The sequence below is a fragment of the Rosa chinensis genome, chromosome 1 (assembly GCF_002994745.2).
Source record: "Rosa chinensis cultivar Old Blush chromosome 1, RchiOBHm-V2, whole genome shotgun sequence".
Lineage (NCBI taxonomy): Eukaryota > Viridiplantae > Streptophyta > Magnoliopsida > Rosales > Rosaceae > Rosa > Rosa chinensis.
The window spans coordinates 65,405,351-65,549,529 of record NC_037088.1 but is presented as its reverse complement, the minus strand read 5'-3'; the positions used below and the strand labels follow the sequence as shown (position 1 = coordinate 65,549,529).

Here is a 144,179-nt window from a genome sequence, read left to right as displayed (position 1 = left end):
TGTTTGTGCATTAAACCGACCATGCGCTTGAGTTTGATCAAGACCTAGCCTGCATAATCAAAGGCAAATTTCGACCTCAAGAAAAGGTCTATCTAGTCCTTATCATCTTTACTACTATATAAGTATATATTATTGTTAGTTTTCTAGAGTTTTTGTTTTACTGGCATGGAATGGTAGATCGAGATCGAATGGGTTTCATTATTGGTGAAAGTGATAACCCACCCACTGGTTGATGTTGGTGAAAGATCCGGTTCATGTCCACAACTAGAAAAGATCTATTCAGACTTTTCTGTAAATGGAAAGTATATATCATTTTAGTCGAAAAGGCCCCCTTCACAAGGTGCTGAAAACTTTTAATTAATTGATTGAGTTATAGTTTTTTTTTTTTTGGTACAAGAATATTTACGTGGTTAATTAGTAGAGGTGACAATGAGCAAAAACCAGCAAAACATGAAGAAAGAAGAAAAGAGGGAGATATAGAGTACTTGGAATGCTTTAGTCAAAAGGGAAATACGTACATTGTGGATCTCTTCTAATAATTACTATATTACAAAGCTGAAAAGGACTCCACTATGCATAACCAAAAGCAACAAATCCATAAGTTGTGGTTAGGGTGATTAATTTGTGAATTATAACATTTTTTACATATAAATTCATTTGGGAAAGTTCATTAGGGCCTTTTGGAAGAGAACCCTTTTCATTAAGTTGTGATAGACACAATTACAAATAAGTAGTTTTGTCACGAACGCAATTTGAGACTTTTAACAAAAAAAGAAGAAGAAAGAAATAGAATGTAAGCTGTTGTATGCTCTTATGAGAAGTATCACTAATCTAATACGTAGATACAGTGGTGTTCATCTGGTCAGTTGCTGACCAAAGAATTTATGCTTAACAATCCTTAGATTTACATTCAAAAGTGAAAAACAAAACACCTCAACTTAATAATAATTCTCTCTGCCCTTGGATGTAAATCCAAGGGTGGTTGAGCATTATTTTTTTGGTCAATAACTGACCAGGTGAACATTTTCGTACGTATATATATAGCGAACTGGTGAAACTTGTTAATCCATTGGGAGGAATTTTCCACTTGGGGCGAAGCATTTAAGTACACAGTTATAGCTATGCTTAATAATTAGTACATATGAACCGGCAAGATTTAGAATGCCCAATGCTGCCTCATTGAGGACAAGAACCGTATCATTTATAAGAGATAGATCACATACATATAGTAGCTAGTTTCATATAGTATATGGTTGAAATTTTCAACACATTGAAATTTTCAACACAAAATCATGACTCAGGATATGGCATGCATTGATTTACTTGTCAATTATTAAAAAGATCTATGCAAACAAGTTGCAATTAAAATGATTAGGAGAGAATCATAGAGGAACGGGATATTTTTGCAGCAAAGCTAATTCTATAGTTGTGGGAGAGTGGAAAGAATAGATAATTACATAAAATGAAGATAGGAAACATGGAGGAATAAGAAAAATAATCAAGCAAAACCCATAGAATAGAGTAAATGAATGAAAGAATGTTTGTTGACCTAGACCAGGACCACCATATATGATGGTTTTTGTTTATCTACTTTCTCGATCTATGTATGATCAAAGAATTATATTTAGTCATAGCCCTTCAATTAATTCTTAATTACCTAAAGTATTAAGCTAAAAGAAACTTTTGTGTACAGTGTAGTGTCGACTGTGGGGTGTGACTAAGTGAGTACTTGAATTACAAAAGTCGCGAAAAGAAAAGCTCGCAATTAAGTGGCAATGGCGTGTAATCCACCAATCAAAATATATACAAAAGATTTCGTGTACATCTATAGGTTTGTGTACATAGGAACCCCAGCATGTGCTGCTGAGGTGTAAAAGTCCTCAAGAAAAGACAGGGGAAGATGCTCACATAGCTGGGAATCTCTGACTCCATTTTCATTTCTTTCGTTAAAAACCATTAACTGGGACCAGACCGAATTGAATGAGATGCTCTTATTATGAACTAGATAATCGAGTTGATAAGTGCTCTAACTGCTCACATGCTTCGCTTTCTTCCTCGATCGACCATCAACCTTCTTTTCCACGACGACTGTGAGTAAACCCTAAAAGCCACGCACCACTTTATTATTAGACTCTGCCAGCAGTATATGCCTCTGCAATCGAGTCTTTCACACCACACAAAACCCTTCATTCCAAGCTGTGACATATATAATGCACGAATAGCAGTGCATGCATAATTGGATCCCCGGTGACCCATCACACAAGAAAACAAGAACATAAAGTAGTGTGCAAGAACCTAAACCTTTTCTATGGAATTGTTTTCTCATTATATTGTTCATGTAATTTTACTGAATCAAAACCCTCTCCAAAAAAGTCGGTCTTGGTCAAATTTTGTCAAATTGTGTGACTTTGCGTGCAAGATAAGGAATTGCACAAACTGACCTACTCTGGGGTTGTTGGATATTAACCTGGAGGGGTTTTATTTTGATCATAAAGTTATTTTGTGTGGATACTTTTGAGAGACTCATAATGTATGTCAAGTGACTAAAATGTACTACTACCACAACAGAGTCAATTTGTTCATGCTATAGCTAGTCGGGATCAATTAACCATACAAATGTAAAGATGACTCAAGTTGTTCATATTAGTTGAGATCAAATATCCAAGTAAAACCGACCTCCGTATCGAACTCTAGAGTCAATTTGTTCGTAGTGGTTAAGATCAAGCTAAGAGCGCTCGACGTTAACTTTTTAATGCCTCATTATTTACAAAACTAAGTGCGCGCCACAGATTATACAAGTTCTCCGTCTAATGCAGTTAACTATACTTACAGTATAATTAGGCGGTGACAGAGATCCGTGTAGTGCAAGATAAGTGCCGACATTAAGTTAACAAGTTGTAATGTTAAAAATTTAGGGTGCAGCCGCCTCTATTTAGTCTTCTACCCCTTTTCACTAGTGGCAGCCTATTATTTGTGGAAAGCAAAAAAATTCCATCAAAAGAAACAACAAACGTGCATAACACCTTTTGAGTCATGTGCTTTCTAAAGGGCGGACCGAAAGGTACATAAATATAAAATTCAACCATGCAACAAAAGTTGATTAAATAAAAAATACAACTTTTCCATACCTAAACCCTAAGTCATCATTATTTGCGACACTAATTAATCACTTCTGGATTCTTACATATTGATTTAGAGATCGGATAAAATTCTTCTTTGGCCTAACATCTCCCTATTTTGGTGCATGTACTGTTCTGATTTTTTTTTTTTTTTTAATGACTAGTGTGGCTATCCTCAAGTCTTAATTAATGAAACTGTCGAATACAGGGGGGATATTAAGCTTAAACCCCTGATTAAAATAAATATCTACAAAACTGACTACTCTATTTGCTTTGACATAGCGGTGACATAACAGAAAGATAACTCGATATGTAACACAATTACAACGTAGCATGATTACCATAAGCACAGCTTTCCTACTATGTTGCCGCCAGAGGATAATTCAAATGACACTTAGCTTCACTCTGCCACTAGGCGGTAGCGACCATTTGACGAATCAAATAACTCACTGCCTACCTAGAGCATATAAGGCACATTGAGTGCATATACCGGCACAGGGCACTACTAGTCCTACACAACAAGTGTAGACACTTATTTCACGCCAAAGACGCGACCAATATAAATAACTACAATAAATAAAAATAGAAATAACATAACTAGCCAAGGCCGGGCCCAAAAGGAGGGCCCAAGCAACAATAGAGGGAAGAGGAAACCCACAAACTGCAAGCCAGGCTTGGCCCAAATCCACTATAGCCACTGCCGCCGGACCCTGCACAAGGCCATGTATGCGCCTTCGCCAGACCGCAGTCAACGATCTGTCTGTTTGGCTCCAATTTTGTTGCAGCTAGTCAACAGTCTCTTTTCTGCGCGGGCGTGCCAGCACCGTTCGGGTGCGGTCGTCGGGGGTGTCCCTTGACCTGACTTCTTTCAAGCGATTGTGGACGAGGAGAGCACCAACCTTGTCGTGGGATTCTTTGTGCCTCGTGGTGAGGACTTTTGCTGAGCTTCTTGAAAATCACCAAATCGATACTCGATGTTGTAGATCGAGCAGAGCGAGAACCACTGGGAAATGAGGAGAACTTGCTAAAGCGTGACTTTAGCTTGGCTGGGTTGCTAGGGCGTTACCCTTGCTTGGCTGGTTCTGTAACCGTTGTGGTCGGGGCACTAAAGTCAGCTCCCAAGGAGACTAGGACCGAAGTACGTTGACAGAGGGTTTGGTGGCACTGAAAGTCGGCTTATGAGAAGATTAGGACTAGGAGTGTGATCACCGGTAAGAGAAAGAGAAGGAGAGGAGTTGCTCTTAGAGAGGTTTGCTCTAGAGAGAACTTAGATCATCTTAGAGATGTTGTTGTGTTGTGAATGTGTGTTTTAGAATGAGAGGATAAGGTGTTTATATAGGGAAGAAAAAGAAGAGTGAAATGATGAGTGGAAGAAAAATAATGAAAGTGGAGTATGAAAGTGATTTGTAAAATATGGAAAAGATAGAGAAATGATGAAATGAAAGCAAAGCATGAATGTGCAGAAACATGGAAGTGATGATGATCTATTAAAGATATTGTAGTAGAAAAATATATCCAAGGAAAAAAAGAAAAGCATCTAGCTTTCTTCATGTGGGTAGGAAACATGAACATGTGAATATTGAGCTGGTTTTAGGTCAGTTTCTGCCCCTTTATTCCTTCAATTATTTCTCCAACAAGACTTCATAATGAGCCTTCGACTTCTTCATAAAAAATGTTCCACTATGAGTGTAGATCATCCTGACAAATTTTCAGAATTTATTTCCATGTGGTTGGGCCGGAAATGCTGCTAGACCTCTTACAGGTCCAGTTTTCCAGTTTTGCTTCTGTAGAAAATTGGACTGATTGTTTGAAGGCCTTCCACTAAAAACTAGCTCTGGTACTCTTCATAAGAAATGATCCTTGGGCTGTCTAGAATGAATCTGGAAAGTTTCAGCTCATTTCGATTTCATTTGGTTAGTCTGCCGCCCCTCCTTCCTTGTTTAGCTCGGTTTCTCCTAGCCGAAGTAAGAAAATGTGCTAAAGTTGACTTTTCATGCTTCCATAGTAGGCTTTATTTAGCCTCTAAATATATATTTCGAACTTGTCGACAATATATAGCTTGAGCCACTGACATTGGCTCAATTTCTCCAAGACGTGCCTTGTCAGGCCAAAATGCTCATTTTGGGTCCAAACACTATCAACGAGCCTAGGAGACCTGTCATCCCAGGTTGAAACCAAACCCTGCAAAGAAACCATCCTCGTCGAAGCATGGAGAAGCCGTGTGGAAACACAGCCACCCAGATTGGGATCAGATGATCCTAACCAGATCGGGTGGGCCATCGAAGAGAGAATCAGAAGCCAACAACCGCGATTTTCCCCTCCCTCACCTCACTGACATCCACCTTAATCTCTCCGATCGGAACGAGAACGTTGATGGAGAGACCCAACCTCACACCTAACTCACGCAGAGTCGACAATGGCCAGTCCAATGACTGTGTAGGGGCACGCCGCTGGACAGGGGTGAAACCCTACTATCTTTCTCTCAGAAGCGTCCGGCGCCTTCTCCTAGTTAAAAACGTTTGGTATCTTTATATAATTATAACTTTTGAGTTGTACTATTCTGACTGTTTCATTAATACAATTAATAAACTTTTGATCATAATCATAGTTTTCCTACATTTGGTTGGAAACAAGGATAAGCAACGGTAGTTAATGTATAGCTAAAACGGACAATGACAGTTAAAACATCGAGTACGAGCCCACCATGGTAGGTATAGTTGTATATGGCCAAGAAAAATTTGGAAGAACATGCTTCTAATTTTGGTTGTTGGATCCAACCAATATACAACTCAGAGCTATGTATGGCTTCAATTATTATCTCAACGACAAAATAGAACTCTCAGCTCAATGCATTGATCCCAACACACATACTTAGATCTCATAGATGAACCTAAAATAATGAGCAAGAACAAAAAGGCGGGTAAACTTCATAAACTCATATTTATAGTAATAGTAAAATGAATCCACAAGAAAAATGGTAGTTTGAAAAAGAAAGCAAATTTATTGACATAATTGTATTCCTTACTTAATCCTTAATTGTAGGAACTTTTCTTGTGAATCAAGTAGCCTGACATGTATACAAGGCTGAATATTTGATATTATTTGTAGTGTGAATTATTCTTTGTAAAGCAAAAGAGAAAAGAAGAGGGAAAAGGCAAAGCTGCAAAGCCCCCAGATTTGAGGTGTCACGGGTGAGTCAAATTGGGGTGAGAAAAAGAATTCATGGAGTCGTTTTCATGTGGTTTTCTTTTCTTGGGGAGCATTTAACGTCCATTAGTATTATGGCATGCTATAAATAGCAGACAAGGAGAATGAAGAAGAGGTACAACACCACCACCATCATTAAGCAAAACTCAATAACCAAAATTAAAGTTCTCATCTTTTCCTCATTGTGCAACATCAAATCCCACCAACCCATCTTCTCAAAGTTGATGAATCTGATCGCATTTGGCTGAAACAAGAACAGAGTTTGGATCTTTGTTTGGTTTTGGGGCCAAAGTACAGAGCTTGGTTGAGAAAGGTGGGATTGGAATTGGCTTGTTGGGTTCTTCATCAAGATTGGTGATGGAGCAGAAGCACATTCTGTTGTCTGCTTTGAGTGTCGGGGTTGGAGTTGGAGTGGGTTTGGGGTTGAGTTCCGGCCACGCAGTGAGTAAATGGGTGAACGGAAACTGCTCGTCCGATGAGGTGACGGCGGAGCAAATTGAGCAGGAGCTGATGAGGCAGGTTGTGGATATGAGAGACAGTAAGGTTACATTTGAGGAGTTTCCTTATTATCTAAGGTAATTGCAGAAATTTTGTTCTGGTTTTGTGTCTAATTATCCAAGTAGCAAGTAGAATGTCATTAAGGTTCAGTAGTTTTGATCAATTTTGTAAGAATATGATCATTAAGCAAATGATCAAGTATATGCTATAAGATCCTCTGCACAAGTTTTCATCTCTTTCTTTACTTTCTGGGTAAAAAGTTTTTGTTGACATGAATCTTTGACTAATTAGATACTTTTAATCTTATAGATTTTGTTATTAGTAGTTTTCACGGTTTGAATTTGTTGCTTTTGTTTTTTTAATCCAAGTTTTGGCTGTATGGACGCTCAGCTTTCTGCTCTGAATATGTTAAATGCGTTTTAAGCCGTGTTTTTCTGATCAACCTATCAAGGGACATCTCTCAAATTATCCAAACAAGTTGATAGACGAACAAACTTTGAGGCCTAAAAGCACATAGATCTGTTTGTCCCTTTTGTCATCCTCTAAAGAATTACAAGAGATTGGTAGGAAATACCATTCCGGCATAATATAAAAGTTATGACTGTTTCAAGTCTAGGATTCATACAGCAACATATCTGCAATATGATTATCTGCTTTGTGATTTCATGTTGGATATAGTTCGCCACTGTGTATCATCGTGAGTACTTTTTCTGTAAAGCATATCAAAGTGGTCTGATCTTCTCCTGAAACTTGCCCCCTTACGTGTATTCTTTAAAGAAGGCATTGCTATGTATGACAGCAACAGTAAATGATAGAAGCTTGTGAGTCTCACTCTTTGCATCTTCCTCTGCGTTCTAGTTCTGGTGAAACCGTCTTAAACCTTTGTGCAAGTGGGAGGCATATCATTTTGCTGTGAAAACCTCAGTTCATGGGAACCATCTTTTCTGATTTTCATGGCATACACCCTTGAAGAAAGTTATGTGTCCGTGTGGACTTTGGAGGTCCAAGATGGACCATCTTTGAAAGTCCAAAGTACTTCCATATCTTCCTAGTTGTATAATTCTGAAACATGAGCTTGTATTGATGCAATATTTTCTGCTTATTTTTACAATTATTGGTTTTATGATGGCAATGGCAGGGAAAGAACTCGGATGTTATTAACAAGTGCTGCATATGTACATCTGAAACACTCTGACTTATCTAAACACACCCGGAACCTTTCACCTGCAAGCAGAGCTATTTTGCTATCAGGACCTGCAGGTAAGCTATTTGACATCTGATGTTTCTATTTTGCATTGACATTCTTCTGCCTCATTTTTTTTTTCTTTGAGCCAATCTAACTGCATGTTTAATTCCTACAGAACTTTATCATCAAATGCTCGCCAAGGCTTTAGCCCATTTCTTTGAATCGAAGTTGCTGTTGTTGGATGTTACGGACTTTTCAATGAAGGTAACTATTTGCAGCTTTACTCTCCAATAAACTTTGGCTCATCATACAGTTAATACTTATATGCCAATTTTTTCATTTTACAGATGCAGAGTAAATATGGGTGTACCAAAAAAGAATCAGTAAGCACTCTCTGCTCTTCATGTATCTCTGTCACATTGTATTACAATTCTGTTGAATGGGAGAATTTACCAATTAGCTCAGGTGGAGCTTTCCCTAATTCATTTTCTACCTTTTGTAGTTTAAGAGGCCCATCTCAGAGGTAACATTGGAGCGGATGTCTGGATTGTTTGGATCCTTCTCAATCCTCCCTTCAAGTGGAGAGACTAAAGGTATGAAAGGAAGCAATGCTCCTATTCTGGAGTCTCATCTCATATTCATATCCCCAGTTGAGTGACAATTGGTTATGTCTATACTCTACAGTTCTTATTGTAATTTATTTGCTTGCAGGCACCTTATTACGGCCAAGCAGTGCTGCAGATCTCATATCAAGGTATATAGTGATGGGTCTCTTTCGATTGTTAAGGTAAATGTGCGACAGTGGCTCCACGTAACGTATTGTTTCTAAAGCATCACTACTTTATAACTGCAGGAGTTCTGAAGGATCAACTAACCGTAGGACACTTAAAAGAAATGCCTCTTCTGTATCTGATATCAGTAGCATCAGTTCCAAAAGTGCTTCCACAAATTCAGGTTTCTTCATACATTCTAGTACTATTAAGTTCTACTTCTTCTAAAATAACTACTTAGGTAAGTGCTTCAAAAATTATTCTTAATTTGCATTTCTTTTGCTTTTCCAGCTCCTCTCAAGCGAATGAGTAGCTGGTGTTTTGACGAGAGACTTTTTCTACAATCACTTTACAAGGTAATGTCATAGCACACATTTTGTGAATGTTGGGCAGATGTGCTTCATTTATGAATATAAGTGTTTCCTTTGTGAATGAAAACCTTAAGTCAATATAGACTGTAGACTGGATATGTACAACTTCCAAATATCTAGGTATGGTACTGGTATAGTTCTAAATGTAGGAATATATTTTCCTTGCAGGTCTTATCTTCCCTATCAGAAAGTGGCTCGATCATTTTATACCTCAGGGATGTGGAGAAGCTTTTTCTCCAATCAGGACGGTTATACAATTTGTTCAGTAAAATGTTGAAGAAACTATCAGGATCCGTGTTAATACTTGGTTCCCGAATGTTAGATGCTGAAGATGATTGCAAAGAAGTAGATGAGAGGCTTGCTGCTTTGTTCACATACAATATTGAGATCACCCCCCTGACGATGAGACTCATCTTGTCAGCTGGAAAGCCCAACTGGAAGAGGACATGAAGAGGATCCAGTTTCAAGATAATAAAAACCACATAGCTGAGGTACTTGCGGCAAATGATCTTGAATGTGATGATCTTGGTTCAATCTGCCATGCAGACACAATGGTTCTCAGCAATTACATAGAAGAAATCGTAGTTTCAGCGATATCTTATCATTTGATGCAAAACAAAGATCCAGAGTATCGTAATGGAAAGCTTGTTATATCATCAACGAGGTACATACCAACCTTCTATGTGCATGATTTCTCAATAATATAGTTTTCTTGGTTATATCTTGCTGCAAATAAACAGCTATATCTCATTACTAGTCGGCATGTGAAACAGTTTGTCCCATGGGCTGAGTATATTCCAGGAGGGAAAATGTGGCGACAAAGATTCTCTGAAACTGGAGACGTCCAACAAGGTCTTTATTTTATCTTATTTTCACTTCTTGATATTTTGCATCTCAATAATTGGACTAAAGTTGAAGTACTATTAACCATCAATGTCTTAATGATTTATCATTTGTTCTCAATTTAGGAAACTGAGGGTGAAAAGGCTGTCAGTGCAAAGACTGAATCGAAGTCTGAAACAGCGGAGAAATCTGACACCAAAAATGAAGCAGAGAAATCTGGTTCTGCAGCAAAGAAGGAAAGCGAGAATCCACCTCCACCAAAAGTTGTAAGTTCAAATCCTTCAGTACTATAATAAAATCCCCCTGGTTAAGGATACATATTCCCTCCATTTATTCTCTGTCTCATTGAATTTTCATGGTGTTGGTGCAGGAAGGTCCTCCAGACAATGAATTTGAGAAGCGGATAAGGCCAGAGGTTATCCCTCCAAATGAGATTGGAGTGTCCTTTGCAGATATTGGTGCATTGGATGAGATTAAAGAATCACTTCAGGAGTTAGTCATGCTCCCTCTTCGAAGACCAGACCTTTTCAAAGGAGGGCTCCTTAAGCCTTGTAGAGGCATACTGCTTTTTGGCCCTCCTGGTACTGGAAAAACAATGCTCGCGAAGGCCATCGCAAGTGAAGCGGGAGCAAGTTTCATCAACGTCTCCATGTCAACAATCACTTCAAAATGGTTTGGAGAAGACGAAAAGAATGTTCGAGCTCTCTTCACACTAGCAGCAAAGGTCTCGCCAACTATTATCTTTGTCGACGAGGTTGACAGCATGCTTGGGCAGAGAACTAGAGTTGGGGAGCATGAGGCGATGAGGAAGATTAAAAATGAGTTTATGGCCCACTGGGATGGACTCTTGACAAAGTCCGGAGAGCGTATACTTGTTCTCGCTGCAACCAACAGGCCATTTGATCTTGATGAAGCAATCATTAGGCGTTTTGAGCGCAGGTAGATATACATGCATATTCATGTTAAATTCCGAATTCTTGTCATTCTTTTTGTTGGTGAGCTTGAAGCAAATAGCTTTATGGTGCTAATTTGAACCTTTTTTTTTTTTTTTTTTGTGTTGAACAGAGTCATGGTTGGCCTTCCCTCTGTTGAGAACAGGGAAATGATCTTGAAAACTCTTCTTGCAAAAGAAAAGGTCGACGATTTAGACTTCAAGGAGCTCGCAACCATGACAGAAGGATATAGTGGAAGTGATCTTAAGGTTTGTTCCTCTAACAATGAACTAATTTATTGATGCATAATCCGTATAATGATCTATGAAACTAATGAACTATTGGAAAAACAGAACTTATGTGTGACAGCAGCTTATCGACCTGTAAGGGAGCTTATACAACAGGAAAGATTGAAGGATAAGGTAACTCTCTTCCCCTGTTTGTATCATAATTTTAATTTCTTTTTTTATAATTTATAGTAAGTAGTGCTGGATGATTATTGAAAACTTTGAACTACAGAAGAAAAAGAAGAAAGCCGAAGAAGGCAAAAGCACAGAAGATGCTTCAGACTCGAAAGAAGAAGAAGAGAAAGAGGAGCACGTAATTACTCTAAGGTCATTAAGCATGGAAGATATGAGGCAAGCAAAGAATCAGGTAACTCCAAATCATTTTCTACTTTTTTCCTAAAGAAACTACTATTTTCATTCTTTTGCGTAGATGTTTACATACGTAATGGGGTAATGCAGGTTGCTGCAAGTTTCGCTGCAGAGGGATCAGTAATGAGTGAGCTGAAACAATGGAATGACTTGTATGGAGAAGGCGGCTCAAGGAAGAAGGAACAATTGACTTATTTCCTCTAAGATTGTGTTCCACAGAAGAATTAAGACACTCATCAGCTTCGTTCTCTCCAGAATCAGCCCATGTGATCAGTTCTAGGAAGCTGGAAAGTCCACTTCAAGTTACAGGAGCATTTGATGGCACGCAAGGCAATGAGACAATCAAGTAGAAGCTCTAGTTCAGATCCCCAGATGAAGAAAACCTTACAACCCAATGAAAGTATACAATGAGTGTAGAATGTAGCTTACAACTGTATCGGTTTGGCATCAGTACACCAAGTGTAAGCGAGGGTTCTTGGTATTTATTAAGCTGCCTTACAAACAAATTACCACCAGTTTCTTGGGATTTCAATTAGATTGTGGTATTTGGAGATGATGTGGGATTTTAGAAAATGGGTAGATGAACTTGCATTTGATATGCAATATTTAGAATTTCATACATTGTTCAATGTTGTGTAATTCTTATAGTATTGTAATATAAAATATACATTTTAGTGGTGTAGATTTTGGTTTTTTTTTTTTTTTGTCATAGAAAGTCGAACATATTATCAATATACAAAAACACCAGAAAATATCAACACAGACTGCCCGAACTCATGAATTTTCAAGTGAAAAACATATAAACGCAATTTGTTTATTAATCAGTTGGCGTGAGATAACCTGTCTAATTCATTAAATAAATAGGTTGTGCCATGTTGAATTCGATAACTCATTTAAACCACAAAAACGATCATTGCTTGACCCATTTAAGACATTAAGCTGAAAAAAGATGTATGAGATCTTGAAATAAAAGTACATAATTTTACCTTGACTCATGTAAGACATTAAACCCTTAAATATATTTAAAATTAATGGACCTAACATATCACAAACAACCTGATCGGACCCTTTTAATAAATGTGTAACTGAAGTTATTTCATGTTGACCCGTTGACATGTAAATGATATGGTACCCCAAACGACCCTCAAAAGCTCCAATGCTACCTCGGACGACCATCAAAACCAGATGTTTTTTTTTTCTTCTTTTTTGAACGTTTGGAGAGAGGAGGAGTCTCAAGTGAAGTAGTGGAGATCGGTAATTATTTTTCATCTTCTTTTTTGGTTCTGAATGCCTCCGATCCTAGTTTAGGACTAATTGGAAAGGAAAAGAAGTCTTCTCCACCTTCGAAGTCCATTCAGCACTTTAACTTTCAGGCAATGCATTAGTTGCGCTATACTCTTTTTCTTCCGGTTCAATGTCCTTATAATCAGGCGTAAAGCTGAACTTAACTTCAAATGGATCATTTCCTTCGATCGCTATGCGAAAAACAGATGACTTTAAGGTTTCGATTTTCAATTCTTGTTCTTCACCGACAATTCGAAAGGTGGAAACACATAGATATTGATACTCAAGAGAATGTATGTTCTCACCTGTCTGAACAACACAAGAGTCTCACCTCCCCAAATGAACCAAATTCTGAGTTCTATCCCCTAGTAACCTGCGCGGTGGATGACACTTGGCCGTTATTAACAGAGACAATGGGGTGCCCAGAAAATATCGACGCTTAACAATGTCACCATCCTTGTCTGAATCCCACCAGAAAGAGAAGACCAGAACCAAATCAAGATTATGCGCCAAGGCATAGATAGTACTATCTAAAACCACTGCCCTCCCGTAGAAAGGATAATAATAAGGATTCTCTGGACTAGTTTTCACCTTGTGCCATGTTCTACTATGAATATGAAAAGCCACCGCTTCATATTTCTTCTCAGTTTGCATGGACAATAGTATATATCCATAACAAACGGCATAACCGGTCATCTCGGTCTGTGCCTGATCCAAAGAATAATCTGGGAAAGGAGGCAATGACTCCCATGAATCACTGAACGAATCATATCGCTCGAATGATGGTTCTTGAATCCTAGGAAAGCACATTGGTTGTGCAAGATAATACAACATTCCATATGCCGATATGACAAGACAATACTGCTTAGTTGTTTTGGGTGGAGAAACCTGCTGCAGTTCTAAGTCTAAGCTTGATGTGTTGAAGAAAAATGCATGCTTGGGTATGACGGGCTTGAGATAAGGCCATGGGATTTGATTTACCATAAGATATAACTTGGATAGGCCGCCAAATTTGGCACCATCAAATGAACATAACCCCTCAATCTTCCAACTCTTATCAAAGAACTTTAATATAAGTTCGAGCAGTGGGATAGTTGAAGGGTCAACCCTAAATCCGCCCACAGATTTATCATGCTCGAGTTGCTGAAGTTGGTCAAGTTTGATTTCGTATACACCACCAGTGTAGGAATCATCTTGATCGAACTCCACCATAACAAATACGGATTCAGCTTCCTGATTGTTTTCTATCATCTCCATGTCTAATAGGGTTTTAGGGTTTTTCTGTTAATTGTGCTCGAGATCGGTTAGAGAAAAGATAGAAAGGAGAGAGAGATTTGGGTCTGGGATAAGCCCCTATTGAGATGGCTATATAAAGACTTTTTACGACTCTCTAATATGCAACCAGAGATTTATAGATCTAAAACACTTATAGATGTAATATACTAATATGAAACCAGAGATTTATAGATCTAAAACACTTATATTCATTAAATTGTGCGCTCATTAGACCAGTTCTGAAATAAATGGCAGAAAGAGAGGTATATTAGTCATTTTAGGACCTGTTGTGTGAGAATTAGAAAGAATAAGGACCAAACTATTTAATTTAAAAAATTTGGACAAAACTGTTTTTCATGCAAAAGTATGAGGAGTAACGAGTATTTAATCTTATATTTAAAATTAATGGGCCGAGTATGTTAATCACAAACAACCTGATCAGACCCTTTTAATAAATGTGTAACTGAAGTTATTTCATGTTGACCTGTTGACATGTAAATGATATGGTACCCCAAACGACCCTCAAAAGCTCCAATGCTACATCGGACAACCATCAAAACCAGATGTTTTTTTTTTCTTCCTTTTTGAACGTTTGGAGAGAGGAGGAATCTCAGGTGAAGTAGTGGGGATCGGTAGTTATTTTTCATCTTTTTTGGTTCTGAATGCCTCCAATCCTAGTTTAGGACCAATTGGAAAGGAAAAGAAGTCTTCTTCCACCTTCGAAGTCCATGCAGCACTTTTACTTTCAGGCAGTGCATTAGTTGCACTATACTCTTCTTCTTCCGGTTCAATGTCTTTATAATAAGGCGTGAAGCTAAACTTGATTTCAAATTCGTGATTCCCTTCAATTGCTATGCGGAAAATGGATGACCGAACAGTCTCGATGTTCATATCTTGCCCTTGACCGACAATTCTAAAAGTCGTCACACAAAGGTACTGATACTCAAGAGAATCATTGTTTAGACCGGTCTGTACAACACAGAAGTACTGTCTCCCTAAATGAACCAACCTTTGAGTCCTAAACCCAATTAACAGGCACGGAGGATGATACTTGTCCTTTAATATCAAAGACAATGGAGTGCCCAAAAAATGTCGACGCTTGGCAATATCGCCATCCTCATCTGAATCCCACCAAAAAGAGAATACTAGAATTAAATTCAGACTCTGTGCCAAGGCATAGATAGTGTCACCTACAACCACAGCCCTCCCGTAGAAAGGATAATAATAAGGATTCTCTGGACTAATTTTGACCTTGTGCCATGTTTTGCTATGAATATGAAAAGCCACCGCTTCATATTTTTTCTTAGTTTGCATGGACAACAGTATATACCCATAACAAATGGCATAACCGGTCATCTTGGTCTGTGCCTGATGCAGAGAATAATCTGGAAACGGAGGCAAGGACTCCCATGAATCACTGGACAGATCATATCGCTCGAACGATGGTTCTTGAATCTTAGGAAAGCACATTGGTTCTGCAAGATAGTACAACATTCCATATGCTGATATGACAAGACAATACTCCTTAGACGTTTTGGGTGGAGAAATCTTCTGCAGTTCTAAGCTTGTTGTGTCGAAGAAAAATGCGTGCTTGGGTGTGACGGGCTTGAGATAATCCCATGGGATTTGATTTACCATAATATATAACTTGGAGAGGCTGCCAAATCTAGCACCATCAAGTAAACATAGCCCCTCCATCTTCCAGCTCTCATCAAAGAACTTTAATACAGGTTCGAGCATTGGTAGAGTTGAAGGATCAGTGTCAGGTCCGCCCACAGATTTACCACGCTCAAGTTGCTGAAGTTGGTCAAGTTTGATTTCGTATATACCACCAGTATAGGAATCATCTTGATCGAACTCCACCATAACAAATACGGATTCAGCTTCCCGATTGTTTTCTATCATCTCCATGTCTAAGAGCAACTCCAACAGCTTCTCTATAATTTTTGTATTATAGAGAAGCAAAAGTCAAACCTTTAGCCTATTTTTCTTCTCCAACTCCAACAGATTCCCTAGTTTACAGTAATCTATAAAATCTCCATATTCTTCTTTAAAATTTTGGAGTTTGCTGTAAATATAGGGAATTTGGTTTTCTCTCTCCTCACTTACTCTAAAATAGAGATAGTTATAGGGAATCTGTTGGAGTAAAAGAGGCTATTTTTTCCCTAAAGTAGAGAAAAATCAAAATATAGGGAATCTGTTGGAGTTGCTCTAATAGGGTTTTAGGGTTTTTCTGTTAATTGTGCTCGAGATCGGTTAGAGAAAAGATCTGATTTGGGTCTGGGATAATAGGGGCTTGAGATGGCTATATAAAGACTTTTTACGACTCTCTAATTAGAGATTGGGATCTCCTAATTACATATGGGATCCTCTTCCTAATTAATGTAGGGATTCTTTCCTAAAAAATCTTGGGAATCTAATGATCTGAACGACCAAACACCAAAACTTCCCATCGTAGAACCACATGCATCATCAAAGTGATCGACGTACGTACAGTTTGCAATTATTGCAGTGAAACCCCAACAGTAAATGTATTTGTAATAGTTTGATTATGAAAATCAAAATTTGTATTTAGCATGTAACTCGCTTATTTGATTTTTAAAATAATAATAATAATATTCTAAAATTCAAGTTTGTTTTCTCATTAAATTCTAAAAATACAATTTCAAAATTCAAATCTGCTAAGAAACTTAAAATTGAGATTTGTAAATAGTGAGAGTTTTTATTGGGACCTCCAAATTTGCTCATTTGACCTCACTCTATTATGAATTATTAACTGACGTCATATATAACCTACTATAAATTGACTATTAAGGACAATAATTATACCAAAAAAAATATTATATCAATTTTCTCTAGACTTTCCAATTCAATAATATTAGATTGCATTCTTTATTATTTTCTGTACCTATTTTCATTTTCCAATTTCACTACATACTCATTAAAGCATTCATATGTATTAACTAAGAATTAAAATTATTATTAAGATCATGTGACATAAAAATTTATGATATACATGTTGAATGGATATTTTTTCTTATCGGGTAGTTAGCGGTTAGCAACTTACACACCCATGCAGTGGTATCCCAGTGCCAGGACACTTGCACCGACATTGCGGCGAAAGCCAGACTAATCCATGTTGAATAGATATTGGTGAGGGAAAATAAAATAAATCCTATTATGACCTAAATCTAAATGTATCCATTAAATTAAAAAAAAAAAAAAGAGGTAACATTAGAAAAAACTAAATAAATATTTAAATAATTAATAATGAGGTACATAAAATAAAGAAAATAAAAGAAACATTAAGAAAAATGATTAATCTTTTTTTTTTGCACAGTTAAAATAGAAAAAAAAATCATAGAATAGTACATGTTCTTTTCTTGTTGATTAGATTTTTTTTTTTTAACTCAATAAATTGTGTTTGATTTTTCTTTATTTGAAAAGAGATTTATGTTGTCTGATTAAGGAATTGATATGTAGTTAAGATTTATAAAGTAATTAAATCATTGAAATTATTAAGTTTTATATTTTAAAGATAATAGTTTGTTTGAAAATTATATGAGTGATGTTATTTGAGGAACTTTAGTGAGATTCAGTGAGTAAATTTAGTATTTGAAATTTAATAAGAGGTTTAAAAAACATAAGAGGTCAAGTGAGTAAATTTGGAAGTTCTAATAAAAAAAAAAAATTTATAAATGAAAACCTTATATTTGTCTCGCAGTTTCCTTCTTTGAAAAATACTTACGAAACCGATTTATCGTTCAATCATTCGGTGTGTGTTTCACTCCGCCATATTTTTATTTTTCGGGTATAAGAACCGATATGGGTCATTTAAGTAGCCCAATCAGCTCATAACACAGGCCCAGTAAGGACTAAAAGCTGCCATAGATGAGAGAGAAAGAGAGAGTCTCTCTCCCTCTGCGCTTTGGCCATTGAAATCACAGAAAGAAACTAAAGAAATGTCAAAACAATTGGAGAGATACCAAAAACTTGCGCTGAAAGAATCTTTAGGATCAATTCACAGATACCCTTTAGTCTGCAAAGAGCTCAGCTTAATTCTCAGAGGCGCTTACAGAAAAGTGCCCAAGAATCTCCAGTCTCTTATCTTCCAAGATACCCTCACCGCCTTTCGTCTCCTTCCTGAGTATTTTCTTCACCTTTTGCTTGTTATTGGTTTCATAATTGACCCCATTTTATATTTTCATGATTGTATATCTGGGTTGTTTCTAATTTTCAATGTTTTGTATTCAAAGTTGAATCTTCACATCTCAAATTTCGATGAAATTGTAAGGCTTTGTTTGTTTGAATTAAATGAAGTTCATCGTCGGCAAATCCAAATTATTAGAATTAAAATGCTTACAATTTGTCAATGTTAGATTTTGTTGAATAAAATGGTTCAAATAGCTTGAATTACATTGGTCAATGCTAGAATTTCTTGATAGACTGCTTATTGTTTCACTGACTTGATTTTTGTGATTGCTATTACAATGGCAGAATGAAGACGCGCAGTGCTGTCTCAGCAGCTCACCTCCTCCTCCAGAGCGTTGAGGCCACTTTGCCGAAGCAAAAGAAGAACTTGGCTGTTACAGAATATAAGAATGCAATGATTGCTCACAAGAGGCGCGCTAAAGCTCGCCAAGAAGAGAATGGTAACATTATTTTACTCTGTACCCGACTATTATTCCATGTTCAAAGATGTAGTCAGAGATGATGTGAAGTTTGCTAGATAACTTGAACTTGTTCTTTCCTGTCCTGTAGTTGCCCATCTGCCACAAGATGTTCTTGTACATGTATTCAGTTTCCTGGATTTTCAATCTTTAGTCTCTGTTGGGCAAGTCTGCTGGTAATTCCTTTTACTCATAGTTTCTTGGTATAATGAAGATCCAAGTAAAAACTGCATTCAACTCTAATGCTTCTTGATTGTTTTAATGAAGGCCCTGGAATTTTGCAGCAAGTGATAACCGGCTGTGGCAGAGGCAATACGCTACGTTCTTTAGGGACTCTTACAATGACTTGAATATCAAGGAACAGCATACCAGTAGACAGGCTGAAGATGATAGTTATACGCTGTTTTGGAGAAAAGCCTTCAAAAGAGCATATAAAGGTGAATCATTAGATGTATGCCTTGCTGGATCTGTTAAAAGTGCATTTTGTCACCGGAGAATCTAAGTTGCAATTTTACCACTTATAAAATCAGCTTAGGAGGACCGTTCCCCTATACCTCTCATAATCCGTTAAATCTTTGTGGTCAAGTAGCTATAGCCTTTTGATAATTTGTTCTCTTGCCTTCAGCTTTTAAATACAAACTCATCAATTCTTACCATTGTATATCTGCTTGGATTTCAGGGAATAATTCATCAAAGAAATTAAAATCCAGTAGGGGATACTGTAGATACTGCAAGACAATTGTTTGGCTCGATAACATGAAATGTTTCAATGACCATATTGGACTAAATCCTGAAATTCAGAAAATTGACCCTGTATCACCTAGTCAGGTATTTTCTATCTTACTCTGTTCATTGTGGTTTTCAAATTACAGTTATTAAATGGGTTTGTCTGAATGTCAGCTGTCTTACTCTTCTATGCACTTAATGGTTCCATGAAATTAAATTATCATCCCATATGACATGATGTAATTGATCCATTCTCTGGCATTACATAAAGGGTAACCGGGCTTGTTTCTCTGTGTTGCGGTAGCTTATATACCGCCAAAATTAGACCAGTATTTGAAGGATCAAATTGCCCATATTTCTAGTTCTTTCGTTGTGAATTCTTGAACCAGTCATCTAATATCTACTACGGCACATTCATCATTTTCAGGTGGTTGACTATCTGTTGGAAGATTCTATATCAGTCAAATCTTCTTCAGAGAGTGATAGCGACAGTGATTCAGAAGCAGGGTCCTTTTCTAGGTTATGGGCCTATCGAAGACCCTTGTCCAGTACTGAAGATATGCCTTTCCCTTGAAACCAATTGCTGCTTGTATTATGTATAGAGCTGCTCTGCGGCCATTAGATCGTTAACAAAGATTGCCTGTTGTCGATTAGTTTGCTTTCTGGGCATTGGCCCTCCGTGTAACTAAAAAGAGCTTAAAAATGTACAGATAGTATTAACATTCAGCATGTTTCATTATCCTTGTGTTCTAATTGAAGTGACACTAATTCTTATGAGACCGCTGGAGCATGTTTATATTTCTAGTAGCAAACAATTTTTATGTATTAATGAATTTTTCTATATACTCCAGTAAAGAAATCTTCGCAAAATTGAAAAGACTTCTCAAATGAAAATTATCCCTTGGCCGAAAAAGGAAAGGAAAAGATAAGTGCAACTTTCTAAATAATAAAAAGCAATAGATCCCAATGTAATATGCAACCAGAGATTTATAGATCTAAAACACTTAGAGCAAGTCCACTGGTTTGCTCTTGACTGTGCATAGTCAAGAAAAACCTGACTATATGACCTTGAGATGGATTTTGCTCCTTCCACCGGTGGTTTTTTGCCCGGGCAAAACCAACCCTTTCTTGACTACAGCCAAGAAATAAGTCACAGCCATGACTATTTTCCTGACCGGTCAAGCCCAGATGCCAGCGGTTTCCAAGCCTGATCGTGGCTGACGTGAGGAGGAGCTCAGCAATGATCGTCGGCGACGTCATCACCAGACCCTCCACTGCGCCGCAAGGATTCACGTGGCTGGACGATTTGCTTCGCTGGGTTGCTTCGATCTCGGCCTAGGGGAAGCTTCTGGGCGGTTTGACGCCACAGAGCGGCAGGACGAGGTGAGGCGACCTCGGGGGGGGGGGGGGGCCGGTTCCTTGGCCGGAGGACGGAGAAAAATCCGGGTCGGGTCGGACGAAAAACAACGGGTCTGGTGCAGCTGCGAGAGAGAGAACCGCAGGGGGGAAATGAAAAAATGAAAAATTTTCGTCCTTTGAAACAAAATAGAATTTTTTTTTTTGCTATTTATAGAAAATTTTCAGATTTCAAAAATTCATAATAAATTCATACGAACTCCGAATATTGCGTTCCATGTATGCACGAGATCGTATCGACGATCTCTATAACTTTCATGAAGGAAGTTTTCCCAAATTATGTATGTGTAAAAAGTCGATTTTCGAGACCCCCTAAAATTATATAATAATGAACAGTATTGACCGGACAAGAAAAACAACGGGTGTAAACCCATGTCCAGTGGCAGTGAATAGTAACTTGACTGGTCGAATTCTTGACTTCTTGACTTTGCCTTTTCTTGACTACGGGTGCACTTGCTCTTATATTCATTAAACTATGCGCTCATTAGACCGATGACCGACCCTAGACGATCTCGCCTTTTTCTATCAATCTTCTTGATTTCCATGCTCATTCGTCAAGCCCAATAGCTGTTCCTTCTTCAACACCAACATTTGAATCCAATTTCACCGGCGCTGTTGCAGATCTACAGTTTTTTTTTTGTCGGCTTCGGTTTGGAGTTTGGAGGCGTCGAGGGTGCGTGAGAACGTGAAAACTGAGAACAGCCCTAATCTGAAATCCATATATGTCAAAAGCAATGAGACTGGTAAAAAAGTTTTTTGGTTTGCCACTGTTCTGTCAGCGCTTGTACCTCACGCGCTGTTAACAGACAGCAGGTGACCCTCACCCAGTGAATAGCAGACACTTCGGTAAACATGAGACTAGAGAGAATGACTGAATGACAACCTAATTATATTATAAAAAAAAATGAAATTAACATATGGTGCTCACTGCTCAGACGCTCTTTTTTCCTTTCCGCAATGAGTACTACAAACAAAAATAGAATTTATACAAGAATAGGATGGTACCCCAAACCATGTTTTTTCTTCTCTTTTGAACTTTTGGAGGGAGGAGGAGTGGAGATCAGTAATTATTTTTTGTCTTCTTTTTTGGTTCTGAATGCCTCCAATACCAGTGTAGGACCAGTTGGGAAGGAAAAGAAGTCTTCTCCCACCTTTGAAGTCCATGCAGCACTTTCACTTTCAGGCAGTGTATTAGTTGCGCTATACTCTTCTTCTTCCGGTTCAATGTCCTTATAATCAGGCATAAAGCTGAACTTAACTTCAAATTCATCATTCCCTTCGATCGCGACTCGAAAAACAGATGAGCGAACAGTCTTGATATGCATTTCTTGCCCATCACCGGCAATTCTGAAGCTCGTCGCACACAGATACTGATACTCAGAAGAATCAATGTTCTGACCAGTTTGCACAACACAAAAGTATCGCCCCCCTAAATGAACCAAATTCTGAGTTCTATCCCCTAGTAACCTGCGCGGCGGATGACACTTGGCTGTTATTAACAGAGGCAATGGGGTGCCCAGAAAATGTCGCCGCTTAACAATATCACCATCCTTGTCTGAATCCCACCAGAAAGAGAAGACCAGAACCAAATCAAGATTATGCGCCAAGGCATAGATAGTACTACCTAAAACCACTGCCCTCCCATAAAAAGGATAATAATAAGGATTCCCTGGACTAATCTTCACCTTGTGCCATGTTCTGCTATGAATATGAAAAGCCACCGCTTCATATTTCTTCTCAGTTTGCATGGACAATAGTATATATCCATAACAAACGGCATAACCGGTCATCTCGGTCTGTGCCTAATCCAGAGAATAATCTGGGAAAGGAGGCAATGACTCCCACGAATCACTGGACGGATCATATCGCTCGAATGATGGTTCTTGAATACTAGGAAAGCACAATGGTTGTGCAAGATAGTACAACATTCCATATGCCGATATGACAAGACAATACTGCTTAGTTGTTTTGGGTAGAGAAACTTGCTGCTGCAGTTCTAAGTCTAAACTTGATGTGTCGAAGAAAAATGCATGCTTGGGTATGACGGGCTTGAGATAAGGCCATGGGATTTGATTTACCATAAGATATAACTTGGATAGGCCGCCAAATCTGGCACCATCAAATGAACAGAACCCCTCCATCTGCCAACTCTTATCAAAGAACTTCAATATAGGTTCGAGCATTGGGAGAGTTGAAGGGTCAACCCCAAATCCGCCCACAGATTTATCATGCTCAAGTTGCTGAAGTTGGTCAAGTTTGATTTCGTATACACCACCAGTGTAGGAATCATCTTGATCGAACTCCACCATAACAAATATGGATTCAGCTTTCCCCTGGTTCTCTATCATCTCCATGTCTAATAAGGTTTTAGGGTTTTCTTGTTAATTGTGCACGATCGGTTAGAAAATATAGAAAGGAGAGAGAGATTTGGGTCTGGGATAATAGGGGCTTGAGATGGCTATATATAGACTTTTTACAACTATGTAATTAGAGATTGGGGGATCTCCTATTACATATGGGATTCTCTTCCTAATTAATCTAGGGATCCTCTTCCTAATTGATCTAGGAATTCTTTCCTAGAAAATCTTGGGAATCTAATTATGATCTGAATTTCTGAAAGAACAAACACTAAAACACTAAAGAATCTTTAGGATCAATTCACAGATACCCTTTAGTCTGCAAAGAGCTCAGCTTAATTCTCAGAGGCGCTTACAGAAAAGTGCCCAAGAATCGCCAGTCTCTTATCTTCCAAGATACCCTCACCGCCTTTCGTCTCCTTCCTGAGTATGTTCTTCACCTTTTGCTTGTTATTGGTTTCATAATTGACCCCATTTTATATTTTCATGATTGTATATCTGGGTTGTTTCTAATTTTCAATGTTTTGTATTCAAAGTTGAATCTTCACATCTCAAATTTCGATGAAATTGTAAGGCTTTGTTTGTTTGAATTAAATGAAGTTCATCGTCGGCAAATCCAAATTATTAGAATTAAAATGCTTACAATTTGTCAATGTTAGATTTTGTTGAATAAAATGGTTCAAATAGCTTGAATTACATTGGTCAATGCTAGAATTTCTTGATAGACTGCTTATTGTTTCGCTGACATGATTTTTGTGATTGCTATTACAATGACAGAATGAAGACGCGCAGTGCTGTCTCAGCAGCTCACCTCCTCCTCCAGAGCGTTGAGGCCACTTTGCCGAAGCAAAAGATGTAAAATAACCATATACATGCTCACAACATATGCACACAATCATAAAAGGGATTAAGGCTTACCTTCAGCAATCACTGGCATGGATTCCATCTTATGCTGCAAACACGAACACTAAATATGGCCTTCTGTTACTTACCAACTTGCTTCTCAATGGACAGAACAATATGCAAAACGTCGGTAGTAATCAGGGACCAATTCATCTGTATATATAGGTGACTTAAACCTCAAGAAGCTTCCCATTAAAGCTATCCATATCGGTTTAGGTTTCCTAGTTAGATTCCTAATGTAACACTTCATTGTAGTCTTTCTTGCAGACTAAGAATAGGATTACTTACCTTAATGAATAGATACACTGCTTCATTAAGTTACAAGTATTGATTTATAGTTTGTATCCATGTTAAACTAGGTTTGACATTTAGCTAATCATCAATTACTTTATGATGATATGTGTTAAGTCCATATTTGATCTTACAATCTCCCCTTGGACTCACACATATCATGCTCGATGATTTGCACCAGAGAACATCAAAACCTACTTAACTTACTGAAGTGCGCGCCAGATAACAAACTCAAATCGAAAATCCATTCCAACATGGTCAGATCACAGTTACTTATGCAGAGCAAGAAACAGTATACATTTTAACAAAAATGCAGAGTTTCAAAACCACAAACATCAGCTCCTGCAATCCACATATGTCAAACCAGAAGTGATACAATATATGTTAATGTGTATCAACAAGTAAACATATATTAGGTCCTACTTTATGTTTCTAAAACCAGAAACTCAAGCAATTTTTCTGAACACTGATGGCTTAAAATTATTGCTTGAACCTCAACATCATGCTATACATGATTTAAGCCATCTGATAGCAAGTATGATATTCAAAACAAGATGATAATTTCCAAAACAAAACAATAAAGCTGCAGCAAAATCATAACTGGAAATACCTCAAAATTTTATTGATAATCAAAACTGTCATTACAAATAAGTTGTGATAAACAAACAATAAAAGATCACAACTAAAATACAAGAACTCAAGAACCTTAAAATTTTAAATTGCTCCAATTGGACTAACTCTCTACTGAACCTAAGCATCTAGATTAGCTAAAACTCCAATGCTTGTTGTATGCTTCTGGAATGCTGCTACTGACAAGGCCTTGGTGAAGGGATCTGCTAGCTGTGAATTTGTGTCAATACTCAAAACAGCTATTTCACCATGCTTTACTCTTTCTCTAACACTGTAATACTTTAGATCAATGTGTTTAGAATTATTTGACCTTTTACTGTTCTTGCTAAAGAAAACTGCAGCCTCATTGTCACAATAAATCACAAGTGTTCCAGCCACAATGTGACTCAATACTTTGGTCTGCATGAGAAAATTCCTAATCCAAAGTCCTTCACACACAGTTTCATATACTGCAATAAATTCAGCTTGCATAGTAGAAGTTGAAACAAGTGTTTGTTTCATGGTTTTCCAAGCAATAGCACCTCCTGCAAGCATGAACACATATCCACAAGTCGACTTCTTGGAGTCTGGATAATTCCCTGCAAAATCCGAGTCTGAGAATCCAATGAGTTTCAGATCCTCCACTTGCCTATAAACTAGCATATGGCTTTTAGTTCTCTGCAGGTATCTCAATACTTTCTTCCCAGCTACCCAATGTTCATGGCCTGGATTAGATTGGAATCTTGACAAAATCCCTACTGCAAAAGACAAGTCTGGCCTAGTGCAGACTTGTGCATACATGAGACTTCCTACAAGTCTGGCATAAGGCTTTGACTCCATATTTTCCTTTTCAACATCACTATTGGGACTTTGCTTCTTGGTTAACTTATCTCCTTTGGACATGGGAACTTCTCCAGCTGCACACTTCTCCATACCAAACCTCTTTAAAACTTTGGTAATATAATTGTGTTGAGACAAACCAAGTAGTCTCTGTGCCCTATCTCTTTTAATCTCAATACCTAGTACATAGGATGCTTCTCCTAAGTCTTTCATGTCAAAATTACTTGACAGAAAACTCTTGGTATCTTTAAGCAATTTAATGTTACTGCTAGCCAAAAGTATATCATCCACATAGAGTACCAGAAAATAAAATTGTTCCCAACTGTCTTCAAATAAACACATTCATCAACAAGATTTTCTGTAAATCCAAAAGTAGAAATCACAGAATCAAATTTCTTGTACCACTGTCTAGAAGCTTGTTTAAGGCCATAAATTGATTTTCTTAATTTACACACTAAGTTTTCACTTCCAGCTTGTACAAACCCTTCTGGCTGCCTCATATAAATCACTTCATCTAGTTCACCATTCAAGAAAGCTGTTTTAACATCCATCTGGTGCAGCTCCATATCAAAATGAGCCACTAAAGCCATGATTATCCTAAACGAGTCTTTTGTAGAAACTGGAGAAAAAGTCTCAGTAAAGTCAATGCCCTCTTTCTGTGTAAAACCCTTGGCAACCAATCTTGCTTTATGTCTCTCTACATTGCCATTTGCATCTCTTTTGGTTTTGAAAACCCATTTACAACCTATAGGCTTCTGGTTGGGGTCAGGTTCAACTAATTCCCAAACTGCATTTTGACTCATGGAATCAATTTCTGCTTCCATTGCTAGCTGCCATTGATGAGATTCACTACTTTCAATGGCCTGATTAAATGTAGTTGGATCATTGTCCTCTGCACAGTCCATTTCAATTTCTGCTTCTTGTAGATAAACAATGTAGTCACTCTCTTCCCCCCCATAAGTTGGTTTTCTTGCTCTCTGTGATCTTCTAGGTTGAGCTACTGGAGGATTTTGAGGTTCAGTTACTTGACCAGTTACGTGGTCAGTTACTTGGTCAGTGACATGGGCAGTTACATGGTCAGTGACATGGGCAGTGACTTGACCAGGTACAGTTACTTGGGTAGTTACATGGTCAGTGACATGGGCAGTGACATGGGCAGTGACTTGATCAGGTACAGTTACATGGTCAGTGACTCGGTCAGTGACATGGTCAGAGACATGGGCAGTGACTTGATCAGTTACATCTTGTTCTAAAGGCAATGCTACACTTAAATTCTCATCCGACACAATTTCCTCAAAATCTGAGGTTAAATCCTCAAGGTTTGTATTGTGAACTTTTTCACTTAGAAACTTTACTTGATGTGTTTCAAAAATTCTAGGTGAATGATGAGCAGAATATAATTTATAGCCTTTAGATTTATCTGGATAACCTATAAAATAGCAACTAACAGTTTTGGGGTCAAGTTTATTCAAGCTTGGATTATAAATCCTAGCTTCTGCATGACATCCCCAAACATGACAGTGATGAAGACTAGGTTTCCTGCCACACCAAAGCTCAAAAGCAGTATTTTCTATGGCTTTGCTAGGTGTTCTGTTGCAAATATAATTTGCAGTTTTTAAAGCCTCACCCCACAGAAATTTAGGCAAACCAGTTGTACACATCATGCATCTAACCATGTTCAAAAGAGTCCTATTCTTTCTCTCTGCAACACCATTCTGTTGTGGATTATAGGGTGTTGTGTATTGAGCTTTAATTCCATTGTCTTGCAAAAATAAGGCAAATGGACCCTTTTGTTGGCCGGATTCAGTGTACTTTCCATAGAACTCTCCCCCTCTATCTGACCTTACTGTTTTGATTTTCTTTTCTAGTTGATTTTCTACCTCAGACTTAAAGATTTGAAAAGCTTTCAATGCTTGTGCCTTTTCTGAAAGTAGATAAATATAACTGTATCTAGAAAAGTCATCAATGAATGTGACAAAATACACATTCCCACAGATAGTTTGATGCCTAAATGGTCCACATATATCAGTGTGTATGAGTTCTAATAAATTTTGGCTTCTATATGCAGTTTTCTTTCTTGTGTTGGTTATTTTTCCCTTAAAACATTCCACACAATCTATTAGATCAGAAAAATCAAGTTCATTTAGGATTTTGTTTTTCACCAATATTTTCAGTCTCTCTTTTGAAACATGGCCGAGTCTTCTATGCCATAAAAATGCAGACTTTTCATTTAATTTGGTTCTTTTAACACCTGTTAAAGTGCTAGTACTGTTTGTGTTATCTTCAACAAGTAAAATTTCTTGTTGAGCCATTGAACAACTTAACTGTAAATAATCATTCGAGATAACACCAGAACCAATTTGAACAGAATTTTTAGAAATAAGAATTCCATTACTATCAATAACAAGTCTACAACCAGATTTTACTAAAAGAGAAACTGAAACCAAATTCCTTCTCATGGAAGGTACATAAAAAACATTATCCAAAACTAACAATTTTCCTAATCCTAGATCGAGCTTTAAGGTTCCAATAGCCTTGACTGCCACTCTCATGCCATTGCCTACACACAGGTTCACTTCATCACTTTTTGGGATTCTGCTCCTTATGAATCCCTGCAAAGAATTAGTAATATGAATAGGTGAGCCTGAATCTATCCACCAAGACTGTGGTTCAATATTTATAAGATTAATTTCTAAAGAAAAAACTGTATTAGAAAAAATCTTACCCTTTTTGGCTAACCAATTTTTATAGCCAGTGCAGTCCTTTTTCATGTGTCCTACTCTTTTGCAAAAGTAGCACTTGAACCTAAATGGTCTGTTTTCCTTGGCCACTGCAGCTGTTGAACTCTTAGTTATGGCTTTGGTAGGCTTGAGCTTATTCTGGGGCTTTTTCTTCTTAGGCTTCTCTATGAGATTTATGGCTGTAGCAGGTTCTTTTTCTTCCTTGATCCTAGCTTCCTCATCAACACAGATGGATATAAGTTCATCTAAAGTCCAGTTTCCCTTTTGAGAGTTGTAACTGGTCCTAAGATGACTAAAACTGTTAGGCAAGGAATGAAGTGCATAATGCACTACCTGCTCATCCCTAACCCCATCAAGAGCTCCCTGAGTCTGCCATTTATATTGATCATCTTCATAATATGTTCTCTAACTCCCCCTGAACCCATGTACTTCAAATCATGAAACTCCTTGGTTAGTCTAGCTGCTTCTGCCTTTTCACTTTCTTTAAACTTAGCACCGATGAGTTCCAGAAAATCAGATGCTAGCTCAGGCTCTTCTATACTTCCCCTGACAGTCTTGGACATAGAGGTACGAATGAGATTCTTAGCCATTCTATTGGATCTATGCCACTTCTTGTAAAGGTCTGTTTCTTTCTTGGTGCTCTTTTCATTCAACTCTATAGGCTTATCCTCAGTAAAGCAATAGTCTATATTCTCATGCATTCCCATATAGTTCTCTACAGAATCTAGCCAAGCTCTATAGTTGGTTCCAGTTAACATCAAGACACTGTTCAAGTTCATGTAGGAGTTACCTAAGGAGCAAAACAAAAATTCATGTGAGTTCTTAATTTGTAAAGAAAATAATATTAAGTTTTCTGCGTTTTATTTAGCTTTAAGCAACCAAAACAAGAACATACAGAAAACCTAAACAATCCATACTTGCATTCATATCAGTCCATAACCAAAAACAATGTTAAGCAACACTTTTGAGCAGAAGCATAACATCCTGGAGTTCTTTATCAATATACCATATTCAATGAAAATAAGTTATCCAAAGAAATTTATCCACATCTTTAGACAGAAGAAAAATTTCTAAGTATCCGTATTTATTTTCATCAAGCATGCATATTGCTGTTTTGTATTCTAAAACTATACTTGACCACTTCTTTGGAAGATAAAACTGAAGCATAGTTTTAAAACACAAAACACAATTTCAGTTTTGTCACACGATCAGGTACTTGATTAGTTACCTGACCAGTTACATGGTCAGTGACCTGGCCAGTTACATGGTCAGTGACCTGGCCAGTTACATGGTCAGTGACCTGGCCAGTTACATGGTCAGTGACCTGACCAGTTACATGGTCAGTGACCTGACCAGTTACATGGTCAGTTACCTGACCAGTTACATGGTCAGTTACCTGATCATTGTTTTCTGCCAACATCAATGAAGAATGCTTTGTGCATCATAATCACTTATGCCAACAGAAAACCACAAAACCCATGAGCTTTTAACTTTATATTCTACCCAGATTCATCCTTGTAAGAAAATTAAGCTCTCGTATCTGTCAATTTTAATAATGTGTAAACAAAATCTGGGAGATTTTTGTTCTTCATGCAATTTTACACAATCACAGATACAATACAATATCATCAATCAATTCAACATGCATATTCAAGCATAACCAAAATTGATTTGATTCCAAGAAACCACAGAACAATAAAGAAATTGTAAATTTCATCCGGTCACCATCTACTCTAACCTAACGCACGCCGGGAATGCAACTAGGGTTCTTGAGCACAATCAAAAACACAATTATCATGCTATGAATCGAAATCAATTTCACAGAAAAACCTGTTTTTGCTTTTTCCCCAATTTGCTGCTAAAAATCACAGCGGAAGCGTGAACTTGATATTTAACCAGATGCAGCAATTGACTTAAGTAACTTACCTTGATCAGTTACATGACCAGTTACATGGTCAGTTACCTGATCAGTGACTTGGTCCGTAAAGCAAAAACCCTTTTTTTTTTTTTTTTTTGTGTTTGTTTTGCAAAACCCTAAAACGATTTTGATACTTGTGAGCCTATGCTTTGATACCAATTGTAAAATAACCATATACATGCTCACAACATATGCACACAATCATAAAAGGGATTAAGGCTTACCTTCAGCAATCACTGGCATGGATTCCATCTTATGCTGCAAACACGAACACTAAATATGGCCTTCTGTTACTTACCAACTTGCTTCTCAATGGACAGAACAATATGCAAAACGTCGGTAGTAATCAGGGACCAATTCATCTGTATATATAGGTGACTTAAACCTCAAGAAGCTTCCCATTAAAGCTATCCATATCGGTTTAGGTTTTCTAGTTAGATTCCTAATGTAACACTTCATTGTAGTCTTTCTTGCAGACTAAGAATAGGATTACTTACCTTAATGAATAGATACACTGCTTCATTAAGTTACAAGTATTGATTTATAGTTTGTATCCATGTTAAACTAGGTTTGACATTTAGCTAATCATCAATTACTTTATGATGATATGTGTTAAGTCCATATTTGATCTTACAAAAGAAGAACTTGGCTGTTACAGAATATAAGAATGCAATGATTGCTCACAAGAGGCGCGCTAAAGCTCGCCAAGAAGAGAATGGTAACATTATTTTACTCTGTACCCGACTATTATTCCATGTTCAAAGATGTAGTCAGAGATGATGTGAAGTTTGCTAGATAACTTGAACTTGTTCTTTCCTGTCCTGTAGTTGCCCATCTGCCACAAGATGTTCTTGTACATGTATTCAGTTTCCTGGATTTTCAATCTTTAGTCTCTGTTGGGCAAGTCTGCTGGTAATTCCTTTTACTCATAGTTTCTTGGTATAATGAAGATCCAAGTAAAAACTGCATTCAACTCTAATGCTTCTTGATTGTTTTAATGAAGGCCCTGGAATTTTGCAGCAAGTGATAACCGGCTGTGGCAGAGGCAATACGCTACGTTCTTTAGGGACTCTTACAATGACTTGAATATCAAGGAACAGCATAGCAGTAGACAGGTTGAAGATGATAGTTATACGCTGTTTTGGAGAAAAGCCTTCAAAAGAGCATATAAAGGTGAATCATTAGATGTATGCCTTGCTGGATCTGTTAAAAGTGCATTTTGTCACCGGAGAATCTAAGTTGCAATTTTACCACTTATAAAATCAGCTTAGGAGGACCGTTCCCCTATACCTCTCATAATCCGTTAAATCTTTGTGGTCAAGTAGTTATAGCCTTTTGATAATTTGTTCTCTTGCCTTCAGCTTTCAAATACAAACTCATCAATTCTTACCATTGTATATCTGCTTGGATTTCAGGGAACAATTCATCAAAGAAATTAAAATCCAGTAGGGGATACTGTAGATACTGCAAGACAATTGTTTGGCTCGATAACATGAAATGTTTCAATGACCATATTGGACTAAATCCTGAAATTCAGAAAATTGACCCTGTATCACCTAGTCAGGTATTTTCTATCTTACTCTGTTCATTGTGGTTTTCAAATTACAGTTATTAAATGGGGTTGTCTGAATGTCAGCTGTCTTGCTCTTCTATGCACTTAATGGTTCCATGAAATTAAATTATCATCCCATATGACATGATGTAATTGATCCATTCTCTGGCATTACATAGAGAATGGATCAAATTGTGAATTTATCCCTCTGTGTTGCGGTAGCTTCTATACGCCAAAATTAGACCAGTATTTGAAGGATCAAATTGTCCATATTTCTAGTTCTTTCGTTGTGAATTCTTGAACCAGTCATCTTATATCTACTACGACACATTCATCATTTTCAGGTGGTTGACTATCTGTTGGAAGATTCTATACCAGTCAAATCTTCTTCAGAGAGCGATAGCGACAGTGATTCAGAAGCAGGGTCCTTTTCTAGGTTATGGGCCTATCGAAGACCCTTGACCAGTACTGAAGATATGCCTTTCCCTTGAAACCAAGTGCTGGATGTATTATATATAGAGCTGCTCTGCGGCCATCTTCACCTTTCACGTGAAACCAATTGCTGCATGTATTATGTATAGAGCTGCTCTGCGGCCATTAGATTGTTAACAAAGATTGCCTGTTGTCGATTAGTTTGCTTTCTGGGCATTGGTCCTCCGTGTAACTAAAAAGAGCTTAAAAGAATGTACAGATAGTATTAACATTCAGCATGTTTCATTATATATACTTGTGTTCTAATTGAAGTGACATCGCATAAACACGCTCCAGCGGTCTCCTAAGAATTTTTCGATGTTTTGACTAGTAGCAAACAATTTTTATGTATTAATGAATTTTTCTATATACTCCAGTAAAGAAATCTTCGCAAAATTGAAAAGACTTCTCAAATGAAAATTATCCCTTGGCCAAAAGGAAAGGAAAAGATAAGTGCAACTTTCTACATAAAAAGTAATAGATCCCGATGTAATATACTAATATGCAACCAGAGATTTATAGATCTAAAACACTTATATTCATTAAACTGTGCGCTCATTAGACCAGTTCTGAAATAAAACACAGAAAGAGGCTAACGAATGATGATTCAAGACTGGACTAAAACCGCAGTTAATGTAAAGCCTAGTAAACAGAATTAACTCCAGCATGGTGTGTCTCTAGTCCTTCTTCTTCTCTTTCACTGGACCCTTGGGTATCTTACTCAAAACATTCGCATCAAACACTGCATACTGCTTCTTAATCTCAATCCATGCCTTCTCAGCAAAAGCATCAATCTGGACATCATGTTTCTCATAGATCACTGGCACCGTGTGCAGCAAGACAAAGGCTGTCATTCAAATTTCAAGACGATGTCAATAACAGAAATGGAAGTCTGTTAAATTTAAATGCAGAAGAACTTCTGAAGGAACAAAAGACTAAAAAGCGATCCTTACATAAGTAGAATAAGGTCAGGAAGTTGAACCATTTGCCAATCACTGACAAAATCCACAAGACAACTATTACCTGATAACAGAAGAACACCTAATGATTATGTAATCCCAACAATTGCCTACTTATACCACCCAACTATGAAGGAACAATCAACTTACAATCAGGAATGTCCTCAAATCTCTCCCAGATGCAATTTCCCGCAGAACATGGAACCCTTTGTTGAGTTCAATCCTCAGTGCAGAGGCAAGATCAAGGACACACTTCTCCGGAATTTGAACTTTTGGGATTTCTGGTGGAGCCCTGATCCAGCAACATAGTGAAGTCAGGGCCATATGATATTACATCAAAGATCAAACACACAGACTATCAAGAGGATCAATGAACTTACTTGTTGATAAAGGAGGACACATTGGACCACAGGAAGAAAACGCCCAGAGAAAGTATCAACATATGGCAGACCAGAGTTATCAAATGGTATTCAAGCAACTCAAAGAAAATCCATAGTACAGTGGCTCCACCAAGAACACTTCCAGATACTTTCTTGTCCCTCCATAGGAGGACATCAGCAGCTGTAATAAAAGACCAATATAAGATCATAATTGAAAGCATTTCCTTTCAAAGTTCCACTTTTTGGGCATAGTTCAGAAATGGACAAATGGAAAACAATTCCACAAACTTGTTAATTCCGGTCACCATTAGATCATAAAATATCCTTTTCTTTAAGGTATAGTTCAAAGACCAGTCGCCACATTTCAATTTTAACATCAAGTATGTACATTGTCCACACAGACCTCACGCATATGCACACAACCAAAACAACCACCATACAACAGAGAACACAATACACACGTCACCAAAGCAGGAAACGAGAGAAGAAAACAACTACAGATATTATTCCATTCAAATTCAATTCACACAGCACAAAAAAAAACCGCCAGAACATAGCAACCAACCTACATTGGCCTACCAATACCTCGAAAATCCATCAATCAATTCATAAGAATATCTCAATACGCCACAATGTGCTAATCCAATCCTTCCCCATGATTGCATAACAATGAGGATCAATGCACTACAATTACACGAAAACCTACAACCTGACAGGCTCACTATAATCGCCAACAAGATAATCGAAACAAGACGAATACAACAAAATCAAAACAGTATGAGATCTTTCTGATACAATATATTCAAAATTCTCATGCATATTTTTGCTAATTAGATCACGAAAACAAAACCGCCAGATTCTAGCTTTCCGTTCATCTCCGATCTTTTCCGATCAACCAAACAACAACACCGCAAAACGATTCAACAATGCAGATACAAAAACACAGCGAAAGAAAGATGAAAAGTGTGAGAGAGAGATATAGATATAGTACGTTTGCCACCGCCGAGGACCTTATGAACGGGCTTTTCCCGGCCGAAGATCCTGAATTTGTTGGACTTGACGGAATCGTGAGCGGACGGCATGTCGTGTTCCTCAGCCTTGTGCTTGACGTCATCGGGCTTGACGGCATCGGCCTTCTTGGACGGCTTGTCGTCGTCGGAAGACGACGAAGACGACGAGGAGCGGTGGTGAGAGTAGATCTTCTCCATGAGCGACGCCCCTGGTATCTCTTCTGGCTCTGCCATGGCTTCTTCTGCGCTAAAGATCGAACAGTTTCACAGAGAGAGAGAGAGAGAGAGAGAGTTTTGGTGTGTTTGTATTTTGGGAGGGGGGGGTTTAAAGCGGGAGGTTCGGAGTCCGAAGCTGAGGCTCGGGTGGGAACGAATTCGTAACAGAAACCAAGGGTAGGGCGCGAGAAAAGAGAGTAACGGGGGAGCGGGAATGTCTCGGGTTACGGCGCCTTGTGAGGCTGTCACCTATCGTCTTCTGTCTTTATTTCTTTTTTTAAATTTTCTTTCTTTTTTATTAATACGTTTTTTCACATTTAAGAAGAAATTAAATTAAGAAATGTAACCAAAAAAAGAAATTAATTTGAGAAAGATTTACACTTTTTTCGAAATTCAAATCGAACTGAACTGAACAACACATTAATTTTTGAAACAAGAATGGACTTTCGTTTCTTGAGATTCGTGTTCTGATTAAAAATGCTAACATGTTTAGTTAATTTTAATTTATGTGATTCATTCGTGTTGTATCTGAATTTTTAAATTTGAGACGAGATATTAAAATTAAAATTAACATAAGCATAAGTTGGTTTGAGGCAAAAACCTAGCTCTAGGGTTTTGAGCATAGCGCAGAGCAACGTGGTTGCTGCTCTTTCTCACCGGCGAGTCCATCGTCGAGGGTGGTGAGTACGCTCAGCATTGGCTGGTGGCGGATTGCCTTGTGGAGGCGGCTCATATCATCGTCGACTGCAGGTAACGATTGGTTTCGGAAGGCACTTGAGTTTTGGTGGATCCGGGTTGGAATCTCAAATCGGAGGCAGGCGCTAACGACGTTCGGGTTAGATCGTAGGTCGGTCAGAGCGTTCTTGATTGGGCTCGAGCAGGCAGAGTGTCAGAGTTGACTTTTGTTGATTGAATAGAGATGATGTGGTGGAAAGGCTGACCGCCTGACAATCTGGTGTCTGTGGCAGTGGCCTGGCAGTGTGGTTGGGCTTCTATTTTTGTAACCCGGATTTTAGCTTGGGCCTTTGGGTCTGGGCTCAATTCGAGTAAGAATTCAAAGATAAGCAAGAAGACCAACTTGTTGCCGAGGTTATTAGCTGCCATTCTTTAATTTTTTCTATTAGACATTGGGATGCAAGTCTTGTTTAGGTAGGCGTAAACTCTATAAGCTTTTTTACGATGTTTCTAGGTGTGATTTGTACCACAATTGCGTGCTGGCAAATTAGACTAGATGAATGATTTTTCCTTGAGAAGCGAGGTTGTTCTAGCTTAGTTAGACTTGCGTCATGCGAGCATCATTTAGACTTTAATGAGTTTAGTTTGGCTTACATATGTTATCTGGTTTTTGAAATTTTCTTATGTAAGTTATGTTAGATTCTTAGCTATTTTCATGGCTTGATTACTAATGAAATCAATTCTTAGTCAAAAAAGTGGGTTTAAGGCGACTGTTTATTCCTACTCATCTCAAGTTTTGCCTTCAAAGATGAACACATACAGGTTTCAAGAAAGACATTATGAAATGAGATGTACCAACTTGTTACCAAAATAGGCAAAGAAATAGAAACTATATTTCCTATTACGTTGGAGTTGGTATAATGGATATGATAACTAGGTTCATTGATGTATGTATTGTGGAAATACTAATATTGTCTAAAATAGCGCGTAAATATTAAAACTGTAATTACATGAAATCTTGCCACGCACCAAGTTGTCCCAATAGAATGTTCCGCTACTCGAGGCTAATGGGACATTGTACATGAATGTTTGGCACTAAGCCACTAACGGTATATGGCATACAATAAGAAAACATGTGTGATCTTGTTCATCTCTCTATAATTTCTTTTTATATAATTAATGGCTTGCTTTGCATTCATGCAATTCTTCTTAAGTAGTGCAAAACGGAATTTATTTTTTACTTTTTTTTTTTGCAGAAACATAAATAGAGGAGTTAAACAAGTCGAACTTATGGATTGTGGCGATTTCGGCGTGTATGGCGCGATTATTGAAACGATAGCTGAGGTGCAATACGAAACGAAAATGCGCTCGACTCAAAAATAAAATCTCAAAATTCTCAACAAGCCCAAAAGAGACACGACACGAGCACGAATGGATTGTGCGCCCAGGCGCTTATTTGGGCCTGACTAGAGTAAAAGGCAAAGCTAGAATGAGCTCAAGTAAAACATTTCCCACTGGGCCTGGAAGAAGTAATGGGTTCGAGCAAAGACCACCTAATGGGCTAGAATGGGAAATCAAGTGTAAAGCACAATAAATCAAAGCCAAAGGCCCAACCGGGGAATCCTCAGCCCAGATGACTCGGAAGTGCTGTTAAAACAAGAAGAAAATTATGAAGCTCATCTTTAATGGCAACATTCATCTATATATTTACTAGAAGCATATAGGAACTAGCAGTCTTAAACCCAGATGCAGACAGATGCTGCAATTACTGAAGACCTATACAGATCAAGAGGCAGGAAGGATCAAAATAAGGTTGAATACTTTACCGGTTTCAACATAACTCGATGTGGAGTACTGTTGCTACAGATGTTTGTTAGGCAATTTAGCTTGCAATTCATTTGAGCCGCCACACTGCAAGGCTACTTGGTTTCCAAAGGAAAGGTCAAGGATAAGTTTGCTGTCAATTTGATTTATTTTCTGTGCCAGCATTTGCCTAGCAAGAGAAATGTGGAATATGCTTTCTTCCCCCATTGCTCAAATGCTAGGCAAACCATTTTGTCAGGTTCAGCTAGAAAAACTTTTACTAGTAATAATAACCAATACTTCAAACCCTAAGCTTGCTAAGAAAAACCCTAGTGATGCAAAAAGTAATCCCCAAAACACATTAATCATTTATTTCGACAAACCCTAACTTGAATGATGTGAGAGCGATTAATGAACTTTCTTGTGAACCAAGGTAAAGATGAAATGAGGAGTTAAAGCTCCAACTTGAATCGTTCGATATAGGGTATCATCGTCTATATATTTTCTTGTTTTGAGTCGAAATTGTCTTCGTAAAAGGGTCATAAGGGATGACAAAATAGTTGAAGAAAGACAGGCCCAAGTCTAAGATCATACTTCTGCATTTCACAAACTAAACAGAAGTTAGATCAGCAGTTTTGTAGAAGTTAATCAGCATTTTCATAAGAAACATGAAGATCCCACCAGTGACAAAATTTCTTGCAGGACTAATTTGACCATCCATCTATTTATGAAAAATTTTCAATGGCCAAAACCACAAACAAGCACCAAAAAAAAGAAGAAGAAGTCATGGTAGACTCTTGAGTGGAAAGGGAGTTTAGATGGGGACTGGTTTGATCCTCTACCCGAGATGACAACAAGGAAAATGAAAACCCATGATGATCATGGAGGGGGCACCATTGATTCCTAATTTGAAATAAAATAGCAAACACCAAAACAGTAAAACATAAAAGTAATCAAGGTAATTTGGGTTGCAGAATCTTACAGGTAAAGGACAAATGTATTGCAGTATGAGAATGTAAGACTATTATTCCATTCCATATACAAATATGCTCTGATTTGATCAGAGTATATAATAATATGATTAGTATAATGGACTGGTAGAGTCAGCTTAAGCCTTTTTGTTAAAGAGCAAGCCAAACAAAGTAAAAGAAAAGAGAAAAAACAGAGGAAAAGTCAGCTTGAGGATGGCAAGGTCTCAAAACTGTGTCGCGCATACCATGAGGTAGAGAAGTAGATATTTATCTAGTTCTTGAACAGAGAATAAATAATATCGGGTTAGCAATTATCAAGTTTTGGACACGACTAAAGGCTTGAATTCTAGTGTTCTTTTTCTTTGTTTAGTTTTCCAAATGAGGGCTAGTTGAGTTGATTGGTTGAGAAAAACAACATATCAGCATAAAGCTAAGAGCGAAATCTCACTTACAGAATATAGTTTTAGCTTTTTGTCTTATGAACAGGTTGGAAAAATCCACCTAATATTGTTCTATATGTTTTATTATTCTTATTTTAACGTATCTTTGAGACAATTTGTCAAACACTTTATTTTAACTTTTTTGTGTTGCTTACTCTTACTCTTAAGTTACGTATTTTCAAAAACTCTTCAATAAACTATCACGCAGCTCCAACAAGTGAGAATTGTTTTAATATCTACATCCCTTTTAACGGTTTTTGATAAATTTGGTGAAAAATTAAAGTGCGTGAAGTGAAGGAGCTTTCTCTCTTGTATTCTTCTGCAAAATACAGCTAGCTAGCTCATTTAAAAGAAGGAGCCTAAGACCACACAAAACACAAACCCAAGTTTACAAGTCAAAACTTTTCCAGCAAAGATTTATTGCAAAGAACCCAATTCCTTGTTCTTATGCACCTAAAAATTAAAGGACTTGAACCTCTTTAAGGAGAATAGAGGGGTCCCTAAGCTGAAGGAAGCGTGCCCCGTCTGCACAAATGCCCTTAGCTTGCCTTGTAAAAGAACCCAATTCTCTGACTTTGCAGATCTTTTTAAAGGCTCTCCCAAAAGTTAAAGCTTCTCTCTTTCTCTCTCATGTGTACTAGAGAGGCTTTTCTTTTTGGCCTTTTACTCTTTCCATTTTTCTTTCCTCTATTCTTTTTGGAAGTTTCTCTTTACCATCCTAGTAGGTTTTTTTTTTTTATACTCCATACTTCTTCTTAGTTCATTATCACGCTCTCTTCCCAAAAGGTCTAACAAGCCTCTCATAGTCTCGTGGCCATGGATGCAGGGTGTTGTAAAGACATAAAGCTCGTTTCTCACTTTGGCCGGTCAATGTGTTAACTTTGAAAACAAATGTTTTGCTTTCATGCAAATTTTAAACTTTAACAAGAAAGAAGATGAGGTTAAAGATCCACTCTACCTACTTTAGTTCAGCCACTTTACCTACAATTTTTCAATTTAGGGGTGATATATCATGTGGGCGGTTGTGGCGGTATTCTATTAAATTCAGCTCTGTTATACAAATCGTGTCGCATGTCATGCCTATTACATCAATTAGTTATATCAAAATTTCAACACAAATATAACACATTTAATAATTTGATTGTGTTATGAACATCACCGGTTTCATAAATCAGAAATGGCCTCACTAGTGACCCGTCATGCTTCAAATGGACATGAAACACAACAACTAATGATAAATTATAAATTGGGTTCTTGACCAATAGCACAAAGATGAGCCAAAATTATTCCACTTACCCCAACAATAAATTTTTGTTCCCACTAACCCAATTTAACATCAAATGACCATTTTGCCCTTAACATAATTAACAAACTACAGTATATGCCACTCATTCTCCAGCGCGACTCTCTCTCTCCTTCCCCCTCCCCGATTTCTACATCCGGTTTCTCTCTCTCTCTAATCACCTCCACCGCGGTGTCGAACTCCGACATCACAATCTTGGAAGACATGCGGCCATGGCGTCCAAGCCTGAAGCTCCGGTATTAGCTATCGGAGTGGAACTCCGTCTCGATCAGAGCCACAAAATAGCACCGCCTCGCCTCAAAGCTACCTCGATGAAGCTCTGAGATCGTCAACCGAGAGGCTGAACTTCCGGTCGATTGGAGTGTCGTCGTTGCTCTTTGCTCTCTCTCCAGCACGACGCCTCTTCGATCTGAGAGTCTGTAACCGGCGACGGGTTTGCAACCGGCAAAAACTAGCCAGGCGAAGAAAGGTTGAGGGGTGGGTGCCTAGAGCAGATTCTGGGTGCCTAAATCTGTTTTGTTTTTTTAAGTAATGGGATAGAAGGAAGGAAAAAAAAATTGAATGTCTATTGGGGGCAATAGACGTTTTGAATTAATAGTCTTTTCATTTTTTTTCTTGAATCAAAGTTTTGTTTGTCTAATTTTAGGAAGATTAGTTCCAATTCCAGCAACCAAAAGTTTTATTGGGGGACAATAGACTATTAGGGCAATAAACGTCTATTTGGGGGCAATAGAGGTCTATTGCCCCTCTATTTGGGGGGGGGGGGGGGTAATAGATGTCTATTGGGGGCAATATATCTTTCCGGTGAGGTTTTCAGAAAAGTCCGATGGGCGACGGCCAGTGACCGGTGACAAGGCTCCGGCGAAGTCTCATATGGTTTCTCTCTCTTCCATTTTTTTCTCTCTTTAAGTAACAAAAGAGTGAGGGTAAAATGATATTAAAAAAATAAAAAACAAAAAAAAATCTTCATAGCGTATTAGGGAAGATCTCCTTAGAGTGTTTTAGGTAAGAAAGAATTAAAAAAACTTAATAGGGTAAGTGAGAAAAAAATCTCTTAAATGGGGTAAATAGACAAAAACCCTTATGGATTTTTTTTTAAGGCTAAAAATCGTAAATAAAAGTTTGGTCTACATTTTTTAGATTCGTCGGTTTTAAAAATGTTTAAAAATCATGATTTTATGGTGGTAAAATTTTCGAGAGAAAATAAGAACATGCAATTTTACCCACAAAAAAAAAACATGTGTTAATTCACATTTTTGAATGAAAATCACGTCTCCAAAAAAAATTTCTTTTTCTTTTTGAGATAAAGTCCTGAAATTGATTCTCAAGAATTTAAGACATGAACTATAATGTTAAGCGAGCACAAGTGAGTTCCAAAACTACCAATTATTTTCACCGGTCAATTTTGGAGTAGACACAAAATGCTGTAAACTCAAAAGTCTAGTCCAAAATTCCAATCCCCCTAACTTCTTGTCATGTCCTGTATTGTACCGAGGGGACTGGATTGAAAATTGCCACATTGGTTGTTTTTCAACTATGGAGGACTAATCCCATATTCAAACCTCCTCTTTGAACCCTTTAAAGTAGTGACGGAGGGCAAGAAGGGGCCGCCATGGGGGCCTAAAGAACTGATTGAAAGCCTCAGCAAACTCTCGGAATTTGCTTAAACCAAAGAGACCAAAAGTCTATGAGAAATCTTGCATTCGTAAGCCTATGAATCTCTGAACCAATTCACCCTCTTCCATTGGCCTCACATGCCTATAGTGCCAAAACCACACGTAATAATAAACCCAGTCAAATAAACCCAAAAAACACATAGGAGAAAGAAACACACTAAAAAGCAAAAAGAAAAGCTCTGTTTCCTGACTCAGAGTCTCCCACACATAAAACGAAGTGTAAGTTTTTTTATTTAATTAAAGGCTTTGTCTCTTTTATTTATTATTTCACTCATTTCTTCACGCTACCCCCATCAGTCTTTCTGGTATAAAAACCCCAACAGAAACCCTTCATCATCCAAACACAAAGCTCCAATCTTTAGCCTTCTCTCTGTTTCTCTCTGTAACCATGGAGACTCTGTACTTTCTTAAGTTCTGGAAACCCAATCCTTCTCCCATTGCAATTCCCAGTCCTTTGGTAGAAACAGACAACGAATTTGAGGTGGAAGAGGAGGAAGAGGAAGACTCGTTCTTCGATTTGGAGATTAGTACAGAATCAAACACCAAAACCCACGAGGAAAGTTCGAAGCTTTACTCAAAAGAAGCCAAAACAGAACCAACCCTTTCTGTTCCTCCTCCTCCTTCTGATCCAATTTCCAAAAGGAAAATCCTCCCAATTGAACCCATTTCCAAGCCTCAGTCCCCCATTGCTCTACTCAAATCAGCTCCAAAGTTTGGGGTGTCGATTTTCAAAAAACCCAAATCAGCTTCAACTAAGAAGACAGAGAAAACAGGGGAAACAGAGTCCAGCATTTTGATGGAGACCCAGAAGCAGAAAAAGCCAGAAGCCATAAGCAATGAAGCTTCATGCCCTTCTAAGCTGACCAGGGACAACAGTTCGAGAAAAACTGGAAGGATATTGCAGAGCCAGAGCTCCGATGATTCGAAAACAGAGCGGTTTTCAAAGGATGTGATAAACAAGTACCTGAAGCTAATCAAGCCTCTGTACTTGAAAGTTTCCAGGAGGTACAGTGACAAGGTGAAGGTTTCCGGCGACTTGCCGATGGCATCGCCGACGTCGTCGCCGGCGGTGTCTATGTACTCCCCTAGGAAGGAGAGGCAGGGGAATATTCCTGCCGGGATTCGAGTTGTTTGTAAGCATCTTGGGAAGAGCAAGTCGGCCACGGCGGCGATGGCGGTGGTGCCGCCGGTGAACCGGAGAGACGACTCGCTGGTGCTTCAAGCAGATGGGATTCAGAGCGCCATTCTGCATTGCAAGAGATCATTCAATTCTAGAGGTACTGAAAATTTCATTTCGTTTTTGCAGTTTGAATTTTCAGGCTCTTCTATAATTTTTAGAGGTACTCCTCAATTTTTAGAGCTGAAGAACTAACTCGGGTTTCTTAATTCGATTTCAGATTCTTCTTGCCTATCAAGATCAACAAGTTGGACTAGTTCGTCCATGAACTCATATTCTAGTGGTAAGAATCACTCTCCTTGTTTACAAATTTCAAAACAGATGTGTGATTACAGCAAGAAAAAGTCTCTTATTTTTTTTATTTCATTTGCAGATTCTTCTATGCTATCACGGTTTGCGATCGAATCCCATGAGAGATCTGCGAGAAGCTCCATAGAGGAAGAGCTAGCATGCTTCTGAAATTTGATCAAGCTTTGTTTATTTGGATTCAAACGCGGGAAAAACAGAGCTTGGTGGCTCTGTTTCTTTTGTGCTCTGCTGTAAAAACAAAGAACATAAAGGAATTTTGAGGTTTTAGGAAATGAAGCATAGGGGTTGTTTTTGAGATTTTAGGGTTTTAGCTTAATGATAACCAGTGAATGCCATTACGGTTTTTCACTTGTTGTTGTCTGTAAAGTGATGGGTCATTATGAAATCTTGAACAGACTCTCTGATTCTAGTTTGTGTATCAATCAGAGTGTTGCTTTTATGTTGCTTTTGAATGAATATATGAGAGAAGCAAATCTTTTCAAATCAATCGGAGAGATAAAATGTAACATTATTTTCTCTGCATTCAGTTCAGAGATATTGATTTGACTCATCGGGGTTTTGCATTTTCATTTTAAATTTTTCCAGGAGAAAAATAAGAAAGAGGACAACATTGAAGATTGATTTCCATCCATTGGTTATTTGATTCTTGACAGCAGAATTGATGCTTTTATAAAAGTGCTTTTGAAATGCAAAAGAAGCATTTTAATTACTTTTTTGTTAAATGCTAGATTTTTGGTTCCAAAGTGAAAAAGCATTCAAATAGTCAGATGATGCTCTTTTACCAACCCATCCCATCTTTGGTCTGCAGTGATTCATTTCAATTTTGACTGCTCGTTGCAGCTGTGAAAACTGCCATAAAGTCATTCAAATTTTCTGTTTTTCGGTTCTGGTCCTCTGGACTTGTAATTACTCTGACCTAACCATGACTTTTCACATTATTAATTACATGCAACTCGGGTTTAATGTTACCCCAGAAACTGGAGGTCATTCATTGCTAAGAGTCATAAATGAAAACAAAATAATACCTGCAGTTCTGCACAAGATGAAAATTTGTACAAGAAGAAAGAGCAGTAGTATCATATGTAACAGTGACGATGACTCTGTATGCGGCTCTGCGCACATTTTGTGGATTAACTCATAGTTTCTACAATACATTTCTCGTGTTAAGGAGTTGCTCATAATTTAGCTCCATCTTTTCCAAATGTAACTAAATCAATTTGTGGGTAGGCGTAGGATGGAAAACCCTAGCGAGAGCAAAAGCTCTCAACATCAAAGCGCCGCCCATACCAGGCGTCATCAATGAGAGGCCTCAACGCCTCCCTATCCGACGTCGCTCCAGCGGCCGAGCACAGCGGAGGCCGCTATCCCGCCTCTCAGTTTCAAGTCGTTTTCAAATCAATTTGTTCTCCAATGCGGGGATCTTCTACTGCGGTGGTTGATGGCGATGATTGGGATAGGCGACTTCTGGCCGCGGCCTAAGCGTGGGCGTATCCGGCGGCGTCCTAGTCAAACAGAATAAAGGAATAAGAGATTGAAAATTTTCTAATATGATTTACCTTCTCTAAGAACGGAGTATATATACAAGATACATCAAGACCTATTAGGAAACTAATTACAAGACCTATTAGGAAACTAATTACAACAGAATAATCCTAATAAAACACAAAATTCACAATCCTAATTACATGGCATGACTCACGCCAACACTCCCCCTCAAGTTGGTGCATACAAATCATGGATGCCTAACTTGTCAAGTGAGTCATAGAAGGCTTTACTCGAGAGAGCCTTTTTAAGAATATCCGCCAACTGTTCTTCAGTAGGAACGAAGGGAAACATAATGATCTGTCCATCCAACTTCTCTTTAATGAAGTGTCGATCTACCTCCACATGTTTGTGCGATCATGCTGAACAGGATTGTGAGCAATTTCAATTGCAGCCTTATTATCACAATAAAGAGGCATAGCCTTTTCCTGCCTGAACCCCAAATCCCTCAACAAATTTCTCAACCACAACAACTCACAAAGTCCTCGGGCCATTCCTCTATACTCTGCTTCTGCACTAGAACGAGCCACCACCTTTTGTTTCTTGCTCTTCCAAGTAACCAAGTGACCACCCACAAATGTGAAGTAGCCCGACGTAGACTTGCGATCTGTAATATTACCTGCCCAGTCCACGTCTGTGTACCCGGAAACATCCAAGTGACTGTGTTTTGAAAAGAGTAATCCTTTCCCTAGAGCAGACTTTAAATACCGCAAAATACGAAATACAGCATCCATATGAGTCTTATTGGGATCATGCATAAACTGACTCACCACACTAACAGCATATGCTAAATCTGGTCTAGTGTGGGACAAATAAATCAACCGGCCAACTAACCTCTGGTATCTTGCTTTATTTGTAGGTACCTGATCCAAGTACTCTGCTAACCGATGGTTTTGCTCAATAGGAATATCAACATGTTGACAGTCAAGCATACCTGTTTTTGCCAGCAAGTCGAGAACATACTTCCTCTGACTCAACACAATACAATCCTTCCCACGAGCAACTTCAATTCCCAAGAAATATTTCAAATTACCCAAATCTTTCATCTCAAATTCTAAAGATAACTGACCTTGTAACCTTTGAATCTCCTCAAAGTCATCACCTGTCACAACCATGTCATCAACATAAATAATCAAGGCAGTCACTTTACCACACCGATGTTTAAGGAATAAGGTGTGATCTGAATTGCTTTGCCGGTAGCCAATTTTCTTCATGAACTTGGTGAACCTGCCAAACCAAGCTCTGGGAGACTGCTTCAAACCATAAAGAGATTTTTTCAATTTGCACACCACCTGCTCTCCAGTAGAAGTACCATATCCAGGAGCCAAATCCATATAAACCTCTTCATGTAAATCACCATGCAAGAATGCATTCTTAACATCAAACTGTTGTAAAGGCCAATCAAGATTAGCAGCTAACGAAAGAAGTACCCGAATTGTGTTAATTTTGGCCACTGGTGCAAATGTCTCATCATAATCCACTCCATACTTCTGAGTATAGCCTTTAGCCACTAGTCTTGCCTTGTACCTGTCCACCGATCCATCTGAATTGTGTTTCACAGTATACACCCACCGACAACCAACTGTCTTCTTCCCGGGTGGTAATGATACTAGCTCCCACGTACAATTCTTCTTAAGAGCATCCATTTCGACTGTCATTGCTTGCATCCACTTCTCATCCCTCATTGCATCCTGCACTTTACTAGGGAGAGACATAGAAGATAATTGATTCACAAAGGCTACATACGGTTTAGACAGCCTATGGGTCGACACATAATTAGCAACGAGGTATTTAGCTTTGGCATTTAGAGTAGGTTCATAGTGCTTTGGGGGTTGACCACGGGTGGAACGATGATGTCGCTCAAAGCAAGCGCGCAATTTAACCCTGAAATGTCGTTAGTAGTATAAGTAAGTAGGGATCGTTCTATTCCGGGGATTGAGGGTACACCTGTCATTGTCAAACAATTAAACAATTAAAATTAAAACAAAGTATAATATTCACAAAGATATTCACAAGTATAAACATTATTTACGAAAAAGGGGGGATTTTGTTTTTGGTTTTTTTTCGAAAATAAAACTAAGTTAACAAAATAATTAAAATGCAAAAACATAAAAATAAAATAGAGTGAGAGAACAAAGATCAAAAACCGAAACATATGATTAAAATTGATTCAAACCCTAATATTGTTCATCTAAGTCATGAGAGAGGAGTTGATCATGTGAAACATTCGAAAGCAAATGATTTCCCATATTTTACTTTTCAATGCTAATTAACCTAAGCGAAAGCACCTAGATTAATCCTATCAAACATGCAATCAAGCCCTAGAAAGCTAGTCAATCATGACATGTTTAATGCATTAGACATAGAGAAAGGCTATCAACTCAAGTGTACAACTTAGTTATGGAAAAGTCCACCTAATTGCAATCCTCTTCAATTAAATTCGATTCTTGTCCAGAACCTTTACTACTTTTGATTCAAGTTACACAAAACGAAAAGTCGATTTCATGTTCTTAAACCTAGCACCAATTACATGCAAATCCTATAAGTGTCGACCCAAATAAGATAAACATATAAAAGTTTTCTGTAAAGCAAATTTAATCGAACAAACTCACATAAGCAACTTAGAATCACAATTATATGAATCTAAAAATTCTCAATTAATCATAAAATTCCAGAAATTAATATTCATTCAAACACATATGTCAACTAGAACAAAACCAACGAAATCAAAGCAAAGGTTACAAAGGAGAATCGGATTACACCGTGAGATGGAGATGAGATGAACGAATTGAGGATGTGGTCTCTTGAATCTCGAAAGCAAGCTTCAAGGATGGTGATGGAGGATGATGCTCACGGCAATTCTTCTTCTCCCTTGGCCTTGCTTGAAATGTTGAATGCACTAGAGGATGGAGAGAAAATGGAAAGGAAATGGAGAGACAAAGAAGATGGAATGGATGAAGGAAATTGGTGACTAAGGAAAATGGAGAGGAAATGGAGAGACAAAGAAGATGGAATGGATGAAGGAATTGGTTTTGAGAGTGAGAGGAGAAGTGTATTTATAGCCCAAAAAATGATGAATGGAGGGTGGAGATGAACATAAATGAAGGGCTAGATATGTTAGACAAATTTGTAAAAAATATCTTCCCACATGTTTATCACTTGTTCAACTTGAATTGATTTTCCTCCTCAAGTTTTTCCACTTGGTTGCAACTTTGATTTTCCTCCTCAAGATTTTCCACTTCCTTGCAACTTTGATTTTCCTCCTCAAGATTTTCCACTTGGTTGCAACTTTGATTTTCCTCCTCAAGATTTTCCACTTCCTTGCAACTTTGATTTTCCTCCTCAAGATTTTCCACTTGGTTGCAACTTTGATTTTCCTCCTCAAGATTTTCCACTTGGTTGCAACTTTGATTTTCCTCCTCAAGATTTTCCACTTGGTTGCAACTTTGATTTTCCTCCTCAAGATTTTCCACTTGCTTGGAGGTCCTAAAAAAAATAGAAACTAATAAGAAAAATAGAAACTTTCCTAAAATGAAAAATGGCAACTTACTAAAAATGATAAATAGAAACTACAAAAATATAAACTTTCTACAAATAGGAACTTTCCCAATCAAAGAATGGAAACTTTCCTAAACAGGATTTTAATAAGGAAATAACGTAAGAAATGTAGGGAAATGCAGTTAAAACGTCGCATTAAAATGCTCCTATCAAATTCCCCCACACTTAGCTTTTGCTAGTCCCTTAGCAAAATAAGACACACACTAACACTCAACAAAAATTAAAGACTCTACAAAAACAATGACTCTATTGCCCTTCAACTTTTTGTCTCAGAAATCTCCTACTTTCACTACATCAAGATTAGCACTCAACCAAGAATCAATATGTAGATATTCAAGAGTTAATTAAAACATATAATCCACACATACACAAGTAGGACTTGGTTGTAATAATGGTGATGGTTTCTGTTAAGCATGCTTCGAACAAGTATGATTCATATCCTCACAAGGTATATCCACTCTTTCTTCTCTCAGAATTCAAGACAATGCTTAAAAGCTTATAATCACTCAATTATATGTGAGAGAAAATATTTTGAGGCAATCAAATAGCTCACATATATAAGAAACGAAAAGCACTTTGTGAATATAATTTTTTTTTTTTAAAAGATCTCATGAAGGATATCAACTACTTGCACGGATGGACCCAAGCCATAGGTTCAACTCTTGTAACTCATCTCCACAAATCAAAGGCTGTCCCATCTTAAGGATCAAGAAGGTCTTATTTAGGGTTGTAATGGGGCCAAGGCTCAAGGTTTTAAGAAATGAAGGGTAAGGATTTATCAAAGTGTCCTAAAAACCTAGCAGAGCACATGTAGATGTAGAGACCTCAAGAAATCCACCAAGGCATTGCAAAAACGTCACTTTCCCTAGAGGTAACATAAAAGGGCCTAATGTCTTCATGTTAGGCCAAATCTTCATTGTAAACTTCCCTAGAACTATAGTGGAATGGACAAAGGCCAAATTTTTCTGTAGTGGGCCTTCAGTTCAAAGTAAACTCCAAAATCACTAAGTATGGGAGACTAAAATCCATAAACATTTTTCTTTCTTTTCTTTTCTAGCCGTACACAATTTTTTTCTTTTCATTTCATTTTTCACGGCTTTCACAATTTTTTTTTTTTCATGGACAAGTCTACCCCCACACTTGAACTTTCACCTCTTCTCAATCTTCGTTCTCAATGCCAAATCCTCAAGTAAAGTCCCAAAATATAGCTCCACTAAGTTTTTAGAACAAAGGGTAGGAGTGTAGCTATACTAAGGTTCAGGGTTAAGGATTTAAGGGTGATGAAAGAAAAGGCTTAATGTAAGCTCAAAGGGGTTTATCTAAGGGAGTCCCATGACGGGCACAAATAGGGACACATGCTTATTTGGCAATGGTGATAATTCCTAGGTTGCCTCTATCCCTTCCAGAATCAGGGCCATGTATTGACAAACGTCTCAACAAGCACAAGAGCGAATTCTAGCATTCTCTAGTCCATCAAACTTAATCTATGGCAAGCAATCAATCAAATGAAAGAGTAATGAGATCATCAAAACATCGCCAAAAAATTAAGAATATATTTTTCAATTATCACTCCAAGAAAAAGGGACATGGCTCAAATATCTCACATGGGCTTTTATGAATCAAAACTCATCCTAACATGCTCATATTCTGTACCAAGGTTACGAAATCCATATCCACTACACATGCATGCATTTTTCATATATCTCAATTAACCAAAGAATACCATTTTAAAAATCATCTCAATTTTGTGATCATCTTTTAATCATGATTTCAGAGATATAGAATCATCTTAGACAGTTGAAAGGGCATTCTAAGACTCAAAAACAAAAACAAAAGTAACCAATTTTTTTTTTTTTTAAAATAATTTAATTTCAACACTTAGGTACGGGAACAGGGAGTCTCGATGTGCAATGGGACTGAAACAGCTACCCTTTTTCAAGACTATGTTTAATCCAATATACCTTAGTGTATCACAACATCAATTAAAAACACAAAAAACACAATCCAACTTCAACTATTTTTTTTTTTTTTTTATACTAACTACTAAAAACACAATAAAGCAATAATCCTTCCCCCATACTTAATTCATGCATTGTCCTCAATGTATAAACAAATATAAATCATGCAAAGCATAAATCAAGCATAGAAGAGAGTTAACACAACGAAACCTAAAACAACTTAAAATTCATGAAAATAAAATAGAAGGAAGAGTTCAAGAAAGCAAATCTGCGTTTGATGGCTCCTCCACAGATACGGTTGAAATGGGTTGCCTCCCATGCAGCGCTTAATGTTTAAAGTCTCTCAGCCTAGACTTGTACCTCCATTTACTCCTTTGGAGGAGCGGTATGCGGGCGAGTGGCAGCCCTCTTGCTGGTTTCAGCCTTCGGAGGCGGGTCCTCATGTTGTGATGCAGTAGCGTCCTTGCGAGGAAACCCAGGAGGATAACTCTGCAAGTTATTGACTTCCTGAGCAAGCTTGTTTATTGCAGTGTGACAGCGGATCAAAGTGCAGTTCATCTCAGAGATGTAATCGATCATGCAATTGACTCTCCAATCTGTCACCATAATACCATCGCGGAGAGAGGAGCGCAAATCATCAATTGAATCCGACAAGCTTTCCAGGGTGGCCACAGGTCGAGGAGCACTAGCAGCTGGTGAGGAAGAAGACTCTCCGGGATGCAGTCTGGGAGAGCGACGAGGCAGAGGAGGGGGACTGCGGGTACGCTCACGGATAGGACGATGGTCCCATGGACGAGTAAGCCCAGCTCTAGTGGCCGCTTGACGACCTTCTTCTTCCAAAGAGAGAACACAGCGTTGATTGACGCCCCTGCGAGGGGTAACCTTGGTTCGAGCCATGAGGAAGTAGAAGGAATTTGAAACTGCACGCTTTAGACAAACCTTAGTAAAATCTGGAGGAGACAAAAAAAAGATGTATATGTAAAGCACAAAATAGGGTAGAAATCTCAACAGGCACACGGTTTTAACAAAGCTTCTCCGAGAAGGAGAAGAGTTATGACAGTTCACGGCCCAAGAAACACGTATGCACATGAAAAACTCCCCCACGCGTAAATATTCCTTTCTTTTCCTGGATTTATGGCAATTAGACCTGCTTTCGGCTGTAGCTTGTCTGTCACAGGTCCTCGAGATTCGTTTGATTCCCCCACGCGTCCTTTCTTTTCCTTAATTTACGGCAATCATACCTGCTTTCGGCTGTAGCTTATCTGTCACAGCTCCTCGAGATCAGTTTGGTTCCCCCATGTGTCCTTCACGCGTCAACAACTTTTCCGTGTTTTTGGGTGACTTTAATCCAACGCGTAGATTTAATCTCAGAGATCGTCGATCCAACGGTGGAGATCTGCTCACTCGTTCTAGAAATAGGTGCATTCTGAGCGACTGTTCACTCCAAAAGAAAATTCTTCCGAGTTCCAGCCTTTCTCTCTCAACCCTTCAGCCTTTCTTTCGAAACTCAAATCCTTTCTTCATCAACATGGAACCACAAACTCTGCAACTAATGGAGCAACAGACCCAGCAACAAATCGAGGATGGAGGAAACAACCAAGCAGCCGGGACTAATAACCGGTGGGCTCCCACACCGCCTCAACTAAGAATCCTCAAGGGCCTTTACTATGATAAGGGTTTTAAGTACCCAACTCCAGAGCAGATTCAAGAGATCTGCTGTCACACCCCGAATCTTGAAATAAGGATTCAAATCCGGAACATGACTAAAAACAATACAAATACGTTCTGAATTTTTCTCTCAGAAAACAACCACTAAATACACCTCTTGATATTACATAAACCAAATCCTCAAGCTACTTATTACAGCACACTCTCACCAAATCAAATTGTAAAACTCAATGAGTAAAATTCTCCTCACAAAACAAATGCTATAAATCCAATACTAATACTCTAAACCGCACGATCACTGCCCTGATTCTCCTGACCTGTGAGATTACCCGCTACACAATTTGAATAGTGTACCGGGAATGCAACAACACCAAACCCGGTAAGCCATGACAGCCCGTATGAGTAAACAAGAAAGAACTGTTGATTTATTTAATTACAATTATTATAACTCAAGTAAACAATCAACACACTCACAAGGTAACTCCAAAAATCTCATAAACATAAAAGTAGGTATTTTTCGATACTCTCTTTTAAAACTCAATCAACAAATATTGCATCATTAATATGTGAAACAACATTAAAGTAACACATGCTTGATTTTCTTTTCACTAATACCTTCACATATTCAAAATATATCATGGATAGATATTTGATCAAAATAACATAACACCTTCACATATTCCAAATATATCATGGATAGATATTTGATCAATTTCACATAACACCTTCACATATTCAAAATATATCATGGATAGATATTTGATCAATTTCACATAACACCTTCACATATTCAAAATATATCATGGATAGATATTTGATCAATTTCACATAAGTACATTTCTCTTTTTAGTGAATTTTCAGATTAACTGGTAACAAATCACAAATCCACATGCTAGGGACCGACGTACTATTCCCATAGCATGGGACAACCAGGTTGACTGGTATCAAATCACAAATCCACGTACTAGGGACCGACGTACTATTCCCAAAGTACGGGTAAGCCGCAGCATACCAAAGACACAACTAAGGCATGTATACTCAAAGTAAGCACCCTTCCTAAGAGTATAATAGTGCACTATCTGAAGGGACTAGGGCCCACAGCTTAACTCCTCATAACACCAAAACAGTTTTACCAGTAATTCACTTAAGCACGGGGTTGTTGTAATCACCCGGCTTTATAATTATATTTTTCAGCCATAAACAATTTCTCAACATACAATCTTTATAAGTTTTAGATCGTATAAATGTGTATAAATGTATATGTACACCCATATAAAGAGACATATTATTTCAAGACAAATCTTTACTTCTTAGAATAATTTCCACATATTCACAATTGGGCATATAAAATAGTTTTCACACCTCATGATCAACATTTCATTATTCAACAATTAAATGGGAGATTAATAGCTTGAATAATATCCAATCAATTCTCAATCAATTCATCATGCCAATCACACATCAACCAAAATATATATTCCACGTAAATATATATATACGTAATCATCCGCTCAGGAATGACTACTAATACCAACTATAGTTCAAGTATAAAAACCGTGAAATTCATTTGTATAATAAAATCATTTTACTTACCTATGGACCGTAGTTGATCAAGTCCATATGATTTAAAACAAATATTTATTCCATAAATATTTTCACACAATTACCACAAAAATAGAGTAATTAAATTTATTCGGTTCGTAATATGAACCATGTGAGGTTTACTCACCTCTAATCCAGCTGCGTCTTCTAAAAAGTCGAATATATCAATATTCCGAACGCTCGTCAACTCAAACCGTCAAGTACCTAATCAAGTATGGTCTTTGCTTAGTAAACGAAACACGAAATAACCTTAAACGACGATCCAACGGTCGGATTCAAAAATAAAGACGATCCAACGGTCGGATCCTCACGGATCGCCCTTAGGATCATCCTCCAAAATTATCACGAAGATCCAACGGTCAGATCTTCCTGAATCGTCCTTATAAACATCTCCACAAAATTTCATGAAAATCCGACGGTCGGATTCTCACGAATAGACTTCCGAATCACTATTTCACAATTATACGAAGATCCAACGGTCGGATCTTCGCCCGTGACCTCACAAAGTCACCGGGACAGTCATACGATCAACATATTAAAATTTGAAGTAAAACCGATGGTCTGATCTTCACAGATCGTAAACCGAAGATAAAACGTAAAACCGTTAAAACATAAATCCACTATTTATCAACGTTTTCTAAAATAACCTTGTAATATATCAAAACGCTCGTATGGATGCGTAGATCATTGTCCAGATAATATAAACTCAAAATATGGTCCGACGCGCCGCCACAAGCGGTGGTCAACACGGCGGTCAACGAGGCGGTCAACCACCTCCGATGCAAAAGTCGTCAACTACAAACTTCTTCAAAATGAAAGGGAGATCAACTTTCATACCTGGAGCTAAGTCCGGTTCGGCCTAGATCGTCCTAGATCAAGCTTTGAAGTTCAGATTAATCTGGTGCGTCTGATCTGATCAGATTCGATCTGGAGCGTCCAAAAAGTCAACTCTTGATCTACAGGCCTTCACTCCAAATCGTCAAGCATGGAGGATATGAGGATGATCAGCAGGAGGAGGAGATCACGAAAATGGGAAGGATCGGCCCATGCATCGCCGGAAAAGTAGTTTTCCGGCCGGGTCCGATCGCACGACTGAGCTTCTTCGATCCAGCTTCCGGGGCAGCGACGGAGCAAGGCGACACCAGAGGGAGACTGGGCTTGGAGCGGCGATCACAGAGAGGTCCGGGTCGTGGCCTGAGGTGCAGCGACGGCGCTGTTGGAGCCGGGTCGGGTCGGCGAAAACCCGAGGGTTCTGAAGGTCGAAGGAAGAGAGAGAACGGAGAGAATGGGGGACTATTCCGCAAAAGAGAAAATGTTTCGTCCTTAAATGAAAAATCAGAAAATTTCCCCTATTTATAGAAAATTCCCAAATTTCAAATATTCATAACTTATTCATACGAACTCCGAATATTGCGTTCCACATATGCACGCGATCGTATCGACGAGCTCTACAACTTTCATGAAGGAAGCCTTCCCAAATTCGGTACATATAAAAAGTCAACTTTCGCGGGTCCCTAAATAACGTTCGTTTTCGAAAATAAAATCGTTCGAACTACTTCCACAACTTCTTCAAGCTTCGTACTCGCTCCTAATACCGAGAAATCAATTATAAAAATCCACAGAATTTAATTTGGATTTTTCGGGGTATTACAGTCTACCCTCCTTAAAGAAATTTCGTCCCGAAATTTAATCGCAAATCCATTTCTCCTGATTAAGGTTTTCTGTAGTTCATACAGAATACTAAGCAATCACCAAATATGGCCACATCAATTTCTACTTCAACTACCACGCTTGACTGTACTGTCTCCACTTTTCCCAAAACTGTAGAAATCTACTAAGCTACAGCTCTACGTATAAAATACGTCCGTATACTGAGCATATACAAGGTCCAAAAATAATTGTAAGAGGTAAGGTTCGAACTCCCGATCTCGAACACGAGGGTTTTGCTCCCAACCACTGAAGCAAGAGCTACTTTCATTAATATATGCTCACGTGTTATATTTATTATGTCATAAGCGACATAAATAAAAATAAAAGAGGAGGCAAGATTCGAAACTCTAACCTCTTGCACAATAACTTCTCTCTCAACCACTAGAGCACCATCTGCTCTCGCTGCTGTCCTTATATTTCTTTTATTTATTCTATTATAAGCAATAGAATAAAAACAAACCCTGCAAGGTCCACATTCCACAACTCGTCTTTTCAGTGATTTACGGAAATTAGATCCACTTTCGGCTAAAGTTGTCTGCCATAGCACTTCGAGATTCGTTCGGTTCCCTTACGCGCTCTCCACGCGCCAACAACTTTTCCATGTTTTAGGGCTACTTTAATCCAACGCGTAGTTTGAATCTCAGAGATCGTCCATCCAACGGTGGAGATCTGCTCACCTCGTTCTATAAATAGGTGCGTTCCGGGGAAGCGACTGTTCACACCAAAGAAAAGAAATTTCTTCAGAGCTTTCGCCATTTTCTCTCAACCTTCAGCCTTTCTTTCAAAACTCAAATCCTTTCTTCATCACTTTAATCCTTCTCCTTCCGAATCTTCTCTCCCATCTAGTTGATTCAATCACTTCTTTCCTCTGAGCTTTCAAATCTCCAACACCCCATCATCAACCTCAATCCTTCTAAGATTAATCCGCCCCAAACACTCAATCACTTTGTTGATCTTCACTTTTCACTTCCTTTCAACCCAACACCATGGAACCACGAACTCTGCAACTAATGGAGCTTCAAACCCAGCAACAATTGGAACTACAAGCCCAGCAACCAACCGAGGAGGGAGGAAGCAACCAAGCAGCCGGGAGTAGTGCCAACACACCTATCAGGCCGACCACTATCCGGTGGACTCCTACACCAGCCCAACTAAGAATCCTTCAGGGGCTCTACTATGACAAGGGTTACAAGTACCCATCTCCAGAGCAGATTCAAGAGATCTGTCTTTATCTGAAACCGTATGGGGAGATCGAGGACAAGAACGTCTTCTTTTGGTTCCAGAACCTCAAGGCTCGAGAGAGGTTGAAGTTGAAGGAATTTCGGAACGTTCGGGTTGGTGGATCTCTCGATCTCAATTTTGGATCCACAAGTTCTACTGATGATGGTAGGTCCATTGATCTCAACTTCGGTTCCACTGGTTCTACTGGTGATGATGGATCAATCGATCTAACCCTTGGGTCACAATCATTCATGGAACGACGAGGAGGAGATCACCAGGAGGTCGAGACTCTTCCTCTGTTCCCTGAGCACGGTGAAAACATCCTTGGTAACCCGAAGACTACATCAGAGGGCGGTAGCTCATTTGGTTACTATTTCGGTGGCTCAGGCGGTTACAACAGTGGCTCACCTGTTTCTCTTGAGCTCAGTCTCAATCCATCCGGAGCCACTGATTTAGCTTAGAATAGTGTAGTCCTCTGTTTGTTTATTTTGTAATATAACTAAATCAATAAGATTGGATGTATGTCGTTTCTTCTTTTTGTTAAACCAACAACGATACCAAGGATCGAACCTTGGTCACCAACTGCTCTTTCAAACCTTAGCAAATTATGCTGCACACATCTTTCATAATTGGCATCTTTCTAAGAGGAGCTTAAAGTATTAGCTCTATTGCCCAAGCACTAACAAAGTGGTAAAAGACTAATCTGTTAAACAATGAAAAATGCATCATGCAACATACCACATAGAACAACATTTTACAAAAGAAGTCACACGCAAAAGTCTACTATAGACATCAAGCACATCCTGTCACAACACACCAAGAGATTAGGTCTTCTAGTATCACACTTCGCCTTAGTAAGAAAAATCTTAAGGCTAATAAGGCACCTCTATTCCTTACACCTTGCTAAAGTTAGCATCCATTAAACCAATAGTCTTGAGAACTCTATCTCATAATCACTCACACTCCTATCATCTTTGAGTTGTGAGATCAATTCTATTTCCAACTACTCCTAAATCCTCAACATTTTCACCATTTCAACCTAAGAGTAGATTTAATCACATCAACCACAAGTGGAATAGTCAGCTCAACCTCTAATGCCTACACTTCATCCTCAAAAGATCATGTTCCTACATAAGACTATACCTCAACCTAAGGGTCTACCTCAATCCTTAATTATGCTTCCCAATCTGTCCATTACTCTAGAAGCATAGCAATACGTGGTCAAACTTGTACAACACTCGAACATAGCATAACTCAATACAAGTACCTAATCACCAATATACTAACACACCGAGGTATTTCATAACTCCTAATACGACCTAACGTCCCTACTGACTCCTACACTCTTACATACCAATGACTTGATCAATACCGAAGAGCATACGATGGGGATCCGCTGCAGACGGGCCATCACTCGGAAAGTATTGACAAATCATTGAATATGCACCTTACGCTCTGATACCAAACTGTCACACCCCGAATCTTGAAATAAGGATTCAAATCCGGAACATGACTAAAAACAATACAAATACGTTCTGAATTTTTCTCTCAGAAAACAACCACTAAATACACCTCTTGATATTACATAAACCAAATCCTCAAGCTACTTATTACAGCACACTCTCACCAAATCAAATTGTAAAACTCAATGAGTAAAATTCTCCTCACAAAACAAATGCTATAAATCCAATACTAATACTCTAAACCGCACGATCACTGCCCTGATTCTCCTGACCTGTGAGATTACCCGCTACACAATTTGAATAGTGTACCGGGAATGCAACAACACCAAACCCGGTAAGCCATGACAGCCCGTATGAGTAAACAAGAAAGAACTGTTGATTTATTTAATTACAATTATTATAACTCAAGTAAACAATCAACACACTCACAAGGTAACTCCAAAAATCTCATAAACATAAAAGTAGGTATTTTTCGATACTCTCTTTTAAAACTCAATCAACAAATATTGCATCATTAATATGTGAAACAACATTAAAGTAACACATGCTTGATTTTCTTTTCACTAATACCTTCACATATTCAAAATATATCATGGATAGATATTTGATCAAAATAACATAACACCTTCACATATTCCAAATATATCATGGATAGATATTTGATCAATTTCACATAACACCTTCACATATTCAAAATATATCATGGATAGATATTTGATCAATTTCACATAACACCTTCACATATTCAAAATATATCATGGATAGATATTTGATCAATTTCACATAAGTACATTTCTCTTTTTAGTGAATTTTCAGATTAACTGGTAACAAATCACAAATCCACATGCTAGGGACCGACGTACTATTCCCATAGCATGGGACAACCAGGTTGACTGGTATCAAATCACAAATCCACGTACTAGGGACCGACGTACTATTCCCAAAGTACGGGTAAGCCGCAGCATACCAAAGACACAACTAAGGCATGTATACTCAAAGTAAGCACCCTTCCTAAGAGTATAATAGTGCACTATCTGAAGGGACTAGGGCCCACAGCTTAACTCCTCATAACACCAAAACAGTTTTACCAGTAATTCACTTAAGCACGGGGTTGTTGTAATCACCCGGCTTTATAATTATATTTTTCAGCCATAAACAATTTCTCAACATACAATCTTTATAAGTTTTAGATCGTATAAATGTGTATAAATGTATATGTACACCCATATAAAGAGACATATTATTTCAAGACAAATCTTTACTTCTTAGAATAATTTCCACATATTCACAATTGGGCATATAAAATAGTTTTCACACCTCATGATCAACATTTCATTATTCAACAATTAAATGGGAGATTAATAGCTTGAATAATATCCAATCAATTCTCAATCAATTCATCATGCCAATCACACATCAACCAAAATATATATTCCACGTAAATATATATATACGTAATCATCCGCTCAGGAATGACTACTAATACCAACTATAGTTCAAGTATAAAAACCGTGAAATTCATTTGTATAATAAAATCATTTTACTTACCTATGGACCGTAGTTGATCAAGTCCATATGATTTAAAACAAATATTTATTCCATAAATATTTTCACACAATTACCACAAAATAGAGTAATTAAATTTATTCGGTTCGTAATATGAACCATGTGAGGTTTACTCACCTCTAATCCAGCTGCGTCTTCTAAAAAGTCGAATATATCAATATTCCGAACGCTCGTCAACTCAAACCGTCAAGTACCTAATCAAGTATGGTCTTTGCTTAGTAAACGAAACACGAAATAACCTTAAACGACGATCCAACGGTCGGATTCAAAAATAAAGACGATCCAACGGTCGGATCCTCACGGATCGCCCTTAGGATCATCCTCCAAAATTATCACGAAGATCCAACGGTCAGATCTTCCTGAATCGTCCTTATAAACATCTCCACAAAATTTCATGAAAATCCGACGGTCGGATTCTCACGAATAGACTTCCGAATCACTATTTCACAATTATACGAAGATCCAACGGTCGGATCTTCGCCCGTGACCTCACAAAGTCACCGGGACAGTCATACGATCAACATATTAAAATTTGAAGTAAAACCGATGGTCTGATCTTCACAGATCGTAAACCGAAGATAAAACGTAAAACCGTTAAAACATAAATCCACTATTTATCAACGTTTTCTAAAATAACCTTGTAATATATCAAAACGCTCGTATGGATGCGTAGATCATTGTCCAGATAATATAAACTCAAAATATGGTCCGACGCGCCGCCACAAGCGGTGGTCAACACGGCGGTCAACGAGGCGGTCAACCACCTCCGATGCAAAAGTCGTCAACTACAAACTTCTTCAAAATGAAAGGGAGATCAACTTTCATACCTGGAGCTAAGTCCGGTTCGGCCTAGATCGTCCTAGATCAAGCTTTGAAGTTCAGATTAATCTGGTGCGTCTGATCTGATCAGATTCGATCTGGAGCGTCCAAAAAGTCAACTCTTGATCTACAGGCCTTCACTCCAAATCGTCAAGCATGGAGGATATGAGGATGATCAGCAGGAGGAGGAGATCACGAAAATGGGAAGGATCGGCCCATGCATCGCCGGAAAAGTAGTTTTCCGGCCGGGTCCGATCGCACGACTGAGCTTCTTCGATCCAGCTTCCGGGGCAGCGACGGAGCAAGGCGACACCAGAGGGAGACTGGGCTTGGAGCGGCGATCACAGAGAGGTCCGGGTCGTGGCCTGAGGTGCAGCGACGGCGCTGTTGGAGCCGGGTCGGGTCGGCGAAAACCCGAGGGTTCTGAAGGTCGAAGGAAGAGAGAGAACGGAGAGAATGGGGGACTATTCCGCAAAAGAGAAAATGTTTCGTCCTTAAATGAAAAATCAGAAAATTTCCCCTATTTATAGAAAATTCCCAAATTTCAAATATTCATAACTTATTCATACGAACTCCGAATATTGCGTTCCACATATGCACGCGATCGTATCGACGAGCTCTACAACTTTCATGAAGGAAGCCTTCCCAAATTCGGTACATATAAAAAGTCAACTTTCGCGGGTCCCTAAATAACGTTCGTTTTCGAAAATAAAATCGTTCGAACTACTTCCACAACTTCTTCAAGCTTCGTACTCGCTCCTAATACCGAGAAATCAATTATAAAAATCCACAGAATTTAATTTGGATTTTTCGGGGTATTACATCTGCCTCCATCTGAAACAGTATGGGCAGATCGAGGACAAAAACGTCTTCTTTTGGTTCCAGAACCTCAAGGCTCGTGAGAGGCAGAAGTTGAAGGAATTTCGGAACGTTCCGGTTGGTGGATCTCTCGATCTCAATTTTGGATCCACTAGTTCTACTGATGATGGTAGATCCATTGATCTAAACTTTGGGTCACGTGTCGGCTATGGTGTTGACCCATATTCCTCCTCACCCTTCAACACTAATACCAGTACTACCTCCTTTGGCACAACAGGAGGACAATCTTTCATGGAACAACGAGGAGGAGATCACCAGGAGATTGAAACCCTTCCACTATTCCCCATGCATGGTGAGGACATCTTTGGCAACATGAAGACTACTTCCGAGGGAGGTGGCGGTTATGGCGGTGGCTCTCACATTTCCCTTGAGCTCAGTCTCAACTCCTACAGAGATGCAGACATGGCTTAGTATTATTATTATTATTATTATATATATATATTTTTTTTAATTTTTAATTTTTTTTTTTTTTTTTGTAAATAAGACTGAATGAATGCAATTTTTTTTTTAATATTTTTTTTTATATATTTTTTTATTTATAGAAAGGACTCAAAAATAAAAGACAAATATATATATATATAGGACTCAAAATGAAAGACAAAAATATAAATCTCTTCCCCCACACTTAAATATTGCATTATCCTCAATGTAATTAATTAAAAGCATGCAATGAAATAAGTAAGCATAGATAGAAGACATTTACGAAAACAAATCCTAAAATAAAAACTAAAGAGAAAAATTGAAAAATAAAAAGAAATAGGGAAAGAGAAAACAAATCTGATTTGCATGGGTTGCCTCCCAAGTAGCGCTTGTATTTTACGTCTTGCAGCCAGACGGTACCTACATTAAATAAAGTTAGTAACTATAATTAACAAAGAAATACAAAATAAAAACAAGTATAACTATTAATTACAAACTACAAGTATAATTAACAAGTATATTGTACATAAGACACAAGTTAAGTACTCAAGTGAGTATAAAACGTGAAAAGTATTTTTACAAGTTTAAAGTGTGAAACAACAAAATAATTTACACATATAGAGTATTCACAAGTATTTCTTTTATTATAAACATTATTGATATCGAATCAAATTCCAAGCGGTAAATCAAGTGGACGTGCGGCCCAAGTATAGTCGCCTAGACACAAACTCCCTTTCAAATCATTTGGGCAACCTTACTGAAATGGCCAGGTGGGGGAGGGCGAACACGAGAGGAAAAATCCATTTTGGCATGAGCTACTCCCACATAGTGGTTTAGGCCCATTTGCAAGCACTTCTGGATTCAAAAACCCGTCATGAACGTTGTCCCCTTCCTAGACACCATTTCACATAGGCTTTCTTACTAAGATGAAAAAGTTCATAAGTGTGAAGACAGTTCAACAAGTGTTAATAAAGGCCGCCCTCAACCTTAAGGGACCTGAGCTAGGTACCAATAAGGGGTTTAGGCCAATATTAACAAAAGAGACTTCACCTATTCCTCTCAATTTACAACCTACAATTAAAATTCGTGTTCAATAATATAAATAAAAAATTAAACTAAGTTTTAAACAATTTATATACAACAAATATATACAATAAATGACACAATTTAGCAAGTGATTTTTCAATCCCCGGCAACGGCGCCAAAAATTGATGTCGCTCAAAGCAAGCGCGCAATTTAACCCTGAAATGTCGTTAGTAGTATAAGTAAGTAGGGATCGTTCTATTCCGGGGATTGAGGGTACACCTGTCATTGTCAAACAATTAAACAATTAAAATTAAAACAAAGTATAATATTCACAAAGATATTCACAAGTATAAACATTATTTACGAAAAAGGGGGGATTTTGTTTTTGGTTTTTTTTCGAAAATAAAACTAAGTTAACAAAATAATTAAAATGCAAAACATAAAAATAAAATAGAGTGAGAGAACAAAGATCAAAAACCGAAACATATGATTAAAATTGATTCAAACCCTAATATTGTTCATCTAAGTCATGAGAGAGGAGTTGATCATGTGAAACATTCGAAAGCAAATGATTTCCCATATTTTACTTTTCAATGCTAATTAACCTAAGCGAAAGCACCTAGATTAATCCTATCAAACATGCAATCAAGCCCTAGAAAGCTAGTCAATCATGACATGTTTAATGCATTAGACATAGAGAAAGGCTATCAACTCAAGTGTACAACTTAGTTATGGAAAAGTCCACCTAATTGCAATCCTCTTCAATTAAATTCGATTCTTGTCCAGAACCTTTACTACTTTTGATTCAAGTTACACAAAACGAAAAGTCGATTTCATGTTCTTAAACCTAGCACCAATTACATGCAAATCCTATAAGTGTCGACCCAAATAAGATAAACATATAAAAGTTTTCTGTAAAGCAAATTTAATCGAACAAACTCACATAAGCAACTTAGAATCACAATTATATGAATCTAAAAATTCTCAATTAATCATAAAATTCCAGAAATTAATATTCATTCAAACACATATGTCAACTAGAACAAAACCAACGAAATCAAAGCAAAGGTTACAAAGGAGAATCGGATTACACCGTGAGATGGAGATGAGATGAACGAATTGAGGATGTGGTCTCTTGAATCTCGAAAGCAAGCTTCAAGGATGGTGATGGAGGATGATGCTCACGGCAATTCTTCTTCTCCCTTGGCCTTGCTTGAAATGTTGAATGCACTAGAGGATGGAGAGAAAATGGAAAGGAAATGGAGAGACAAAGAAGATGGAATGGATGAAGGAAATTGGTGACTAAGGAAAATGGAGAGGAAATGGAGAGACAAAGAAGATGGAATGGATGAAGGAATTGGTTTTGAGAGTGAGAGGAGAAGTGTATTTATAGCCCAAAAAATGATGAATGGAGGGTGGAGATGAACATAAATGAAGGGCTAGATATGTTAGACAAATTTGTAAAAAATATCTTCCCACATGTTTATCACTTGTTCAACTTGAATTGATTTTCCTCCTCAAGTTTTTCCACTTGGTTGCAACTTTGATTTTCCTCCTCAAGATTTTCCACTTCCTTGCAACTTTGATTTTCCTCCTCAAGATTTTCCACTTGGTTGCAACTTTGATTTTCCTCCTCAAGATTTTCCACTTCCTTGCAACTTTGATTTTCCTCCTCAAGATTTTCCACTTGGTTGCAACTTTGATTTTCCTCCTCAAGATTTTCCACTTGGTTGCAACTTTGATTTTCCTCCTCAAGATTTTCCACTTGCTTGGAGGTCCTAAAAAAATAGAAACTAATAAGAAAAATAGAAACTTTCCTAAAATGAAAAATGGCAACTTACTAAAAATGATAAATAGAAACTACAAAAATATAAACTTTCTACAAATAGGAACTTTCCCAATCAAAGAATGGAAACTTTCCTAAACAGGATTTTAATAAGGAAATAACGTAAGAAATGTAGGGAAATGCAGTTAAAACGTCGCATTAAAATGCTCCTATCAAACGACTAGGCAGAGTTTTGGTGGGAACAATATCTGACACATAAGAAGGAACACTAGTTGACACAGAAGGAGTATTAGATAAAGAAGGATTAGAACATACCTCGGGTGATGATTGAGCAGGCGAGACCACTAAAGGAGAGGGAAAGACAGAAGAATTGTTCAAAACGGCATTGGTGACATCATGAATTTCATCGGAAACAGAATCAGAAACTTCCTCTTCAACAGACCGGTCAGACTGATCCAGTAGACTGGTTAGTAGCTGACTACCCAAATTCTCTTCTCTATTCGGTGGGCTGCTGTCCTCTTTTTCAAGTTCCGTTCCAAAACACTCCAGCCTTGAGAACTCGGATGCTAGTCTCCCATCTTGCCCACTAAACAAATCTTCATAATAACAAGACTTCTCCCCCTGACGAGGAGTCACAGGAGGCAAAAAATAACATGCATCTTCACTGAATGTAACATCCATGGTGACATAAAACTTTTGGGATTGAGGATGATAACATTTGTAACCTTTCTGATGAGAACCATACCCCACAAACACACACTTAAGGGCTCTAGCATCCAACTTTGACCTTTGATTATTATATAGATGAACATAAGCAATACAACCAAAGACACGAGCAGGAAGAGTATTAGAAGATGGACTAGAAACATAGTTAAACAGGACCTCAAGTGGTACACGACCTTAAAGAGGGACAGACGGAAGACGATTGATTAGATGAGAAGCACACAATACAGCCTCTCCCCAAAGATACTTAGGCATGTTAGCACTAAGTAGAAGAGACCGAGCCATGTCCAGAACATGACTATTTTTCCGTTCAGACACCCCATTTTGCTCAGGTGTCTGTGGGCATGAAGTTTGATGTATGATGTCATGGTGTTGGAAATATTCATGAAAAGAATGATTGACAAACTCACCCCCATTATCGGAACGAAAGACCTTAACATGAGCATCATATTGAGTACGAACAAGCTTATGGAATGCTGTAAAAGCAGAGAAAACAGAATCTTTGGACATAAGTAAAACCACCCAGGATAATCGAGTACAGTCATCAATGAATAACACAAAATATCGCATTCCAGAAAGGGTAAAATGTTTAGAAGGACCCCATACATTTGAATGAATTAACTCAAAAGGCATAGTACTAGAATGAAAATTCGAATGATAACTAGACCTATGACTCTTAGCCAAAGCACAAGTTTCACAATGCAGGCTAGACTCACTAACTCCCAGAAACAATGAAGGCATGGACTTCTTCATAACTCCAAAAGATGGATGACCCAAACGCCTATGCCACAACCATAGCTCACTTAATCTGTCAGAATTCAATGTCAGGGCTAAAGGCTGTTCCGGTGCTTGTGTTGGCTCTGCGTACATGCAATCCAAGTGAAACAGTCTCCCCCTCAGGTCTCCGTTGCCCATGATCACCCTGGTGCACAGATTTTGAAAAATAACATACATTGGATAAAAAGTTACAGAGCATTTATTTTGTGACTGCAACTGGGATACAGACAAAAGATGATGAGACAATGAGGGTACATAAAACACATCATGCAATACAATGGATGGTGTAACCTGAACATACCCAATACCTAAGACTGGAAAAGACGCACCATTCGCATTAGAAACATGGGATATAGAAGGGGATGACATAGACATAAAGAAGGACTTATCATAGGTCATATGATCAGACGCACCAGAATCAATTATCCATGTATCACTACCAGTAAAGTCAGAAACATGTAAAGCAACACCAATTTTACCTCGAGTTCCCTTAGTCAAGGAAACATTACCCTGTGAGGGATCTTACCCTCCAATGCCGTAGAAGTCAGGTTCTGGCACCAATTGGACTGCCACTTTGCCTCTTTGACCACCACCACGTCCTTCATGTCCTCCAGTATTATTGCCTCCTCTCCAACCAGAGTTGTTGTAATTAAAACTTCGCAGCTTAGGACATTGATTCTTGAAATGGCCAACTTCCTTGCAATAGTTGCAAGCCATTTGATGATATCCCTGATTTTGTGGCTGATACTGACTCTGAGATGGAACTAGGGTAGAATTCCCAATCTGAGGTTGAGGTAGAGGTGGAGGTGTAGCATGGATTGCTAAACTAGAAATTTCAGTACGAAGGTTCTGAGCAGCAGCCTTATTACCTTCATCTCTTCGGATATAGGCAAAAGCTTGTTCCAATGTAGGTGGAGTTGCAAGACGCAATAACTCATTCTTTGCCCCTTCAAAGTGAGGGTCCAGGCCAGTAAGAAAAATATGGACACACATCTTGTCCTGCTCAGTCCGATAGGAATTAATATCAACTTCACAGGTCACAGGATTAGGGTTTCTCTGATCAAGCTCCTGCCAAATTGTCTTCAAATTCGCATAAAAGGTTGCAACAGGCTGTCCACTCTGAGTTATTTTGAAAGCTTTGACATTCAATTCATGAACACGAGCAAAGTCACTCCCATCATAATATGTAGCAGCAACAGAATCCCAAATTGCTTTGGGAGAATCATAGTTAGCAAATAATCTCATTACCTCCGGAGTCATAGCCTTGAGAAGAATTCCCATCACATTAGTATTTGCCGTATCCCATTCATCGGCTTTTGGTCCTGCAGCAGGTCTTGCTGCACTACCGGTAACATAACTCCACTTTTCAATCCCTTGAATATGGATCTTCATAAGCCTCTGCTATAACTGATAATTAGTGCCATTCTGAACAAAACTTGAATTATCTGTCACATTCTGAACAATCACAACCTCACGGGCCACAGAGTTCACCCCTCCATTTTGAGATCCTCCAGTATTCCCGTCGGTAAGAGTCAAATCCACCATTTTTTTTTTCCAGACCCTACAAATTGTAACAAAAAGAATACCAAAGAACCAGGAGGATATGGACGGACACAAGAACAAAAAAGGATAAACTGATGGACAAAGGATGAAATCAACTTGTAGAAGCAAAAGAACCAATTCACGACTTGCAGAAGCAAAAGAACCAATTTGACAAGAAGAACCAAGGCAAGAGAATCAACTGACCAAAAGAACCAATTCAACCAAATTAAAAGAGACTGAATCAAAAGAACCCTATATTCGCAGAGGAAAGAACAAACCGAGTCCGAATGGATCTCGGCTTTGATACCAAGTCAAACAGAATAAAGGAATAAGAGATTGAAAATTTTCTGATATGATTTACCTTCTCCAAGAACGGAGTATATATACAAGATACATCAAGACCTATTAGGAAACTAATTACGAGACCTATTAGGAAACTAATTACAACAGAATAATCCTAATAAAACACAAAATTCACAATCCTAATTACATGGCATGACTCATGCCAACAGTCCTCAATTCTTGGTGAGTTTGTTTCGGATCGGGTGGATCTTGGCCTCAATCTTGGGACTGTTACTGTTGGGACAGCTGGCGGTGGCTCAAAACGGTACTAAGCTCAGGTTTTGGTGGCTATGGTGGTTGCACTGGGTTGAGACGGCATTGGAGTTGCGTTCGTTGTTACTGACAACCATGGAATTTGGTGGCGTTGGTTGGGTGCCCGGCAGGTGGGCTAGTCCATTACTGCTGGGGCTGGCGGAGGTGTTTTAGAGAGGCGGTGGGCCTCTGACTTGGTGGCCGAAAAGGTTGAAGACGACGTCGTGTGGGAGGCTGCTGCGATGGGTGTCCGGATCATTTTGAGTTACCTAATTTTTGGGCTGTCTTGAGGCCCTCTTCACCCATTTGGTTGGCCAGCTCTATCCATGGGTCTGGACCCCATTGAAGAAGATTAAGATTCCAAAAAGAAGGAGAAATTGATGAATAGATTGCAGGAATTCACCATAGTCGAGGTTGTCAATGGTTCTAACCCGTCTAAGGTTAAGGAACCAATAGTTGCTTAATAGGTTTTCCTAGTATTGATTGTTTATGCTTATAAGAATATCTCTATGAGTTTTGTGGAAGTACTTAGCTTTTTCGTACCATAATTGCGTGCTAGGCGTATAAGGTTGGGTATAATAGATTGTCTGCAAAGCGAGGTGTTTTTATGTGGTATAGACTACTATGAGTGAAAATATTTGTGGTATAGACTTCTATACTATTCATGATTTATATAGACTTCTATACTATTCATGATTTATGAACCGGAACATACTATTAGTATGTTCTCTTTTATCAAAATAAAAATTTGTGGGTAGGCGTAGGCGTCATAATAGTTTTACCTTTTCTTTGGCTCGATCTTTATTTTTTAGAGCAGAGTTTACCTGATTGGTGAAAGTCTCAAATCTTATTCAGGAATAATTTCTTTTTTATTGCATGCTACTTTAAATTTTCCAATAATATCAAAGTAATCTTTCCCAAAACTAACAAGTTACAAACAAATGATGAACATAATATTTACAATAAAACATTAAATGGTTAACTACTATCATAATCATGCGGCTAAACAATGTCAGATTCGCTTGACCATTCTCCGCTACTAACATAAGATGATCGAAGGAATCAAGGAAAGTAAACGGTTTTGAACGATTTAATGACATCGTACCTTGGGACTAAAACATGGTTAGTTTGTAACTTTGTATTACGAAACTAATTGATTCGCGTTGCGACTTTAATCAAAAGATTATTTCGTCACAGAATATAACTGTGGATTCGTAAGGCATGCACTGCAGCAGCGCACTGCGTTTCCAATACATGATTACATTATGACGACAAGAAGTGCCAAGCAACTGTGACCCGTATCACTGATTTCAGACACCAATGCAAGCTTCACGGTGAACCACATCACAGACCTGGAAAAAGACAAGGGAATATCACATTTCAGACATTTGGAAATGGGTTTTAGTTTTCAACTTTGCAATGAACACCATCTCAATGCAAGGAACTGTTTCGATGAATATATAGTTATATACACATAAGGCTACAATGATTGCTTGAAATAGAAGTGAAGTTTGGCCTGGACTATGAAGCCTGTGAAATCTTAGAATGCTTTCAAGTCTCTTAGCCTAGTTTGGTAAGCGGCAGCCCCTACTTTTTTCACATCATCAGTTTCAGACCAAAAATGTTTGTGGTGAGTTGAAACAACTCACCTTCCACTGAAATTTTTCTTGTACCAAACTCACTAACATGCATGCACATGCGGGAAGAAACTGTGGAGAAGAATTTAGGGTTTAGGATTTAGAGCCGAATATGAGGAGAGGGCGAGAGGATAGAGAAGCTATTACCTAGGTCAACCAACTTCTACGCATATTTGATGAACATGTGAATAACATACGAAAATTAAGATAAAAGATAGCAAACATAGGGTGTAACTCAAAGTTTTTAGTTTACTTGGTTGTGCAGTGTACATTATTATTTAATAGTCTTAGATTACAAAACATTTTTTCCAAACAAATTTTTTACTTTTATCGTTATATAATTTTTGCATGGATTGAGCGAATGTTTTAATTATTTGCGGCAATACTTTTTTTATTTTTTTATTTGTCAATCACACGGTATCCTCAAAAACTTCCTAGGCCCAGAGACTAATCCGTGCTCGAGAGATCTTGTCAGAACGCTTCCTCCTCCCTGGCCACCAAGAATATATTGGGATTTAACTCCAATAAGCGTCGGCGATATTCGAACCCGAGGCTCTTACCAACTCGACCACATGTGGTGGTTGTTTGCGACAATACATAAAATTTCAAGTTAGAATTTTACAGAGGATATTACAATAAATATCTTTGGTGTATTAAGTTAGACTTTAATAAGTACATTTTGTATGTTAAGTAATGAGAAATGTTTGAGCAATGAACAAAAAACATGTATCTAACTTTAGTCTACATTTATGATGAATGTATAGTATTACATTTATGATGAATGTATAGTATTGTTGCAATTACTTAAGCAGGTTAAATTATGGTTCATAACAATTTAATAAAAACTCAAAAACCACCCTGACTCAAACACCACACAACCTCCAGTTCTCGTGCCATTGACTCTTCAGATAGCTGAAGGGTGTTCATTTTCTTCTAACTAAGATACTAGGATAAAGCCATTCGAATGACTCATGAACTGCTCTTTTAAGATGTACAATACTTACTCCAAAGTCCCAAATCAACATTGATAACAGTAGTTGAGCCAAGATTTCTGTTCATTGCACCAATTCATCAAACAATAAGAAGACAAGGTCCAAAGCTTTCACATTGAAACGAATTTGAATTAAGACGAATGCAATGAACCACCAAGAAACACTAAACAAACAAAGACCCGACACCTTATTTTCAACCGAGGACCCATAGATTTGCTCTGTTTCCTTCCTCTTCTGAAAGCTATATACTGTGTCTGCTGGTGATTAAAATAATTATAAGGATCTAATTAATGTCAATTGCATCATGATTCATGTCTTTGGCACATTTCATGTGACGGTCATTTTCCAATGTGAGTTTTCTGTTTGGGGAAAACAACATTCAGAGGAAACATTACAATTGGAATTTGAATCTCTTGGTTCAGTTCATTGGATCTGTTCCAATCATCGTCCAAGTTTTGTGGATGTTTAATGAATAAGTTAACTTCGACCTATAGTGTCACAACTTACATAAATAGCGACTGTATTTTATTAATCTATTTTGTGACCAAAACTCCGTAGTCAATGTTCAATTATATTGGTGGGGAATAACAACTAAAAAGTATAAAAATTCAATGTTCATGACTTGTCTAACTTATCTCATCATTAAATTTAGAATCAATCGTAATTGATCACAAATTATTTGGTCACCTAGACTTTTGGTTTTGTTTTGATGTAACAGTGACCAACTGACCATGACCCTAGGAGAGCACCTAGCATTGTAACGGGTCTTCTTCACTATAGGCCCAAATTAGAGAGCACCGGACCATGATGGTGATCACTTTTGGGCCTCTATGTATCAAAGACTGCAATACATTCAATCTTTTCGTCTTAGCCCATTAAATATCAAAGCCCGGCCCAAAGACCAAATTATTAGGAAAATGAAACTGTTATTTATATTCCAAAGAAATTATGAGGAAAATGAAACTGTCATATAACACTCATACACAGCATTTGTAAATTGTAACAAGATGTTCCATATGTAATATATAGCTCACAAAAGAAATAAACAAATCCAAAAATCAAATATTCAAAAAAGAAAAATATCAAAAATGACGAATCACTTCACTTGCATACGACATTTTGAACAGACTTTGTGGCAAGAACAACTTCCATGGTGCAATTCATCTGAGCAGACTTCTTCTTCTTGATCACCTTCATCAGATGAATCTTCCCATCTAACTTTGAGGACGTCGTAATCGGAATAATCCCCCTACTAATATCACTCCCCAACGGTGAGTTTGCCGGCAAACCTTTCGAAGTCAAGTTCACCGATGAGACGTCCACCTTCCTGGTCGATCTTGCCCTGACACGTGCCTCCTCCACATTGGCCTGTCCAATTCTCACACCTCCGTACGAAAACACAACGATTCCATCTTCATACTCGAAGTGACCAAAGTTGGTGTTCTTCACCCCAAAATGAACGTCCATTTCCAAATCAAACGACGGACTCGTGGCGCTGCCGACTTCAAAGTCAGTGATCGACGCCGTCCGGATCCGGAATTTGGGGCTCTTGATTTTCATCACGGTGAGTGCAAACACTGTTATCACTACGACTTGGAACACGGCGAAGATAGCTACGTAGAGAAGGCGCCTCATGCGCTTCTTGTGACGAAGCTCCTCCGCGCTAGGCGGAGCGGACACCGCGGCTTCCTGATCGCTCCTCATGTAGCTGGGGGCGGAGGGCATCAACGGATAAGGAGATGTTGCTTCCTTATTGTTCTCTGCCATTTTAGGCTTTTAGCTTCTTTAACAAATGAAGTGTGTTTTGAATTTCTGGCTTTTCAAGTGCTGTGAGTGATCGATGGAATGGTGGTGGAGCAAGCAAGCATATATATATAGGGATCAATGCACTTACTTTGAAAAGTATTTCAATTTCAACAAGCCTAAGCTAGTTATTCTCTGCTGCGTACTTATTCCAAACGGGGGAAGGCGGCTGTGAGTTGAACATTGACTTGTGTGGTCTATGAATATGGTGACATGGTGACTTTTAAGCAACTCTTATTTGGTAAAAATGATACAATGGAACCTTCTGTAATGAAAATATGAAATTAGTATCGAAATGTCTATCAATGCCAAATAGAATAAGTCTATTGATTTGACAATTTAAGTTTTGCTACAAGGAAGCATCGCAATTAGCTGAGATAAGCAGCTAAATTTGACGAATGGGTCATTTAAGTAGGTGGAAAAACTTGATAGATCGAGGGTTTGAAAAGATAAGCTAGCAGCCACGTAGCTCATGTACGTTCTGTACGTTGTCTTATTCAACAACATATTCTCCATATTTGTACGGATGTACAAGTCATATGATAACCCTTAACAACCTTCAATGTGGAAATTTGGTATTGGCCACATCAAGAAAATCTAGGTTGGGTCGCTTCTGGGTTATACTTCTTTCAAATTTGTTGGCTAGTTCAACATTATTATTATTATTATTATTATTTTCATTTTTGCTAACTATGTTTGGTCTGGTCTAGCTAGGAGCATTTTCTCTAATTAAATCTCGGTAAAGGTCTCATGTTTGAACTCACTTTTTCTAGATAAAAATTAGAAATAGTACTTTCATTCTATTTCTAATTTAGATAATAATAGTTCACTGAATAGACAATTAAATGATAATTCACAAACATAGTTGTTCTTACTTTTTAGCAATTATTCTCAAAATTCTTGATCTGTCATTGCAAAACTGGATGTAGTATTGTAGTTGTTCAAACTGGGATAGTTTTTTGTGGATAGAATTCAAGAAAGTTCCGAACATTTACAACGCAATAACACTTTAAGAAGTGGAATGAATTTTCGTAAGAATTAGTACTTTCAAACTTGCCAAAATAAAAATAGATGCACTAACTGCGTCAGGAGAAAAAGAAACAATTGATGAACATGTCTTCTCCTACTGAAGACATTCAATTAAACAGGAGAAGCTGGAAGAAGTGTAATCCTTAAGTACAGATGGGAACAATAGAAAAAGAAACAAATGAACAAGTCCGGTGACATATTCTTTCAAATCATGACTTTGCTTCTGTGTCAAGTTAAATAATGTCACCAAAACCTAGTCCTGCGTTTCTCACAAAGACATTGCCCATTCTTTTAGAGATCGAAGCTTCAATATGTAAAACCAATCCCCTCTACCGTGTTTGAAATTGTCTGATATGGAGTGCTTAAGCAGCTTTAATTAACCCCAAGGATTCGCTTAACATTTCTTTAAATATGGAAGGTCTAACTTTTGAGTTTTGACCACCTTATGAAATATTAATATATGTCGCCGGCTAAAGTCTGTTCATTATATATATGCTATATCTCATCTGAATCTCCACTTCATATCCCTAATCTCACTCAATCATTTCAAAATTTTGAAGATTGTGAGCCGAAGCAAAAATGGCAGAGAGGAATCAAGAGGCCTACCCTTTCGCACCATACGCTAATGGGCAAGCCATGGCCAGAAGCGATGCAGAATCTTCGAGAGCTCACTCCAATGATGAGCTACGCAGAAAGAAGCGCATCAAATGTCTAATCTACATCGCGGTTTTCGCTGTGTTCCAGATCATAGTCATAACTGTTTTCGCACTCACTGTCATGCGTGTCAAGAGCCCCAAGTTCCGTATCCAAGCCATCACGGTTGAGGAACTCAACACCACGGCCAATCCCTCGCTTACTTTGAGGTTCATTGCTGAAGTTTCTGTCAAGAACCCTAATTTCGGGCGGTACAAGTATGATCAGACCTCCATTAGCTTTATTTATAAGGGCACCCAAGTTGGGGATGCTGTTGTTCCTCAGGAAACGGCTAGGACTAAAGCGACCAGGAAGACGATCGTGTCCGGGGCCGTGACTACCGTTAATTCGAACTTGGCCAGTGATATAAGTTCAGGGTCTGTGACGCTTAGCACGTACTCGAAGATAAACGGGAAGGTGTACTTGATGAACATGATCAAGAAGAAGAAGTCAGCTGAGATGAAATGCACCATGATCGTTAATTTGACAAATAAACAAGTCCACGATATCAAATGCAATTAGACTATCATTTGCGGGTTAGAACTTGAGATAATTGGATATATATATATATATATATATATATATATATATATTTATTCATTTATTTGTGTGATTTGTGAAATAAATAAAGCAAATCAGCTTGTTTTTGTATACTCTTATGAGTCTTATCTATATCATCTGAATCTGATATGTTCTATAAAAATTGGGTTCGAATATGATAGAACAGACGATTAGATAATAAAAAGCATCAAGAGTCAATGGTAATATCTTTTGCACAATATATTGCACTAAGACGTCATAGAAAAACTAAAAGTCTTGCATCAAAAGAAAGTCAAACCACTGACTATATAGAACGATGACATCTTTTCAGAACTTCTTTGATTTTCCTTTATTTTTTGTTCTTGTTCGGCTCTGTGTCATTCTCTTTTTGTTAGAGGAGTGACTTTCATGTCCCTTCTCTTTATTTTTATCTAACTTTTGTTCTATAATTCAGTTCTTGCAGAATCATTTCATGACGGAAGAACGTGTTATTTAATTTATGTTACAAAAAATGTAGCTAACCAGGCCAATATTAAACAAAATGGTTAGATAACATATAATATATATGAATATGATCGACCAACAACAATGTACAAATTAACTATTGATGTAGGTGATTTATATAGCCTATAGTTCATTTGAATCTTCACTTCACAGTTCACGCCACCACATACAACCTTAACTAACTTGAGCATTTCTTGAAATTAAGCAGAGCATACTGCCATATAGGTATATCCGTATATGCGCATATACCTATATGGCAGCTGAGGGAAAGAAAAGCATAAAATGTGTTGCATACGTCGCTGTTTTTGCAGCTTTCCTGATCATAGTCATAACAACACTTGTCTTGGTCATCACTCTCCTGCATGTCAAGTCCCCATAGTTCCGTATTGGCAACTTCAGGATCGAATACGTCGGTACTGTCCACACAGCGCGCTATTCCCGCTATTAGCATGAGTTCAACGCCGAGGTGTCTCTCAATAAGAAACCTAATTTCGGACGCTACAAATTCGAAAATAGCTCCATTGCGTTCACTAGTTATATGGGCACCCTGCAAGTCGGCGATGTTAAGGTGCAGGCGGCAATAGCTCCTTCTAGTGCAACTAAGAACACGACCGTGACGGTGATGACGAACCTCACAGCCTTCCATTTGAAGGTCCCTGGTCAGATAACTTTAGGGGTTGCGGGGCTTAGAGCGTACTCTAAGTTAAGGGGCAAGGTCTTCCTCGTGAGGAGCTTGATCAAGAAGAACAGGTATGCAGAAATGAACTTCACCTTCTTCGTTGACTTGGTAGACCCAAGTGTCAGCAATATCCAATGCCAATAGATTTTATATACAATATGTACTCTGCCGGTTAATTTGTGTTCCTATTTTGTAATATATACTGGGTGGCTTTTCTAGAGAATCATGAGAGATTCTTGGAGTTGGTTAGAGTAAAAGGGTGACTTCAACTACTTAATGATGATTCTTAGCTACAAGCTGATGGTAAAAGGGTGAAAGGACAAGGTTGTAGCTAGACTACATCATTTTTGCTTATTATCACTACTCTTCACTTGTGTTCATGAAGCAAGAACTTTGTGATGATGCTTGAGGTGACGAGCAAGCAAGGTATAGAAGCCAGCTAACCCAATCGACAGACCAATGTCTTGCAAATACAGGAAGGCTTTGCTTTATATATATAGATCATTAATACAAATGGACTTCCTCTTAAGCAACACCTTTTGATTAACGTGAAAACATTATCACTTAATTTAAATCGGTGTGGCCTAAAATGGAAACTCTCACTTTTTCAAAAAATAAAGGAAAAGACGGAGCCGTTCAATGTCTAGTACGTGTTAAGGTTTAAGCAAGCTCTTAGGATATAGGCTTTAGGATTTAGAATAAATCCGAGTTTAAGAACACTTGGAGCATCTTTTAACTTAAGACACTCATTGGGTAACAAGTTACAGATTTCATCAATAGTTTGATTGATGTTATATCATTGTTGTGTGAAAAAAAAAAAAAACTAATTACCCATATGAGATTCATGTGGGTTGTACGTTGTTAAAGCAGCATATATATAGTAGCTAGGGTCATGAAGAATGCTTGAATGGATTGCTTCCACACTCTGGAGTATAGTTTCAAGCAATTAACAGGGCAACAAGCTAAAGAGTTTGGCGTGTGACCCCTCCACAATTGTGTTTTCTCTACGATATTTATGAGCTAGCTGGCCGGCCCGGGAAATTCAGATGTATCTAGCTTGATAATGGATCTCAGAAACACTAATCAACACAACTTTCGATCTCTCTCTCAGTCATCATTCGTTTTCAATAGAAATTTGAATAGGAAACTTTATCCTCCCCTCCCTTATCTTGTACTACTCTATATGCCATTTGAATATGTGGCTATGATTGGAAATATAATAAATTTCTTGCCCTGCTTATGCTTTATCTCCAAAGAATATTACTTTAGGGTGCGACAATGTCCATAGACATCACTACCAAGTGGACCACTTGATATTACATATCACATGCAACCCTTCCTCAATATTAATCTTATTTTGTCTTAGCAGCTAGCTGTTAATGTTTAATTAAGTATCAATCTCAATCTCAATCAAAGAGACTTTCTTATTCCACTATAATGTTATGCTCATCCAAACGATCGCACTATTAATTAAACGTTAATTTGATCATCTGAATTCACACATATTGTTAACTAACTAACTCAAATTTAACAAATTCTTTTGTCAAAAGAATCGCAGAGAAATTAAGTTATCCAAGATTAATTTGAAACAAAGAAATTACTTTGATAATGATCATCTCGTTGCAAGCAAATGTACCAATTGCCAATCTTGTAGAATAAAATTATAAAACTATAGAGCCTTTAACATACACAATTACAGACTTGTCCCTCCCGTGAACAGATAAAAATTCAAATTAATTCATATTCAATAACAACTGCCAAACTTCAAATCCAGAAAAGTGAAAAAGAAAAAAGATTACAAAAAGAAAAAAGAATGAAGGATTAGTTTGAGATCAATCACTTGCAACTCAAAACTTGTACCGCTTTGGCCTTGGTATCCACATGTATTGTGCAGTTCAACTCGGAAGATTTCTTCTTCTTGATAATGTTCAGAAGATGAACCTTACCATCCAACTTAGCGTACGCCGTCAACGTCACATTCCCGGAGCTAATATCACTCGATGTGATCTTGTTCGAGTTCAACGACACCGTCACATTGATCTTCTTGGTCTTCTTCGCCTTGGCTTTGTCCTTGGATATGGTACCCTCTCCTATATCAGTGCCTTTGTAGCTGAAAGTCGCCTTGGCGCTGTCGAACTTGTAGTGGCCAAAGTTCTTGTTCTTGACTGTGACAAGCGCGTTGAGATCGGCTTTGAAGGAAGAGTTGCTTGTGGTGAGAGTGGTGACGCCGACGGATTCTAAACGGACTTTCGGGGTCTTGACGCGCATGACTATCACCACAAAGAGGACGATGATTATCGTCTGTGCTATCACCCCGAAAGCTATGCATGCCAGGCACCTGGTTCTCTTCCGGCGAGCTTCTTCGTCCCTCATGGTTTTGGTTCTTGAGAAAGGGGAGGAATTGAGGGAGAGGAGAGGCTTTAGTCTACTCTTTAGTTTGAGAATGTGGGATGTTGTGGTACTGCAGGAAAGGAAAGTGTAATTTATATATAGCCGTATACGGTTTGTGGTTTTGATATAATTTTGGGGTGGTGGCCCTAAGTATTATTGTGCTAGCTAGCTAGTTGTTTATACCTTTCAGCACCTTTCCAGCTGAGAATTGCCTTAACGTGTGTTTTAAGATGTTTTTAGCCGTTAGGATTTGGAATAAGCTTTAGACTTTGTACATTACATAAATGAAAGCTTCTTTGTTCTCAATCTGAGCACAGAATAAGTAAATCTGTGAAGAATCAGATGAGTTGACTCAAGAAATGAGCTGTCTTGGGGAGACAGGTTACTGTCCAAAATAGCAATTTCTTTCCTTCCAAGGTTGTTAAGTAATTTGGTTCGCAGCAAGTTTGACGATTTATTTTTGGATTATTTGCACAATTTAAAAAGGTTCTACTCCTATATTAACACGGTCAAAAGTAACTTGGGTTTACAAGCAATAAATTGTAAAAAAATAAATCTGGAATCCACCAGAGAACTTGAGAAAAATCTCTCATTTTATTAAATTTGATTTGATAAAACTGATTCTAATACAAAACATGATGGTACTTATATAGGCATCCAAGACCTAAAATCATAATCTAACAAGAAATTCTAAATAATCCAAATTAAAAAGAAAACAAAGAACCTAAAAATAAAAGAATTCTAAAACAAATGTAAAACTAGCCTAAAATATCAAATCCCTAATTGAATAATTAAGACAATATATTTAGGCCAAAATCTGTTAGGGCTCACATAAGTGAGTCTTGAAGATCTTGTCGTTTCCATTCCGAAAAGGTATCATGCGTCTCAAACAGACATTTTGGCAAAAAGTTGATCAAATCTGATTCACAATCAAAACCTGACTTTTTGCACCAATAACCCGAAAAGTCCAAAACCAAATCTTCTTGAATATTTCAGCGGCTAGTAACTTCATTATGTGTGAGTTACCTATTTTCCAATCACTTTTTTTTATTCTACACTTCTTTACTTTCATGGCTTTCTAGTTAAACCGGGCTCATTCTCATCCTACATCATATATGATATAATTTCTGACTCCATCATTGAATTAATGTTTAAAACTTACAGAGGTGTGAGCGCGCGAGTTAATTAAACTACTTAACTAATAATATCATGCAAACTTAGTATGTACCTAACCTTATTCCTATTTGCCAAATAAGTCAAATGCCAGAGTGTGTTAAGGTATCGTTAATTTATTATATAAGTGATGAGCTAGCTGTGGCTTGAATAGTTGAATGGGGGAATTTACTGGGAAATTGTATTCATGAATCATGAGTTCAAAATTTCATGTCACACATGGAAATGGAATATTTCACGTAGAAGGCATGATGTGTAGTGGGGCAAACAAGATACTAGAATGATATTGAGAAGCACAAGTTTGAAATATTCGCAAGTTTGAGGGTGTCTTCTTCCCGTGATATTGGGGTTTATATATCCAAGCAAAGATAAAGATCCTCGAATTTGCATCGGATTTTCTTGCCATCCAAATAGGATTCTTAGGAAATTTACGACAGCCACGTACATACTAACGACTAGATTAAAGTCTTCTTCTTTTCTTTTTCCTTTTGGTCATAAACTCGTCTTGAGTAGGAGAAAAAAAAAATCTTTCTTATTCACTAACCTTGGATATCATAGACTCATAATAGAGAGACAATTCAATTAAGATGCACAAAATTGAACCTACTTTCAAGGAAAAAGAGCTAAGGTCAAGGAGCTAAATTTTATTGATTTAATTAATCTCAAAATTCAATCCCACATTGCATGCCATTGAAAGTAATATAGAATTTTGGAGGAACCAACTAAATGGTTAAATCCAGGTAACCACAGTCATATATATACTTAGCAATTTTATCTGTAGTACTTAGTCTTTGATATAGACTATCTTACAAGTTACAATTAGGAAAGTCTTACTAGGATAAACTATTAATTCCATTATGTTGTCTTTTGTGCCAAATTCAAAATCATCAGCATATTTTTTTTTTATATACATCAGATGTTACAGCAAGCTAATATAATATTCTTAATGGATAAAACTAATGTATTGAGAAATACCTGGCCGTCTTAGCTAATGAGATCGTTAAACAACTGTTGTCAGCATAATCACATGTGCAAAATTTAGTGGTTCTTTTCATTCATCAATATTATATCTTATCATCTTATGTCTCTTTCATTATAAAATTTGGGTGACTGGTCTTCTACGGCGGCTAATATAATAGTCCCTACCATGAATGTAATATTCGAGACTTCATGATTTGAATCAAGTATCAAAGGGACAATAATCTTATTTAATTGAATTAGGTACATAAACTACGATCATCGATCGGCTCTTTTTTTCTTGAGATCCAAGACGTGTATATATATGGATGTTTGATTAATTTTTACAGGAGAGATCAAACGTGTTTATTACTGATTTTTTTATTACTTATCTTCGATATTTTTGAACAAAAAATGAATGAATTTTCATAGATAACAGCAGCTTTCAGAGTCCTAACTCTTGCTTCGATTTTCTTTTTCGAGTCGATTGACCAAGCAAGAGTTTGTTTTGCCTCATATTCTGATGCCTTTCTTGGCTGGACATACCCATGTGCTTCCGGCGTTTTTAGACTAAATATGATTAGTGCTAGTTACGCTACTGATTGATTGACCTTGTCAATCTTGCTTAATTAATCAAGCTAGCAAACAAAAACCATGCCAGAAATATTTCATCATATAGTGTCTGTATTACTGGGAAGAGTTCAAATATCCAAGTACCTTTACACAGATAAAGAGAAAAAAAAATAGAAGCTCTGTGTGGGGGCGCTTCATCTTGGGGAGATTAGATCGATTAGGGGTAGGACCCTTTTGGTTGAATCATTACATTACACCGACCTAACCTAATTTATGTCATCACAATGTATCAATGAAGTCCAAAATTGATCCTTTAATAGATCTGTGACAAAATTTACAATGACTTCAACCGTCATGTACTTCTTGTAGGTGAATTAGTCATCAAATCATTGTATTTGGCCTCTCGTGGGAACCGCTCGAAATGGGATACATTAGAAGAAAGTAATTCAGAGAGATAGGCATGAGAATGGAGAATTTTGGGATTGGTCCTATTTTCCTCTTAGTGTATATTTTTTCTATTAGATGTATATTTCTATGCCTCATTAACTATAACATGGTGCATGTACGTACTAGAATATTTGTAGTTTCGCTTTCACATTTTTATTACAAAGAAGAATAAAAAAAAAATTACAATGATGATTAGCATCATGTCGATCATTACTCATTACCTAGCATGTGATGACAATCAACTAAGAATTTCTATTATGTGGACTCGATCATTAGGATTGGGCTTGTTTAAGAATGATTTTTAGAGATCAAAAAGAGAAGTTTTATATAGGGGCCTTGAATACTTACTTAATTTTAGTCTAAAAATTGTCAATTTACTCTACTAAGAGTTTTTTAACCTCATTTATCCAATCTAACAGTGTTTGACAGTATTGCCCTCATTCTCTCTCTCTCTCTCTCTCTCTCTCTCTCTCTCTCTCTCTCTCTCTCTCTCTCTCTCTCTCTCTCTCTCTCTCTCTCTCTCTCTCTCTCTCTCTCTCTCTCTCCAGCCGGACGGCCAGATGCTGATCGACAAGACCGTCGGCAGTGGCGACGACGCCTTTAACACCTTCTTCTCCGAGACCGGCGCTGACAAGCGCATCCCACGCGCCATCTTCGTTAACCTCGAGCCCACCGCCAATCACCGATCACCAATCTGGTGCCAATCACGTAGGCAATAATATGATTATTGGGAGGTAATAATATGATTAGTGGGGGGTAATAATATGGTTACTACTTACTAGGTATTATTAGGGCCAATAAATTCAGACGCCGGAGTCTGGATTTCGGCGACCGGTCGGCCACTAGTCACCGAAGTCCGGCAAGGTCTCCGATGACTTCTCTGACTAAGTGACAAAGAAGGAGAGAGCAAAATTGTCCCAAAAATAAATATATAAAAAATTAATTGGGTATTACAGAAATAATCTTTTATACTGTTTGGGTAAGTGGGCAATCTTTTTAGAGTGTTTGGGTAAGTGGGCAATTTTTAAGCTAAAATTGGGTAAATGATCATTTCCCCTTTTATATATACACCTCCCAATTACTTAATGCACACCCCCTATATTTTTTGTCATCAAAGTTCCTTCTCTGCCCTCCTCATCAATAAATACATAATAACTACAAACGAAGAAGAATCTACAAACAAAATAAAATTTAAATGCTTGTTATAAACTAAAAACTTACATTTGTAGGAATCAGAGAATATAGAGAGATAGTAAGGAGGAAATGTAGATGTGTGTATCTTATTCATTCTTATAAACTCCTTTATATAGGAGTTAAGTTTACATCCTAAGGACATGAAATATGAGAATTTATGTGGATAGCCATATATTTATTATATTTACAACAATGCTTTATATATCAAAATATTAATAAAATACTTTCTTATAGGTTAAATTTTCTCCTTGTCTTCATGATACAATCGCTCTCTCTGCAAGATCATACGTGAACGTCATTGACAAATGAAATAATTGTAGTCCACATGAAGAACTAACAAGCAACCAAATTGGTTGAAACATATTAAAAGAGGTTATAAAACCATCAGATATATCTTGCATACATGAATACATCACTTTGTTTGCCAAACAACCACCATGGCTCAACCATGTGGTGTGGTGTGTTGGTCGAATGGCCTAGTCTGGAACCCCCAGGTCTAGCGTTCGAATCCCAGCTCCATCCCGTGGCCAGCAGATTTGAAGGACCCTTTGGGTTATTGCATATGCGATGCAGTGTATTAGTATGGCTTTGCCTAGCTTTCGCCGCAATGTCGGTGCAGGTGTCCTAGCGCTGGGATACCACTGCATGAGTGTGTGAGTTACTAACAGCTAATTACCCGATAAAAAAAAAACAAAACAACCACCGTGGCTCATTCTTACCGATTTTAATATTGACCATGATTATATGGATCATGAAGATATTGACATATATATAGAATTTTTTTAAATCTTAGAGACATCAACTTGAAGAACAACAAAGGTAAGAAAGTTAACCAACCTCATTGATGTGAGAAAGAAGAAATGTATTCAGTAATTACCTTATTGATATGTGGATGAACTAGTTAGCAATTAATTACACAATAAATTAAAAAAATTATAGTATTTGAATGTATTAAATAAAAATTTAAGATACAATGAAATTTTTTTTTTCTGAAGTTTTTTCTCACTTATTATTTCATGAGGAGAAGCATAGATGAAATTTTGATGAAAAAATTAGACAAAAAAACTATAAGGGGTGTACATTAAGTAATTGAGATGGTGTATTTAAAATTTCTCGATAAAAAAATGCTTTTGAAATAATAAAAAAAATGAAATGTGCTCTATATGAAAGCATTTAAAAGCAGTTTTGAAAAAATGCCTCCTCGTACGAAAGTGATCTTAACCCAACCATTTATAGTTTTGGAAGCATACTTCAAGTAGTCCGAAAACAATTTTTTTTTTTTTTTGGTCCGGAGGCCCAAAACGATGTTCAGAAATAATATTTCTGATAAGATAATGACACTAGAGAGTTAAGCTAGGTATTTCTATCTAAAAGGACTATTCGATAGTAAAAGTATATAAGTTTTTTTTTTTTTTTTTTTTTTTTTGAAATGGTAAAAAAAGGGCACAAAATGAAAGAAAGAAAAGGGGCACAAAATGTTCTAATGGTTTGGTTAGTGTTGAGCAAATAGTTTGTTCTGGTAATTAATATGAAATCAGAGTTGGCCATCACCAAGTATTGAGGTGCCTAAAAACTAATCAAAGACCCACACAAAAATAGACTTCTAGATATTGAAACACTATGGTCGCCTCAAACTTTTAATGTTTCATTACGCAGTAGATTTCCAAAAACCACCATCTCAGTTTTCAGAAATTTTATTTATCACTCATGTCAATTACAGTTTAACCTCAAGACCTGGTTGGATATACTCAAAATCTCAAATATACTCGACTGAAGACCCCTATCCTTGGTCCTACCCAAGAAACCATCCGGAAGCAAAAAATCCAAATCCTGGTCAGGCACACTTTGATTATGAGAAGGTGGGTTACGGACCACCCACAAGAACCTTCGGCCACTCCTCTCTAACCCCACAGCTATTTCTCCCAACTGCTCCTTTGTAAACAATCCTAAGCTTCCAAAACAGAGGAACACCACACTTCCACTTGGCTGCGAGTCCAGCCATGTCAAACACTCAGGCACATCATCACTAGGAGAGAGGGAGAGAGATGGTTGGGAGATGATGGAGGGAGTAGTGGCAGAGACGGAGGCAATATATGCATGGGGCGGTGTCATCGGATCGTGGTGATTAGTATGTGGATACTTCGTCCCTCGTGGTTTTGGTTCTTGGGAAAGTGGAGGATTTGAGGGAGATGAGAGGCTTTAATCTAGTGCTTTAGTTTGAGAATGTGGGATGTTGTGATACTACAGGAAAGGGAAGTGTAATTTATATATAGCCATATATGGTTTTTGGTTTTGATATAATTTTGGGGTGGCGGCCCTAAGTATTATTGTGCTAGCTAGCTAGTTGTTTATACATTTCCAGCTGAGTTGCCTTAACGTGTTTTTAAGATGTTTTAGCGGTTAGGGCAACTCCAACTATAGGCTCTATTTGGGGTGCTATTCTCATTTTAGCATCCCCTTGTTGCACTATTCATATATGACTTAATTCTCATCTCCAACAATGAGGTGCTATATGGGTGCTATTTTCACTGTTCTTGATTAAATATAATATGAGTGTAATGTTGATGAATATTATATTAAAAGTATGTTAATATAGTTAAATAAGGTAAACAATTGTGAAGGAGATGGAGGATATTTGGTGTGAGGAAATAGAAAAGAATGGGTTGATATTTATATAATTTCTCATAATTTACTGTTCCAATAGGTATATTTTTTTTCCCTCAATTTTCTGGTAATTTTTAAAAAAATTTTGGAACAAAATAGAAATAATAACTCTTGATTTAATAAGAGCCATTGATCACTTTTTTTCCTCAAATTTGAGCCGTCATATTAAATAAGGTCAATTTGAGTAAAAGTAAATAATAACCCATTTACTGGGCCCCATAAACAGAATCCGAGTCTTGGTCTTCGAAAAGTCTCAATTATGAGACTTGGGCTAAAGATTAGCCCAAGTCCTATAATTTTAGGACCAACTCCCCCTAAAAAGCATTGTTGGAAATGAAAAGTCTTATAATTCAACAAAATATAGTTTTTAACCCTATGGTTGGAGTTGCCCTTAGGATTGGGAATAAGCTTTAGACTTTGTATTACTTAAATGGAAGCTTCTTTGTTTTCAAACTGAGCACTGAATAAGTAAAGCTGTGAAGAATCGGATGAGTTGATTCAAGAAATGAGCTGATTTGGGGGAGACAGATTAGGGTCCAAAATAGCAATTTCTTTCCTTCCAAGGTTGTTAATTAAGTAATTTGGTTCATAGCAAGTTTGATGATTTATTTTGGAATTGTTTTGTACAGTTTAAAGAGGTTTTACTCTCATATGATATAATTTCTGACTCCGTCTCTAAATAAATACTTAGAAGTTAGAGAGTTGTGAGGGAGTTAATTATTACTTAATTAATATCATGAAAACATAGTATCCACCTAACCTTATTCCTATTTCCCTAAATGCTAACTAAGTCAAATGCCAAAGTGTGTTAATGTACCATTAATTTATTATATAAGTGATGAACTAGTTGTGGCTTGAATGGGGGAATCTACAGAAATTGTATTCATGAATCATGTGTTCAAAATTTCATGTCACATGTAATGTTTCACGTAGAAGGCATGATGTGTAGTGGGGCAAACAAAATACTAGAATGACATTGAGAAGCACAAGTTTGAAATATTCGCAAGTTTGAAGGGAAGACAAGCTCATTCCGTAATCTCCACATATCCAAGCAATGATAAAGATTCTCGAATTTGCATTGATTTTTCTTCCCATCCTAATAGGATTCTTAGGAGGACTTGGGGTGGCTCATGAAATTTACGACAACCACATATACTAACGACTAGATTAAAAAATGTCTTCCTCGTTTTGGTCATAAACTCGTCTTCAGAAGGAGAAGAGAAATGGCTGAGATCGGCTCTTTGTTTCTTCAGATCCAGGACGTGTATATGCATGTTTGATTAATTTTTACAAGAGAGTTTAAAAGTGTTTGTTACTGATTTGTTAGTACTTACTTTCAATGTTTTTGAACAAAAAATGAATGGATCTTAGATGAAAAGCTTCTAGAAACCTTTATTGCTTCGATCGCGATTTTCTTTTTCAGTTGAATTGACACTGGTCCAAATATCCGAGTATCCTCGCTCAAATAAAGAGCAGAAAGTCAGAAACAAAAATAGAAAGTTGTGTGTGTGGGTCACTTTATCTTGGGGAGATTAGATTAGGGCAAGGGAACACCGTTTTGGTTGAATTGAAACATGCATGACAGGTACGTTCTACGTCACCATACTTCGGGTATACTGGCACAAACTGATTTCTATTATGTTACACGAGTTACTCGACGAGTAATAATTAATTAGTCCCGAATATAATACAGGTGGTGATCGATTTAGGACAATTTTTTTATGGTACACTCTTTGTATCATTGAAGTTCAAGATTATATAGTATTCTTCATGAATTCTTGACAAAATCTTTAACTATGTCGTGTCTCGTACTTTGTATTAGTCATCATGTCATTGTAGTTGGTCTTGTTAGCACTGAGCACAATGAGTATGCCTACTGCTAGTAACGGTGATGTGCCTAGTGCTTGTGATGTGCCTAATACTAATGGCAGTAAGGTGCCTAGTATGGTGCCTAACAGGCCTAGTGTACTTGGTAATGGTGTGCCTAGCGAGGCTAATGAGTCCAATATCAACGTGTGGCCTACAGTGGCGGATGCAGGATATGAAAGTTGTCTAGGCTAATTAGAAGTTCGTTTTTTTTTTTTTTTTTTTTTAAGGTTTGAAACCCGGTGGAAGACTCATCCTCAAATCTATATTATTTTCAATCAAATCATACAATGGAGGGGACATAAAATCAAACTCCGTAAATTATAACTACAAGCATACATTTATTGTAAAACAACAATAAACTAACTAAATTGTATCCTCTAGACCCACTAACTTCAAACTTAGCAATTACAAAATCATTATTAATGCTATTTGCCAGCAAGTTAGCCGTTGACTTCTATGGCTCCATCGAAATGCACAAATCAAAATTTAGAATAGATTCATGAGATTTTCCGAAATCAAAACTTAGAGTAGATTCATGGGATTTTTCCAAATCAGCACGCCAAGTCAGGATCTTCTAAAATACTAACCGATTCGTCTCCCTGCAACTTATACTAACTACCCTGAAACATAGGAGTAGTTTTGAAATCTAAAACGCGCAGGGACAGGGGAGAGGGCTACTGTGGCAATCAGCAATTGGTGGATAAAATTATGATGTTAGTTATGTAAGTAGAGAGAGGGCTTAGCTCAATTACAAACACATTTCTCTAAGCCCACCTGAAATCAAACCCCAACTTGGGAACACACACACAACACAACATCTTACAATTGATAATATATATATATATATATATATATATCATTGTCGCCCCACTTCCCATTGATATTAATATATATATATATATATATATATATATATATATATCCATCACTCCATCTTACAATTTTCTAAGACAAACTGCTACTCGCCCACCCCTACTCCTTTTTGCCTTTGCTATAGCTCTTTCTTCCTCGTCCTCTTCTATCTTAGAAATTGCTTCTCCCCCACTTTCTTCTTTTAGCTAGGTTTTTCTCCTCCTCCACTACTACTACCACTATTATATAATATACTCTAGCAATTTCATAAGCTTTGACAAAAGCTAGATTGGTACTGAGCTAATATATACAGCAGGAATAGATATTCCGATCGATCATGTCTAGCAGAAGATCAAGGCAGTCATTGGGGAGTCCATCAATCAAAGATGACCAGATCATTGAGCTCGTCTCCAACTGGTGTCGCACTGCCGTCAAGGAGACAAGGACTCGAGGACTCGAGGGCTCGAGTTAGTCGAGTAGCTGCATATAATTTTTCTTCTTGGGGGCTAGTATGGATTGAAGGGAAATATACAGATACTTGAGAGTTTTTGGACCAAAATTCTGTTTAGGCTGCAGCCGAGACAACCTACCATGTGGTTCTGCCCCTGGTGGTCTAATAAGGACAACCCAACGTTTAATAGCTCAGCAAGCCCATGCTTATTGCATGACTCAACCTCAAGCTGTTTAGTTTGACTCAATTGCATGGACGATTAATCCTGACCGCATCATGAAGGACACGTGGCAAGATCTGCATATGTTTGCTTAGCTGTAATAATTTTCTGTTATCTTCTAGTATAAATAGCTATTTCTCTTTGCTTGTATTAGTTACGTCCATTTTCTGTAAAAATTACCAAGCTTCAATATCAGTTGCTCTTCTTCGTTTTCTGGTTAGGGTTTCTATTTTTCGCCATTAATGCTTACTCTTTGAGTTTTCTACTATGACCATGTCATTGTAGTTGGTCTTTCTGGTGAAGCCACTCCAAATGAGACACATTTAAGAATAGTCAATCGGAGATGAGAACAGAGGATCGATGCAGAATTTTAATCCCAAAATGCTTATACTATGTATCAGTCATTATGAAATTGTAGTCAGCCTCTCAGTGAGACCACTCCAAATGGGACACATTTGAGGAGAGTCAATCGGAGATGAGATCGAGAACAGACAATTATGATCTTAAATTTTTTTTTTTTTTTTTGGGGATGAGAATATGAATATGTTTTAACTATTTATAATTTATGTCTGCTTTGGGGGTCCATTTTCAAAGATTAAAAAAAAAAAAATTTGAGCCAGTTTTAGGTTTGTTATAAAGCAGGCATTTAAAAGTGGTTTGGACAGATAGGTACAAAAATATTTTTGAAAAACCTAGCCTTTTAAGTTATTTCAGAAGTAAATTAATTACGTACAAAAAAATCTTATAAATCTTTTGCTAAATTTGAAAAACATATTTTGATATTTCGGAAGTAAATCTCAAAGAGGCCCAAAAAGATATATCAGGGCCGCTTAGCATTACGGGCTTCGCTTATGCAAGCGGGTCAGAGAAAAGTTTCGGGGAGGGATCTAGTTTGTATTGAGGTGTCGGAAACCTAGCTCAGAGCCGACTCTCTCGCTCTGAATTCTCTCTCCTCGTTCTTTTAGACCTGCCAATTCCTGGTACAAGAGGCGACATGGCCGGAGATGACGTTTTGCCGCCTCAAATCCACATGAAGGGAGGGGAGAAGAAGAAGAAGAAGAAGAAGCAGAAGAAGAAGAAGGGAACAACGGGCGACATGAGCCGTCCCCGTCCCGATTGTCATGATATGTCACCGCCTTGTGAAGTCTGTCACCGGCGATTTCCCGACAACATCACCCTCCAAATACATAGGGAGAATGTCCATGTGCTTCATATTTGTGAGATATGTGGATTATCGTTTTACTCTGATACTCTCCTCCAAACACATAAGCAGTGTGTGCATACGCTTCATACGTGTGAGATATGTGGAGTATCGTTTCGCTCTGATGCTCAACTCCAGAGTCATAGGAAATCCAAACATCCGGATTTAAAGAAGAAAAAGATGATGAAGAAGAAGAAGAAGAAGAAGAGGCAGAAGAAGAAGAAGAAGAATGAGGAGGAGGAGGAGGAGGAGAAGGCGAAGGCGGAGGGGGAGCATGCCAGCAGGTACCCGGACTGGTTGCCTTTCTTACTGCAATTGATCTCGTTGATTGTTTTATTCTTCTAAAAAGACTAAGAAATTGATGATTCTTTCCTTTCGTTACTGTTTATGCCAAGCATTAAATATCCCATTAATGACTTCTAGGAACCCTAGTCTACAATTAATGACCAACAGCTAATGCCTTGGGAACACTCAGCTTCACAACTCTGGCAAAAAAAATAAGCAGATTTAATGTATTTGTTTATGGGCATATTTGCTGTGAAATTTCTTCTTCTTCTTTTTTTTTTTTTTTGAAAAAATATTGTAGAACTTGCACAAGTTCAAAGTACCTTTTAAACCTTTGGAAAAGTCTTTAGATATATAGCAGAATAATGAACAAAGACAAATCACTTGTAGTGCTATTAGATGATCTCTGATTTTTATCAACTCCATTGTTAATAATCACACATTATGCTTGGAATGATCAGCAAACAAAAAGATGCTTACTCATTAGCTATTTATCAAAATATTGAGATAAATAGAAACATGAATCAGCAAGGGAAAAAATGCTAGGTATTATTTGATCTGCCAGTAATATGATTGTGAAGCTTTTTAATAACCTAAATTGAAGTCTTGATTCTCAAATTCATTATTTTTAACATTGGAGATGATAGTAAAGTTCTGTTGCTTTTTCTGGCTTCATCATCTATACATGTCTATTAAAAGAAAAGAAAACAGTGATCTGACTTGTACTGATCCCATTCTCCAGCTTCCCCATAGAGAAGACGATGAACAAGGCGCCCTCACCCTCATCCTCAATTTCTGGCGAGAGGTACCACTTTTTGTCTCTTATTGCAATTGAAATTTTGTTGTTGATCCTTTTCCTTTTTTTTCTATATTCATCAGTGTAACTTTGCTCAGTTTCACTTTTTTTAATACATATTTCAAGAATTTGCACAATTTCAAAGTACCCTTTTTGATGATTTTAGATAACAGGATACTGAAACATTAAGATTTCTTCTGGTTAAATTGTCCACCTTCCAACTTTTTATGTTCTTTCATCAAGATGTCTTCTGGTAAAACAAAAACAAATCACTTCTAGTTCTAGTTCTATTTGGTGATCTCTGATTCTATTATATATTTATCAATTCTTATTTTTAGTAATTACACATTTGGCCTGCAATGATCAGTAAACAAAAGGGCTGCTTACTCATTAGCTCTCTATTAGATTATTGAGACAAATAGGACCATAAATCGGCAAGGAAAAAGTGCTAGGTATTATTTGATCTGCCGGTAATATGATTCTGAAGTTCTCCAATTCATTATTTTTAACATTGGAGATGATAGTAAAGTTCTGTTGCTTAATCTGGCTTCATCATCCATACATGTCTATTAAAAGAAAGGAAAACAGTGATTTGACTTGTACTGATCCCATTATCCAGCTTCCCCATTGAGAAGATGATGAACAAGGCACCCTCACCCTCGATTTCTGGCGAGAGGTACCACTTTTTCTCTCTTATATTTGAATTTGTTGTTGATCCTTTACCTTTTTTCTATATTCATCAGTGTAACTTTGCCAAGTTTCACTTTTTGGAATACATATTTCAAGAATTTGCACAATTTCAAAGTACCCTTTTAGATAACAGGATACTGAAACATTAAGATTTCTTTTGGTTAAATTGTCCACCTTCCAACTTTTTATGTTCTTTCATCAAGATGTCTTTTGCTAGAACAAAATAAAAATAAAATCAATTGTAGTTCAAGTTCTATCTGATGATCTCTGATTTCTTTTATATATTTATGAACTCTTATTTTTAGTAATTACACATTTTGCCTGCAATGATCTGCAAACAAAAAGCTGTTTACTCATTAGCTGTCTATTAAATTAATTAAGACAAGTACGAACATAGATTAGCAAGGCAAAATGCTAGCTATTCATTTTATATGCTAGTAATATCACTGTAAAGTGTAACATCCTTGAAAGCCTGAATTGAAGTTTAGGCTGTCTAATTTATTATATTTAACATTGCAAATGATAGTAAAGTAAATTGTGTGGCTTGATATATCTTCATTCTCTATAGGTGTCTATTTTTAACATGGAGATGATGGTAAAGTAGACTGTGTTGGTTGATTAAGCATCATTATCTATAGATGTCTATTAAAAAGGAGGAGGAGGGGGGGTGGGGTTGGGTTTGGGGGGAACAGTAATTTCACTTGAGTATTTTGATCCTTCTTTCTCTATATCAACGCCTTGAGTAAGGGTAACTTTGTAAGAATACATACTGCACAAATTCAAAGTACCCTTAATTTGGATCAAAGTTTTAGATATTAAGATACTGAAACATCAAGTTGTCTTTTGGTAAAATTGTCCGCCTTACAACTTGTACGTTCTTCATCAAGATATGTTTGGTAAAAAAAATACAAATTAGTTGTAGATATACTTGATGATCTTTGGCTTTATTCTATATTTTGATTCCTATTATTTCTAGCCATTATGCCTAGAATGGTCAGCAATCAAAAATCACTTGCTCATTAGCTAGTCAAATTATCAAGACAAACCAGCAAGGCAAAATGTTCGCTATCAATTTGTGCTGCCAGTAATTTGATTGTACCTGTATTAAAGTTTCAACTCTCAAATTTAATTGTTTGACAATAGAGATGTCCTGCTTGACCTGTCTTCATTCTATATAGGTATTTATTAAAGAAAGAAAAAAGCTTATTTGGCTTGTATTGATCCCATTGTGCAGCTTTCCCATGGAGAAGGTGGACCAGGCAGAATCTATACTTATTATGGTGAAGTTTGACATGGATGATTCATTTTCTGGCGCAATATACGAAATCAAACTTGACCAACTTCAGCCACTTGAGCATGGTAAATCTGTGGGCGGATTTAACACTGACCCTTCAACTCTACCAATGCTCAAACCTGTAGCAGAGTTATTTGGTAAGGGCTGGAAGACGGAGGAGCTCTTTTTATTTGATTGTGCTAGAATTGGCAGCCTCTCCAAGTTATATGTTTTGGTAAATCAAATCCCATGCCCTTATCTGAAGCCTGTCACTCCCGAGTATGCATTTGCCTTCGACAAAAGCTTAGTTTCAGAACTGATTTCTCCACCAAAGACAACCAAGCAGTATTGTCTTGTTATATCGGCATATGGGATGTTGTATTATCTTGCACAACCATTGTGCTTTCCTCAGATCCAAGAACCGTCATTTGAGCGGTATGATCCGGCCAGTGATTCATGGGAGTCATTGCCTCCTTTCCCAGATTATTCTCTAGATCAGGCACAGACCGAGATAACCGGTTATGCCGTTTGTTATGGATATATACTATTGTCCATGCAAACTGAGAAGAAATATGAAGCGGTGGCTTTTCATATTCATAGCAGAACATGGCACAAGGTGAAGACTAGCCCAGAGAATCCTTATTATTATCCCTTCTATGGGAGGGCAGTGGTTTTAGGTAGTACTATCTATGCCTTGGCGCATAATCTTGATTTGGTTCTGGTCTTCTCTTTCTGGTGGGATTCAGACAAGGATGGTGACATTGTTAAGCGGCGACATTTTCTGGGCACCCCATTGTCTCTGTTAATAACAGCCAAGTGTCATCCGCCGCGCAGGTTACTAGGGGATAGAACTCAGAATTTGGTTCATTTAGGGGGGCGATACTTTTGTGTTGTGCAAACTGGTCAGAACATTGATTCTTCTGAGTATCAGTATATGTGTGCGACGACCTTCAGAATTGCCGGTGATGGGCAAGAAATGCATATCAAGACTGTTCGCTCATCCGTTTTTCGAGTCGCGATCGAAGGGAATGATGAATTTGAAGTTCAGTTCAGCTTCACACCGTAAGTTTCTCAACACTTGTTTTTATTACATTTCTGTGTGATCTTAATACATTGGGATTCTCTTGCTGATTAATTATTTGCATTGACCAATAGAATACTCATTATTATTATTATTATTTTATTTTACAATTTCAGAGATTGCAATGACATTGAACCAGTGGAAGAACAGTACTGTGTGTCTAGTGCATTGGTTGAAAGGGAAAGTGCGTGGACTTCGGATGTCAAAGAAGACTTCTTTTCCTTCCCAACTGGTCCTAAACTGGGATTAGAGGCATTTAGAGCCAAGAAAGAAGACGAAAAAAAAGTGTTCATCTCCACTACTTCACCTGAGACTCCTCTCCTTTCCAAAGGTTCAAAAAAGAAGAAAAAGATATAAAGGGTCTGGTTTTGATGTTCCGCCGGGGTACCATTGCAACTTTTGAGGGTCGTTTGGGGTACTATCCTTGTCTTTGTTCTTTTGTTCTCGATGGGATCTGCTAGTTTATATAAACCACAATATATGTGTTCTGCCAAATAACCATATGGTATTGTGCAGTATGATTCTGATGGTGAGCATGCAAGTTGGGTGTTAGTGTTGAAACGAGGTCCCAGATTTGCGTGTAGCTGTGGACCAAGCAATGACTCTTTGGAGAGGCAGTGTGAAAGAAAAACACAGATACCTAGATATGTTCATAGAGGTCTCAGAAGATTCCAAACCCGGTGTTAGGAAGTCAGTCCAAGAGAAATTGTCATTCTGCTGGCCGGGGGAAAATGACCTGCTAGCTTTGCTATGCCCGTCAAAGACAAGTATTTTGGGAATTGATGAATTCTATTTTTGCCACACTTAACTGTCAAACATTATGATGTTGTAACGTGTAACACTCATGTCATAGTGATAACTTAGTCAGTGATTTTATGTTGAGTTTATGCAAGGCCGGTAGAGCAGGTGTAGAATTTGTCCAAAACATGGGCTCATTGATTTCAGAAATTTTCTTTCAATTAGTGGGGTTGCATGTTTGGTAATTGGAGGTAAAGCGCCTGACTCTGAAACTATTTTTGCTGCAATGTTTGGCTGTTTGAATACAGTCCAGTTATCTCATATCTTCTTTACTCGACAGCATCAAGTGAATAAATATTGGACTGAGATCTGTATATCTTGGTTTACTGCTCTGATAGAGCTACAGTTGGAAGCAATTTACAGACAAGAAGTTTGTTAATCAACCATTTTGTTTGAGTAAAAGCAAACCAATTGTGACTCTGGGAGATGTATGAAAATGCCAAGGTAAGATTAACATCGGGAAGTCTTTCACGAAGTAGAAAAGCCAAAATGAACACAAACAACTCCAAAATGCCGCTCAGATTATTTCTCCTTCACAAGTTTCGGCAAGTTCTTTGGCTGAAACAAAATATCTGAAGTAGAATGGCTATTAACACATCCAGGAAAACCAGTTTCTTAAACATAAATTATCCCAGAACTACACATCCATATTGTATTGTTACTTGAACAGTAGTGTGTCCACAAGGTACAGAATCTTCAGAGGATTCCCCAACTACTTCTCAATCCAGTTCCCTCATTTGCTGAGCTATGCTAATTGACCTGGAAATATATAGACGTTAAATTTGATTTGCAATATATAAAGACAGTAAATTAATCCAAGATTCAAGATATGAAACAATGTAACGTTAAGGTTTCAACGCCCTAAATCTAAGCATTGTTCACCTCTATTTCCACAACAGGTAAAGGCACGGAATGGCATTATAAATTGTTATGCAGTCCAAGTTCTCCTGTTTTAGTTGACATAGAAACGCCCACAGATGACATTCCAGATTTTATCGGCAAACAGTTGGAACAAATCATGATTCGGGCCCATTACTAACAATGAATTCAATCATGATTTTTTACATGATTACCTGCAGACAATGCAAGAACTTGACTTGTTTTAAAATGAAATTTCACATTGGCAGTTCAGGTTGCTGCTTCAATTGATAATCAAATTCCAGTGAAACAGAGGTGTCGACTTTAATCAAGGTTGTTTTTGTAGGATCGCCAAAATGGAATCACAATTTATTAGATATCTTACTTATATGCCAAACAATTGTTGTTACCTGCACTGCAAAGACTGAAATCGGTACATCTGAATGTAAAGAAACAGAAGGGGCAGCCAGATATATAAGAAGGTTCGCCAAGTTGTCACCGCGGTGTGACACAGGGGGTCACGCATCGGGGAAAGGCCTGAAATGTTGAAAGAAATCTGGAAATCCAGAACTATTTGCATCCAAAACGGCATGTCGATCACCGTTATCATTCCCAGAGAAAAACTCAAATATTGGGCCTCTTCCAGATGATGCATCATAATCATGGGCTGACTTCCTAGTCTCATTAGAGTAAAATAAGCAGTCGGAAAAAAATGCACGGCAACAGGAAAAATAATAGAAAATACACACATTTGATGAACCATGAACAAATACACATGCCATTTGGGCTTCATTTTCAGCAAATCAGACGTTTATGATAGAAATAAAATTCAAACTAAAGAAAAAGAGTAAACCATGCCACACACTACCAGGACATCCTTAGATTCCTTTAAAGTTAGAAATGTCTGTTCACTCTGACAGTAGATAATATGAAGCTCAATTTTCATGAATCAGACTTCTAATGCTAAAAAGGGTACCTTCTTACGCACTTAAAAGTTATAATAATTGAAATAGTCAATCATAATATGTATGCTTTAGCACTTGGCTCTTAAGATGTAATCATTAAATTAACACAACAAGCTAGTTGTTGATAAACACAAGAGGGGACCCGTCTGTGCAATGTGGATGGAACAAGTCAGAGTACAATCTGGTAAAGAGCAACAATTCTCACCAAGTCATACACCACTTCAAATCAAACTTTCAAATAATACATTGAAATTGATAGATTATTACAAAGATGGAACTAGCTAAAGCAATTCATATCCAAATGCAGCTAAAGCAATTAACAAAACAAAGAATTTTGTTATTTCAAATTCTCACTAGTTATTTGTGGGAGAAAGAAGCACCTGATTCCATTGCCAACCTCTTCCATTCCAGAGCTTTCTTTTTCATCTCTTTCCATTATTTTTAACTACTCACAAGGTGCATCTGAATCAGCTCACAACTTAAATCAATTGATTAATTAGAATACGAGTGAAAGGCCAAAAACTTCCTCACCTTGTCCGAGCGAACTGACAACTCGGTTTCTCTTTCTGCTTTGTCTATCTATGCAGAATGTTTCTTGAGCAAACTCAGCTTGGGTAAGCTTCTCAACCATTAAAGGTTGCACATAAACTTTCTTCAGCTCACTTGGCACATGTTCATCTACAATCACAATAGATAACACTCAAGCACATGGAAAAACAACAGGAAAAAAAAAAAAAAATACATGCATACACACATAAAGCTTTGCAGGGTTGACATTTAAGCTAGAGTAAAAATGGCAAGAAGAGGTCGGAAATAAACCAGACTGGAGAGCTTAGGTCATGGCAGAATTATGGAAACATAGTCAACTGCACGCAGGCACATATGTATACCTAATATTAATGTATAAGAATTTCAAATGACCAACAAATAGAACAACATAGATCATGCTCAGACTCAAGGACTCATCCTCTCAAAGTTCTCAGTTACGAAACTGATCCTTCTAAGGCTTACACTGTCTGAAGACCAAATATATTCTTTGTGTATGCTCTCCCCTGCATTATTCTACAGACAAAATCTAGATTTGAACCATACACAAATTCACAAGAAGAAAGAAATGACCAACCTCCAACTAATTATCATGGATTAAAAGTAGCAATGATGCACTATAAAATAAATAAGCTGAGAGAAAACTATGAGCAAGTAATTCGAAGGGGGTCTCATTAATGTTGAACTAATGTTCTATCAGTTCAACTAATGTTCTATCAGTTTAAGATCGAATTAGGCAGTGAACATAATTGTCTCCTGCATAATCTCATACAAGTGGTCTTTCCACTTCAAGCTAGGGACTAGCAAGGTTGTGTTTCTTTCCAAAGGCTTATCACATGTCTTTATACCTGCACCGAAATTCGCAGGAGTATGAAATCACATGATAAAGATATATAAAGAAAAATTAATATAACCAAACGGGTAAAACTATGGTATGTTAACATTTCTCATACATCAACTATTTTTACTCCTCTAAGAACTCATGTTATCACTTTGAGGACTGATATTACTATTTTCAGGACTCATATGGTAAACTAAGAAAATTTACCACTTTAAGGACTCATGTTACCACTTTGAGGACTAATATTACTATTTTGAGGACTCATGTGATAACTAAGAAAATTTACCACTTTAAGGACTCATGTTACTACTTTGAGGACTAATATTACTATTTTGAGGACTCATTTTACCACTTTTAAGACAATTGTATGCATGTCATACGTTAACATATTGTAGAATTTTCCATAATCAAACCCCCAATTCCATGTATCTCTGCTATATTCAAAATGTAGATATCTCAGAAACCTCTATGTATTTCTATTTCCAAAATCTAGATTTCTCAAAACCCATAAGCCTACGTACCCAGACACACAAAAGAAGCATATAGAGGAAGGAAGAGGAGGCCAGCGAGCTTCCTTCGCCTAACAATGGGAATATTGGTGCCTCGGATTTGCTTCGAGATTCTAGCAAGCTGGGTGTGAAGAAAGATAATTGGGCAAAAGAGGTAAGCTAGGGATCGCGTATTTTGATCTCTTTTTCCTTTTTCTTTTTTTCTTTAATTCAATCAAACTAAAATGGAGGCAATGAGAAAGTAGCTACTATATATAGCTAGATATATTTTGCCGCCAGCCACATCCAAATATTAAAAAAATTTCAGGAATTTTTTAAATTCTAGCGGCTTCTTTAGATGGACGCGGGCATGCTCTCGTTATTCTTTTTCTAATTTTTTACTTCTTTTTAACCACGTGGTGTGGTGTGTTGGTCGAGCTACCTAGTCTGGAACCCCCAGGTCTAGAGTTTGAATCTCAGCTCCATCCCGTGGCCAGCAAATTTGAGGGACATGGGTTAGTTAAAACACCTAATGGTTCGTGCGTCTGTGGTGCAGTGATTAGTCTGGCTATGCTCGGATACACTGCATGGGTGTGTGTGTTGGTTCTATTGACGTCTTCCACTCAAAAAAAAAAATAGAGTTAATTTGATTCAAGTCCTTTTTGTTATATAAAAATTAGATCTAGTCCACGCATATTTTCCTGTTAATTGCGGTTCATTTGCTTTTTTTAATAGCCCATTTTGCCCTTGGAACCAAATAAGGTAAATAATTTCAAATTCACTAATTAGATCACAATTTTAGCTCAGTTTTAAATTTTAAATTCAAATTCCAAAATTTACAATTCATCAATAATAATTTTCAGACAAAGAAGACTGAATGCATTCATAACTTAATATACCTAAGATGTAGGTCTAATACTTATATACCTACATTATAGGATGAAAAACATTAGAACAAAAATTCAAACATTATTGCCTCATTTGTATCTATATAGTAGGTATTTGAAGTTGTATCGTAGAGATTTAATCTACCTAGACATACGAAGCAGGAAAACAAAACATAGAATATATTCTCAATCTAATCAAAAGGTACAAATATGTATATATATAACTTATACCTAATTACAAGATAAAATGTATGAAAGAGAAAATGTGAGATAATGAGAGAACCTTAGATATAGAGATATAGAGAAACTTGATTTTTTTTTAAACTTGTGAAATCTTACCTATAAATAAGGCATATAAATTTAATTAAGTAAAACCAATGGAGGATGATATGACTGTAAATCCATGTAGTTGAGCTTGGAAAGGATCATACCAAATATAAAGAAGTCCAAGCTCATGTTGGACGTGTATTCATATATTAACATTTTTTCATCATTTTGAATGCAACAGCCTAGAAGCTTCACAAAATTACGGTGCTAAAGTTTCGCTATCAGTATAACTTCATTTTTGAACTCCCTCATTCTTGACCAGGTTCCTTGGATCGTCTCTTTACAGCTATTTCTTTCCCTCCTATCAATGTACCCTATTGATCGTTGTTCATAAAAGTCATGAAATTTATATATCATAAGGGTAGCTCATTTCAATTTGCATACAATTGCATTACCTTGTACACAGGTCCAAAGCCACCTTGTCCCAGTTTGTTGTTGCTTGAAAAGTTATCAGTGGCATCAGCAATAGTGGTGAAGTCAAATAGCGGCAACTCCATGTCTTCCCTTTCTTCTTCACAGTAATCCATTATGCAATCCAGCAATCTTCTAACATCTGAATAGTGGATATAGTCATCATGAATCATGAATGTGTTTTTGTCAATAGTTATGATTAGATAATATCATAATTGCAGATCACTAATTATGGAACAATTATAAAGTTTACGATTTTGGACTGAAGGTAATATACTTTAGTTATCAATTTCAAACAAGAAATCAATTGGACAATAAAATATTGCTAATGTTACGTTTTTCCATAAATTTCAAAATAATGATTACATTGCAATTAATCAAGAATACAATAAATGCCTTTAAAATTAGTATTTTCAGCTTTTAAGATATTTAATAAGGGTATATTCGGAATGCATGAAAATGAAAATTGGTAGTGTTGAGTCAGCAAAATATAAATGGCAATAAATCCAATGTGGCAGTTGAGTCGTAGGACCGCGATTAACAAAAAAAATCAACCGGACTATATCTAATAAGGGGTGTGAATTTTGGACTTAGATCTAATTAACTAAAAAAAAAAAAAATTACTTTTTTTTTTTTAGCTTTTTTTTTTAAATCTTTATCAAGAAAGAAATAAAATCATTACCAATAATTTTATTATTATCTATACTTACTATTATTAAGAGAACAGATTCTGTTAGCAAAAATAGAAGTGAAAAGACGACTAAATCCTTAGAACATAGATCCTTATCTAAAAGTATCTTTTAATAGATGAAGGTCATAATCATAATAAACAAAATAACATAATAAAATTTTAATTTATTTCCCCCTAAAATCTCTCTCTCTATAACTTCCCACTTCCACATTTTTTTTTTTTAAAGAGGATAAAATGATTTCACTCCTACCCCTATGGTGACTCGAACCCATGACTTCGTCATTAGGTAGGGGGTGCTCTAACAGCAAAAGAGGAAAAAAAAAAAGGTATTTCTAAATGTACTCAGCAAAAATCTATTTACACTCAGCAAATCAATCTTGCATGAAAAGACAGTTGTATCCTCATATAAAATGACATTAAAAGTCACGATAAATTAAGATAATAACAAAAGAAATCATAAAATTTGAAACTCTTTTTTCTATTTGTACCCAACATTTCACATGATTACTTTGTTACTTTGAAAGCTTCGTCTATACATAAGAGCATGTTTCATATTCTATTAATGCAATGCCGATGTAGATTCCAAATAACCTTGCCCCTGATTCTATAAGATCAACAAATTATTAGCAGACCAATGGTCGTCCTTCTTAATTGCTGAAGAAATAAGGGGAAGTGAGAAACTAAAACCCAATCAACAGAAACCACCAAATAGCTAAACTTTTCAATGATCCATATGTCTAATACTATAATGGCCAAAGTACATTTGAATTCTTCAATTCTTTCTCTCGCATTTCCCCTGATCGAAATCAAATTCACAACAGCATAGTACATGCACAAACCTTTCCTTTCTATAGCATGAAAGCTTCGAACCACCAAAGCATCTTAAAATCACATAATGATATGATCCAATACAACAATTTGGTTCTACCACACAAACATATACACAAAGGAGAGAGAGAGAGAGAGAGAGAGAGAGAAAGAGAGAGGAATCAGAAAAACAATACAATCACTACAATCATGAATGCATTATTTATATGTATGTATCAAGTCAACGAAACGGTCAAATTGACGCAGATCACATTTCCAAAAAAAAATCGACACAGATAAGAAGGATGAATTCCTAAAAGGAAAAATTGATGTGGAAATTGAACATAAATACATAAATTGGAAGAAAACAAACGTAAGATGAAGAAATTACATGGGATTTGCTGGGTGTGTTATTATGTATTCTCATAAGGTTTTGCTGGGTTTAATAAGGGTATTATTGGACAAGTTGTTAGGTGTATTTAGAGATTTTCTCATTTTGCTAGGTGTAAAAACTTTGTCGGGTGTATTTAGATATTTGCCGGGTACATTTAAAAAGACAAAAAAAAAAACTTCCATAACTACCCACATTTTACCCAATGATTATTTTATTTTATTTTTTTTCTTTAGAAAACTAAACTCACACACAGAGCATGTGTTTTGGTCTAGTTGAATAATTATCAATACCATTCATATTAAAAAGGACCCACTTTTAGAAATAATGTTCTATATGTTACTGATATTATAGTAATAAAAAAAAATTCAGGAAAATAAGAAAATACTGAATTATGAGGAGTTCCCGGCTTTCCGCCCCAAAATTTTTGCAGCAGCTTTCGTCTTCATTTGAAGCTTAATTCATGTGGTCAATCACGAAAAGATAATTTTATTAATTAGCTTTATCAAAGGACAGCTGAATCGAGAGAGGATGCCGGGTTGAAAATTTATGTTAGTAAATAGAGGTTGACCGTGCGAGAGCGTAGTTGCGGACTTCTTGGAAATCAAAGACAGAGCTGTTATTGAAGTTTTAGTGAACTGTGGCCGAAAACGAAACCAGATTTTTCACACTGCATGTGCATATCACGACATAGCAAAAAATGGACTAAGTTGAACCCCACCACCTCTCTGTTTCTTTCCTCTTTTTTTTTTTTTTTAATCAAAACCATCTCTCATTTTTTATTTATCAAATCATGCAAAATCCGAATATACCTATTAGAGTTATTAATAAATGTGTACCTTTTAGAAATAGAAAGATGGAAATAGGTCAGCCATTTTATTAAAATTCAACAAGCAGTACAAAAACGAAATACTCCTTTGGGGTCGACTAAAAGAATCGTTTCTTAGAACCTCATGAAACCCTATTCTAGAAGAATACAATCCCAAAAAATCTCGAGTACACCCACCTTTTAGGAAATCCACACACCATTATTCTAACAGAAACCTAGAAACCTCGAAGCAGACATAAAATGGTTTCAACTAAAGCTCTAGTTTTTGCGACCCAAAAAAATTAAACAGCATTATAGACCATGGAGACCCAGCCCTAACCCATTGAGCCCACATGCATCTTTCTAGCCAAAAGCCACCCGCCGGGTCGTCGCCGACACTCTTCTTCCGGGCAGCCACTCCATCATCTTCGTTCTCCAAACCACGAAGTCGTACAAACACAGCCGTGTCTGCTACAGTTCTCTGACCTAAGGCCGGACCCGATCCATCCCAACCACCGAAACAACGCACCACACCGTCAACGCCTGTTCGATCCCAGCAAACCATCACATCCCAAGTGCCCCCGATCGAATATGAACCCAGATAGACGTGGGCAACCCAGCCATCAACGAGTTCCCCTCCGACATCACCCAACACCAACGAGATTAAAGGCGAGAATTCTCGCATCTTCGCAACCAAGCTGACCGCCATCAGAGGTGTCGGTCCATCAAGAGGGCAAACCAAAGCCAAACTTAACATCTTGGGACACCGTCGAAGACAATCTCCGTCGCCGCCAAGTAGGGGAGAAGAAAGAGAAGCGCCACCCCCCTTCCAAATCCAAATTACCGAGCCACTGCGTAGCCGGGAAACCTCTCTGTCGAGAGTCAAGAAATTTGTAGCGCCGCCGCCGCCAATCAAGGCCGGTTGCAGCCTTAGGGTTTCTCTCAAGAGAGAAAGAGAGAGAGCATTTTTTTAAAAGCAATGTCATCTCTCTTTTTAGAAATAGACATGGTCAGCAATAAAGAAATTGGCCAAGCCAAACATTTGATGCGATGAATGAGTTATTTATGTATGTTGTAAATATTTTACAGTTTTATCCTCGTCCCAACCTCAATCCATATGGTCAACCGAAAATACATTTATATTCATGTATTAATTAATTAGATTTCTCAAAGAGTAACTTAACTTAATCAAGACAGGATGCCGAGTTGAACATTTTAACGTAGGTAAACAAAGCTCAGTCACGCATGAGCGTGGTCGTGAACCTCTCGAAAACCAGAGTTGTATAGGAGCCATTATTGGTGTTTTAAGAAATAATGATTTCTGTAGGGTTTACCGCATTGATCCAAAGCACAAATGATGATGAATGAGTCTAATTTTTTTTTTCTTATTGTGCATATTACTGTGGGGTAAAAGCATAAGCAAGATCAAATCCACCATCTTTTCACTTTCAATTTCTGGATCGCATGAAATCCCAATGTGCCTACTAGAGTTGTTTTACCTGTTATTTAGATGTAAACAAACTTATATCTTTAAAAATAGATAAGGTCGATAAAAAAAATAAATTAATGACTATTTGATGTGATAATCTAGATATTTTATTGACATGTTAAAAAATTTAGCATCTTTTAGTCTCTTTTTTCTACAGATCCACTTGGTCAACTGTCAACCATCAAAGGAAACATCGACAACGACGTTCGCAACCACACTTATGTATGCACGTGGGTTCAACCTTTATCAACTAATGTGTAAAATATATATATATATATATATATATATATATATATACACACACACAGCCCCTTCCAATGAGGAATACCTATTTTTGGCTAACTTGAGGGATAGGCTCCCAGCCCTTGGATTAGGTTTAATGAGCTTGAATGGCTCAGATTAAGTCAAGGGTTAGAAAAGCCTCCAACCCCGAATTCCCTATCTCCACGATTCGTTCTGGAGAGTATCAACAACGCTCAGAGAATTCACCCGACCAATTCTCAACTCAAGCACCATCTATTTCTTCAAGTGGGTTTTCTCTTTGTAGTGAGTATATGATTTCTTGAGTTTGATTTAATATTTTGACCTTGATTTTGAATTGGCTGAAACTTTCTGGGCGGATCTCTGTTATTGTAACAGATACTTGTATTCTTCTTAGCTTGTTTTTTGTTTTGGAAATTATTTGGCTAGTGGATCTGTTTCAGCATTAGTTTGTTCCTTAGATTTTAATTATGGAAAGCTTGATGCGTTTGATTCATGAAATCTGTTTGTTCTATTGTTTGTTAATTTCTGGATTTCTTAAATTGAGTTTGTTGAATTACTGACTGTTGGTTTGCTTCTGGGGGATAGGAATTCATGAGTTCTAGATGAATGAAGAATTGAAATGGGTTCAGAATTGTTTTCTGATTCTTTCTTTGCCAATTATATGGTTGTTTTGATATGGTTTGTGAATTAATGAATTTCTATACATTTTTAAATTTTAGTATCTACTGAATATCCTTACTCTCATACATGAATAAGCAAACTTTGTTTTGACAAACTGTGTAATCATATATGTTTTGTTTGGATTTGATTGTCTTTGGCAGCTAATGGGATGTTAGCAGTCCCCATGAGAAAGAAACTAATGAGATGTCAGTGCCTCTGGAATTAAAGACTTCTCGAACTCAAGCAATCACTCAACACTGAAGTGGGGTAGGTTCTCATATGTTGCCTATTCGTTGTATTGATTTGCTCACTAGTATTTGTTGCCTAATTTTGAGCAGCTACAGGACGTGACAAGAGATTCCAAGGTTGATGATACTGAGGTTGAAGGAAGGATCACAAAGAATCAGATGTATCAAACCCAGAGGATGATGTTAAAGAAGCTGAAAGCTAGATGGGTCTTATTGTGGAGCATACATCATTTATGTTTCTTCCTTAAGGAAAGATGATTGTATTGAATCTCTATATGTTGTGTCTGTCTAGTTTGGATGCGAACACAACCTTGTTGTCTTACATTATGTAGAACTCTTCTGAACCAAATTATGTGGAATTTTGTGTAGTTTTCTAAATTTGAAGAAGCTTTTGAAGCAACTTTGATTCCATTTCAATTAGTGGAATTCCATTTGCTACTATTATACTACCATATCAGTATATATCAATAGCAAATGGAATTGAAATAAGCACAAGAATTACAATTCACATTGTCTGTCTCTACAAAAATTAGCATGCAAGAATATGAATAAAAAAAAAATACTGATATTTAAGAAAACAACTTTGATAATTGATCTGCAGCTACAACAGCACAGCTGTTACAATTGTCTCATTTTGGCTAAAGAAAAAACTGCCTCAAAAGCATCTGCAAGACTACAACAAATTCTAACCTACAACTAGTCAATTGGCATCTACAAGAATATATATACAATCAACATTAATGCTAGACTTGTGACTTTGCATCAGTGAGAACTGAGAAGGAACCTGCATTTGCACTGTCAGTAAAATCAAACAGATGTAGGGATATATAACTTCATCTGGGATTGATAAAACTCAATGACTCATAAACGTAACTGAAAGAAACTGAAATTGCTGGAACAGTAGACCATCATGGTATCCCATCGTATGGAATTGATCATGTCTATAAGCCAATATTATGATCTGCCTTGTCCATATCAAATACTTCATTCATTTCGTCATTAGGACCATACCATAAGGAGCTTTAATTTATTCTCTGTCAATTCAATCGGACTATTTCCTTGTCTATTGCAAAAAAAACTCTTTCCTTATAAACTCATTAATTGCTCTGCTCCTTTTACTGGAACCAATTCGTACAACAAACCCAGCTGCAGGTGCATATTTGGTATAAAAAACATGTGCCTCTTCCCATGTTTTAAATTGCTGACCCTTGAAGGGTTTAAGCTCATTCCTTATTTGAGGATAGAAAGCTGAAGTAGAGACATTTTCTTCTGACGGAGGGATAGCTTGAATAGGTTCAGTTTCCATTTCCGTAGGTACAATAATCCCATTAGTCTCCATTTTTTGCAGGTACAACCATCTTATTATCTGTCATATCTTCAGCTCTTCTATCAATTACAGAATGCCACAACACATATAGGAAAACTAAAAGTTTTCGTTAAACTAATGAATGCAAAGCCAATTTTAAATGAATGAATGCAAAGCCATTTTCAAATGAATGCAAAGCCGTTTTCAAATTGATGAATGCAAAGTCATGAAACTAAACACATGCAGCAGGACTAAAAAGTTAAATACAAATGTTAAAAGATCACAGAATTGAAAATACTGTGGGCCAATTGCAGCAACCACATCATTTTCAATGCAGCAACCACATCATTTTCAATGAGCTGCAAAGCTACATGGAGAAAGAGTGAAAGACATCACCATTACAGTTTGTTTTAAAAGAGAAATAAAGGCACATATAACAATTATAAATATGTCCTAGTTGATTCTTTCTCGTCCATAACTTCATGGATCTTCATTACTGGTTATCAGACAAGAGGTGAGTCGGGCATGGGATCAGCTTAAATGAAGGTCCTATTTGATAAATAACTTTAAGAAGCAAAAGGTAGACCTCTTGAGCATCATATATGATATAAGGACATATTAACTCTACAAAATCAGGACCAGTGATTATTCAGTATATAAAGACAAAATCGCAGATGAACAGAACATCAAGAAATTCATGCTAACTATAGTGTTCAAGCAGGAAGAAACACATAAACATTACCATCTGCAAATTATAAGAAAAATACAAGGACAAAATCTTTATAAAACATCACCAAACGTATCCTTCTGAGAAACAAAAGGGCCTGATTTAACATTTGTATTTTCAAGTCTGTGATCTTTTAGAACTTGTTTCGAGCATAAGCTCATAGCACAGAACTTCAGCGATTAAAACATACAAAAGCCAGAGAGTTTCAGGTCCTCCATATTAATCAAATCAAATTCCCATATAAACTCAAAAAGTTTAATTCTTTTCAAATAGACAATCAAAGATAAAGAGTGAATTGATGACAAAAATTAGAACAACAAAATAACAAATGTGGATAAACCCATAAAATTGAGCATCAAACAAGCATCAGAACAGAGGTCCTTGTACATAATTGAAAAGAAATAGTGAAATACCATAGCAGAAGAAGAGCCATACCAGATTTGTCTTAGAAAGTAAACATCAAGATACCACAAGCCTTTGTTTCTTCGACGCTCTCTATCTCTCTCTTGAGTGGACTGTTTGATCATTCTCTCACTTCGCTTCCCGATCTTCTCTGAGCGCCAAATCGAAAGAATTGAGGATCCCTTTTCGCGCCCGTGTTCAGGAATTGGGGTTAGATAAGGTTAAATCACTATTTATCACTGTTTACGATCTGAGCCGTCCAAGCTCATTAAACCTGATCCCAGGGCTGGGAGCCTATCCCTCAAGTTGGCCAAAAATAGGTATCCTTCATTGGAAGGGGGCTGTATATATATATATATATATATATATATATATATATATATATATATATATATATATATATATATATATATATATATATATATGGGTGTTGTAAATATTATTTCTTATGTGGCTGTCCACGTTATTAGTTAGGGACCTACATGTAATATATCAATAGTTTAAACACTTATCATGTAAACCCTACCTCTATATAAGGGAGGCCTCTAAGACTGAATAATATACTTCTCTATTTTTCCCTTCATCTCTCTCTATACGTTTTTTACTCTCTACAAAGTAAGTCAATACTTTTTAACACGTTATCAGCACGCTCTGCTATTTTTCTTAAAACTCTATGATGATCTACGAGTTTATAGTGCAACGTTGTTGCTCTTAACTATAACTCATGATCTATGAGTTTATTTATAATCTATATCAATTATGCATATTAGGGTTTATATTATGCATATTAGGGTTTATGGAGATATACGACATCATATCAATTATAATCAATAGTTTAATTATAGAGTTTATAGTTTAATATCATGTAAACCCTAATATCATATTAGCCGTGCCATCAGAATGTGCTTCTTCGTTTATAATTGATATAATAGCCGTGCCATCAGAGATGATAATTATAATCTATATCAATTATATATAGTTTAATATGGTTGTTGCGATATCTTCTTCGTTTATATTGCTTCTTCTGTTCCTTCTTCATTAATATATATATACATGGTTTCATATGATTATCTAATCGCACGTTCCTGTATACATATACATATATATATATATATATGAGGTATATGTTGTTAACATAATGGATATATCTTTGCTGTTTCATTCCTTATCGCATATCTGATATTTATTTAATTAAATTTATCTTATATGTTTTATCAATTAAGCATATTTAATATTCATAATACAAGTGAACCTGAAGTTTCACTACTGCTACTCGAGCCAGAAGTTTCGAGTACATATCCGTTTGAACCCGAAGTTCAAAAATACGAAATTTTAGAACCTGAAGTTCTAATCATAAGACCACGAACCTGAAGCTTCGTGTATATAATTGCGATCCAATGTTCATTTTTTTTCGAACCTGAAGTTTCGATATTGATTACTTATTTGTTAAGAACCTGTAGTTCTAACACTATACATGGATCCTAACATACCTCATCTTCATTGTGGCAGGAAGATGACGAATTTGGCAAAATTGGATTTTGTCGCCCTTGACACCTCTGGCAAGAACTACCTGTCTTGGGCCCTTGATGCAGAGATTCATCTCGAAGCCCAAAACCTATTGACCCATCTTGTGGACCATTTCGATATTTTATGGTCCTAGTTGATGCCTCTACAAGATGGTCACATGTTTGCCTCTTGTCTACCTGTAATGTGGCATTTGCCAAACTACTTGCTCAGATAATTAAATTACGAGCTCAATTCCCGGACTACTCTATCAAGTCCATTCGTTTAGACAATGCTGGTGAATTTACATCTCAAACGTTTGATGATTATTGCATGTCTATGGGAATTGAAATTGAACATTCAGTTCCTCATGTTCATACACAAAATGGTTTGGCAGAAGCTCTTATTAAGAGACTTCAAATAATAGCTCGCACTTTGCTAATGAAAACAAAGATGCCAGTTTCTGCATGGGGACATGCAATTTTGCATGCAGCAGCTTTAATTCGGTTGAGGCCCATAGCCAACCATCAATATTCCCCATTACAACTTGTTTCTGGGAGCCAGCCCAATATCTCCCATCTTCGAACATTTGGTTGTGCTGTTTATGTGCCTATTGCACCGCCACAACGAACAAAAATGGGCCCTCAACGTCGATTGGGAATCTACATTGGTTTTGATTTACCATCCATTATTCGGTATTTAGAACCCATGACGGGTGATACCTTCACCGCACGGTTTGCAGATTGCCATTTTGATGAGACAATATTCCCGCCGTTAGGGAGAGATAAGACTGTTCCAAATGAACGTCGTGAATTAATGTGGACTGTACCCACTATATCTCATCTTGACCCTCGTACTAAAGAAAGTGAAATTGAAGTACGAAGGATTCTGCACCTTCAAAGTATTGCTAACGCAATGCCTGATGCATTCACTGACACAGCAAAAGTGACAAGATCACATATCCCAGCAATAAATGCACCGGCAAGAATTAATGTCCAAATTGGACAAAATAATGTGGCGGCCAATGAGCCATCTACTGCACGCCTGAAGCGTGGCAGACCTGTAGGTTCAAAAGATTCAGTTCCTAGAAAGAGGAAAACAAAGGCACATCTGAATCCTAATGAAATCGCCCCTGAAGAGAATATTGGGCAAGACATTAATGTCCGATCCACAATTCATGATTCTGTGACTACAGAAGAGGAAAATGACATCGGTGAGACACCAGCCCATGAAGAGGCTCAGGTACCTGAAAATAAGGAAATTTCTGTAAACTACGTGTACACCAATGAGTTGTGGGATCGTAGAGATATGATCATAGACAATATATTCTCATTCGCAGTAGCTACTGAAATAATAAAAGGCGATGACACTGAACCTCGCTCTGTTAATGAATGTAGACAGAGACATGACTGGCTCAAATGGAAAGATGCAATCCAAACTGAACTAAATTCTCTAGAAAAACGCAGTGTTTTCGGACGTGTTGTCCAAACACCACCCAATGTCAAACCGGTTGGATATAAATGGGTATTTGTGAGAAAGCGTAATGAGAAAAATGAGATTGCAAGATATAAGGCGCGACTTGTTGCGCAAGGTTTTTCAAAAAGGCTTGGGATAGATTATGAGGAAACATATTCTCCCGTAATGGATGCTATCACATTCCGCTATCTAATAAGTTTAGTAGTTTCAGAAAAACTTGATATGCAACTTATGGATGTTGTTACTGCATACCTATACGGTGAGTTAGATACTGATATCTACATGAAAGTCCCAGAAGGACTTAGGTTGCCTGAAGCAACTACAAAACCACGCAGTATGTACTCAATCAAACTGAGACGATCCTTATATGGATTGAAGCAATCTGGACGAATGTGGTACAACCGCCTCAGTGAGTATCTACTTAAGGAAGGATATGTCAATGATCCTATATGTCCTTGCGTGTTCATTAAGAAATCAAATTCTGGTTTTGCAATAGTCGCAGTTTATGTCGATGACATGAATCTGATTGGAAATTCTTCAGAACTTGAAAAAACTGCTGAATATTTAAAGAAAGAATTTGAAATGAAAGACCTTGGAAAAACAAGGTATTGCCTTGGGCTGCAAATTGAGCATTTGGATAGTGGGATTCTTGTCCATCAATCTGCTTATACAGAAAAAATTCTGAAGAGATTTGGTATGGAAAAGGCTCACCCACTGAGTACCCCAATGGTTGTTCGGAGTCTTGACACTATGAAAGATCCATTTCGTCCAAGACAAGATGACGAAATTATCCTTGGTCCAGAAGTACCATATCTTAGTGCTATTGGTGCCCTACTTTATTTGGCACAATGTACAAGACCAGACATTGCATTTGCAGTTAGTGTATTGGCAATATATAGCTTTGCTCCAACATCACGCCATTGGAAAGGCGTAAAAGACATTTTACGCTACCTTCGTGGTACAACATATATGGGTTTATTCTACACAAATAAATCTGTTGATAATCTCACGATTGTTGGATATGCTGATGTAGGATATCTCTCTGATCCGCATAGAGGTCGCTCTCAAACAGGATATGTTTTTACTTGTGGAGACACAGCAATTTCATGGCGATCATCTAAGCAAACACTCGTGGCAACTTCCTCTAATCATTCAGAAATAATTGCTTTATATGAGGCTGGCCGAGAATGTTTTTGGTTAAGATCCATGATTCGCCACATTCGAAGCACCTGTGATTTACCTTCAGTAACTGACAAACCAACAGTCATGTATGAAGACAATACTGCTTGTATTGCTCAGATTAAAGAAGGATTCATCAAAGGTGACAAGACTAAGCATATCGCGCCAAAGTTCTTTCACACTCATGAGCTTCAAAAGAATCAAGAAATTGCAGTGAAGCAAATTCGATCCGACGAAAACTTGGCTGATTTATTCACCAAATCTCTACCTAAGTGTACTTTCCAGAGGTTAGTGGAAGGGATCGGATTGAGACGACTCTCGAAGCTATCAAGCGACGCATGCAAAGATCAGGGGGAGATTGCAATCAGGGGGAGCATCAAGAAACATGCTACCTAGGACATATGCGCGTTGTGCTCTTTTTGTCCTTCGACCAGGGTTATTTTTATCCTACTGGGTTTTTGTTACCTGGCAAGGTTTTTAACGAGGCAACAATAAACGCGTCCAATACCATCATCAATGGGTGGACATCCAAGGGGGAGTGTTGTAAATATTATTTCTTATGTGGCTGTCCACGTTATTAGTTAGGGACCTACATGTAATATATCAATAGTTTAAACACTTATCATGTAAACCCTACCTCTATATAAGGGAGGCCTCTAAGACTGAATAATATACTTCTCTATTTTTCCCTTCATCTCTCTTTATACGTTTCTTACTCTCTATAAAGTAAGTCAATACTTTTTAACAATGGGGGAAATGATTCATCAAGATTTAGATTAGGGGTCGTCAATGGGCCGGGTCGGGCCGGGCCGGGCCTTGCTATATTTTTAAATAACTGCGGGTCGGGCTTTATTAAAAATCAAAGGATCCAAGCCCGTCCATATAAAGCGGGCCTTGCGGGCTTTTTCGGGCCGGGCCTTGCGGGCTTTATTTATAAATAAATATTTAAAGACACAAGTTTTTATTTTTTAATCAAGCTTTGGAAATTCAATGGATAATGATCAAATACAACCAAAGATAACATATTTATATAACTATATTTTACCAAAAAAAATCTATATTTATATATAGATACTAATTTATTGATAAATAAATTTTTAAAGACACTAATTTTTTATAAATCTATATTTATATATCATACACTTCAAAGAGCAACCCCTATCAATTCAAAGAAAATGTAAAAACCGACCGTTTGATGAGTTTATTACAATAAATTATGAGTGTGGTAAAAAATTTAGCCAATTTCACCATATTTTCGAATCCGATCAGATTGGTCAACCGTAGTCACTTATATGTTTTATTGGTTGACCGATGGCGTGACAACCGCAAAACGTACTTATTTTTTCACATCGCATTTGTATATATTCCATCGATGGATGTGCGTGGACATAAGATAAAAAAAATTAATTTTAATTACAAACACATTGGACTATACCAATTTTATTCCTAAAGTTGTATGACTTATACATTGCATTTAAATTGTTTAAGTTCATTCTAAAGCAACCATGAAGTGGAAAATGAATTCGGAGAAACCAACCGCTCGATGGAGAGATTGTAATGTTTTATGGTGGTTGTAGAAAATCCAGCCAATTTGGTTCTCGTTTCGAATTCGATCAACTAGGTCAAACGTAGTTACTCTTATAAACCTATATTTATATATCATACACTCCAAAGAGCAACCCCTATCAATTCAAAGAAAAAGGAAAAACCGACCGTTGGATGAGTTTATTACAATAAATTATGAGTGTGGTAAAAAATTTAGCCAATTTCACCATATTTTCGAATCCGATCGGATTAGTCAACCGATATGTAGAATATATATATATATATATATATATACAGTCCGGCTACACTAAGGATGTCCTTAGTTTTTCTTAGGTACGAATTTCCGGTTTTCACCCACTTTCCGATTAAATTTTCACATCTTAACCGTTCAGTTTTTAGGTCCTAATGTATAGATAACCTCTGCAAAATTTCAGCCAAATTGGTGATCATTAAGGCATCCAAAACTGCAAATTACAACAATGTAAACGAACGGTTCCGGTTCGACAGATTCGGTTCGTTCGTGTAAATTGCAGTTTTGGACGCCTTAACGATCACCAAATTGGCTGAAATTTTGCAGAGATGATCCATACATTAGGACCTAAAAACTGAACGGTTAAGATGTGAAAATGTGATCGGAAAGTGGGTGAAAACAGTAAATCCGTTCCATAAGAAAAACTAAGGACATCCTTACCTGAGAAAAATCCTATATATATATATATATATATATATATATATATATATGCACATTAGCACATATTTTATATAGAAGTATAAAAACTTCCACACACACACATAGTCATATATATATATATATATATATATATAAGACACACACACACATATATATATATATATATTTATAAACACACACACACTATAGATATATATATATATATATATATATATAAACACACACACAAATATATATATATATATATATATATCTATATGTGTCTATATATATATATATATATATATCTCTCTCTCTATATATATAGACACATATAGATATATATATATTTGTGTGTGTTATATATATCTATATATATATATATATATATAACACACAAATATATATCTATATGTGTCTATATATATATATTTATAAACACACACACATATCTACTTATATATATAAACACACACACACACACACACACACACACACACACACATATATAATATTTTACGGGCTTTTACGGGCCGGGCCGGGTTTTTGCGGGCCGGCCCACTACCCACCGAGACGGGCTTTTTAACGGGCCGGGCTGGGCTTTTAGCCCTCAGGGCCGGCGGGCTTCCATCGGCCCACTTGATCCGCAGGCTTTTTGATGAGGCCTAATTTAAATACTCCTAATGATATGTAAACTTAAATAGGGTTGATTGCTTTTATCAAGGTCAGAACGACGCGGGTGTGGCTAACTTTTTACTTTGCATACGACTACCTGAATATATGGTAACATGTGGAATCTAATGATTTTCATCTTTGTTTCTTCATGCCATATAAATTTTATGTGCATGGTAGTGTGGTCTAACTTATTCATGGGATAAGAAGAAATATACGCATTCGAAAACTAATAATAAAGAGGAAAAATAAATTTATCTACAAACCATTTGGTAAGATGATTGTGAGGCAAAATGCCTATGCTAAAAATATATAGTAGTCACTTGATCCTTGTTTTGACCTGAATCAATCATATTGCGCTAATAATCTCTACTACAAAAACAAAGTGATCTCATTATTTTTGTCGGCATGTCGTTCGATCACACACTCTTATGTATTCTGAAATTTGTTGTACGGTTATAAAAAAATTAAAAAGAGCAACTAACAGTAATTCAACTTCACTTTATAAATTAAAGTGATCATATCTATTTTAAAATTTTAATATAATGTCTATGAAGGTGAAAATATTTTTCATTCAATTTCATATAATTTAGTTTATTAAAAAAAATAAAACCTGTTTGGTTTTATTCAAGTAATGTGGTGCAAGAACAAATAAAAAACAATTGTAGAAATGAATCATTAAAAATAAAAATAAAAACCACTTCGACCCCTCCCTCCTCCAACATCTCTCCAGGTCCTTCTCTCTTCTTCTTCTTCAATCTCTCCCATTCTCCTTCCTATTCTCTCCTCCACACTTTTTCACTGACCTAATTCTAATTCCGGTGTTTGCAGAGTCGCTTCCACTGTAGACGCCGTCCTCTTATCACATCCCAACACATTCCACCTCGACGCGCTTCCCTACGCCGCGAAACACCTCGGCCTCGCCGATCAGTACCTCTCCCGCAAGGTAGGTGTGTATGCAACGCCAGTTGTGTGGAGAAAGTAGTGACTGAAGGTTTGGTTGGTGTTGAGTTTGCAGCAAGTTTCGGAGTTCGATTTGTTTACGCTGGATGATATTGATTCTGCTTTCCAAAATGTCACCAATTCTCAGCGTCATCATCTTACTGGTATGGTTTTCGTTGCGATTCGGATGGAAATTTATGGAGGGAATGCGTGTGTGTTTGTGTTGATATTTGTGGTTTTGTAGGAAAAGGACAGGGAATTGTAATCTCGCCTCATGTGGCTGGGCATCTGTTCGGAGGAACTGTGTGGAAGATAACTAAGGATGGAGAGGATGTTATATATGCTGTGGACTTCAACCGTCGAAAAGAAAAGTAAGTGCTTGCTCTTACTTCAACTACCTGCCGTGCTTCAAATTCAAATTCAAATTTGTACAAGTGTGTATATAGTGATGAGTATTTATAAAGAGGATTAAACTGCTTCATGCTGTGAAATTTTTCAGGCATTTGAATGGAATTAATCAGTCATCGTTTGTGCGGCCTGCTGTTCTAATAACAGAAGCCTATAATGCTTTGAACAATCAGCCTTATAGACGCCATAAGGACAGAGAATTTATAGGTACTTTGAGCTCCCAATAGACGACGAATTTTAGGCACATTGTGTTTTTCGTCTTGAAAATTGTTGTCTAGAATATTCTTCATGTTTGCCAAATGTCCTGCCGTTGTTATTCCCTTCTTCCTGTCACTAAAACATCAAACATGAATGTAATGAACAATGAAATATGCGTACAGATCATAAGATTATATACTGTTTCAATGCATGTGATTTTATTTTTCTTATCCCTTGATTTTTCTTTTTTTTCAGGGACTAAAAGAAGACTCTACGATCTCAGGGAAATGTTTCACTACCTGTTGATACCTCTGGGTGAGTTTTAGAACTTCTTCAAATATTGGAATCGGTTGGTAGGGAAAAGATAATGGCAGTTTTAGTTCTTGTTGACAATACAGTTATCTAGCCTGAGTCATCAAGTATTCCAATTGCTGATATTGGTTCTTCCCCTTGATTGCAGTGTTGGAACAAGGAAAGTTTGCCCTTTCCCATCTATTTCCTAACGTATGTTGCTTCTAGCACAATTGATTATGTCAAAAGTTTCCTTGAGTGGATGAGTGATGCAATGGCAAAGTCCTTTGAGACAACACGAGACAATGCTTTTATTTTGAAGCAAGTGGTCTTATATACAGTACTTGTGTAACCCCAGACAGTTTGAAATTTTGAATCACTGGTTTTATATAGTATAAGAAACCACTTTTGCTGAACCAAAAACACCCACTTATATGTATATATGCCAATGCTGCAGGCGTGTGAAACTTCTTGTTAACAAGAGCAAACTTGACAATGCTCCGGAAGGCCCAAAGGTATACCATATATACTTTGTGAAGTATTTATCTTTATGATTCCTATCAGTTTGAATGATGTTGACATTTGCATTCCCATACAGGTTGTTTTAGCATCCATGGCCAGTTTGGAAGCGGGTTTTTCTCACAATATATTTGTTGAATGGGCAACTGATGCCAAGAATCTTGTGCTTTTTACAGAACGAATTCAGGTAAAATCTGTAAAATCCTTGCGAGGCATTCTCCCTTTTTTGGCTAATGATATGATTAGCACTATTATTCTATATGTATTTTTCTGCATTAATATATACATTGACACCTTCAGCTGCTTATGTAGTTTGGCACGTTAGCTCGTATGCTTCAGGCAGACCCGCCTCCAAAAGCTGTTAAGGTTACCATGTCCAAGAGGTTGGAGAAGAGCTAATTGCTTATGAAGAAGAGCAGAACAGAATTAAAAAGGAAGAAGCTCTAAAGGCTAGTCTGATTAAAAGAGGAGGAGTTAAAAGCTTCTCATGGGGCTGATGTCAGCATGAGTGATCCACTGGTTATTGATACTAGCAATGCAGAGTCTTTGCCAGATGGTACGTTAAAAATGATAGTAATCATAAACTTATTATAATGATCTGCACTTTTCGAAAGATATTTGTAAGCATTCAAGATACCCTTCTTTATTTGGAAATATTCTATAAGAGCACCAAATCGTTATTTATCTCATTGTTACTTTGTCAGCTGAAATTTTCCTTGCGAGATCTTTTCATCTGCATTATTATATATGGCGTTTCTTTTTACCATTTTACTTGTATACTTGGAACTATGTGGATGCTTATTCATAAACTAAAAATGTTTGGTTCCAGTGTGGAGGTGATAAGTTTCCTTAGTTTGTCAAATGTAGTTCACATTGGAAATTGTCCTCGTTAAAGCTTATATACTTGTATATTTTGTTGCAGTCATCTATCCATATGATTGTCTAGTTAGCAATTGTTTCAAATGAACTCATTGTTTGGCTGACCTTTGAAGCTAAGTATTCTTCCATTGTGCTCTAGGATCATTTTCATCAAAGTGCATTTCCACAATTTATTTAGATTTTCTGTCTGTAAAGAATTGAAGATTGATGCTATGATAGGAATTATACGTTGAGATGTATTTTAGTTTTCTTTTCCAAGATTATATACAGTATAAAATTACACTGATTACATCTCATGTATGGTGTATATAATGAGCTTTTCTGATTCTATGTTATAGCAGTGGCTCCACGTGGTGGTGGATGCAGAGACATTTTAATCGATGGATTTACTCCTCCTTCTACCAGTGTTGCCGTATGTTTCCCTTCTATGAAAATAATTCTGAGTGGGATGACTTCACAGTCATAAATCCGGACGATTATGTTATCAAGGATGAAGACATGAACCAAGGAGCAGCGCTTGTGAGTTTTTATTGAGAAATATCTGGTTATTGATTTTGTGCAACGTTTGATTATTATTTTCTAAATTTTAATTATTCAGCTTCAGAGTGAAAACTTGGATGAGGAATATTTAGTATTGCTCATTTTGTCAATTTCTTGAGGTTTAATATATTTTATATGGGGTGGAGATGTTTTGGGGTTTCACAAAGTGAAGGAATTGACAATTTGAGCGGAAAGTGGAACCTATTGGCTAAGTTTTCCATCTGACTGAAGAAAAAGAAATGTTGCGGGCTGAGGGAAAGAAGGTAGAGATATAGATAGGTTTCTTGCTCAATCTTCTCATTTCTAACTGTGCTGCACCAATGGAGAGAGAAAGGATGTAGAGAAATAGAAGAGGGAAAAGAAGAGTGGAAGAGAGCATGATGAAGAATAGAAACCCTACTGGTGTGATGCCTAAGTTCTCTGGGTGTGATGCCTAGAAAGTAGAAACCCTACTGGTGTGATGCTGGTAGTTCTATCCCTTCTCTTCCTCAGTTTCTTATTCTAAATCCCTTGTCTTTCTAACAATTGAGACTGCTGCAAATAAACTCTAGTATTGCAGTTCTTTTGCTACTTGTCCTGCATCAGAGCAACAGGTGTCCATTCAATCTCAAAAATCTAGTCCGTGCGGAAAGTTGCATCTTGGCCTATTTTTGAAGGCACTTGACATGAGTCATAGTGAAGTTCTTTTATGAGCTCTTATAAACTTCACCCATTACTGGTTTCTTCTCGAGTCTTTTGAGTAAATGTTAGTCAACAGTCATCATGTGATTTCCTTTTTTTCCGGTTATTTTGATTTATCAAAAGAAACTTTTCCATGCTTCTGTATGCCAAACGTTCCTTAGAGTGTGAAACATAGATTTATAAGTATCACTCTGCAGTTTATGTCTGTGTGCTACATTTAAGTCTCATCATCCATCTTAGGTTGGAGGTGATATGGATGGAAAAATTGATGAAGCCTCTGCTAGTTTAATACTCGACTCAAGGCCTTCGAAAGTTGTGTCAAGTGAATTGACTGTAAGTTGATGCCTGTTAAATTAGTTTATAATTTACTATTCTTGATATTCTCTGCAACTAAGTTGTATATTGGTGTTTATTTTCCATCTAATGCAGGTACCAGTGAAGTGTTTACTGATATATATGGACTTTGAGGGCCGTTCTGATGCGAGATCTGTCAAATACTTAAATCGATTCTTTCCCATATGGCTTCTCTAAAGTTTGTACGGTAATGCTTTTCTGTGCTTTACTTTTATTTTCACCCAAACTTTTTTCAGAATGGATTGAGTTGTTTTGTGTCTTCTGCTTTAATAATTACCCAATCAAGCTTTCATTAATTACCCTGCCAAAAAGAGAAATGATAAGTACGTATCGTTAATTGTAGGTTGTTGATATATTATGTTTATTGTCTTAAAGGTTTTGTTCATCTTGTATACCTCCACCCCAGCATGCAATGATCATATTAGTTATGTAATTATGTGCATGATGATGGCCTGTTACATGTTAAAACTCGGCTTTTTCGTTTTATTTTCCCCTGTGGAGCTATGACATGATAAAATTCTTTAGACCAAAAGAAAACCCTCGAGTGGTTTTATCTACTTACTTTCTTGGGTTGTACCAATAATGGCGGTGAGGGACTCTTCTCTTCTCGTGTACGATATAATTCTAGACTTTTTTTTTTCCCTCTTTTGGTACAATTCCAGATTGTCCATTACGATTGCCAAATATCATGTACTGGAAGTAGATTAACTGGAATCAGATGGCTGTTTAGTTAATTGTCTAAACTCTTTTTCATCTTATCAGCTCTAGAAATGTGCTCATGGTAAATCTATAACTCTTTTTAAGAATTTATTTTTTTTCCAGATATTTTGGTTTTACTTATTTGATATGAGATTAACTTATAGTTATGGTATATACTTTTTTTCTTGAAGGTTTTGGTTCATGGAACAGCTGAGGCCACTGAATATTTGAAGCAACACTGCTTGAAATATGTTTGCTCTCATGTATATGCTCCTCAACTTGAAGAAACAATTGATGTCACATCTGTTTTATGTGCTTATAAAGTAATACCAGAATTTCTTTCTGTTTTGTTGATCTGTGACTCAGAAATCACAATTCTCTCCATTTCCCATTATGTTGTAATGCAGGTTCAACTGTCCGAGAGGCTCATGAGTAACAGAATCTTTAGGAAGGTAAGCATTCAAGTGTCAAGATTTATCTTATGTTGTCTATATCTTATCCCTCGTAACGATTTGATGTATAGTGTTGTCTATATCTTATCCTTGCTAACAATTTTGGTGTAAATATACAGCTTGGTTCGATTCTTATGTAGGGAAGACAGAAGACGAAATGCTGTCTTTACTACCCTGCTCAACCCTAGCTCCCCACACAAACCAATCCTAGTCAGTGACTTAAAAATGGCCGATTTAAAGCAATTTCTTGCTGATGACGGTGTCCAGGTACCATTTTCAGGCATTTCCTCACTCAGTAACATAACAAATGATTTCTACCTAGTGTTTTTAAGCCCAGATCTAAGATAAAGGTCTTCCAAAATAGTATTCTGAAAACTATGGTCGTTTGATGAGTGATGACCTTAATTGACAGGTTGAATTTGCTGGTGGGGCTTTGCGATGTGGTGAATATGTGAATACGCAAGGTTGGGGATGCAAGCCATAAGGTGACGCAACACATGCATTTATATACTGGATTTTTGCAAACTACAACAGCCATTTATTGCATGGACTAATGGATGTAAAGCCCGACTTGCTTAATTATGTCTGTTTTGTAGGGTGGTGGTGCTGGTTCGCAGCAAGTTGTGATTGAAGGACATGAAGGTCCAGCATGTGAGGATTATTACAAGATACGGGAATATCTCTATTCGCACTTTTATTTTCTTTGAGAAACAATTTAGGAAGTTTTGGGGTTAGTTGGAGCCTGGAGCCTAAATTCTTTTAATTAGACTGGGGCTGGGTGTAGTAGATGATCACTAACTAGCATCTATTAGTTAAGGGGTGTTCGTTTGACCTATGAAAAACTTTACGGAACTCATTGAGGCCTATTTGTATTGCAGCCTCAAATCGAGTATTCCCCAGTGGGCGAAAGTCCCCATTTGTAACACAAAAGTAGAAAACAATTCCATTACCTGACTTCCATATAATCCCATTTATATCCATATTTGTGAAAGTATGTAAGATATCCCAGGAACAGAAGTTGCAGAATGGCAACTTCAACATAAACCATGCACTACTGGCTTCAGCAGATTCAGCACTTTTCGTGTTAAATACATCACTCATGATTCTAGTTCCTAGATAATACATTCCCCAGGCTCCACTCTCGTCTTCTCTCAACTGTGATTCCAAGGCTTTTGTGTTTTTCTTCCTTGACGACTTCTTATTGTTTCATTATTTCACCACGTGTATTTCTGATAATTTTGTGCATCTGGGACAAAATTTCAGGCGTCATTTTCTTCGTTTAACTATAATAACATCCATTCTCAAGTTGAACAAGAAACATCTCTTGAAAATCAGGAAAGAACAAGATGTTGGGAAAGAAGGGCCGCCTTAATACGAGGCCAATGGATAATTGGATTTAACTTTTCCCACCCCTCTCGTGTGATTTGCTCCAATGGCAATAAATAAACAAAAGAAGACACAACAATAATTAAACGTGGTTTGGCAAATGTGCCTACGTCCTCGAGGCAGTAGTAGAAGAGGAATTTTCTTCTCACTGATCTGTCAAGTGAGGATTCACTACTATCACAAACTACGTAGTTTGGACTCTGCCTCATGTAGTAAGCCACCACATGGATTTCCTCCTCCAATTAAGGAGGGACTGACCCATCACGAGAGGACGTCCTCATTCCTCTTATACGAGCACGAAGTAAGGCAAAGCAGGAGAGGCTGAGCAAGGGTGGACCAAAATGATGAATTTCTTCAGCTCCATGAGGAGAAGAGAAAACTTGAGGAAGGCGAAATAGTTAGTCTTTGTTCTGAGTTTCTATGTGCGGGCACTTACGACATCCACTGCATTGCAGTGGATCATGGCCAACATAGTTAAGTACCCACATGTCCAAGAGCGCATTTTCGCAGAGATTAAAGGGGTTGTGAAAAAAAAAAAAAAAAAAAGCGGTGAAAGAGGAGGACTTGCAGAAGATGCCTTATCTGAAGGCTGTGATCTTGGAGGGTCTTAAGGCGTCACCCACCTGGTCACTTTGTGTTGCCATACGCAATCACCCAAGACATCATTTTGGATGGTTATGAGGTGCCCATTAATGCTACTGTCAATTTCACAGTGGCTTGTATAGGGTGGGACTCAAAAGTATTTTGTCTAAGGATTGTGTTTACAATTTCAGAGCTACTGAGTCATTGTTTAAGGATTGTGTTTACATATTATGCAGATGATTCCTTGTAATCAAATTTTTGACTTCTTGGGATATTGGTGTTTCACGACTTTCACCAAAGTTTGTTCAAGGAACGAAGTTTTCTTCGTTTCTAAAGCAACACTTTTTCATAACATACTCTTGCTTGACTAGGCTGTAATACTTATTATGTGTTTACAAACCTCTCTGGAGTCTGGACCTTCTGCATATAAAATTGAAGTTACAGCAATTTGGTCTATTGCAGTTGTTGAATGTTTATATCAGGTCTTCTTACCAAATTATATGCATCCAATGCTTCTCTGCAGCTCATGAGCAATGTGGCCTTTAAGCATCGGAGTGGCAAGAATGTATTTGACATGTTTCATGTTTGTGTTTAGCTATCCCATTCTCCTCACCATCTTAACAGAATGTGACAAATACATGTTGGGGATTATGAAAGAGCCGCAGTTGTTGATCAGGTCATATGGAATATACAGAAAATGGAATGGTGTTCAGGTATCATTTTCCTCATGTGTATTTGCAGTTGGTGTATTGTTCTGTTGTTTTCTTCCTATATTGATAAATGTGGTTTGTTTTGCTTATCTAAGTATATGTAGCATGAGCCCTTGTTTTCGTTTCCAAAATCTGTAATCTGAAATTGATCTCGACCATTTTCTGATGTATATGTGGATTTATTAAGCAAGTCTGAGGGCGCAAGCAATCACTCCTAGTTTTTACAAAAGAAATAGAATAAAAAGAATCTCTCTCCACACTAAATCTCATGAATTCATGATAGGCATGAATAACTAAAATCCTAATCCAATCTCAATGATGGGCACTGAGAATCCAAGACCTTTTCTTTTGAGTATTTTTCCCTTTTCTTATTGTTGTAAACTGATATTTGAATGTTTAATATTCTAAACGCAAAATTGCTTGAAGCACCTTATTCTGAAAGCCTTTTTCTTTTAAGCTGATGTTTTTACCCTTTACCATCCTTGTCTTTGTTCTTTCGATCTCGATTGTGTTAGTATAAATATTATGTTGGCATTCTTTATTTTAACAAAACTTCACCCATTAAGTCCAAGAGTTTGAAGCCTAAAGTATGAAGATCATTTTGTTTATAGTCTTCTTCTCCATTGTATTCTATTGTCTTGCTTGCTGTCTTGTCGAAGACCATCTCTGAAGAAAAAACTCCTCATGGCTCATGTAAGCTTATGCATCATTGCATCAATTTCACAAAAATCTGATGGTCCTTGGTTTGCTGCAAAGATATGGGATTTTTCAATTGCTTCCTGTTTATTCTTCTACAATAGGTAGTGTGTCAAATTAGTGTTTTCCATCAAATCCTTGTGTCAGCTGTGATTAAGGGTTATGGTTGTTAGTTTCTTGAATTGGTTTTTTCAATTGAAATTAAGGGGTATGAGTTTACCTTTGCAATCTGAAATTAAGGGTATGACTTTACCTACTCCAACTGAGTTTAAGGGCCTCTCTTGTGAACTGATTTTCTTCCTCCTCTATATATATGGAAAGTTTGTTCTTTCTCTTGTATTGAAAATAGTTTTGGTTTTCAATCCTTTTGTTACTCTAGAGTCATTCTCTATGGTTTTATGTTTTTCAAAGTATCTTGTTCCATGTTGAAATAATTTGAACAAAACACAACCCATTCATTTATATTCATCTTTTGCTTCCCATGAGGTCATTTGGGTTCTGCAAGCTTCAAAGGTGAAATCTTCAAGAAAAAATTGCTGTGTTAGCTTGTGTCATAGCTATGATTTCTAAGTGTATCACTTGTATAAACATTTAGCAAGGAGTGATTAGACACAACCTAGTGAGTCAGTCTAGGAGGATTGCCGTAATCAGTGTAATCCCTGGTTGTAAACTTGTTATCTTTTTTTCATTAGTGATTTGGTTTTGGTTTTCAAGAGTTAAAGACCACGCATATGTTTTCCCTCGATAAGGTTTTATTGCGTCAACAAAACATGTCTTCTTTACTGCTTTATTTGGCTTGTTTGATTTTACATACATTCTGTTCAATATCAGTACTCAGGATTGATCACCTATTTGCAATCCTTGAGAAAGTTTTTGAACGAAAAAATTGGTTGTGAGCCTATTCACCCCCTCTAGGATCCTTCTAAGATCTTCAGATTGGGATATGGTAAACGAACTCGCATGGCAGTGTTTTAGTGGTAACGGTTAGGGAGATTTACTGGTGTTTTGGAAGGGTTTTGATAATACTAGTAATAGGAATGTAGGATCATCAGCTCTGCATCTGATCAAGGGAGACCCAGGTGAGCTGCCTGACCAGGCCGATAACTCAATGCTTTCAATTTTGTTTGGGCCCATCTCTCTGTGTAAGGAAAATACAAATAAGATGACTTTGTTTGGGTTAGAGAGTTGTACTTGGGCTCATAGTTTGGGCCTCGGATTTTAGTTTTTCTCTTATGGGCATTTGAAACTGCTTAAAGAGCTATTTAAATGAAAAACAAATATATATTCCCAAAAATGATGAGTGTTTCTACTTAATTTGTACTTTATCATGACTGATTCCTCTGCAGCTTATTCAAGAAGACACCAAAAAGAGCACACAAACATATACCTAAGTTTACAAGTCCAAAACTTTTATGGCAAAGATTTATTGCAAAGAACTCGGTTCATTGTTCTTGTGCACCTAATCATAAAGGACTGGGAAATAAATTTAAGGGCAATGATGAAAGCGTACCCTATTTGCACCAATGGCCTTATCTGCCTAGTAAAGGACCCAATACTCTGACTTTGTAGATTCTCCTGTTCTCATGTGTTATATCTCGTTGTTTCTCTTTTCATTACTAGGTCTGTTTTTCTCTAATAGATGTTTTATGTTTTTATTTTCATGGTATTTTGTTACTCAAATGGAGCATTGGACTCGTGAAAAACGAAAAACTTAGTATGCACTCATTTACATATGCTAAAAACAATAAATGCAAAATTCAAGAAAAGATAATTAATTGTACTATGTATCGATGTGATGGAGATCTCATCTTTAATATTTATTACAAAGACAAGCAGAGATATTTTCTACCCATACCTGCTCGTTCACTATCAAGCTCTCTCCCCCAAAGGTCTAACAAGCCTCTCATGACCATGAATGGCAGTGTTGTCAAGACACAGGGATCGTTACTCACTTTGTCCAGTCAATGTATTCAGTTTGAAACAAATGTTTTGCTTTCATGGAAATTGTAGACCTTAACACTTCAAATACGTTATCTTAAAACTGAATACATTGGACAGATGGCTAAGATAACGTATTTGATCTGTTAAAGTCTAAAACTTAATGGTTCAGATTGAACATATTTGGTTCATCTATTAATTTAATCTAGTTCGATACCTTAGTGAACATCAATTTCACGGTGTGCCGAGTAGAGACGGTCGAGGAGCCCGCGGCCGAGTTGCAGCGAGCTCTCTCACATAGCGTTTGACCATGGAGACTTGGGCAGAACCAAAGATGGGGTTCATTCTGCAATGGATGACTTTTGAAGGTAAAAAGGGGTAGGAATTGATATCTCGCTCCAGCATCGTCCGCCGGGCTAGGAGACCGGAGACGAGGGAACAAGAGATTTTGAAGAAATGGAAGGGTGTCGTTGGGGTTTTCGACAACGAGCTAGAGTTTAATGAAGACCTAGAGAGCATTTGCAAAGATCTTTCAAAGCTCAAATGAACTATAGAGTCCATCTCAAATGACGTTAAAGCAACTCAAGAATAGCTTGGGTAAGTAAAGTTCCAAACTTTCTATGTTATTTTCACATTCTGTTTGCTTATTTGTTTGGGCTAACGTATAATATCGTTGCAGATTAATTCATGGAAAACTTGAAGAGTTGTTGAACACTGTGGGAGTAAGAATGAAAAAATTGATGAATTGTTGAAGGCTGTGGGGAGCAAGGAGAAAGAAGGTAGAGGTGAGGGAAAAGAGGTGAAAGGAGGCGGTAGCTAAAGGTTAGGGAAAAAGGTGAAAGATGGATTTCCAGAAGGATAAGAAAGCAGATTAGAGATTAGATTATTTAGGATATGATTTGTCTTGAACCTAATTTGTAATGGATCGGTTTTGTTATTGTTGTTACTTTAAAATGTTTTGGTAGTAACATGGGTATTGTTGATCCACATAAAAAATAGGAAAAATCTCACATTTGTGTTTTGCGTCAGTTTATGTTAACATACTACTACTACTTTCTTATCTTGCTCCGTTATGGTGGTTATTAGGTATAAGAAAATGGAGAGATATATAACTCCATATTCTGACGAAGTTGGTGGAGGACTGAAGCCATTTGGACCAATGGAAACCTTAATAACAATTAAAAAAATAATCCAAAAAGAGCAACTCCTTTTCCCCCTTAATCCAAAAATGGGTTTGTTTGGTAGTGGGACCTCGGAGGGTTTTGGACTTTAGGGTGTAATTTATTCTGTCCCTGTGTGTCCCCTTTGACCTAAAAAAAAAAAAGGAAAAGAAAATCTCAGAAAATCAATTTGTTTTGTCTTGGAGTAGAGTAGGGCAGCAGCCGGCAGGTATAAGAGGACATAGCAGGATGTTGTTGATAGTGACCACACCATTTCATTTCCAATGCATATAGGTCAATTACTTTCTGTTGTTACCCCAGTTTAAAGTTGATCTTTTACCAGCCATAAAAAAAAAGGTTGATCTTTTAGTCTTTTACCCGGGTATAATTGTCATGTATCGACTTATGATTGAGTTGACATCAGTCGACCTCATTTAATTAAAACCAACCACCGTAGTTGGTGTCTCAAATATTCGTCAGTCATCAAAGATAGCCATTGTAAAACACGAGCATAGGTAATTAGATATAGAGTTAGATTGAGTCCGGAAATAAGGAAATAGAGGCATTCAAATCTTAATGATATTAGGGTAGATATCAAGTTATGAAGCAATATAGGAATCATGAAATCACTGATTAATCGATGAAGAGTGGAAAAGAGTAAAAAACTTGATGAAAATCATGAAGTTTTTAAGTTAAGAGCAATATAACTTTTATTTATTAAATCAAAATTATATATACAAAAAAAAAAAGTAAAAGAAATGATATAGAATTAATTCGAGTGGATGAATCTTGAAACAAGACATGTACCATAACAATCAAATGAAATTGGGCGGTTCGATCAAAACAAATTGTTGTTTTGACTAAACAGTTATGGCTAATTTAATTCAATATATTTTCCACATTAATAGAAGTACGTATGTGCTTCTGCTTTACGAATATGATTTTTTTTCCAGGCAATTATGATAATCTCAAGTGCTATTCCTAGTTTGACATTTTCAAAATTTCAGAGTTTTAGGCTCGATTAGCAAAGGGCCAGAAAAACTTTCGATGCCATAATAATACAGACCAAAATGATAGTGGCTATCTATTTCATGCCATATAAGTGAGATAGAGCAAATTAAGCTTCTTGATAGACAAATTAGACTAAGCTTGCAGATGGAGGCATGTTTTGGCGGGAAAATAGCCCGCTCTGATAAACGAGCCTACAATATGGGGTGAAGGTGGGATCAGGTGCAGCGAGCCTACAATATGGTTTCAATGCATCTGATAAACGACCCAATGGGGCCGTCAGGCCGTGTCAGTAAGGTTGATAGGAACCTAGGCTGGCTGCTGAGCAGACCCTCGAAGCGGTCAGGTGGAGTTGAACACAGAAAAGGAAATAGCTTTTCCTGACTCCAGAGGTAGACCCCTCCAAGTTTTTAGCTGAAATAGTCAGCTTTAAAATTCAAATTTCAAATCCCTAATGCTGGTATGAACTATGTTCATATCTACCTGATAGGGACTGGGCTTTAAGCCTGTTTTGAGTATACGAGATATCCTCGTATAACAGTATCATTATGACACTAAATAGTTTAAAATTATATACTATATAGAACGTAAAATTTAATCATTTTTAACATATTGTGAATAAAAAGTCTCAATATGTATATTCTTGCTTGTATAGTAACAGGGTTATATCATACAGTTATATACCCTAGCTCTTTTCTATTATGTCTTAGTGAAGTAGGAGATGAGATTTGTGGTTAGGTTATACTGACTATAACTTGGTTGAGTATTTCGGGCAAAAATATCTTACTTATTTTACTAGCGACGAATGATTCAAATAAATTGAAACTAATTTTTTGAATGAAAACATCTGATTTTGCAGTTACAACGCCTATGTGGGAGCAATTGTCCGCCATCATCCAAAACAAGAATTGAAACCTATGGTCTTGAGGTGTGGCCGGAAAAGTTGTTGAATGACTCGATTTTCGTTAGCTAGAGAATGACTCAAATTACACTGCTCAGTACGAATGTGAAGAGAGCTAGGCTTGGTCCCATGCTGATATGTAGTTGCCTAAACCACGAACGTATTCGCAGTTGATCAGTTGTGAAGATTGACATTTAACATGCTATTCTGACTTCTAAGATTGACACATGCTACATTGAATTATGATCCCAAAGTTTTATGCTCCATTATACATTAGTAACATTACCGTACGTGACCCCTTAGTGTTGTTGTAAAATCGCTCAATAGTATAACAAAAAATTTGGCATGAAGTATAAGGGAAGTATAATTCATAGATCGAAAGAACGAAAAGGTGTAAAGGATGGGACTTGGCTTATAATTGTAGTGGGAAAGTTGAATATCACGTGTCTTATGATAGGTGCAATCAATCCCCCCAGCCCCTCGATCCCCCCATCAAATTTTCATGGCCCCATACCTTCTCTTTGTGTCTTGAATCCAAGATTCCAAGTCCTTTGATTTGAGGGTATGGTAACTATGGTTAATGAAGGGTTCTTCGTGATCCTGTGGTCCAAAAATGTCATTGGTAATGACAAAAAAAATATTGAGAAAAAAACAAAGAAAAAAAAAAGATGAATTACTTCTAGGAGAAGCTATTTACCTGAAATGGGAAAACAGCAAACCTGCGGCTAAGTTTGCAGCAGCAAAGCTAATGATGCAACCAAGTAACGTAAAGCCACTCATGCAACCAAGTCTACACAATGGGTGAATTCATAATTTCCAAACTCGCCAGGCAAGCCCACTACCCAGAAATTAACTAAATTATAAAAAAAAACTAAATTTGAATCACAAAACATCTAAATGCAACGGGACTGAGGCACTGAGCGAGCAATGGTTTAGTACAATTGCTGACGGCGGGTAACCAGCGACTTATCCGCCGGTCTTGTCTCTCTCTCTCTCGCGCTCCCTGATGGGAAATTATTACATGGTCCTGGACTATGCTTACCCCTTAGCTGTCACCCTCTCCTATCATTTTTGACGCTTCTGTCCTTCTGCTCTTTCATTGCTCGTTAGCCATCAGGTTTGATGTGAATTATCTACTGTGTGTGTTCACATACTTTCGAACATCATCCTCCTTTGAGAGATTGAAGAGCTTTCGGATCTTAGATGCCCTCTTTGGACCTCTCATCCTAGGCTTCTCAGTGTCGGCCAAACCAGGAAGATCATTGTGACCCTTCTTCACAATAACCAAGTTCAGAACAGAAAGATCAGGGCTGACAATGCACCCACGGACAGATTTTCTCCTCCTCTCTCCATTCCTCCTTCCGTGACCACGGCTAACACTCCCTGCTTCATTGGGAACCCTTGCTTGTCCCAGCCTCCCATAATCTTAAAGAAATATCCCTTGAATTCTTCTCCAAGGGCTTCTCATCCGCTTTGTCAAGTTTTGTGGTAGTCATCGATTTCGAGCTTCTTCTGGCAACCGATGGTGCGGTTGGCGATGTTGAACTTCAGCTTGGCGGCCGCAACAGAGAGAGAGAGGCCCTGAAAGAATGAGGCCGGGAACTACTTATGCCTTCTCCTTCTTTTGCTTAGCTCTTTCTCATTCGACCAACTTCTGGTTCTGAATCTCTCTAGATAATTTCTTGGCCTCTCTGGCCTTCCTGTACGATGGCTCGTCAACAGCGTTTCTTAGAATCATTTGAAACGAAAATCAGCAAATCTTCCAATTCCAAAAGAAAACCTCACCGTAGATCCAGCACTCCCAGTACTCCCCCGGTATGTGGTCATGATTTCGAAAGAACTATTATTTGAATATTTTCTCTCTTTTATATCATTTCTGTGTATGTACTGTGTATACATGTGTGTGCAGTAAAGTTTTGATCTTTTGAGACTTGAGAATCTAAGGTGGCAGTTGAATCTTGAAAGTTATCTTTTGTTAAGCATTGTGTTTTGTGTTTCAACACTGAAAATGTAGTCTCTCTTCTTATTTCTACCAATACTGAAAAAGACTCATGCTCTTCCCTACTGTTCTCTTTCAAAATTAGATTGGAGAATATTTTCGTACATATAAACTCTTCATTAATTGAAACCCCATTAAGGAACTTTTTAAAAGAAGAACGGAATCTAAAACAAAATCAAAACAAATAAATGTAAATGTTTTTTAGCACGAAGCGTGAGCCTAAGAGTTCTAAGTGGATCTTCACAGCTGGTTATACATTAATTAACTGGCTTGTGGTCTGTGTGGTTGCACTTAGTTTAGTTTTCATGCATCTTGTGAGTTGTGATATTGGTCGACCGAGAAAAAGAAAAGGGAATGCTAGAACATGTAGTTAATTTAGATATATATTCAGCAACTGGCTAATTCGTGTTTTGTGCAAACAACTCTTAATGAGCATTGTTCTCTTGAATTCATTACATTTTGATGAAGACATGCAACCAACTAATAATCAGTGCAGCCCCCAACGTCGTTAGTCTGTCTGATTTATTGTTTTGCATTTTGCATTGTCATGCATGTTAATTTAACTAGTGGCATATCAGATGATCAACAGATAAATCTGTAAGAAAGCATCATGTATTATAATTGTAATTTAACTAAGAGATTATATAGATTACTTACTTTATATGAAGTCCTAGATTGTAGCATGGATTCTATACTTTTTTGTTGGGCAAGCTAAACCCTTTGTTTTTTTTCCATTGAAAAGAGTTAACTTAAGATTCTTGATTTGTTGCCAAACTTGCCTCCCAGGTCATGAATGTGGACATCCTGCAATACGAGTTTTTATTCAGAACAGAGGATGACCCATATTTTTCTGGAAAGATCACATTCTCTTATAGTGAAGAAAGAGAGGCGAGGTTTTTCCTTGTTAAAGACGATGAGATAGCAATGAAGATATGGGAGGAAAGCTCAAACTTAAGACATGATGCAATTTTAAAGCTTTGGTTTGTCAGCTATTGTGACAAGTTCGAAGGTTGGATTTTGTGCTATGAGAAATTCGACCATCTTCTAACTGAATGGCTAAAGTTAGATGACATCGAAACAAAGATCAGAGATAATGATTTGCTAAATACTGAGTTTAGCCCTTCCATTTGGTACAAATTTCACTTTTTTTTTGTCTAATTTACTTTTCTTATCACATTCACAAAAGTTTTAGTATAAATCCGTGAAATTAACCTATTTATTTTTATTGGTGTGTGTGTGTATATATGTGTTGCAGCACACTTATAGAAGGAATCAATTATCTCAACGAGCGTAATCTTTTTCACGGGGGTTTGGACCAAAGCTGCAACTTCGTTGTTATAAATAAGGAGGTGAAAATTATCAATATCGGCAAGCATAGCACTCGTATGGCGGAGATAGATCCTGAGCAAGATCAAGCAGCACAGCTCCTACAACTAACTAATCTGAGGTTGATTGATTTAATGGGAATTAAATCTTTGCTATCCTACATTTTGAATAGCGCTACGCTAGACGCTTGGATTGAACGAGACACTTTTCTCGATTTCTTCGAATTAGCTCGAACATTAAGGTACGTCATATGTGATATTAAATATTTAGTTTTAAATGTATAAAAGTAAGTTACGTGTGTATATACGTTAACAATTTCATAGGAAGACAGCCACAGTTATATGTTACTGATTTGTATAATAAAAGTCTGGATAAATATTAGTCTTCTACTAGATCTGATCATATATATATGTATGTACTTTTTTTTTTCTTTCGCAGCTACAGAATGTTCATCTCAATGGTTCTTAGACATCCATATTTGAAGACTAGTGCTGAAGCAAGAGTCAAGACATCTTTCGACATTCTACGCATCAGAGATCGCAATAAGACAAAAAAAGGCATTTTTTATAGTGCTTTGAGGAAAACACAATTTGACATGTATTACCCTTGGGATGATGGTATGAGCGATCGGTTGATAGAAGTTTATAATTATAACCGTCAGGGTTGGAGGTCTAACTACAAAGGTTATAGCAGCAAGTGCCTCCTCATTTTCATAAGGAATGTATATTGGCATCCCAAAACTAGCATGGAGGCATATGATTCTGATATTAGGACTCGATATCCCGATTTTCTTAATCGTGCTTATGAGGCGGCATGCAGGTGATAAGTATATCAGATTGTCTTCAGTATTTTTTTTTTTTTGGGGTCATATGCATGAAGAAAAACAGTTATCTAATTGGTTTTCGGTTTTGTTTTTGTTGCAGAATATTTGCGGTTCAAGTGACGTTACTTATAGATTTGAATATAGAGCAGCAGTATGTACAGAATCAAAATGTTGTACCCAGACGTGACAGAGGCAGAGGCAGAGGCAGAGGCAGAGGCAGAGGCAGAGTTGGCGGACGATAATGTTTTGATATGTTTGGTTACAGGGGAAAGCATTCTAACAGACACAAGAATTTATGGTACTTATAATTGATGTTTATCTTGTATTCTTCTTTCTCCTATATGTTTGGTGGAAAGAAATGAAGTTTCAACAATGCCTACTTTAGTTCGCTTTTCATCTTGAGTTTCTATTTTATACTCCTGAAACATTGATCACTATTCAAAGACACTCATATCATGAATTCCTGACTCAGCTTTTTTATTAACTAACTTTAGTACGTTGAACACCATACACCCTGATTTTTCAGTGAGACATATACAAGCGAGATGGCTTTGGAGATAGAACTTTCTGAGAGGCCCTCATAGAGTTCACTAAACTTCCATTGCGCGTCGGATTCATTAGCATCAATACATGACAACTTTTGTAATAATATAATGGTTAGACACAGATGTAATGGTTACAAATTCGTTGGGCCAGTTTTTGAACCCTATACATATTTTGGACGCCTTTCATCACTCACTTGGGCTGGTAGCGGTTTGTAGCCTCCAGTACTGGCAATTGAAGAACGCGTACAACCTATACGGATCATGCTAAATGTATCCAATAAATGATCACTAAAATATTATATTTGTTTTAGAAAATCAGAAATTGAGAGATAATCGCTGTGTATTCTCATTGATAATAGGGGCCTCTTTATATAGATGATTACAATGCATAGAGTTAGAATCATACAAAGAAAGATAATCTCTAGATTCTTCTAATTGAACCCTATTACCACTAGGTCAAGTAACCTAGAGTTTGGATTAAACACAAATAGAGATATCCTTAAACACTCCCCCTTGTGTTATCCAAACGCGGTGCTTCTCTCGTTGCCTCGTTAAAAACCTTGCCGAGTAACAAAAACCCAGTGGGACAAAAATAACCTCGGTCGAAGGGGAAAAAGAGCACAACACACCCTTCACGTTTCGAGGTGAACATGTAGACATCTCCCCCTGATGTCTGCGCCTCCCCTTGATGACAACGATCATGGGAGTTCAGATAATTTCCACAAGCCAATTCTTGCCACATGCTTCTCGAACGTGGATTTGGGCAATGACTTAGTAAACAAGTCCGCCTCACTTTCCTCAGATTGAATCTAGTTCACTTTGATCTCGAGGAGAGTCTGTTGTTGCTGATTATGCTTGGTGTTGTCGCTTTTGATGTAGCCTTGCCTCATTTGTTCAAAACAAGCAGCATTATCCTAAATGCTCGTAGGCTCATCTGTGGTAGACTTCAAACCACAATTGCTTCGAACTTGCGTAATTATGGATCCAATCCATATACATTCACGAACCACTTCGTGAAGAGCAATGATATCTGCATTGTTCGAAGATATAGCGACTAGAGTCTATTTTGTAGACCTCCAAGATGTCACGGTCTTTACCCATGGTGAACACTTGACCGAATTGGGAATGACCTTTGTGTGGGTCAGAGAGATACCCAACATCAGCAAAACCTTCCAAAACACATGTCGTTTTGGGATGGGGATAGTGGACGCAGGCCAGTGTTGGTGGCGTACCTGGTGTGTGATGGGTCCGAATCCATCATCTCTTTGTAGGGATAGAACAAGCCCATATCAATCATACATCTCAAATATCGAAAGATATCTTTTACACCAATCTAATGGCATCGCGTTGGCGCAGAGCTATATCTAGCTAACAAGTTCACAACATATGAGATGTCCGGTCTTGTGCATTGGGATAAGTACAATAATGCGCCTATTGTACTAAGTAAGGCACTTCTACCTCTAGCACATCTTCGTCATCATCCTTTCGACGAAGAGGATCCTTTTCAGGATCAAGACTACGGACGATCATGGGGGTGCTTGAAGGCTTGACCTTGTCAAAATGCCTAAGCATCTATCGACACGATGCTCAAGTTCTAAACCGAGACATAATCGTGTTCTCCCAAAATCCTTCATCTCAAACTACGGATTTCAAGTGTTCAGCGGTTTCCCTTAACTCTTTAAGGGCTTCTAATGAAGATCATGTCCAACATGAACCGCGATAGAATCCGAAACTTGTCATAGAAACGCTGGGCATATCCCTTCCCAATCAAGTAGTCACTTTAGTGAGCGTTTCAATTTTATTGTAAACGCGCTCTGTGGTCTAGAGCCACTTAACTTAGGTAAATGAAGTTCACCATGAACCTTCATGTATATTCCGTATCTAGATCCTTATAGAGATACGTAGTGACCACATTTGTAAGCTGCATGTTCAGTTATTCGGAAACTACCAAACTGATAAGGTAGTGGAGTGCAATAACATCCATTACGAGAGAATATGTCTCATCGTAGTCGATTCCAGGGTGTTTTGTGAGAAGCCTTGCGCCATAAGGCGAGATTACCATCTCTTTTTCTCACTACGCTTTCTAACGAAGACCCATTAGTCAACAGGTTTTATGTTAGGAGGTGTTGGCATCTCTAGCTCGAAAACCTTCCTCTTCGTTAGAGAATCCATCTTAACCTGGATCGCATCTTTCCATTTAGGCCAAAACTCTCTACGTTGGCATTCATTCATCAACGGAGCGTGGTTCGATATCATCTGACTCAACAAACTCATGCGCAACGAAATACGCAACTACATCATCAATTATGATGGAGTTCCTATCCCACGTCTCATGTACACTAGTGTAAGTTTCATAGAGCTCTATATTCTCAGGAATAGGTTCCGACGTCGAGGCGTCCCCCAACGATAACCATAACCTGGAAGATACTCATGAGACGGATTTTGAGTCTTGATGATCAAAGGATTAGAATGTGTCAAAGTATCCTTCGAACCCACGGGCCTCTCCACGCATCCTAGCTGGGGCCATGACCTGTAACGCCAGAGTGCCACTCTCTTTGGCGTGGGTGTCATGCCTACCTCTGTGTAGGGTGGCGCTACGTCCTCTCGTAGGAACGTCCTTCCTGGCAGGCATGTTTGTAGCATATTTGTGTGATCTCGTCACTGTAATAGGGATCGAAATGAGACATAGTGGGGACAGACCACGACAATTTCTGTCGTTCCTGTTGAACATCTGTGTTCTTATCTCCCCCGAACGACGGGAAGACTGTCTCATCAAAGTGACAGCCCGCAAATCTAGCGGTAAGGAGATCGCCTTGCAAGGGCATTAAGTGGCGGATGATTGCTGGAGTCTCAAATCCAACGTAGTTGCCCATTTGTCTGTAAGGACCCATCATAGAGCACTGTGGCAGCGCAATTGGGCACATAAATGGCTCACTCAAATGTGCGTAAGTACAAAATACGTGTACCCAGTCACTAGCTGTAACGCAGAGGTATATTGAGTGGCGGTGGGTCGTAGACGAATTAGCATAGCTTTATGCGATATTGCATTACCATCGTAGTCGTTTCTGTGAGACCAATTGGGTGTGTACATGGGAATATGATGTCCAACATCAAGCCCATTGCAATATCCATCGAAAGTCTTTCGATGTAAATTCTCTAACATAGTCAAATCCAATTGACTGAATAGGATGATCTGGGGAGTGAGCCTGTTGTCATATGATATGTGCTAGGAGTGTAGCGTAAGCAACATTTATAGGTGGACAATGGCAAAACACTTGACCAGCGTGTTTGCGTGTCAACCAATATCATGAAATATTTAAGCGTCCGCAAGTTGGTTGAATCATTCCACAAAATCCCTACTGATTCTTTGGAAGAACAGAATGAGTATTGTCATATCCTTTGCATAGGACGGTCTCAGTCCTAATTTCCCTAAGGAACGGGCTTTGTAAAACGAGCGAGAGGCCTTAAAAGCAACCATTGAGTATTTTGGTTAGGCCTGAGCGTCTAAAACGCTATTTGAAACAAGTTGGTGATTGCAGCATCACCTAGGGCGCCATCACCATGATGGACGCCATCCATGGCGTCATGGATAGGGACTGCGCCAGCCCTAGGCTGGTGGTGGATGGAGACAGTGCCCTAGGCAGCAGCGTCGGTCACACTTAGTCCAGGAATCAACTTTTGATTCATGCTTCGTTTCGCTCGAAAGAAATGATGTCCATGTGAAGTCTTTTGTAGACGGATCATCATATCATGACTAGGATGATCTATCCTGTCGTGACAAAGCCAATATGTGTCTAAATCCAAGAGATCTTCTCTCGTAACTTTATTGGATTAATAGCTCGAATAGTGACATAGAGTCCACTAGAGAGACACATAAACTTCTCTAAGATGCGTCTTTGTTTGCAATCATTAAAGGTATTGCAAAGGAACTCATTTCTGTTCTCTACATGCATTTGCGTATGGAATTCGTTGGCTATTCATAGGGTACGATTTGCCCTAAGAGCGTAGAGAGTTTCTGTGATAACTGTAATCAAGGTGCCATTTGGCAAGCGGAACTTGGGCTATTCCATGTCCTTGAATTAATATTGATGGCCCAGCCATCATAGTCACAAAGTCATATGCTCAGAATCAAAATTGAGTCATAATGAAAAGAACTCGAAATTTTATTCATAAGCCAACAAAGTACATCATTGTCTCTTAACCATTAGGAGAATCTAATCAAAAGTATATGGCAATTGCCTATTACATCTCTTGGAAAAATAAAGACTTAAACAGAATTGGCGATCTATTGATCCCAGCCAGATTTGTAGTCTTCAACCCTTCACTCTAGATCATCTTCTTGATCTTCTTGTTCCACATAGTGAGCTTCTCTTGCTTCACAATATGCTTTGTAGGCGGTGACAAGTTCTTCACAAGCTCTACAAATGTGTGCCCAATGCTCAGACACTCCACATCGAGAACATACAACTCTTTGCTCGAACTCCATTGATTGAGGCGCTTTAAAAGCGTCATTTAGATAGCTCTTAGTGTTGGTGGAGCCACTAACATGGCCAGAGGCGTTGCCTCTCTCTCTCTTTCCACGTTTACCTCTTCGGTTCCGTGTTCGCCTATTTTGGCAGTTACCTTCCCAAGCAGGGCGATTATATGGACCAGAATGTCCAGAAGTATCCCTAAGATTAGGGTTTCGCTCTTGGCGCTCTCTCTTAGAGGTGCGACTATAATTAGATTCCGGAATATACTCTGTTTCCACGGATCTCGAATTATAGTTCTTCACAAGGATATTGTCATGCTTTTCAGCGACATTCATAGCTCCAATGAGCTCATGAAACCTTGTGATCTGTCTTGCATTAACATCGATTCGATAGTTCTTAGCAACCATCAATGCAGAGACGGGGAAGGTAGAGAGAGTCTTCTCAATCAACATCGCATCTGTGATCTCTTTACCACAGAATTCTATTAAGGATTTAATGCGAAGTGCTTCCGAGTTATAGTCAAGAACTGACTTGAAATCACAGAAGCGGAGGCTATGCCATCTCACTTCTAGGTTAGGAAGTAAGGAGTCACGGACGTTGCCAAATCTTTCTTCGAGTGAGACCCACAACCTTCTTGGGTCTTCTTCATTCATATACTCGTACTGGAGCGAATCATCAATATGACGAGTCATTAGGATGATGGCTTTTGCCTTATTTGCCTCTAAGGCTGCTCTATTTGATTCCAAAGCTTGAGCTTGCTCAACAGTTATCACATCCTGGCTAGGCTCGAGAATCATATCCAAGATTCCTACAACCTTGAGATGCTGGCGGATATCAAGAACCCACCTGTGATATCCAGAGCCAGTTATTCCCAATGGAGCAAAGTCCAATTTGTTCAGGTTACTCATCCTGAAAGAGAACAAGAAATTATGGTTAGTTTCAGAGCGAAATAGGCTACCACGAAAATATATGAAATTTCTGAGCGAAATCGCTTTAGGAATTTCCGAGCGTAGTCGCTTCCAAGAATTTTGATTCCAAGAGATATTGGATTAGATCGAAACAATGATGTAAGTGGTCGATCATAAATTCTCTACAAACTCTAAGTTTGGATATCTCAACAAGCTCTAAGCTTGGAGTGAGCACGAACCCCCACAATTCGGCTTAATTTGGTCTCCCCTATAATGAAGAAAGGGGGGTAGAAGAAGGGAGGTTGCAAGTCCCCGAGAAAAAGAAAAGAAATTGAAATTACGGAAGCAAAAGAAATTAAATAAAAGAAAAATGGCTTGAATGTGGGCTTCCTCTTTTTTCTCTTTCCCCCCTTTTTTTTCTTCTTCTCCGGCTGGGCTGCAGGCCCTCTTTTTTTGTTTTTTTTCTTTCTTTCTTTCTCCTCTGGCTGGGCTGCAGGCCCTTTTTAAAATTTTTTTTCTTTCTTTCTTTCTCCTCCGGCTGGGCTGCAGGTCCTCTTCTTTTTTTCTTTCTCCTCCTGGGCCCGCCTCCTTCTTTCTTTCTTTTCTTCTCTACCTTCTGGGCTCGCCGCCTTTTTCTTTTCTTCTCTGGGCCGCGTCGTTTCTGGAGTTGGGCTCGTCTGGACGAGGTCTGGGCTGGACTGAAGCTACGCAGGCTGGAACAAAGGACAGTGGCGGTTCAAGGAGGTCCGGCACTTTTGGATGCCGATCCGGCCACTTTGCGGCCGGTTCTGGAAGTTGCGTTTCTGGTGGATGATTCTGGAGTTAGAGAGCTGGTTCTGACCAAATATAACAGTGGAAGGTGGTCTGGAAGAATGCGAACCGGGCAGAGGTTGTTTTTATCTTCTGGAGGCCGGTTCGGCACTGTTCCGGCCGGTTCCGGTGACGCCGGCGACAGTTCTAGGCTCCTGGGATTGAGTACTTCAAGGTGTGATGTGGAGACAGAAAAAGCTTCAAGGTTTTTGTATTCGGATTGAAGGTTTGGCTATTTGTTTCAGGGTTAGGGCTTCGTGCTGATAACGTGTTTTAGGAAATCAGAAATTGAGAGATAATCGCTGTATATTCTCATTGATAATAGGGGCCTCTTTATATAGAGGATTACAATGCATAGAGTTAGAATCATACAAGGAAATATAATCTCTAGATTCTTCTAATTGAACCCTATTACCACTAGGTCAAGTAACTTAGAGTTTGGATTAAACACAAAATAGAGATATCCTTAAACAATATTTAGTTTTCCAACTTTATCCTTAGAAAAATAAATTTACACCCAGCAAATCACTTGATAGTGCCGCCGGTGGTTGTGCAAAGTTCTCCCTTCTTTAACTTGTTTCTAGAGATTACAAGAGAGAGAAGATCCCAAAAATTAACTACCTTAAGCTTGCTTTTGTGGCACGAACTATAAATTGATAATTGGAAACAATTATCAATTTGTTGTAGAGAATTGGAAAATTGATTGTATTGTATTCATCTCATCATGAGGTTTATATAGGGTTATATCATGTATACAAAAGGTAATACATAATAGTTATACTAATCAATCGCACATTAAGAGTATGTCAATCGCATATTACGAGTCTGTCAATTGCATACATCAAGTATGTCAATCGCATACATCAAGCAATACCTATTGCATGAATATTCATTATCATTTACAACACTCCCCCTTGGATATTCCATGTCAATAGTGTTGCCTCTACGATGAGCTTCTAAGTTGCCTCGTCAAAAACTTTGTCAAGTAATAAAAACCTTGTAGGAAAAAACAACCTTGGTCGAAGGAGAAAAAGAGCACAACGCGCGTGAATGTGGAGTAGTCGACATCCTTCAACACTCCCCCTTGTGCCACTCAAACTCAGTGATGACGCTTTGATCGTTGCCTCACTAAAAACCTTGCCAGGTAATAAAAACCCTGTAGGATAAAAATAACCCTGGTCAAAGGGCAAAAAAAGCACAACACGTTCTTCACTCTTTGAGATCGAACATGTAGACATCATACCTCCCCCTGATGTCAAGGTCTCCCCCTGATTTCTACAATTATGGGAGTTCGGATAACTTTCTTAATCCGATGCTCTTCACATGTTTCTCGAAGGTGGATTTAGATAACGACTTGGTAAACAAGTCCGCTACATTGTCCTCTGAACAGATTTGATTCACTTCAATATTTAGAAGTGTTTGTTGTTTGATAACGCTAAGAAGCAAGCGCGCAATTTAACCCTGAAAATGTCATCGTTAGTATAGAATAGGTAGGGATCGTTCTAACTGAGGATTGAGGGTACATCTGTAATTGCAAAAACAACTAAAGAATTAAAATCAGTATAAAGTATTATTTACAAAAATAAAACAAACAAAAGGGGGTTTTAGGATTATTAAATCAAAAATTATATAAATAAAATAAAGAAAATGTAAAAACATATATACACGGGTGGAACGCAAGTAACAAAGATCAAAACCACAATCATATGAATGAAATCCAATCACAATTCCTATAGTTGATTTTCTATGTCATGAGAAAGAAGTTGACCATGTGAAACGTTAGAAAGCAAACGATTTCCCATTTTTTACTTTCCTTGAATAATTAATCTAAGTGAAAGCACCTAATCAATCCTATTGAACATGCAATCATAGTCTAGAAAACTAGCTAATCAAGAACACATTTAACGCATTAAGAACAAAGAAATGATGTCAACCAAAGTGCACAACCTAGTTATGAATAAGTTCACCTATTTGCAATCCTCCTTAATTGATTTCGACTTTTGTCCAAAGCCTTTACTACTTAAATCTAGCTCCAATTACATGCATATATCCTAAGTTGGCCACAAAGAACACATACATATAAAAGTTTTCTGTAAAACAAAATCAATCAAGCAATCTCACATAAGCAACATATACTCAACATAAAGAAATCACAACTTTATTTCAAAACATATAAATGAGCTTTAAACTTTGCCCTTAACGTCATGTTAATTAGAATTTATAATTCTACAAAATCAAACAAAGGAAAACAAAAGAAAGTATGAAATACACCGTGAAAGATGAATGACATGGCCTTGAGACAAAGAACTCGAAGATCCTTGAAAGCAAGCAACCTTCTAGGGACGACCCAAGGGTGGATGGTGGATAGGATCTTGATGTATTGCATAACTTCTTCTCCTCCTTGGTTGAGACGCAGAGCTTCTGAAGGCTAGAGAATGGAGAGAATTTTTCTAATGTTTATTTTCTAATGGAGAGAGGTGTGTTGTGTTGTGGTGTGATGGTGTCTAAAACGTCTAGAGAGGAGGCTATATATAGGGGAAGGCAAGGCTTCATGAATTTAATTTTCAAAGAATTTTCTGGTTGCACCACACAGCTTCGACCAATCACGTAGCGCCACGTCAGCTTTGCCATGTCACTCAACCAATCAAAAAGCTCCAAAATAATTCCATAATCTTTCCAAATATATTATTGCTGATTTCCCAAGATTTTACCTAATTTTTCTCTTAATTTTCAGCCAAAATAATTTGAGTGAAAATATGAATGAATCTGGACTTGTTTTGGACCTTTTCTCCCTTAAATCTCTCCATGACATTATCCTTAATATCCTGTCCTTGATTTTCTCTTGATTTTCACATTAAAATTGCAGATTTTATTCTCTAATTTCAGCCAACATATCTTGAGGGAATTAAGGAACGAATCTGGACTTGTTTTGAGTCTTTTCTTGTTGCACAATCCCATGAAACTCTCTCAAGATTTTCTCAACGTAATCTCCTTGATTTTCACATTATCTCCATCATTTCCCATGCAAAAATCAGATTTAATCTCCCATATTATCTCCCATGTCATCTTCAAGCCATGTGGTCTCCTAATGCCTTTAGGTTTCCTAGCCTCATCAGGATTCCTGCGTTGACTGGGATTCCTAGTCGGACCAGGAAAACTCCATTTCTTCATTTCAGCTCATTTCTGCTCCATTTTCTCCATGAGACCTAAAAAATAGAAACTAAATTAAAAATGATTAAGTAAAGGAAATAACTAGAAAAATATGAGGAAATAATTATTAAAATGTTGCATAAAAATGCTCCTATCATTGTTGCTGATTGTAAAAGAACTTAGGCGATATATGCTTAGTGTTGTCGCCCTTGATGAAACCTAAATTCATTTGCTTAATACAAGCTGCATTATCTTCATAAATGCATGTAGGTTCATATGTGGTAGACTTCAAACCACAAGTTCCTTGAATGTGTCTAACTACAGACCTTAGCCATATGCATTCTCGCACGGCTTCATGTAGAGCGATAATCTCTGCATGATTTGAGGAAGTAGCATCAAGGGTCTGCTTTGTAGACCTCTAAGATATCGCAGTGCTTCCCA

The 144,179-nt window shown here is 37.5% G+C and overlaps 9 protein-coding genes, 2 long non-coding RNA genes and 1 pseudogene across 15 annotated transcripts; 8 read left to right on the top strand and 4 right to left on the bottom strand.

The window, feature by feature from the left end:
• The first annotated feature begins 6,255 nt into the window (after positions 1-6,255).
• LOC112182253 (cell division control protein 48 homolog C) lies at positions 6,256-12,264 on the top strand. Its single transcript, XM_024320697.2, is given in 17 exon segments — positions 6,256-6,901; positions 7,963-8,084; positions 8,186-8,274; positions 8,358-8,393; positions 8,513-8,603; positions 8,722-8,764; positions 8,864-8,964; positions 9,072-9,136; positions 9,320-9,539; positions 9,542-9,815; positions 9,925-10,003; positions 10,120-10,260; positions 10,365-10,933; positions 11,060-11,195; positions 11,280-11,348; positions 11,446-11,580; positions 11,673-12,264. Coding segments are annotated over 17 exon segments (2,502 nt in total). The 5' UTR covers positions 6,256-6,683; the 3' UTR covers positions 11,787-12,264.
• Positions 12,265-18,003: 5,739 nt separating this feature from the next.
• LOC112182255 (F-box protein At5g52880) lies at positions 18,004-32,816 on the top strand. 2 transcript variants are annotated; one of them, XM_040513463.1, is made up of 9 exons: positions 18,004-18,155; positions 23,605-23,737; positions 24,088-24,163; positions 31,252-31,330; positions 31,440-31,524; positions 31,616-31,785; positions 32,028-32,176; positions 32,509-32,661; positions 32,724-32,816. In XM_040513463.1, the coding sequence occupies exons 1-8, from the start codon at positions 18,104-18,106 to the stop codon at positions 32,653-32,655; spliced, it is 891 nt and encodes a 296-aa protein (XP_040369397.1). In that variant the 5' UTR covers positions 18,004-18,103; the 3' UTR covers positions 32,656-32,661; positions 32,724-32,816. The 2 variants fall into 2 exon arrangements, with proteins under 2 accessions (XP_040369397.1, XP_024176471.1); XM_024320703.2 differs by lacking the exons at positions 23,605-23,737; positions 24,088-24,163; positions 31,252-31,330; ... (3 more) ...; positions 32,509-32,661; positions 32,724-32,816 and adding exons at positions 18,639-18,793; positions 18,903-18,987; positions 19,079-19,248; positions 19,491-19,639; positions 19,965-20,352 and having other exon boundaries at positions 18,016-18,288.
• Positions 32,817-33,099: 283 nt separating this feature from the next.
• LOC112178777 (reticulon-like protein B5) lies at positions 33,100-35,303 on the bottom strand. The gene is made up of 5 exons (XM_024316998.2): positions 34,966-35,303; positions 33,975-34,155; positions 33,745-33,886; positions 33,589-33,658; positions 33,100-33,482 (listed from the first exon to the last, which is right to left on the bottom strand). The coding sequence occupies exons 1-5, from the start codon at positions 35,216-35,218 to the stop codon at positions 33,313-33,315; spliced, it is 816 nt and encodes a 271-aa protein (XP_024172766.1). The 5' UTR covers positions 35,219-35,303; the 3' UTR covers positions 33,100-33,312.
• Positions 35,304-42,263: 6,960 nt separating this feature from the next.
• On the top strand, positions 42,264-44,041 carry LOC112196818 (membrane-associated kinase regulator 5). The gene is made up of 3 exons (XM_024337277.2): positions 42,264-43,345; positions 43,466-43,528; positions 43,619-44,041. The coding sequence occupies exons 1-3, from the start codon at positions 42,457-42,459 to the stop codon at positions 43,702-43,704; spliced, it is 1,038 nt and encodes a 345-aa protein (XP_024193045.1). The 5' UTR covers positions 42,264-42,456; the 3' UTR covers positions 43,705-44,041.
• Positions 44,042-65,672: 21,631 nt separating this feature from the next.
• On the bottom strand, positions 65,673-67,664 carry LOC112172419. The gene is made up of 2 exons (XM_024309752.1): positions 66,799-67,664; positions 65,673-66,417 (listed from the first exon to the last, which is right to left on the bottom strand). Exons 1-2 carry the CDS (start codon positions 67,662-67,664, stop codon positions 65,673-65,675), a joined length of 1,611 nt encoding a protein of 536 aa, XP_024165520.1.
• Positions 67,665-74,448: 6,784 nt separating this feature from the next.
• Positions 74,449-75,084, top strand: LOC112172409 (late embryogenesis abundant protein At1g64065). The gene has a single exon (XM_024309741.1). It carries the CDS (start codon positions 74,449-74,451, stop codon positions 75,082-75,084), a length of 636 nt encoding a protein of 211 aa, XP_024165509.1.
• A 3,037-nt stretch (positions 75,085-78,121) lies between these two features.
• On the bottom strand, positions 78,122-78,658 carry LOC112172401 (late embryogenesis abundant protein At1g64065). The gene has a single exon (XM_024309730.1). It carries the CDS (start codon positions 78,656-78,658, stop codon positions 78,122-78,124), a length of 537 nt encoding a protein of 178 aa, XP_024165498.1.
• Positions 78,659-89,911: 11,253 nt separating this feature from the next.
• On the top strand, positions 89,912-95,461 carry LOC112182588. 2 transcript variants are annotated; one of them, XM_024321091.2, is made up of 6 exons: positions 89,913-90,561; positions 91,305-91,367; positions 91,978-92,034; positions 93,283-94,383; positions 94,519-94,817; positions 94,919-95,461. In XM_024321091.2, exons 1-5 carry the CDS (start codon positions 90,071-90,073, stop codon positions 94,757-94,759), a joined length of 1,953 nt encoding a protein of 650 aa, XP_024176859.1. In that variant the 5' UTR covers positions 89,913-90,070; the 3' UTR covers positions 94,760-94,817; positions 94,919-95,461. The 2 variants fall into 2 exon arrangements, with proteins under 2 accessions (XP_040368384.1, XP_024176859.1); XM_040512450.1 differs by lacking the exon at positions 91,978-92,034 and having other exon boundaries at positions 89,912-90,561.
• Positions 95,462-95,586: 125 nt separating this feature from the next.
• LOC121050930 lies at positions 95,587-97,659 on the bottom strand. Its single transcript, XR_005804415.1, has 5 exons — positions 97,555-97,659; positions 97,404-97,468; positions 96,469-96,733; positions 96,083-96,273; positions 95,587-95,959 (listed from the first exon to the last, which is right to left on the bottom strand). It is a non-coding gene; the product is annotated as an uncharacterized LOC121050930 (long non-coding RNA).
• A 7,366-nt stretch (positions 97,660-105,025) lies between these two features.
• LOC112182512 lies at positions 105,026-106,289 on the top strand. Of its 3 annotated transcripts, none has more exons than XR_002929469.2 (3): positions 105,026-105,237; positions 105,795-105,900; positions 105,972-106,289. It is a non-coding gene; the product is annotated as an uncharacterized LOC112182512 (long non-coding RNA). The 3 variants fall into 3 exon arrangements; XR_005803641.1 differs by having other exon boundaries at positions 105,026-105,255; positions 105,978-106,289; XR_005803640.1 differs by having other exon boundaries at positions 105,027-105,237; positions 105,978-106,289.
• A 9,746-nt stretch (positions 106,290-116,035) lies between these two features.
• On the top strand, positions 116,036-122,415 carry LOC112172389 (annotated as a pseudogene).
• An 8,259-nt stretch (positions 122,416-130,674) lies between these two features.
• LOC121051578 lies at positions 130,675-134,263 on the top strand. The gene is made up of 5 exons (XM_040514170.1): positions 130,675-131,520; positions 132,491-132,834; positions 132,960-133,271; positions 133,469-133,849; positions 133,954-134,263. Exons 1-5 carry the CDS (start codon positions 131,413-131,415, stop codon positions 134,093-134,095), a joined length of 1,287 nt encoding a protein of 428 aa, XP_040370104.1. The 5' UTR covers positions 130,675-131,412; the 3' UTR covers positions 134,096-134,263.
• Positions 134,264-144,179: the final 9,916 nt, after the last annotated feature.

Coding starts and splice junctions, on each gene's coding strand:
- LOC112182255 (XM_040513463.1), top strand. CDS start 18,104: ATGTCAAAACAATTGGAGAGATACCAAAAACTTGCGCTGAAAGAATCT. Junction 18,156..23,604: donor TGCGCTGAAAGAATCTTTAG/GATCAATTCACA, acceptor AAGAATCTTTAG/GATCAATTCACAGATACCCT. Junction 31,786..32,027: donor CTTCAAAAGAGCATATAAAG/GTGAATCATTAG, acceptor CTTGGATTTCAG/GGAACAATTCATCAAAGAAA.
- LOC112172409 (XM_024309741.1), top strand. CDS start 74,449: ATGGCAGAGAGGAATCAAGAGGCCTACCCTTTCGCACCATACGCTAAT.
- LOC112196818 (XM_024337277.2), top strand. CDS start 42,457: ATGGAGACTCTGTACTTTCTTAAGTTCTGGAAACCCAATCCTTCTCCC. Junction 43,346..43,465: donor GAGATCATTCAATTCTAGAG/GTACTGAAAATT, acceptor ATTCGATTTCAG/ATTCTTCTTGCCTATCAAGA. Junction 43,529..43,618: donor CATGAACTCATATTCTAGTG/GTAAGAATCACT, acceptor TTTCATTTGCAG/ATTCTTCTATGCTATCACGG.
- LOC112178777 (XM_024316998.2), bottom strand. CDS start 35,218: ATGGCAGAGCCAGAAGAGATACCAGGGGCGTCGCTCATGGAGAAGATC. Junction 34,156..34,965: donor GGTCCTCGGCGGTGGCAAAC/GTACTATATCTA, acceptor CTTTTATTACAG/CTGCTGATGTCCTCCTATGG. Junction 33,887..33,974: donor GTGTCCTCCTTTATCAACAA/GTAAGTTCATTG, acceptor TTGCTGGATCAG/GGCTCCACCAGAAATCCCAA.
- LOC121051578 (XM_040514170.1), top strand. CDS start 131,413: ATGGCTCGTCAACAGCGTTTCTTAGAATCATTTGAAACGAAAATCAGC. Junction 131,521..132,490: donor GCACTCCCAGTACTCCCCCG/GTATGTGGTCAT, acceptor CTTGCCTCCCAG/GTCATGAATGTGGACATCCT. Junction 132,835..132,959: donor GAGTTTAGCCCTTCCATTTG/GTACAAATTTCA, acceptor TATGTGTTGCAG/CACACTTATAGAAGGAATCA.
- LOC112172401 (XM_024309730.1), bottom strand. CDS start 78,658: ATGAGGGACGAAGAAGCTCGCCGGAAGAGAACCAGGTGCCTGGCATGC.
- LOC112182588 (XM_024321091.2), top strand. CDS start 90,071: ATGGCCGGAGATGACGTTTTGCCGCCTCAAATCCACATGAAGGGAGGG. Junction 90,562..91,304: donor GAGGGGGAGCATGCCAGCAG/GTACCCGGACTG, acceptor CCCATTCTCCAG/CTTCCCCATAGAGAAGACGA. Junction 91,368..91,977: donor TCCTCAATTTCTGGCGAGAG/GTACCACTTTTT, acceptor CCCATTATCCAG/CTTCCCCATTGAGAAGATGA.
- LOC112172419 (XM_024309752.1), bottom strand. CDS start 67,664: ATGAAGATCCATATTCAAGGGATTGAAAAGTGGAGTTATGTTACCGGT. Junction 66,418..66,798: donor GACTTCTACGGCATTGGAGG/GTAAGATCCCTC, acceptor TCTGTGCACCAG/GGTGATCATGGGCAACGGAG.